The following is a 109,379-nucleotide window of genomic DNA, read 5'->3' as shown; positions in this document are numbered from 1 at the left end:
CGGCCTCAACACCGCCACCAAAGAGCAGCTGTCCGGGGAAGGCCCTCGAAGGGAGCTTCACCAGATACATAGAGTGGGTGCTGGTGTCCTGTGATTCGCCACTCACAGTGGACATCATCGACGACGACGACACCAGCCCCACTAGCTACCCAGTGCCCAGCCAACACCACCCAGACTGCGGGGATTGGCAGCATGAGCCCACCGCTGGCCGCAAGAGGGACTTTGCCGTAACGTTCAAGCCAGAGAGCGACCGAAGCAGAACATCACCATGGAGCCTAAGAAAAGTGGGTCTGACCAGGTGTGCGAGCCGGGTGCACCATCTGTCGCCGAGGGAGTGCTAGTGGAATTTGAGGGTATAGAAGTGAGGCCCGCCCGCCACTGAGAGCGAGTTTTTGGCAAACACTTGGGAGAACTGTTTTGATTTTGGAGAGGTTAAACCTCTGCCCATTTTGCCATCTAAATCTGACAGTCACATCTCTAATACTCTGGTCGAGCCCAACCTCCCTCTCCCACCACCTCTCCAAAATGTGTTTGAGGCTTTATTTTTTGTTGGATGGGACATTGAGTCAATGTTGCTCTCCAAGCCCCTCTCCAGTCCCCAGCTACGCCTGCCACCCAGTCATTGCTGCTTCCCATCATCATCAATATATTGTAGGCTTAACCCATTAAATCACATTTCAAGAGCTTGTATTTAGCTGTGGGTTTCGAAAGACTGATGGACAACTACAGCATTCTTACTAAGCCCTGATTATTTATATATTTGAATGAAGAGTAAATAAAGTCCAAATGGAAATGAATCTCTATTTTGCATCTGAGAACAGAGCATTTGCATGACATGTAATGTATAAAAATGTGTGTAGGAATCATTCATTCTGTCTGTTGTTGCAGGTAACTGCTGGGATCTGATCAGGAGTTTTGTCTTATATTATACTTACAAACTCATACTTTTGTTTAACTGTCATTATTCTGGTTCTTTCTACAGTTTCAGGTTCCATACAATGGACACGCTGTTTCATTTGCTATTTTTCTCAGGTGAGTACTCATTTTTTAGAATGTTTTTGTGTGTGTGTGTGTGTACAGCTATTTTTGGGAGGATCAGTTTGAGTTTTAGACAATCTGAGTGAGGACAAAGAGAGTAAAGTGAGTACATTTTTGCCGGTCCTCACTTTCTGAGACCCCTTTAAAGACCTGTGTGTGTGTGTGTGTGTGTAATAACTTTGGAAAAATAAAAACAGAATCCCAGATTTATGCCTTCACACAATCCATTCTCAGAGGTCTACAGTTGCTAGTGTAGTGTCTGCACAGGATCAGGATCATCAAAACAATTTTGAATTCGAAAAGTTTTTAACCTTTCGAACTTCTCCTGTATATCTCAGTGAGGCTCCGGCTTGGGTGTGAGACAACTCAGATATCCATAAAACTCTCCCTCCTTGACTTCATGTGGCGGGGGTTCGAGGGCAATAAGGACTTTTACTTTAAATACAGTGGGAAACTAACAAGATATCAATCTCACTCCGACTACGCCACTTTGGGAGTTCACCCAAAGAATTAGAATAGACCACCTATAGTTGCATGAACAAGTTCGTGTCACTAATTAGAATCAGAGACATGGGTAACATTACAAAATTTCTCTTTATTGACATCTTAATTAAAAACAATTTTAAAATAAATAATTAAACATTTGTCCCAGCCAAACGGGCCACTTAGGGTTTTTAGAACAAGTCGAGGGCTAGGGACTAGAGCTTACCAGTAAAAAAAAAAAAAGCGGATAATCAGACCACACCACTTGTAGGTGAATCACTGCACTTCACTGTGTACACACACACACACACACACACACACACACGCGTGCGCACGCACACGCACGGTGAGGTGGTCACTGCACACTTGTGAGGAATATACCACCACCTAAAAACCAGTCCTCTGCCCCTGGTGCTCAGGCCCTGCCGAGACAAAAATGATATACATCAAGTACACAGTCACGTTGGAAACTGGGATGTTCAACTCAACCAGTCAAATAACAAAAATAAATAAATTGAATTTTTGCAACCAATAAATCAACTAATAAATAGTTGCTTGAAACAAATCACAATTTCAACAAAATACAAATAAGTATAAAAAAAGGAAAAGAAACAATAGACATTATAAACAAATTATATAAATCACAAAAACAAAATCTAATGCAAATGGAGAGAAAGCAAATCGAATAATAAGAAAATCACAAAAATATAATCAAAATTGAAAACAAAGACAAATCAAATTCCAGAAACAATACGGAAATCTAATGCAACTGAAGAATTAAACAGAAATAAACTAAAGAAATATCACAAAGATATAATTAGAATTGAAAACAAAATAATTCAAACTTCAGAAGCAAAAATAATATTGGTACAACTGAAAAGAGCAGACAAAACGATATAGAGCAACCAAGGAAGAAAAATTAACAAAAAAATGAAATTGGAAACAGGACAGCACTGCAGGCATAAATGAACGCAGAGCACCCCGACTGGAATGCAGTTACGGGCCGTCACAACACTGATTGTCGAGGAGATTAATGTTTTATTAAGAGCCAACAAACAGAAGCTTTTCCGGCGAAGGCCAGTACAGAAAACAGCGATCCAGCAACTGCGTCAGGTTCTCACAGCTTCTCCAACGTCTATACCCAGTTTATGTAAACAGTATTAAACGACATTGCAGCAAAACTCATAGAGTCAAGGCAGAAACGCTCTCCAAACAAGTCGCCGTCTCGTCTCGAGGACTCGCATCCAGTTCCGGGAAGTGAAGGAAGCGTGTTAACGACGCAGCAGTTCACCAGGGCTGCGTTCAGCCCCGACAAAACGTTGCAAAACGTCTCAGTTATGTATATAACCTTAGTTCCCTGAATAGGGAACGAGACGCTGCGCAATCGCTATAGGAACACCTCTGCGTGATGTCGTCATGAAGCACGTATGAACTCTGTCCAATAGGGAGACGGTACGTCATAGGCGGGTGACGTCACTGACCAGGAACTATAAAGCCTGTCTGAAAACACTCTCATTCAGCTTCTGAAATACTGAGGCAAGTCGCTTACGGGCATGCCGGGAGTATGGCAAGGCGACGCAGCGTCTCGTTCCCTTTCAAGGGAACTCACGCTGCGTAATCGCTATGGGAACAACAATCCCAACGTCGCCATATGAGCAAGTGACCGTTCGCGTGTAGCTGAAGTGCACAACTCACAGTAGCACCTGCGCCCCTGGAGTGGAGCCAAGGTCTAACTCATAAGCAAGTGAGATGGCCTCGACCACCCACTTGCTCATTCTCTGCTTGGATGCGGGGAGACCCTTCCTTGGTGCCCCAAAACATACAAATAGCTGATCAGCTTTTCTCCACATGGCAGCTCTGTGGATATATGCATCCAGTGCTCTAACCGGGCACAGCAGATTTAACTTTTCCTGGTCCGAGGACGTAAATGGAGGAGGACAGAAGGCCTGCAGCACAATAGGTCTCACAGTATTAGTGAGGACCTTGAATGTATCCCGGTCTGGGATGAAGGAAAGCCTTAACATTGCCAGGCGCAAATTCGAGGCACGATGGAGATACCGACAGGGCTTGAATGTCTCCAATTCTTTCGAGAGACGTGATAGCGAGCAGAAACACTGTTTTTAGTGTGAGAAATTTTTCTGGCACCTCTTCAATGGACTCGAAGGGGGCCATAGAAAGTCCCTGTAGTACAGTGGCCAGATCCCAAGCCGGTACTCTCGTGCGGACTGCAGGTCTAAGCCTCAAAGTACCACGGAAGAAACGAGTAATAAGTGGGTGTCTCCCCAAAGATACCCCACTCAAAGGAGCGTGGTAAGCAGCTAAGGCCGCCACGTACATCTGTAGTGTGGAGGGGAATAGCCCTGTAGAAAATCTTTTCTGCAGGAACTCCAGCACCGCGCCAATGGGGCAGTTAACTGGGTCCCACTGGTGATTTTCACACCATGAAGTGAATAATCTCCACTTCAAGGAGTAAAGTTTCCTCGTGGAGGGAGCTCTGGATTGGAGAATGGTCTCAACAACCTCGGTTGAGAGACCGGAGCTTATGAGCTGTGTCTCCTCAGAGGCCACGCCCACAGCTTCCATAACTCCAGGTGGGGGTGAAGGATCGACCTGCTCGCCTGAGAGAGAAGGTCCCTCCTGATCAGAATCTCCATCGGAGACCCGTCCAGAAGAGATACCAGGTCCGAGAACCACACTCGGGCCGGCCAGAACGGGGCTACTAATAACAGACAGGCCCCGTCCCGGCGTACTCTCTCCAGAACTCCTGGGAACAGCGCAATCGGGGGAAATGCGTACAGCGGTAGCCTCGGCCACGGCTGTACCATAGCATCCAGCCCAAGAAGTGCAGTTTCCCCTGGGACCACAGGAGGATCTGATGCGCCAGTTTGTATAACGGGCGCGATCTCAGACCCTCCTGGTGATTTATATATGAGACCACCGATGTGTTTTCTGATCGAACTAGCACATGATGGTCCCTGAGGTCTGGAAGGAAGTGTTTCAGTGCTAGAAACACCACCAGCATCTCCAGGCAGTTTATGTGCCAAGAGAGATGATGGTCCTGCCACTAACCTCGAGTCGAGCGACCACTCATGATCGCCCCCCAGCCCCTGAGGGATGCATCTGTCGTTAGCGTGACGCGACGACCAAGAGCTCCCAACACAGGTCCCTGGGACAGAAACCAAGGTTGCTTCCATATAACTAGAGCACGAAGGCATTGCTGCGTGACTCTGATTATATGAAAAAGATTCCCCCTCGGTGAGAACCCCTTGGTTTTGAGCCACTACTGCAGTGGTCTCATGTTCAGCAGGCCAAAAGGTATCACGTCGAATGCTGTTGCCATAAGACCTAACAGTCTCTGGAACTGTTTGACAGTGAGTGACTGACCTAGCTTTATGTCTGAGACGGTCGAGAGAATCGACGTTATGAGAGCCGGAAATAAACGGGCGCGCATAGTCACCGAATCCCACACCACGCCTAGATAAGTGGTCCTCTGAGCTGGAGAAAGCACACTTTTCTTTGCGTTTAGTCTCAACCCCAACCTTTTCATGTGAGCGAGAACAACATCTCGATGTTGAACCGCCAACTGCTCTGATTGAGCCAGAATCAACCAATCGTCTATGTAGTTTAATATGCGGATGCCCTGCATACGCAAGGGCGTCAGAGCCGCATCTACACATTTGGTGAAGGTGCGGGGTGACAGTGCTAGGCCGAAGGGAAGAACCCGATATTGGAATGCTTCGCCCCCGAAAGCAAACCTTAGGAAATTCCTGTGTTGCGGGAGGATTGATACATGGAAGTATGCGTCTTTTAGATCTATCGTGATAAACCAGTCCTCGGATCTGATTTGTGACACGATATGTTTTATTGTCAGCATTTTGAACTTGAGCTTTGCTACTGTTCGATTTAACTGACATAGATCTAAAATCGGACACAATCCCCAGTCTTTCTTTGGCACAATGAAATAGCGGCTGTAAAACCCTGACTCCCTGCTGGGAGGAGGGACCCTTTCTATAGCCTCCTTTCGCAAAAGAGTCTCTACTTCTTGTGCCATCACCAGAGCCTGCTCGGGACCCACCACTGTGGGCAGGATCCCGTTGAACCGGGGTGGGCGTGATCTGAACTGAATCGCATACCCCTTTTCTACTGTGTGCAGGACCCACTGAGATATATTTGACAGACCTTTCCACTCTGTCAAAAAAATCTACTAAGGGAACCAGCCTCTCGAGGCTAGCCTCTGGTGGAATATGGGCAACCAGCACAGTGCCCTGAAGCGGAGCCCCGGCAGGGAACAACTGGCTTGGCTGTACCAGAGAGAGCGCGCCACCCTCGGGTGACACGCGGGGAACTACTGCGCCCCGGCATTGCGGCGGGGTTGGCAGAGCGCCCCCCTGAGGGCACTGAAGACAAACAGGCAACGTAGAGAGAGGAACATCCTCAGGATCCTGACTTTTCTGGCATCAGGATTTTTTCGACGAAGCCCTCTTAGCAGCAATGACGGCCCTCAGATCCGTCTTGCCTTTGAAGGCTTCGCCTGAGAGCGTTGCCCCGCATCCCAGCTCCTCGGAGGGGGAGTACGGGTAGCAACGCTCTGCTTCTGGTGTTGTCTGTGTTGCGAGGAGCTCGTACTCGGCTTTGGCTGCTCCCGCCCAGCAGCCGAAGGGACTTGGGTACGGCGGGGAAGAAACTGCTGCAGAGCAGCAGCTTGTCTCTTCGCCTCTTGAAACCTCTCGGTGACAGATGTTATAGCGTCACCGAAGAGGCCAGATGGATTCAGTGGGGCATCTAGGAGAAACGTCTTATCTTTCTCTTTGATATCTGTGAGATTTAGCCACAGATGCCACTCGGTGGCCACCAGGGCTGCCATAGATCGGCCGACTGACTTGGCCATCTCCTTGGTGGCACGGAGGGCTAAATCGGCTGACTGACGCAACTCCTGAATAAGATCTGCACCCACTTCATCATTTTTCCCCCAAGTCCTTCAGCAGGTCGGCTTGGTATGCTTGCAGAATTGACATCGTGTGCAAGCACGCCGCAGCCTGACCTGCTGCCGAGTACACTTTGCCCACTAGCGCTGATGTTGTTTTCAGTGGCTTAGTGGGCAGCGTCGGGGCTTTAAGGGACGATGCCGCCTGCGGAGAGAGATGGCTCGCAAGCGTCTCCTCCGCTCTTAGCAACGCCACATACCCGTGTCTTCTCAGACCAACCACATTGCTGTAGGTGGAAGTCTGAGGTGAGTAAATATGGGATGAAACCGGTCTCTTCCAGGACCTCGACACCTCGGTGTGGAGGTCGTGAAAAAACGGTAGTGCCCGACGTGGAGGTTGAGCAGACCTGGATGGTAGAAAGCGTTCATCCAATTTGCTTTTGGCCTGTTGCTCTTGCTTCTCGGCTGGCCAATCGATGTTCAACTTGGCCCGGCGGGAGCGCAGCAATCTCAAAGGTAGCTGCTCGCAGTGCACGCAGGCAGCCCCCTCGAGAGCTGCCTGGGCATGCTGCACTCCCAAACAAGCAACACACATTTCATGTGTATCCCCGCCCGTAATGAAACGAAGGCAGGGATGAACACACTTCCTGAATTGCTGCTCGCTTGCCATAATATAAATGAATGAATGATGGTAGACAGACAACAACAAATACGACAGACAAGATCACACGTAGCGCTTGCAGAAGACACAGAAGCTGAATGAGAGTGTTTTCGGGCAGGCTTTATAGTTCCTGGTCAGTGCCGTCACCCGCCTATGACGTACCGTCTCCCTATTGGACAGATTTCATACATGCTTCACGACGACATCACGCAGAGGCGTTCCCATAGCGATTACGCAGCACGAGTTCCCTTGAAAGGGAACATTTTTTTAAACGGAAACGGTGGTACATTGAACACCCTTTTCTGATGACGCAAGTGTTGCAACTATGGCAGCTGAGAAGGCCATTCTTTGTGTTCTTTTTGAAGAATTTTCGGAGCCTGATTAAATCGGTATAAATACGTGTTTAATACTACAAAATACGCTCGATGTTACAGTCACTGCCCTTGCCGTCCAGTATAAAAGAGAACATCCCAATCGAGGGAAGGGATTTGTGGAAACTGTGCTTCCTAATTATTGTGATCCAACATTTGCCTCGTATTTCAGGATGAAAAGACAAACATTTCAGATGAAGGACAATCCACTTCTTACCTCTGAGACTGTGTTATCTATATGACCTTATTATTTTTGTGAGTATTAGGCTTATCATTATTGATGATCACTATTGTTGTGCTATGATATTGTAATATTTACCATTATATAATCAGAGGAGAATAGAAAAGTTTATGAAAGTGTCACTCCAAAATACAATAGCAAAATATATAAATATGTGTAGTACTTTTATGTTACATTCATACCCATTGTGCGAGCTGTCTCTAAACCGCGTGGTTTATATACATGTTGTTGCTGATTGGGCTGACATTTTTGACACACCCACCAAACAAGAGAAAACGTATCTCAAACCCGTTGCACACCGTTGCACACCATTTCCAGGAAACATGTCGTTCAACCCGGAAACCGTAGCAAAACGTTGCGCACCAGTTTGAGTTTGAACGTGATAAAACACGATAAAACGTATTTTGTGGCAAAAACCATGACAATAATTTGTCATTTTCATCCTATTGTTTACTATATTTATGTGCTTGGTTGGTGTTGTTGTGGGTTTTGTTTCTTTTGCGGTTGTAGACTGTAAGGACCTAGTGAAATAACCGAAACCATTTGGTGAAGTGATATGGAACTGCAGTGTGGTCAAGAGAACTACTTTAGCTGTGCGTTTCCCTGAAAACAATTGCACGCCTTAGAACGTTGGTCAACCAATCAGATTCGATCATTCAACAGCCCCGTAGTATAAAACAACTTAACGAATTTCTGGACCTTTATAAGAAAACAGCCAAGCAACCAAATCGACATAAAACAATAATAGAATTGTAGAGGTTTAAACGTTGTAATTAGCAATTCATTTAATTTTACCTTTGAAGCAGATTTGTAAGGGGACAGCATTAATTAAGGTTTCTTAAGTGTCAAGATCAAGTTATCTGCATCTCCTGCGCTGCATCAAGCCACTCCCATAATATCTGTCGCGGTTCAAATTAATACACAGCACAAACTAACTGTACATCATGTGTAAGACTCCAATAAAATTATTAAGTAATTATTCCCTTACAAATAAATCTCTTAGTCAAACTGGCTGTGTCTATGGTAGACTACACAACATTATAATTAATATTATTTGCAAATTTATTTTTAAACCATTATTATATAATATTGTCCCTGCTTCACATTAGGGTACGCTTGTAAGAAAGTAGCAGTGGCTGGGACAGACTTTAAGCATCACCTCCGCCTAAAAAGATGCAATCTAATCCTGTTTACATGAAATAAGCCTGCTCACGAGCAGGTTTAAGCTTACGGACCTGTTGCTATGACAGCAAGTCCAGGATGAGCGTCGAAGAACTGAACATTCCAAGATCATGCCAAATCTTCATCAATCAAATCCAGGTAACTAAGTTAGCGACGTAAGAAGAACGGACCCCAGGTGTGACTAATCAGAAACCATGGTAAAAACAAATGAGAACTCAGGTAGAAACAGAACATGACAGTTACACTAAACAGAAGATAATGAAACTAAACAGAACATGACTAGTAAAAGTACAAAAAAATCTATTATTCATATTTAACTGTTAATTTAAAAGTAGTTTTTTTTTTTTTAAATTAAGTGATAAAATTATGAGCAAAGGAGATTTTCCCAAAATAACCTACAATGCACATTTGTAAAACAATTTGTTTAATCACATTTTTAGAGGAACTTAATGCTGGGTAATGATGCAATGGATATATGTCAGTGGTTTGAAGCCCAAAAATATGTCTACATAAATTACACACCCTGCCCTGTAGTTAATTTTGTTTAATGTCATAGTATTTGTTGAAAAGATGTGCCTGTGTTGGAAGACATTTTTGCAAAGATTTGCAAAGATTTGAAAAGGTACAACAGCATCAAAGTGAAGCTGTTTCACCATAAATGGTGTGAGCCCAGTTGCAGAGGTGTGCACATAGCTCCGCCCACATTCTACCATCATTAAATACTATTTGGATGACTGCTTAGGGTAGAAACATTCAATCAGCATGACTTAGGAAAATAAATCAAAATATTATATTAAAGGGGGAGTATAATGCTATTTCATGCATTCTGACTTATTTACACTGTTAAAGAGTTTGATTCTCATGCTAAACATGGCCAAAGTTTTAAAACACGAGTTGGACATATGACGTTTCTGTGCCAAAAATACTCTTCCAAATCCTCACGAACTTCGGGCAGCGCTGCACAGGTCTTCACGAAATCAACAATGTCACCAAAGAAGTGTGTTTTTGGTTGTGAGGGAAAGATAACCTTGCTTCCCAAAGAACCCAGCATTAAGTGGAGCTGAGAGTTTTGTGCTCACGCATCACATTGATGCCCTCTCGATATTTGTTATTAAAATAACCATAGAAACTGAGAGTTGCAATCACTTTTTTATTGGTTAAAATGAATGGAGAATATCTCGTGTTTTTCCATGGCTGCTCGAGCCACCAGGATCGGCACTTATGGTTTCATAAACAAGGCTCAGTTCTACGCTGGATTTACAGATCGTTTGAAACTGAAAGATGGAGCGGTCACAGCGATAATGATCCCGTTCATGAGTCGGAACCGCAGGTGGTGGGTAAAACTGCATCAAATGTCTGTTTTGTTGGCAGTAGGCGCCTAAGCGCATATAATGTAAAAAATACGAACGTAGTGAAATTATAAATTCATTATTCATCATTCACTATATACTAGTGATTCAAAAGTTATCCATGGATAATGCGATGGAGTATTGAATATATTTGTTGAGCTGACCATTGATAGCTTGCAGCCGATCTCTACACAAAAGCTGCGCGTGACAGCTCGTCACTCTATCTCCGCTCACAGGACACGCCTCCAGGCGCTCGGCTGTTTTCGGAAAGACTCGGTACAGCGTATGTATCTTTTATAAATATGATAAAACTAAAGACTTTTCGGCGATATGAAGGATGTTATACTACTCTATAGGTACTTAAGATTAACATGAGATTGGCAGAAACTGTGTGTGATACCTCCCCTTTAATGTATCCATATAACCACAAATCTTAAAGCAGTACTTCACCACCAGCAAAACCGGCTTTCAATAAAACTTGGCTGCCTATGCAGTAGAAAAAGATGCAATATTTATTTATAAAATCTGTGCTATCTGACTAGAGAAAACAGAGGAAAAAAGTTGTCTTTCCTTTTTCCAAATTGGCAGGAAAGGTTCAACACCTATAATGCACTGAGCATGTTGCCATCCAAGGCCACTCCCAGTCTGCTATAGATACGCTTGACCAGAGTTAAATACTGCTTTAGTAGGAAATACGACCGAGCAAATTAATCATATAGCATTCATTTGAACAAGCCGTAACTATCAGCTGTGTAGTGGATATGAATATCCACACTAGGCTATACTGAAAACACTATTTATTAGCAAGGTAGCATAAATCGGATTTATTAGATTAGATTAGATTTACTAAACAGGGCAAATTAGCGTTTGTTAATTCCACAAATGCGCCGATGGGAGTGGCAAGTTTTGCGCGTGATCTACTGCTGAAGCGCAAATTAAAATTAATCCTATAAATGCAATAAGTTCAGCCGCAAAAACAACTCAGTCCACGCCTTTTCAATGCTAGTTTTGCACTGCGTGTCTTTAGTAAATCCCGACAGTAGTTTTTTTAACGCTAAAAGAGGGTTTGCGCTGGTGCAAGCTGTTAGTAAATCTGGCCCTAAATTTGTAAGCACATAACACAAGACACTTCTTTTAAAAAACATATATGAGACTTTGATTATTCTGACACATAAACTAAAATCTAACACAAACACACACACATTCAGACGAGTTGCAGAAAGAAAGGAAGTGAGGAAAAAATGAGTTTTAAGAGAGTGAAATGATAATCTCAAGTTTCTAGCAATATATGCACTTCATAAGACCTGATCTGAATGAACCATCAATCATTAATTTAACCCTTCTATCACTTCTTAGGCGGGGTTATTCAATTTTATATCAATGCACCAGTTCAGCTAGAATCTGGAGGTATACTTGCGTTCGTCGTTTGTGTCTTTAAATTGGAATTCTCTTTTTGTCAGCGTCTTGGGCTTGAGAAGGGTGTTTCCCAGGTTCTTTGATTTGCATGTCCGGATTGATGTTGTGGGAAGCCAATCACGTTCTGGTGTGATGGCGGACGAATGGATGCAATGCAGAGTCTCCCTCGTGGCTGAAGCTTGAAAGACTGTAGAGTTGTTGATTAAACTCTTTGGCAAAACTTAACTTAGAGCACGAGACTCTCAATAGTAAAGAAAAGAAACTAAGTAAAAGAAAAAAGTAAGTGAGATGAGAGTTGGATGGCTTGAATGAAGCTGTTTGTTCTTAAACCATTTTCATCTGATCTTGATCTGCCTTTGTCTTGATATCTGTCTGATTCTTTGTTGGTGTCCTGAATTTTTAAACTGAGGTGTTTGTCCAACCTCTTTGAGGAGTTCTGACCAATTTGGTATCGTCTTTGTTTCAGAGGTGGCTTTTCTTCTCCTTTCACCATAAATGACATGTTATCTGTAGACTCTTGACTTTCCCGCTCTTGGCAGAGAGTACAGAGAGTATTGATTTTACACAGATTTCATTCATGCCATCCTTTGAATTATGAACAGAGATTTACACTCATACCAAACAAGGCGCACTTTCAATCAACCATTCAAAAGTTATAACAATTACAGGAATTGTGAGTGTTCTAAGCATAACTGGTCACATGTGTAATGTGTAGACATGATATAGAATTATGCAGTTGAACAATGTTTGAATCCATTTAGAATTGTTTTGGAATGATTTGATGCAGTTTATATGAAAAAAAAAAAGAACAGTCTGTTGGTTTTTCCTGTGGATTTCAACTCTGTGTCACTCAGAGGTCACTCAGAAGAAGAAGGTCTGTTTTGTATCTATGTTTTGGGGATCAAACAACCTCTGATGTTATATTCGTGGGGCTCAAGTCTTTTCGAACATTAGTCTTGGGTTTACTGCCCCAAGTTGAGAACGTTCTTCTTTAGCTAGGAGGCATGCATGGCTATAAAGTACTTAGCTGGGGGTTCTTAGACTGAATGACGTCCCAAATGGAAGATCTTGATTTAGGATCCTGAGTGTTGATTCACAATTCTATGGAATATTCTTTTTGAATGGATCATTTGCAAGATTCATTTGTCTGGTTCGCCCTCAAATCTTACAGTTTTTATATGAATAATAAACTTTTGTATACTTCTGTGATAATTGTAATATTTGTAACACAAAACAATGATACTGTGTGTTTGAAAAGATTGTCTATGAAACTGTTTATATCTAAACATGACAACTGCTCTCTCTAGATTAGCGGCAGCGTGAATGCAGATTGAAATGTCGCAATTTTATTTTTGTCAAAGGTTTAATATACGGGTGAATCGTTGTCATATAAGAATTCAGTGATATTGTGGGTGATGAAATCAAGAACGCGATCTTTTAAAGATTAATCATGCAGTTTTGTGCATCTCTCTCTCTCTCTCTCTCTCTCTCTGCATTAATATCTGACATATATGAGTAGCGCGAGGGCTTTTCAGTGCATTCACTGCTATAATATTCATGAGGTGAGACGTCCCTATTAAAGGATATGCTCCCCGCACTTCGCCCACCCATCACACCAGAACTGTTTTCGTAACCGAAACTTAGAACTTTTGCATGGTCCCGGTACTTTTAAAAAAACACTGCCGGTTCTGGATAAGAACCAGTTTTGGTTCCCAACACTACCTGTGACATCATCAAGCTATGCCTTTGTTATTGTTTTGAATAAGCGACCTCTAATGGCGAAACTTACATGCTGTGCCTTTAAAGCTTTGAAAGTTTTAATTGATCATATACAGTGGTTGTAGCAAAGGACCTTTGGTTTCAAAACAGTGGCTGTCACATTTGTTAATAGATGCAATTTCTGGAGCATATGGAGAACATGGTATACTTTCACTTTTGGGTATTCAGGCCCACTTTACTAGCACGTTTGCCCTCTCTGTATACTTTTATTAGGTATTAAAACCTAGATTTTATAGGTTTGGCTGCCTCTTAAAGGGTTAGTTCACCCAAAAATGAAAATTCTGTCATTTATTACTCACTCTCATGTCGTTCCAGACCTGTAAGACCTTCGTTAATCTTCGGAACGCAAATTGAGATATTTTTGTTTAAATCCGATGGCTCCGTGAGGCCTACATAGGGAGCAATGACATTTCCTCTCTCAAGATCCATAAAGGTACTAAAAACATATTTAAATCAGTTCATGTGAGTACAGTGGTTCAATATTAATATTATAAAGTGACGAGAATATTTTTGGTGCGCCAAAAAAAACAAAATAACGAATTATTTAGTGATGGACGATTTCAAAACACTGCTTCAGGAAGCTTCGGAGCATAATGAATCAGCGTGTCGAATCTGCAGTTCAGAGCGCCAAAGTCACGTGATTTCAGCAGTTTGGCAGTTTGACACGCGATCCGAATCATGATTCGACACGCTGATTCATTACGCTCCGAATCTTCCTGAAGCAGTGTTTTGAAATCGGCCATCACTAAATAAGTCGTCATTTTGGGGTTTTTTGGCGCACCAAAAATATTCTCGTCGCTTTATAATATTAATATTGAACCACTGTACTCACATGAACTGATTTAAATATGTTTTTAGTACCTTTATGGATCTTGAGAGAGGAAATGTCATTGCTCCCTATGTAGGCCTCACGGAGCCATCGGATTTAAACAAAAATATCTTAATTTGTGTTCCGAAGATCAACGAAGGTCTTACGGGTGTAAAACGGCATGAGGGTGAGTAATTAATGACAGAATTTTCATTTTTGGGTGAAGTAACCCTTTAACAAGTTTTTATTTGACCTGTTGGTTGTTCACTGATGTATTGTTCCCATTGTGTTATTATTTAGTTTCCTACAAAAGAGAATGACTAGTTTACTAATGTAACCCTGTTTCCCTGGATGGGAACGAGACCCTGCATGGCTTGCCATACTCTCTGTTGCTCCATATGTTTGTGCACCTTGCAGAAATTCTGACATGATGGCAGCAAGTGTGTACTTATAAGGATGTTGTGACACAGATCTTTATGGGTGCTGCTTTGGCACCATAGGGCTTCAGACCATGTTACCACAGATATATTACCATTATGCTATTGTGCAGCATTTTATTCTGAGTCAGGTAGAGATGTCCAATCCTACTCCTGGAGGGCCACTGTCTTGCAGAGTTCAGCTCTAACTCCAATTAAACAAACCTGATCTGGTATACTCCCTGGTTTAATGTTCACATGTGTATTTCACTGTAACATTCAATACTTTCCTCTCAACAGGATTCTGTTCATTTATTGGGGGCATCTCACATGAATATGTTCTAATCCAGGAACAGAAGACTTGGTACCAGGCACAAGCTTACTGCAGAGAGAATCACATTGACCTGGCCACTGTTCAAAATGATGACGACTGGGCAAATCTACAAGGCACAGTTTATAAAATGGCTAAGATGGCTTGGATTGGACTGTATAATGACATTTATAGCTGGCGGTGGTCTTATCAGGATGAGAAAATAACATTACAGAATTGGTTCACTGGAGAACCAAACAACTACGATGGACATGAGGCATGTGGTATGATAGACGATAAAACATGGAATGATTATGACTGCAGTGGACAATTTCCATTTTTTTGCTTCAGTGGTAAGAAATGATAGAAGCAAATATCAATAATAAGAATGTTGTTCACAATGTTGAAAATGCAGTTTCATACCATAAAAATCATTCTTAAACTTTGAATCTCTGAGTACCAACCAGTAGGGGTAGAAAGAGTACTGAAAAAAATACTCAAGTGAAAGTACCATTACTTTCTAAAAAATGTATTGTGAAAATGAACAAATTTTCAGTACACTCATCACCATTTAAATAATAATGTATGTTTTCCTCATCTAATTCACTGAAATAGGCTAAGATAGTGAGCTAACACAAACTACACTGTTATTCCATTTCATTGAATACGTTACAATTTAAATGTAAATGCACATTGTTCTAAGGGGGGCATCATCCCCTACCTTTTACACAACTTCATTTACTTATCATGCTGATGATATAATTGACAAAACAAATGCACATCTCTTTTTGCTAACCCTTATGAAAAAGAAGTACTTCAAGTTTATTTTAATAAGTATAATACTTTATGAATGCAGTAAGTATACTAATATCTATGTACTAGCAGTATACTTGTAATTGTATTTCAATGCTGCTTGGGACTAAATTTGCCTACTTTTTAGTATATAAAAGTATACTTTTAAGTAAACTTTAGGTGCAACAGTAGTAAACTTTGAGTACACAACTAGTTTTCTTTAAGTGAACTTAACATTATACTTTAAGTATACTACTATGTTATTAATAATATTATAATTTTATTCATTTTTATACATGAAATATACCTTTAACTGTACTTTAACTCTTTCCCTGCCAGCGTTTTTTTTTTTTTTTTTTTTTTTTAAATAGTTACCAGTCAGTGCCAGCATTTTTGATCATTTTCACAAAACTTTCAAGAACCACAGAATTATTTGTTGAATGAAATCTGAACATAAAATACAGTATATCAAAAGAAAGAACAGGGCCTCTGCTTTATAAACAACAACATCAACAAAAACACAAAAAACTATTCTAGCTTCATGCATTCTTTTTTATCAACACTTGAATGTAGATAAGTTTCATAAATAAACATTTTGAAGAAAAAGTTTGACAGTCATTACCTCTTCATGGGTTGACACTTAATTCAGTAACTAACGCGCTCTTTAAATAACAAAAAAATAAATAAAATTTCAAACTGCAATTTTTGCTCAATTTTGGCCTCTGAACAAAATTAAGCCATACTCACCATATCATATTGTAAATCCTGGTGTATCAATTATATGACAAAACATAAAACACATGCAAACTTTTTCCTTTATATTTTGTCTAAAGGTAAAAATAAAAAATAAATTATTTTCTGACTATTATTTGATTATTTCAGGCTTTACAGGGTTGATTAGTATTTTTATAATACAACAAAAAGAACCTTAAATATAACAGTGGCCTACTTTTGAAGAATACACAAAATGTATAAAGTAAATAAATGTTTCAAACAGATTAAAGTGCAAAAGAATATAACTATAAAGTTTGAAAGTAAACAATCAGTAGCAGTGTCAGAAAGGTAAAGCAGTCGCCTGCTGTTTTTACAGGGGTAACCCTGGAACCCGCTATATTACCGAATACATTTTCATTCAGCGTCTACTTCAATGGTTCCGTCTTGCTCCTCGTTTATTTTGAGGTTGTTTACAGAGTGCGCGAGCCTCTTTTATGCAACATACAGACACTGTTGATAAACTGAACCGACTGATGGAAACGATGTCACTCAGAGCGTGCACGCTCGTGTGTGTGTGTGTGTGTGTGAGAGAGAGAGAGAGAGAGAGAGTTGCGCGCTTACAGCGGGAGGGGGGTTGTTGCGGTGGTTGACTGACTGACAGATGCATTGCCAAAGCAACGGCACAAACAGTTGTTTATCGATCGATTCAAGTTCAGCGCACATAGCCTACTTCGAAGTGGGCTTTCCTTTGGCTGAATGTACGTTGTGATGACGTCACACGACGCGTTCAGGCCCAAAATCTGTGGAAAATATGCAGCAATTTGGAAAAATTGCAAGCCCCTCCGAATTTTGCGGCGTTTGCTTGATTTTGCGGTAAATTCTGTGATCGCAGAATCCTGGAGGGACTGAATTTCTGATGAAAACTACTTAATTACAGTAACGTGAGTATTTGTAATTTATTACTTCACACCCCTGCCAACCATTAGGGGTGGGTGATATGGCAGTTTATTTTTTGGCAGACTATTTTGCAAGTGTAACGTTTTAATTGGGAGTGGCCATGTGGTACCCCAGAGCACAGCCAGGACGAAATCCAATGGCGGAGTCGACGGAGGGAGGAGCCATGATGAAGTCTTGGCTGATGACATCTGGGGGATGACCGACGGAGAAGAATCCGTTAACAGTGGAGCCCTAGGTGCAGATGGAGAGCCAATGGGACCGAGCGAGACCAAGGCGTAGCCACAGCGGCGAGCGTCTGAGGGGTGGAGAGACGGAGCGCAGCGGATGGCTCGCAAGTCCATGGCAAAGGCAGGGTGATGACTGACCAAGGTGGATCCAGAGGGACGAGGGAGCCCGGTGCCAAGGTTTGAGCTGACAGGTCGACGGGCTGAGGTGGATTGACGGGATCAGCGGCTGGAGGCAGAGACAGGGATCCACTTGCTTGGGTGAAGCTGGCGACCGTAAGACCCAAGGCTTATCCACACAGCAAAGCGTCAAGGGAGAAGACGAGGGGCTGAAGGGAACCAGCAAAAAGACAGGGCCGAAGGACTGGCTGAATCTGGATGAGGAGGTGGGAAAGGGAGGCTGGGCGGGGTCAGCGATGAAGCAGGCTGTATGCTGGGCAGGACCAGCAGCGATGAGGACACAGAAGATTCAGGGTTGGGCAGGACCAGCAGGGATGGTGACGACACAGTAAATACAGGACGGGGGTGGGTGGGGAGCACTGCGTCTATTTTCCAATCGATCAGCCATGCTTCAGTGTCCAGCTCCACCAATACATCCACTTGTATGGATGTTGCCGGCTCACACACTTGTCCAGACTCACTGTGGGGCTTTGGCTCTGGGGCGATGGTCGGTGCTGTCCTCATCTCAGGCTCTGGCTCATTCATCTTGACAGGCGGAAGCTCCCGATCTGCGGTGGGCTCTGGTGTTATATCCATGTTTTGGGGTGATGGCTGGCTGGGCTCTAGGTTTGATGACGCGGATGATGGCATGGACTGGGGTTAAAAATTTTCAGACACTGTAGGATGGTCTCCCTCCAAGTCCCTTCTGTCATATCTGGTAAATTGAGGGATCGATGTAAGTTTGCCCCAATCCAATATAGGGATTTTAAGGTCCCGTCATCAAAGGCAGTCCGTTGGGTGAGTGTGCCGAACTGAATTGAATAGTCCAATAATGGAAGCCCTTCCTGGGCTAAAGCAGTAAACATTGCTGCATATTCCATCTTCTTTTAGGTTGGGTATTCTGTAATGCAGAGGTGTACAATCTTTTTACAAAGAAGGGCCAAAAATCAAACTTGATTGAGGACCGTTGGCCGAAAGTAAAAGTTGAATTATACCAAACTTTTATATTAAATTGTTGGTTAACCTTAGTTCCACTGATTTATGATTTCATAATTTTAAAACTTTAAGCAATCTGCTTAACTAATCCAGTTATATTTTCAAACTTTATTGAACCCTGTCAGGGTTTATTTTGTTGCTGATTGCACATTATCTCTTACATAACACATAATAAACAAAAGGCAAGTTACAGCACAGTAGAGCTGACAATTGTGAATTAATTGAGAATCATGATGTTTTTTTCCAAATAGATATCACGATTCTCCCATGATTCTGAACAGATAAGGAAACAAATAACATGTAATTTACTAGAGGTTCTGACAAAATGTTAAGTGCTGCAGTTTATTTAAAAATGTTTAATTCATTTGAATGAATTAATTAAAATAAAACATTGTTTTAAATTAATGATTCAATTACTTGCTCATAATAGGCTTGTTCGAGATGCATCGGCAACTTACAAGGTAATAAGACATAAAAGAAAAAAAGAATGACAGAACATTTAGGCCAAACTTATTTTATCTTTGTTATTAAAATAGGAACAAAGATGAAAACAATAGGACAAATGCAATATAAGAAAGATAAAAATGAAAGTATAGCTGCAAGCAGTAATTAAGGGGCCAAGCACAACAAAGGCAAAATAAGGATCTAAGCATGGCTGGGAGCATTAGACCGACTGCAACAATTAATAATTTAAGACATTTTAAGACGATTTTAGTCAAAATGGCTGACAAATCATAAATCAATCACTAGTAATATGATTTAATAGTTCATCATTTTTTTTTACCAATAGGTCTTGCTGTTACCAAACTGATGTGGTGTGGTCAGTATTATATGACAATGACACTGATGCATTTTGGCATCATGCCATCAGATTTGTTGATATGGTATACAAAAAGCAGTTTTGTCTATCGACATGAAATCCATACCAGCATGGTCTGAAGACGATCTGACTCGAATTTGGTGAAAATTGGCCAAACGGTCCTGGAGGGAAAAGTAGGTTTTTAAAGAGAATCAAAATGGCAGACAGGAAGTCTGGCCGACTGTGGCAAAATTGATATCTATTTTCTCGGCATGACCCAAGGAATCGATTAAGACAAGTTTTATTACTATAGGCAAAATCAATCAAAAGCTATTGGCATTTTTTGAAATTTCATTATAACTTTTTGTCCCAAAACTTTTTGAGTGCCTTCAAGTGCCAATGACACATACAGAGTTTTGTAATGATATGGCAATGAGTTAGTAAAATAAAGTATTTTACAACTAAATTCAAAATGGCCGACATCCAAAATGCCGATATGGGAAAATTGGGTATCATTCAATTCAGCATGCTGCACAGAATCTAAAGAGTTTTGTGATTTTTGGCTAAACCTTTCAGAAGTCATAAGCAAAAATAACCATTTTTCTTATCTCCTGACCACTAGGTGGCACTGTGCCGAAACTGTGAAGGTCATAGTTGTCATAACACAAACCAAGTTTGGTCTGAATACGCTAAAGAATTGAGGAGATATATATAGCCTTACGGCCATTTTGGCTTGGTCTTTGAATTTGTTCACGTTATTCAAGAACGATTTGACATCATCATCAATTCCATAACTTTTTGTCAGCATAGTCTGAAGGTAATCTGGTTAAATTTTCATCAAAATCGGAGCAATGTCAAGTCAAGTCAAGTCACCTTTATTTATATAGCGCTTTTTACAATGTAGATTGTGTCAAAGCAGCTTTACATTGATAACCGGTACATTGTTTGGCTGCACAGCAGCTCTTAAAGAATAGTGTCAATGCAGGCAGATCAAAGCACTGTTGAATATCAAATGTCAAGTCAAGTGTCCCCAACTAAGCAAGCCAGAGGCGACAGCGGCAAGGAACCCAAACTCCATCAGGTGACATTAGGTGGCAGACAAGTGGCAAATTGGTGTTAAAATGGAGAAAAAAACCTTGGGAGAAACCAGGCTTAGTCGGGGTGCCAGTTCTCCTCTGGCCAACAGTGCTTTGTTACAATTCAGGTTGCTATCATAAGTCCAATAGGATCACAACATTAAAAGTATTTATTTCAGTTCCATCCAATTGAGGATCGTATTGAGGATCACGCCGGTATGGACGGTTGTTGAGGAACTGTGTCGTGGCTGTCGTGTCGATGAGGCCTTCACAGTGGATGATCTAGTTGACTCAATCTCTGCTGATACGTCAGGGCTGCGTTGTGGTCGTGTCAAGGTGCAGGTCCTTGGTCTCACCTGGATACGGCCCGGATCCGGTTGACTACGGTGAACCTCGGGATAAACAGAAAGACTAATATTAGCGTAGATGCCATTCTTCTTCTGATGTAACGAGTACATCAGGTGTTATAGGAAGTGTTCCCGGTTCCGGCTGACCTAATTTATGCAGCCTAATAATCCTTTAATGGATTTGAAAATATAAATTGGTAATGTGTTATGTGTATGCCAGGTTAAAGAGATGCGTTTTTAGTCTAGATTTAAACTGACAGAGTGTGTCTGCTTCCCGAACAATGCTAGGAAGATTGTTCCAGAGTTTAGGTGCCAAATAGGAGAAGGATCTACCACCTGCAGTTGATTTTGATATTCTAGGTATTATCAGCTGGCCTGAATTCTGAGATCGCAATAGACGTGAAGGACTATAATGAATTAGGAGCTCGCTCAGGTACTGGGGAGCTAAACCATTTAGTGCTTTGTAAGTAATTAGCAAGATTTTAAAATCTATACGATGTTTAACATCAATGGTCTAAGAGGAGTTAGAAAAAGTAGGTTTTTCAGAAAATTCAAAATGGCGGAGTAAGAAATTGAATAATCAAATGTAAAAATAAAACTGCATAGTCTTCCCTGTATGATAGAAATATACACTGGTTCTTATTAAAGCTACAAAAGTTATTCAGTCAAGAGCAGTGAGAGATTTTCTCTTTTTCTTTTGTTGCTTGTATCTAAGTATTTAATGTGAATCAAGTACTTATATTATGCTGCTGTCACTTTAAGACCTAACACACAAATCTATTACACTATTACATCTATTATCTATTACATCTATTATTCTTTTTCAGCAGTTTATGTTCACTTAAAACATAACTGACATAACTAGTGCCTGTGAGGCCCTTGTACACAGTCCCCTTTTCCCTCCTTAGTGATGCCCCTGGTTGGAACTCTTAGAGATTTAAGTTGTTTATGCACGAGGTATTTTAAAACAGGTGATCATTACTTCTTACCAAACAGCACTGCTAAAATCTAGCCACAGCACTGACAAATGTACTCTATAAAATTTACTGTGCAAAAAGTAATTTAACCAACTCTTACAATTACAGAGAACAGAACAAACAGGTTTGTTTTCATTAGCAATGCCAAAACCTGGAAAGAGGCTCAGAGCTACTGCAGACATCATTACACAGATCTGGCCATCGTTTGGAGTCAAAGTGAGAATGACCAATTAGTTGAGCTGAAGAAACCATATTCGTTTGCTTGGATTGGTCTGTTTAGAGATGTGTGGAAATGGTCAGATGCAACAAATGTCTCCACTTCCTCCCTTACCTGGCTGACAGCACAACCTGATGTGATGCTGCAAAGTCCTTGTGGTGTTTCAGATCCTGCTGGTATGATCCATTACCAGGTCTGCTCTGATGTCCTTCCTTTCCTCTGCATGCAACGTAAGTCTGATCCTTAGCTACTGATTGTGTTTTTACACAATTTCAGTGTTCCTAATACTCTTACTGAACTGCATAACACACACACACACACAGACACATAAATATATTTTTATATATATATATATATATATATATATATATATATATATATATACACATACACAGTATCTCACAGAAGTGAGTACACCTCTCACATTATTGTAAATATTTTATTTGCATCTTTTCATGTGACAACACTGAGGAAACGACACTTTGCTACAATAATTGTGAGTGTACAGCTTGTATAATAGTGTAAATTTGCTGTCCCCTCAAAATAACTCAACACACAGCCATTAATTTCTAAACTGCTGGCCACATAAGTGAGTACACCCCTAAGTGAAAATGTCCAAATTGGGCCCAAAGTGTCAATATTTTGTGTGGCCACCATTATTTTCCAGCACTGCCTTAATCCTCTTGTGCATGGAGTTCACCAGAGCTTCACAGGTTGCCACTGGAATCCTCTTCCACTCCTCCATGACGAAATCACGGAGCTGGTGGATGTTAGAGACCTTGCGCTCCTCCACATTTCGTTTGAGGATGCCCCACAGATGCTCAATAGGGTTTAGGTCTGGAGACATTCTTTAGCAAGGCAGTGGTCATCTTGGAGGTGTGTTTGGGGTCGTTATGTTGGAACACTGCCCTGTGGCCCAGTCTCCGACGGGAGGGGATCATGCTCTGCTTCAGTATGTCACAGTGCATGTTGGCATTCATGGTTCCCTCAAAGAACTGTAGCTCCCCAGTGCCAGCAGCACTCATGCAGCCCCAGACCATGACACTCCCACCACCATGCTTGACTGTGGCAAGACACACTTGTCTTTGTACTCCTCACCTTGTTGCCGCCACACACGCTTGACACCATCTGAACCAAATAAGTTTATCTTGTTCTCATCAGACCACAGGACATGGTTCCAGTAATCCATGTCCTTAGTCTGCTTGTCTTCAGCAAACTGTTTGTGGGCTTTCTTGTGCATCATCTTTAGAAGAGGCTTCCTTCTGGGACGACAGCCATGCTGACCAATTTGACAGTCAGCCTGTCAGACTGAGAAATAGATGTATTTCCCAAACACAACCTCTGGACATGATGCTGAGCATGTGCACTCAACTTCTTTGGTTGATCATGGCGAGGCCTGTTCTGAGTGGAACCTGTCCTGTTAAACCACTGTATGGTCTTGGCCACCATGCTGCAGCTCAGTTTCAGGGTCTTGGCAATCTTCTTATAGCCTACGCCATCTTTATGTAGAGCAACAATTCTTTTTTTCAGATCCTCAGAGAGTTCTTTGCCATGAGGTGCAATGTTGAACTTCCAGTGACCAGTATGAGAGAGTGAGAGCAATAACACCAAATTTAACACACCTGCTTCCCATTCACACCTGAGACCTTGTAACACTAACGAGTCACATGACACCGGGGAGAGAAAATGGCTAATTGGGCCCAATTTGGACATTTTCACTTAGGGGTGTACACACTTTTGTGGCCAGCGGTTTAGACATTAATGGCTGTGTGTTGAGTTATTTTGAGGGGGACAGCAAATTTACACTGCTATACAAGCTGTACACTCACTACTATACATTGTAGCAAAGTGTCATTTCTTCAGTGTTGTCACATGAAAAGATATAATAAAATATTTACAAAAATGTGAGGGGTGTACTCACTTCCGTGAGGTACTGTATATGTATTTATATTACTCATTTAGACATTTACCGCCACCTACTGACAGTTTTAATTTATTATTTAAAGTATCATTTCATTTAAAAAAAATATAAATAAATAAATATTTTGGTAACACTTTACAATAAGGTTCATTAGTTAACATTAGTTAACTTATTTCTCAGCCGAAGGGTAATTTCTCAGCCAAATTTGATGTGCGATAATTTTGGGATTAATTAGATTAACTAACTAGATCAAAGGTTCTCAACCTTTTGGACCTGAAGCCCCCCCAAACCTCCTCTATCATGTGACATGCACCCCCCACCTCCCCTCACCTCATTTCACCTCACTTAATCTTTAACCTGTTTTTGATAGATAGATAGATAGATAGATAGACTATAACTTTTATGAATTTTATAAAACTACAGACAGGTAGGGGTGGGTGATATGACTAAAATATCATGATTTTTTTCATGTTGGTTTTACTATTTGCCTTACAAGGTAACAAAATATGATAAAAAAGAATGACAGGCATTTAGGTCAAAGTGGGTGAAGATAAAAATCTTTGTTATTAAAAAATAAGAACAAAGATACACATTACATATACACAACATAATATACAAATGAAATAAACAGTGCTTTATTTTTTCAGCTACAGTAGGTATATTTAACAGTAGCATTCATGTAAGAAATTGAATAAACCAATATAAAAATAAAACACTAGACTTCACTGTATAAATTATATATTCTTCTTAAAGCTTATTAAAGCAACTGTAATAAAGTTCTTAATTAAGAAGAGCAGTGAGTGATTTTATCTTTTGTTGTTTTATTAACATTTAAGGGATAGTTCCCCCCAAAATGAAAATTCTGTCATCATTTACTCTCTCAAGTGTTCAGCACAAAACAGAATTTAATACAGGTTTGGAAAAACATGAGAGTGAGTAAATAATGACAGCATTTTCATTTTTGGGTGAACTGTCCCTTTAAGGACAAGCGGCAGGCTGCTGTCACTTTAAGACCTGCATGCATCTATATAGCAACTATACATCTGATTTTCTGTTTAATTTCACTTTAGACATAACCAACTGTGTTTATGTAAACCTTGTGTGTATTTGAAAGTATTAGGATATTCAGACGCAAAAGATAACAAGTCCAGTAATCAGGCGCTGTTTGACAGGCGTGTGCGCTTCGGATGCAGGCGCTCAGAAAAATTGCATGTCAGAACAGCACACGAATGAAATGTTTAACCGGCAAGGCTTTAAAGCACATGCAAACAATTTCGTAATTGTGAATAAGTGCAGTGTCCCGTGAGTGTAACTCTACCGTTGCGCTAACATGTGATGTGAATGTTCGTCGTGTTGTACAGTATTGGGACGGAGGCGCCAGAACTGCAACTGATAGAATGTGTGCTGTAGCATGATACTACGATATTTCTTCAAAAGCACATCTTGGAGACATTTTAATCAATCAAAAATCCTGATATCGCACACCTCTAATGTAGAGCAGGTTTTTTCCCCATTTATGTACATTCTACTCGAAAAACAATAAAATACACAGAGTACCCAAATGATGCCCTGTCTGTATTATTCTTGAAAACAATTTGCGCCCCACTTCCGATCTCTCCACGTCCCCCTTGTTGAGAACCACTGAACTAGATTAAAAATGGTAATCACTTGACTTGATATATATATATATATATGTGTGTGTGTGTGTGTGTGTATATATAGATACAGTATGTGTGTGTGTGTATATATATATATATATATATATATATATATATATATATATATATATATATATATATATACAGTGGGTACGGAAAGTATTCAGACCCCCTTAAATTTTTCACTCTTTGTTATATTGAAGCCATTTGCTAAAATCATTTAAGTTCATTTTTTTTTCCTCATTAATGTACACACAGCACCCCATATTGACAGAAAAACACAGAATTGTTGACATTTTTGCAGATTTATTAAAAAAGAAAAACTGAAATATCACATGGTCCTAAGTATTCAGACCCTTTGCTCAGTATTTAGTAGAAGCACCCTTTTGATCTAATACAGCCATGAGTCTTTTTGGGAAAGATGCAATAAGTTTTTCACACCTGGATTTGGGGATCCTCTGCCATTCCTCTTTGCAGATCCTCTCCAGTTCTGTCAGGTTGGATGTTAAACGTTGGTGGACAGCCATTTTTAGGTCTCTCCAGAGATGCTCAATTGGGTTTGAGTCAGGGCTCTGGCTGGGCCATTCAAGAACAGTCACGGAGTTGTTGTGAAGCCACTCCTTCATTATTTTAGCTGTGTGCTTAGGGTCATTGTCTTGTTGGAAGGTAAACCTTCGGCCCAGTCTGAGGTCCTGAGCACTCTGGAGAAGGTTTTCGTCCAGGATATCCCTGTACTTGGCCGCATTCATCTTTCCTTCGATTGCAACCAGTCGTCCTGTCCCTGCAGCTGAAAAACATCCCCACAGCATGATGCTGCCACCACCATGCTTCACTGTTGGGACTGTATTGGACAGGTGATGAGCAGTGCCTGGTTTTCTCCACACATACCGCTTAGAATTAAGGCCAAAAAGTTCTATCTTGGTCTCATCAGACCAGAGAATCTTATTTCTCACCATCTTGGAGTCCTCCATGCGGGCTTTCATGTGTCTTGCACTGAGGAGAGGCTTCCGTCGGGCCACTCTGCCATAAAGCCCCGACTGGTGGAGGGCTGCAGTGATGGTTGACTTTCTACAGCTTTCTCCCATCTCCCGACTGCATCTCTGGAGCTCAGCCACAGTGATCTTTGGGTTCTTCTTTACCTCTCTCACCAAGGCTCTTCTCCCCCGATAGCTCAGTTTGGCCGGACGGCCAGCTCTAGGAAGGGTTCTGGTCGTCCCAAACGTCTTCCATTTAAGGATTATGGAGGCCACTGTGCTCTTAGGAACCTTAAGTGCAGCCGAAATTTTTTTGTAACCTTGGCCAGATCTGTGCCTTGCCACAATTCTGTCTCTGAGCTCTTCAGGCAGTTCCTTTGACCTCATGATTCTTATTTGCTCTGACATGCACTGTGAGCTGTAAGGTCTTATATAGACGGGTGTGTGGCTTTCCTAATCAAGTCCAATCAGTATAATCAAACACAGCTGGACTCAAATGAAGGTGTAGAACCATCTCAAGGATGATCAGAAGAAATGGACAGCACCTGAGTTAAATATATGAGTGTCACAGCAAAGGGTCTGAATACTTAGGACCATGTGATATTTCAGTTTTTCTTTTTTTATAAATCTACAAAAATGTCAACAATTCTGTTTTTCTGTCAATATGGGGTGCTGTGTGTACATTAATGAGGAAAAAAAAATGAACTTAAATGATTTTAGCAAATGGCTGCAATATAACAAAGAGTGAAAAATTTAAGGGGGTCTGAATACATTCCATACCCACTGTATATATATATATATATATATACACAGTGTATATATATATCCTTATATTATGTTTGTTATATCCTAACAGGTACAAAGAAACAGATTGTGAGAGTGAAGGTGAAAAGTGCTCAGAATCTAAATGACCCTATACTGAAGAACGTTACCTTACAGTGGGTAAGTATTAAACAATTTGAGCTGAAACAGATAATGGAGAATATGTAGTTTCTGTAATTTCACAAATATTTTACAATTTAGTGTGCCATGAAGCATTAGTGGCACACATCCCAGGTTACTATCCAACATAAAATTAGCCAGTCATGAAAAATAACTAGTTTAAAACACATTAAATACCTATATCTTCTCCTTTAAATTATCAGCGAATGGTGTGGCCTGTCCTATGTCAGGGGTCTTCACCTCCTTTATCCAACAGTCCAAAAATCGTCTTGTTACGTATGTAACCCTCTTTCCCTGAAGGAGGGAACGGAGACGTCACGTCGGATGACTGATGAATTGGGATCTCGCTACAGAGACCAATCTACTTCGAGTGTAACTAAAACATATGTATTCAGCTGCTCTGCCTCGCACCTGAGCAGCAGGTGCAAGTGCATATCAGGTTTTCGCTGAGGAGCCAAGCCGAAGTTGGCACCCGGCACCCCACCAGTGGCACAGCAGCTGTGGCGACGGGACGTGACGTGAGGGTTACATACATAACCAAGACGTTCCCTTTCATGCGGTCACTCTCAACGTCACGTCGGATGACCGATGAATTGGGATCCCTACCAAAACGCCACAGGTGCTGCCGCCTTCCAGTGCCCTGCGTAAGACAGCTGGGCCCACCCGTAGATAGGAGAGCTAGCAGGTCTACAAATATCTGTCAGCGAGGTGCCTAGTGTCAGCACAAAGGAGGACGCAACACTCCTGGTCGAGCCTAAGCGGACAGGGCACGCCTTATGCTTGGTAAGCCAAGTCGATGGCATCCACTATCCAGAGGGCCATCCTATGCTTGGAGACAGCCTTTCTCTTCTGGTGGCATCCGTAACAGACAAAGAGCTGGTCTGAGGTCCTGAAGCTTTGTGTGCAGTCCACGTACATTCATAATGCACAGACGAGACATAGCAAAGCTTGGGCTGGGTCTGCCTCCTCCGGGGGCAGCGCTTGCACGTTCACTACCTGATCTTTGAAAGGAGTGGTAGGAACCTTGGGCACATAGCAAGGCTGGGGTCTCAGTACCAAGTGGGCGTCGCCCAGCCTGAACTCTATACACGTTTCGTCGAAGCAGATGGGGTCCCGTCCAAACCTCTGAGACTGCATCTCCGCTGTACGTGGCACCCCAGCTGGTGGCAGAGGCATCCATGAATACCACAGCATGCCTGGACACTTGTTCCAGGGGTACTCCGGCCCACAGAAAAAAAGGGTCCAACCACGGGCTAAAGGTTTGGCGACAGGCCAGTGTGATTTCTATCCGGTGAATGCCGTGCTGCCACACCCATCTCGGGACTCGGCCGTGAAGCCAGTGCTGAAGTGGTCTCATATGAAGCAAACCGAGCGGTGTTACTGCCGCTGCGGCTGCCATATGCCCCAGGGGCCTCTGAAAGAATTTCAGTGGGACCGCTATCCTGCCTTTGAATGTGTTCAAGCAGTTCAGCACCGACCAGGCACGTTCCTCTGTGAGGCATGCTGTCTGTTCGATGGAATCTAACTCCATACTGAGAAAAGAGATCCTCTGCACTGGCAAGAGTTTGCTCTTTTCCCAGTTGACCCGAAGACCCAACTAGCTGAGGTGACTGAGCACCAAGTCTCTGTGTTCACATAACTGATCTCAGGACTGTGCTAGTATGAGCCAGTCATCGAGATAGTTGAGGATGCAAACACCATGTTCTCTCAGGGACAGCCCCAAGGTCAGGACTTTGTACTGATATGCCTGACCCTCGAACACAAAGTGTAGGAACGGCCTGTGACAAGGGAGTATTGAGACATGGAAGTACATGTTCTTCAGGTCAACTATTTTTTATTAGCCTGTAAACAAATGCACAGACCAATAGAATCTAACAAAAGTGTGCAACCCAGTCTGCTGTTACACAAATGTCCTCCAAAGACACACCCTTATATAATGCCTGAGAAGAAGCAAAACTTCTAGTAGAGTGAGCTTGAATGCAAAGAAGCAAAGTTAACCCACGTACCTCATAAGCAAAAGATATAGCATCATTCACCCAATGTGATATCCTTTGTTTCGTAGCAGAAAACCGCCAAAACAAACAAACAGCTGATCTTAATTATTTGAGTCAAGTCAACTCAAGTCACCTTTATTTATACAATGCGGATTGTTTCAAAGCAGCTTTACAGTGATAAACAGAAAAATAATGATTCAATGATGCAAACAGACTTCAATTCTGCTGCAAGCAGCTCTAAAAATCATTATTCAGGTGAAATCAGTTCAGTGTTGATTCATTTCAGTTCAATAACTGTAAATTTCATCAATTATGGAATGATTTCAATTAATCTATAAAGCAGCTCTGGAGAAAGCAGTGATGTCTTTATCCAGCTCGGTTCAATTCTCACCCAATAGTGTCAATGCAGTCAAATCAATAATATTGCAGAATATTAAGTGTATTCATCTAAGCAAACCAAAAGGTGACAGTGGCAAGGGACCTAATCTCCACAGGTGACAGAATGGAGAAAAAAACCTTGGGAGAAACCAGGCTCAGTCAGGGGACCAGTCCTCCTCTGGCCAACGATCAAACATGGTTTGATGATTCCAGGCTGCATCATAAGTCATATTGTTGATTGGTATCGTTCAGAATATTTCATTCAGTTCATTCTGCTTGAGATTGGGATACATTATGCCAGCATTTGGTAGGAAGGGAGGACTTGTCTGGCTCTCATGGTCTTCACTGAGTTGATGGAGTCTTCACAGGGGGTCTGTCTCAGGGGTTGTCTAGTTCTCATGGTCTGTCCAGGGCTGTTATGGTCGTCTCTAGGTGTTGGTCCACCATCTGGTCTGGATACGGACTGGATTCGGCTGACTACGGCTGGCTACAGGATAAGGATCTGGATCCTAAATAGGAAAAGGATCTTTTGACATTCTAGGTATTATCAACTGGCAGGAATTTTGAGACTGCAGTGGATGTGAAGGACTGTAATGTGATGGGAGTTTGCTCAAGTACTGAGAGCTAAACCATTCAAGGCTTCATAAGTAATCAGCAACATTTTAAAATGTATGCAGTGTTTAATAGGGAGCCAATGCAATGAAAGAACCGGGCTAATTATCATACTTCCTGGTTTAAGGAAGAACTCTACTTGCTGCAATTTGGACCAGCTGGAGTTTGTTTATTAAGCCTACATGGCAACCACCCAGCAAAGCATTACAATAATCTAGTCTTAAGGTCATGAATGCATGAATTAACTCTTCTGCATTTGACAGTGAAAGCATATGTCATAATTTAAATATATTCTTGAGATGGAAAAATGCAGTTTTACAAATGTTAGAAATCAAATATCAAATACCACACCCAAGTTCTTAACTGACGATGTAGATTTGACAGAACATCCATAGAGAGTTAGACAGCATCCTAGGTTATTACGTGCAGAGGTTTTTGGTCCAATAATGAAAACCTTCTTTTTTTTTTTTTTTTTTTGCTCAGAATTTAGAAGTAGTAATTACTAGTCATCATATTCCACTGCTGTCGACATATGTAAATATGTCACATCCTCACAGCACAAAGTCTGTCTCCTGTGTCCCTCAGCCTCCTGTCACTCAAAGGGTGGAAGAAAAAAGGCTGCAACACCACAACTTGAGAGCAAAATTAAGAGGGAACACCCTCCAGGTGTCATGATTGTCTGAAGCAAGGTATCAGTGCTGAGACACCAAATGCTCAGATTGAACTAAAAGCACCTGGTCGTCAAGGTAATTCAAGACAAATATGCCCTGGAGTCGTAATGGAGCCAGAGCAGCATCCATGCACTTAGTGAAGGTATGAGGTGCTAAGGCCAGGCCAAATGGAAGAACCTAGAATTGGTAAGCTTTGCCCCCAGAAGCAAACCTGAGAAACTTCCTGTGTTCCAGAGTGCAGTTCAGAATAATGCAGATCTCATGACTGGGCATAAACCACCATCCAGCAACCGACCATTGTGGGGAGCATGTCAGCTGTAATTGGATTGCATATCTTTCTCTAAGGTTTGAAGAACCTAAGAAGACATATTTGATAGAAGTCACCCCACTGTCAAATGAGCTGATAAAGGCATCAGACGTTTAATGGCTGAAGCCATAGGGATGAGAGATGGTTCATGAAGTGAGCACTGAGACCCATACAAGGCAATATGATTAACTGACTGTGCAGATCGGAGAATATCTACATCTGCAGTCAGCATGTGAAATTTGAAGAGCATAGATTCATTCTGTGCCCTGCCTGCTACAAGTGGTTAAACAGCAGGGGAGACCTGTCTGACTCAACTTGAGGGGCCCAGCATACACCATGAGGGGAACACCCTGTTGTAACCATGCTGTAAGAACCAAGGCACATCTCTTATGCCCTGAGGGCACTGTTGCACAGAGCATGAGCAAAAGAAAATGTCATTTGAAATGCACAATTAGAATGTTGTCAACACAAAATGTGGTGGAAAGGAAGAATGAACAGTCTAATTTAATATGAGGGGTCTGACTTGCACACCCTGCTATAACCACAACGTTGTGGTCGTGTGAACCAAAACACAGCTTCTGTGCACTGAGGGAATCATTCCCCATTTATGTTTGTTCTGTTACAGTAATTGTCAAAGTTAATAATAATTAAAGTGTCCCATAAATAAAAAGGCACATCCTCTTCAGAAAGTGCCACGTCTTTCAAGAAAAGTCTTTTGAAGAGCATTCCTGAAACAAAATGGAATCTGCCTCAAATGTAATTGATGATTAAAGTAACAGATCAGTGTCTTGTTCTGAGTTGTTTGATATGTTTGCCATCCAAAGCCCTAGTTTGCCATAATCGCTGAAGACCAGTGCAGGTATTATTGATACAACAGGAAGATGAGGCAGTGGTTTTCAAATTGAATCCATGGATGGACATACCAGCCTTCCACTTCCAGATCTGGGGTGCATTTCCCAAAAGCATTGTTAGCCAACTATGGTCACAAGTTCCGTTGAACTCTGTTGGTTACCACAGAACTTGTGACCATAGTTGCCTTTGGTAAACGCACCCCTGATCGAGTGTAATGAGATTCCAGATAACCGATCAGAGATTCCTTCACCTTCTGCTGCTCTCCACTATTCCCATCTTAAATCAGTGACACATCTCATCCTGGAACTCGATCCAAATGCTCACATCTTCTTGGACAGGATGTTCTCAGAGTGCATAAAGTGCGTAAACTAATCAATGGCCCACATGACTTACCATTCGCACAAAAACTTAACCTGGGATGTGTTATTGTAGGCAATGTCTGCCTAGAAAATGTCTATAAGCCAATTTCGGTTAGCGCACTTTACACCAAGACTCTGGATAATGGATAGCCTTCACTCTCCTAATGTCCTGCAGGTGAAGGACAGTGGTCCCCATATACCATGTTGCAGCAGAAAAATTACAAATCAGACCATTTGTGTGACACAGTGTTTGTACGCACAAAAGATGATTATAAAGTGGCTCTGTCCATGGAAGATGACTACTTTCTGGATATATTGAAAAAGGGTTTAAGAAAATTGAAATCAACAGTTGGGTAGCTCTACTTCCATTTAAAAATCCAAGACAGCATCTTCCTTACAATAGGGTGCAAGTGATGAAATAACTCTCATCACTCTTGCGCTACTTTGAGAGGAAACCACAGATGAGAGAACACTTTGTTTCCTTTATGAAGAAGATCTTTCAGAACAGGTACACAGCGGTAGCTCCACCTCTCAAAGGAGAAGAGGAATGGTGGTATCACCCCATCTTTGGTGAATATCATCCAAAGAAACCTGGACAAATCCAGGTGTTATTTGATTATAATGCCCAATGCAATGGCGTCTCCCTTAACGATGTGCCGTTAACAGGCCCTTTTCTCTTGGGTATGCTCATTCGGTTTTGCAAAGAATCAGTCATCATAACTGCAGTCATCCAACAGATGTTTTCTTGTTAGAGAAGAAGACAGGAACTTTCTGAGATTTTTATGACCTCAACAAGGACATTGTGGTGTATCATATGAAGGTAAACAGGGTTGCCAGGTTTTCACAATAAACCTGCCCAATTGCTACTCAAAACTAGCCCAATCGTGTTTCAGGGTTGGTGCCACAGTAAAAATCCATTCCGGGGAGTAAAATCCACGTTTTTGGCAGGGTTCCCCTGGTAAAATTCACATTGCAGGGGCTAAATATCGTGTTATTTGGGGTCACTTCAACCCGCGGACATGAAAAACAACCCACGGCAACAGTGTAAAAGTAGCCCTATTCCGCGGGAAAACCGCTGAATTTACACTGAAGGTACATGTCTTTGGAAATAGCCCGTCACCAGACACGCTCTTCACATGTCAAGGAGTCTTGTCAACCATCAATAGTCTTTTTGACCCATTATTGTTCTCAGCTCAAATAACCGTCCAAGACAAATTTATTCTGCAAGACTTAAGATAGGGGTACACTGATTGGGACTCTCCACTGCCTCAAAAAATGGAAGAGGTATGGGACACATGGCACAATTCTCTGCAGGAGCTAAGACATCTTCAAATACCTAGAACCTACTCAGAATGGTCACCCTCAGAGGCTGCATGCAGAGAATTGTACATGATTTCAGAAGCTTCCACTAAAGCTGTTGCTGCCGTTGCTTACTTTAAGTAAAGCTCTCTTATGCCCAAGGAAACAATCGCACAAGCTTTGTTATGGGTAAAGTAAAACTTGCTCCACTTCCTGAACATACTATCCCCAGGCTGGAACTGAGCGCCACAGTCTTGGCAGTGGAATCGGTTGATCTCATCTCATTTGAGATTGACATTGACACTTTCTTTACTGACAGCAAGGTGGTATTGGCATATATACAAAATCAGATCAAACGCTTCTATGTTTATGTCAACAGATCTTAAGGATAAGCAGATCTAGTTAGCTGAACAGTAGTATTATGTATGCACTGAACAAAAAGCAGCAGATATGGCCACAGGGTCCATTCCCACAGTGTGCCTTGCAAACAGCCCATGGCTTTTGGGCCCCACGTTCTGAAACTGGATCAGGATGAAAGGAACCCCTTGATCGTTCCTGGCAAGCACCATGTTGGATCCTTAATGGTAAGGCATTATTACCAACAATCCCAGCATCAAGGACGCTTGCTCACTAAAGGAGCTATCCATGCAGCCGGTCTTTGGATCATTGGGGGCAAGAGGCTTGTGAATATCATCATATTTCACTGTGTCCTTTGCCAATAACTTTGTGTCCAACTCCAAATTCAGTAGATAACTTAGGGTTAGGGTTCAGACCGGATATGTACAGGCCTAGGTGTCTACTGATCCAAATAACCTGTTTCTCCTCACACCTTCCATTATCCTGACACAGAAACTGTGCACCCCTGTCACTCCTGCTATTGATTTAGGAACCAAGGATCTTTTCCAGTGTCAGTGGTGACAAGTCCAACATCTAGTTAACATATTCTGGGATAGATGGAGGAAACAGTATCTGTTTTTACTACAGACATGTAGGAAGTGGCAATCTGACCAACCCAATGTCGGTTCAAGCAGCATTGTGCGCCTTATCCCGAGGTTTACTGTAGTCAGCCGGATCCGGGCCGTATCCAGGTGAGATCGAGGACCTGTGCCTTGACACGACCACAACGCAGCCCTGAAGTGTCAGCAGAGATTGAGTCAACTAGATCATCCACTGTGAAGGCCTCATCGACACGACAGCCAGTGGCACAGTTCTTCAACAAACCGTCCATACCGGCATGATGAATAAGATCCTCAACTGGATGGAACTGGAATAAATACTTTGACTGTTGCGATCCCAATCGGACTTATGATAGCTGCCTGAATCATAATAAAGCACTGTTCGCTGTTCGCCAGAGGAGAACTGGCCCCCCGACTGAGCCTGGTTTCTCCCAAGGTTTTTTTTCTCCATTTTAACACCTGTTTGCCACCTGATGTCACCTGTTGGAGTTTGGGTTCCTTGCTGCTGTCGCCTTTGGCTTGCTTTTTTGGGAACACTTGACATTTGATATCCAACAGTGTTTTGATCTGCCTGCATTGACACCATTGTATGCGAACTGAACTGAGCTGGATGATGACATCACTGTTCGCTCCAGTGCTGATATAGATAAATTAACTAAATTAAAAACTATTGATTCTTACAACCGAATGAATCAATACTGAATTTACTTAAGATGGACAATGACACCATTTTCTTTAAGAGCTGCTGTGCAGCCAAAATTATATACCAGTTATCACTGTAAAGCTGCTTTGACACAATCTGCATTGTAAAAAGCGCTATATAAATAAAGGTGACTTGACTTGACTCAAAGATAGCCAAGCCAAAAGAAATGAATGGCCAATGGGAATTATTAAGCAGGTCTTTCCAAGCAAAGATGGAAAAGTTCGCAAGATGGAAATAAGGGTTCCAAGACAAGATGGCACCAAGCTCTCTTGCTGATGCAGCAATCATTATTGAATAGCTTAGTTAAGCATGAATCAATGCATATTAGTGCACCCTTATTGTAAAGTGTTACCAAAATAATACCTTAATACATTTAGCAAAATGTAATAACTTTTTTTGAAGGTTAAGCAGCTTCATTTAATGACAATTTGTTAAAAAAAACAAAAACAAAAAAAAACAATAATAATAAAGTTTTATTGAAGGTGCACTATGTAACTTTATTGTTCGAAATTTACAAAATGTATATAATGAGCGAGTACAACATTAATCCATCTTCGAAACTGTGTTTTTGTCTTATCCTGAATCATTATGGTATATACGTAACAAGTGTTTATGTTCTGACTATTTTAGACCAAGCGGGCTGCCAAATGCTGTGGAGTAGCCCAGTACCTGCTTGACTTGTCATATGCATAAACAAAGAGAAGTAGCTCCTGCTCAGTGTTCTTCCGCAAGACATATGCAGTTTCGTTTATTAACCGCTAGAGCGCCAAAAATTACATAGTGTACCTTTAAAGATTTCAAGCCCTGTTATGTGGAAAATGCCAGTTCCTCTTAGAACAGGCAGAGAGAGTGTGACTACCAGCAGTACTCCATAATAAAAGACCAATTCTGTTCTTTAGATAAAGCAGAAGCTGAAGGAATGGGGGCTAGAAAAGGAAACAAGAGTGGCATGGAGAGTTCAGCCAAATGGAAATGTGTTTTCACCTGCTTGAAAACAAAATACAAGTTATACAATTGTAAGTTGATTTATCAATTTATTGGGATTTGCAAGAAATTATGGACTTTCTTCTCTCTTTAATTTTAAACACATGATAAAACACTCTCCTCGAGTGTACTTAGTTTGAGGGGGCAATAGAGGTGGTCCTGGCTCACTTTGACTCCAGCTGTGTTCTCTGAAGGATTGACACTGTTTTAGTACATATTAAAAATGTTATAATTCTGTGAACTCTGCAGTACACATAAAACGTATATTGGTGTATGATAATGATATATTATAAACTCTTTCATCAATCTTAAGATATGGCTTAATCACTTTTATTTTAATTACTCAATTTAAGTTTAATTTCAGTACAGCTTTGATTTGTTTTTCTTTGATCTGTTTTTCTTTCTTTGTCATTCTGTTCCCTAATAAAAATCACTTTGATATGCTAGTAACAAAACACTTTTTAGTTTGAAAATTTACTGTACAGATATATTAATAAAAAATAAGAAAAAATGTTTAATTTTTTCTTAATTATCTGTTCTAATAAAATGGCTAGTAATGTTGTTCAAGATATCTGTATGCATAAATAAATCAAATAAAAATGCATAAATCAATAAAGCATCTTTAATACCAAGTCCCTTTGTAGATATGTATGCATACTACACACAAAGAAACACATATATAACAATGTACTTTAGGCCTCCTGACAAAAGTTAATTTAGTTCTTTTTAATGAAGAGTGTAACTTTTTTGAAGTGCCGCAGAAGACCAAATCTTTAGAATCTTTTTGACTAAAAGTTCTTCACAGTTCAAGCACAGTATCCATTTCACACATCTTGATTTTTGTCAAGTTAGATGCATTCCTGGGTCAACATATTTTGTTGATCCTGGAACAACATTCTTGTCCGAAAATTTATTCCTAACCATATCCATACCCATACACCTAAACCTAGTTATTCCTAAAATTAAAGGGAAATGATAGGTGAAATAACACTGATGTAGAAGCACTGAACCCTGGTTGTAAGCCTAAACTTGATATAAACAGTAAACTTGTCCCTTAAAATCTGATTGTTTGGAATGTTATTTCAGGATCAACAAAGATTTGGTAAAATCATGTTCTGTACTGGCAGAACCCTTGCAGTGGGTTTACATGGTACGCTCTAACCCTTTGATCACTAAATTAAGTGCAAGTTTGGGTAAATTAAGTGCAAGCATTGCAAGTTGCTGTTGTGATGTCACAATCATGTTGCATTGTGGTCTACGGAGCTGCCTGAAGTATACATATGAGTAGACTCACTTCCTCAATCAAAATCGAGGGGTTGAGGGTCTGTCCAAATAAACTTCCCTCGTCCACTTAAAATGGACGCACCTTAAAATGGCGGCGGAGATTACCCCGAGGGGAAGTGCTTAGGAATATTTGCCAGTGTATGTCTAAAAGCGGAGTTAAATGCAGCTCTGTTGTGGGTCTCCGAGCAACTGGTGTTTCATTACTGAATTAATCCGCAGTTTTAACTGCATCCAGATTTGACAAGGCAAAAGCTGACACTTCAAATCAACATTTAAAAAAACAAAAAAAAAATCACCTTTGACAAAAAGTAGTCATTAATAATATCTAAATATGTATCCAAATGAATTATGTCTGAAAACAATGTTCACATCAACTAGGAAATTAGGGATGAAACGATTACCAGTTTCATGATAAACCACAATAAAATGTCCTGACTGTTAGTATTATCATTTAAAATTTACCGTGTTTGATTATCGCAATTTTGAAAACTCGCAGTAAATCATGTCCAGCCAGCGTCAGATTTTTGTACAACTAGACATGGCGGAAGGCAGTGACAACACTCGGGCGATTTTTCAGCTATCTAAGAGGATCAAATCCGAGGTCTGGTCATATTTTGGATATTACCCTGTCTGCAGAACTTGCAAAAAAAGTCACTGCAAAAGGAGGAAACACATCAAATCTGCTGAGTCATCTTTGTGACCAACACCTGCTGTTGTATAGCGAATGCAAGGTAAGTTAACTTTTATCTCAATACCAAAACTAAGTTGGGAAAATAATTGGACACAAAAGTTGCATTTGAAGGAAACGAGAGAGCGCATCTGCAATGTTACAAGAGACATGGATGTGCGCTGTTATAATGCGTTCCTATTGACGACGGTCATTATAAGGAAGGAAATGCTGCAGAACAGAATCAAGTATTCTAGTAGTTTATTCACCCTGACCCAACCAACATATTTAAAATGTATATGTGTGTATGAGAAAGTGATTTATTATTATTATTATTGATAATCATAATAATATTCTGTCATACACATGCATAAGTGAGTGAATATTATTATTAATGTTAATAATACATTTGTTATTCCCTTGTTTACAGAGTGTGCATGCAGCAGGCAAACCCAGTGATGCTTCTGATCCCTCGACTCCCTTCTCATCTACATTTGTGTCACAGACACTTGAACAAGCATTTAAAAGGCAGACTGCTTATGCACCCACATCAAAAAATGCTTAATACCTCACTGCAGCCATTTCATATTTCATTGCAAAGGACATGATGCCATTTCAAATTGTTGAGAGGCCTAACTTTCTGAGGCTGATGAAAGTTGCTGTACCTACCGTCCATACCAGCTAAAAAGTGCCATTTTTTTCCCAAAACTGAAATACCAAACCTGTACAATCAGGTCAAAGCTGCTGTTGTAAAAAAAAAATAGCTCAAGGAACATGGTTTGCTGCAACTACTGACCTATGGACTAGTGAAAGCAGGGGTGGTCAACCCTACATGAGCTTCACTATCCATTACCTCACCCCAGACTGACAACTGGAATCAAATTGCCTTGAAACAGTTCTTCCCAGAAGAACTTATGAACACAACAACGTCCTTGGTGCTGATTGGTCAATAGCTGTTTTATTTACGATAAATCAAGGCTATGACCACTTCACTGAACAGATTGGTGTATCACTGCACAACACCCTTTTAGCAACCACCTATAGCAAAATTAAACAATCAATATACTGTTACATGTATTATTTCAGCAAAAGTAACTGTTTATTATTTATTTAATGAATCACGAGTGACCCCTGCTGGCATTATGTCTGTGTCATTCACCTTTCCCTGTCAAAGAAAATGTGTGTCCCAATTCGCATACATATGCACTATTCTACACCACTTTGTTGTGTATATATTGTGCTCACACTGAAAATTCCAACAAGAAAAAGTGCACTTTAAATACCCAGATGATGCACTTAATTGTTATTTCAGTCTGAACATATTACTTACACTATTTATACTACAAAACAGCACAGAATAGTGCATAAGTATGCGAATTGGGACACACCTTCTGTTTTTATTTGAACTCCATCAGATGAGGCATTACATCTAGGAACATTCTCTTGCCATTTACTGTTACTGTCAGGGACTATTTTTCTAGCAGAAGGATGGAGTTTGTCTCATTCCTTTCTTTGGTTGTTGATGCTGATCAATATCTGAGTTAAGTGTGAATGCAGTGGACTTTCCCTAATATGATAATAATGAGTGGTATAGTCAGTGTTGGGGGTAACGCATTTCAAATAACTTGAATTACATAATCAGATAACTTTTTCAAGTAACTAGCAAAGTAACGCATTACTTTTAAATTTACAACAAAATATCTTACTTTTTCAAATAAGTAACGCAAGTTACTTTGTTTTCCCATGCATTGAAAGACATCTCTCCTTGTCACCATGTTGAGAGAAACCGAGAATAAGGCGTTGTGTGTAAACATGACAGTTATTGTAGTTCTAGACTAAATGTGAGCATTTACTCATTTCACTCACACAAAAACAGAGTCAGTATTCCCCAAAATGAATAAAAATGAATAGTGAAATGCAATCTCAGAATATTGCAGAAACCTGCAATAATTAAATATTAAATTAAACAAATATAATTGATGTATTTAATTTCAATTTAATGAAAGTCTTTGCTGCTGACCTTTGATGATCCAGTTCAATCATACTATTACTCATACTTTCACTTTTGATGTGAAAGGGACTTTACATTTGCCAAAAATAGAACTTTTTTGTTGTTATTAAAAAAAACAAGCAAGCCCAGCCCAGGTGAGAAAAAGTATATGGTATGCCTTATTAAGTGTAAATGATGTTCAGTTTCTAAATGGGTCAATGATGTGACGCATCATTTTTTTGTCCAAAGGCCTTAATAATAATAAAAAAAAGATATGACATCCAAACTATGTAAGGTAGTACAGCTAGATCTCTTTTGAATCAAATGGTTTTAATTATATTTTGCTGCATATAAAGTATTTTAAAGATTTTGAAGTGTCAAAAGGTCATTCGGTTTAACCGTCCAAAGGCCAATACAGCCATTTCATTTGTGATTAAAATATCTTAAAATGTAATAAATGCATATATTTTTTATTCTGGCATGATTTTATAACATCTTATATCAACAGTGCAAAATGTTATTAAAATTATGTGTAGAAGTCATTGCTTTATTATAAGAAAGAATGTCTGGAAAAATGAATTTCATTGATGTCATTCAGAGTAACCAATATAAAGGGACCATTCTGGATCAAGTCATGTGGTCAATATCATGTGACAGGATGTGACATCATTCAGACACCTGCAAAAAACCACATGGTCGTGAAGCCAAAGTAACTAAGGCTGTTTCTCAATTCCAAGAACGCAGAGAATGGACTTGCATTCTCGTGGAGACCGGTCTTGCCAGGCGAACTTGAAAGAACGAACTCGGAAGGATGCGAGGACACAGAACGCCTCTGGCTTGCTTAGTTGGGGACACTTGACATTTGAATTGACATTTGATATTCAACAGTGCTTTGATCTGCCTGCATTGACACTATTCTTTAAGAGCTGCTGTGCAGCCAAATAATGTACCGGTTATCAATGTAAAGATGCTTTGACACAATCTACATTGTAAAAAGCGCTATACAAATAAAGGTGACTTGACTTGATTTGAGAATTGAGATGTGCTGCGATCTTGTTGCTCAACTGACCGACCCAGCATCTTATAAGTGGCTAATGCACAATAAATACAACATAACATCACAAACAAATGTCATAACCTATTAAAAGATTTCTTTCATATTATTATAGACATTGTTTCAAATAATTTTATATCTTTTTATTTCACCGTGTGTATTTATGAAAATGAGTAGCCTTTGTGTTACCTATGCTTTGTCAATGTTGAGATTCTTTTTTATAATCCAATAAAATACTGCAGGCTTTCTTCAGGTTATCACTTTATTAAAATTAAGCAAAACAAACGGACAAAGTTTACTTTCACGAGCTGTCACGTATTTGCGAGCTTGTAGCGGGAATCTCATAAGTGAGAATGAGAACTTTAAAGCTTACAGGCTTCCGTACGTCGACGGCCCGCAGCGTCTTCTGGGATTTTTAAAGGTTCGATTCTCTCAAGTCTGCATTCGATGCATCCTCGATATCAAGAACACATCCGGGTACTTTCATGCGTCCTCTGTTCTTGCGTTCTTGAGTAATGGAACTGAACTTCGACGGTTGATGATGACGTAGAGCAAGAACACAAGGACGCAAGATCGCTTAAGAACGCATATTGAGAAACAGCCTAACTCTTTTTTAACTATTTGAAAAATTCATGTTTTCACTTGCTCAACGCATGTCCCGAAACATCAGGTCATTCTGTACAACTGCTATAAAACATGGAAAATGTTGTAATATTTTAAAAACTTGTATTAAATATAAAATGTTTTTCCTTTTGCTTGCTAGCTAGCAAGCTAACTAGCTAGCTAGCTATATATCAGCCTGTTAGCATTGTTTGAAAATATTGTCATTCAGTATGACCAAAAGTGTCATTCAGTGAAAATGAAATTACTCTTTTTGGTGACAAATCTTGTAAAAAGTGACAATAGCAGTGTTAATTGATTATAAAAAAAAACACATAATCTCATTGTTAACACTTAATAAAACTTCAAAATCAATGATATCTCCACTATGTTTTTTACACTTGTTGTAAACTTATTCTAATGACCCAAATACAAAATGCAATAACCAGTCAATTAGAAACACCTAAGTGTTCATATTTTTTGACAATTGAAGAAACTGAATAAGTGCTTGACTTTATCCTCGACAGGGAGTATCACAAATGCTCTGTGCTGTGTATTTGTGTATTGAGAACACTTCACACTTGAGTACATGTAAATATAAGCCAGAAGCTTTTGAGAAAAAAAAGTGTTATTAATAGCTTTGGGAATCTGCGAAAAAAAAAGGGGTCAAATAATATTTAAATGAATAATTTCTATGTGTTTTCAGTATGTAAATTTCAATGATAGCGTGTGCAAAAGACTTTTATTTTGGTCTGACTATATGGCGTCATTCGGCTGTGCCGCGCCTCGCTTCCGCGTTTGTGCTAGCCGATATGATTCGGCTGAAGAAAGGTTTGTTTTTTCTGTTTAAAGAGTTTAAATGAATATAACCCATTTAGACAGTTTTATAGATAACAGTTAAATGAATTATTGTTGAATATAACACTGTAATGCTTTACCTAATAACAACAATGAACGTTATTTTGTATGAGTTTAAGCGCATCCACTCCTGAGTAACAGAAAATGTGCGTTTCATTTCTCTCGTCGTATTGCAAAGCAGTACATCATAAACACGAATTCGTCCCTTACAAGCAGTGATGGAGGTACTCGGCTTTCACCGGGTTCATTGAACCAAATGATTCAGAAAACGATTCACTGTTTTCAAAGTGTTCGAATCACCGCACGCTGACGACAACTGCTGGTCAAAACTGTGTAAATGCAACGTTAACAAAACAAAAAGCAAATGTTTTCATTAGAGTGGAATCTGTATAATAGCATAATATATATAATCATAACTAAATATGTATTATCTTAAGGAGCTGATTGAGGCAAACATAGAGATTTAGTTTGGATTTATTTTTCTTTCTATTAATTATTCTCATCTTAAACATGACATTGTCTAAACACACAGAAACACTCCTGGTGAAGCAACTGGGATCCATGTGACACACTATTAAAAAGATGGCGTTTATTAAAGAGGAGAGTGAAGACATCAAGATTGAAGAAGCATTCAGTGTGAAACAAGAAGATACTGAGGAACAAATAGGTTTGTTTCATTCTCAAAGCTGAACTCATTTGATCCTTATTGAAAGCTCTACAGAAATGAATGATATTTTTCAGGAATGTCATATGTGTTGTCCTAATTAAAGCAGTTTTATTTGACATGGAGTGGGTCCCTCATGTGAAACTGTAAATTGAACTTTTGTAGATGAATAGAAAAAAAAACAGGCATTTATAAAAAAAATAAGGATGCACCGATACCATTTTTTCCGGAATGAGTCCAATACGATACTTTCATTTTTGGTACTTGCCTATAACAAGACTTGTATTTTAATTGGGTCTTTCTATCTTTCTCTCTCTCTCTCTCTGTCCTTACTGACAAGTAATGTTAGTAATAGGTGTCTCATTTTTTGCACTCAACACACTTGCACTTCTATGCTACTGCGTGCTCAATCTTCTAGCATGCGTCAGCTCGTGCACAGGTGTAAATATTGAATTTATGTGTAAAATTCTATTAATTAGCCTACATTAACTTCATAGAAATCTTTAATCTCTGATTTGTTATCTGGACACAAACACTGTACACATGCTGAATGGTATCAGTTATTGATATCTGAGCCTTTTAATGCGTACGAGTATGAGTACACGAGCGCAGTATCAGGCCCAATACTGATATTGATAAATGAGATGTGTACATACCTGAAGAAAATGTAAGACTTCAATTGAGGCATTCCCCCGGATTCGATTAAATCTGCAAGGTTTGTGAAATTAAATGTTAATTAGATATTCAGTGATTTGTTTTAATGATATAGATGTGTATTTGCTGAATGTTGATGGTCAATGAGAAAGTAGCCTATTATAGCTATTAGTTTGCCTTTCTGTAACTAATAATATAAAAGCAAACACTATACTTTCTCACATAATGTTCACTTTCTTTGTTCAACACGCTGTCTTTGCGTTGTGGTTGGTTAGGCAAAATAAACCAAAAATGTTCAGTCCATTCACATTTGAGTCGTTTATTTTCCATGTCCAGTTTTCTTTTCTTCACACTTGCCTTGTTTTCGCTGTCAGAATAAACAGCGGGTCCACTGGCGCGGAGCAAGAGGAGCAGAGCAAGCATTTTCAATTAATTCCCATGGAAGTCAAGTGCTCCGCACGAGTGGATAAGCAACGTAAGCAATGATGCTGCGTTTGAATTTTTGTGACAGAGACGTGCTTATACATTACCTTGATAACACTATTTGACATTAGTGCGGGCCAAACATTTTTCTCTCACGGGCCGGATGTGGCCCGTGGGCCGCCTATTGAGGGTCATGAAACCCCAGAACACATTTTTTGAGCTGTGAACAGATATGCATAGGCTGCACATCATTGAAAACACTAAAGGTACTCATTAATTTTATTTATAATATGAAATTAGTTATTTTTGCATTTTTCAGAGCGATTTCTGTCTTCAGGTTTGAAAAGTCGGAGCAACTTCACAAAATCTGACGTCATCGTGTACTAGCGGCAAAATCCGGAGTGTTGATTGGCTCCAGTATGGGCTGGTTGAACATGCTGACGTCAACAGTTTCATGACGAAAAGCTCATTCAGTCCAATCACTGCGCTGTAGTATGCTTAAGATTATAATTGCGGTATTATGCATAAAGAAGTATCACTTCTCTCGCCTCTGTCGCTGTTGTCATTCAGAGACATGGGTCTTATAGTTGTGCTTGTTTCCTCAGTGCTACAACACAAAAATGCGTTTTCCTGCGACGCGACCAGAGCAGATGTTTGGGTTCATGTGGATTGTTTTGCTGTAATCTACCGGCACAAATGGAACATATGTTCGCATAAGATCGCATTACAGCGGATAACTCAAATGTCAAAAAAGTGCTGTTCACTCACCTCTGTGTTCGGACACGCGAGCCGTGTGTATGTTTCCCTCAGCACAGCAGCACATGAGTGTTGTTTGTATTTTGCCCGCGATGCGGTCACAACTGGAGTTTGAATACGAACACGTGAAAAATACAATTGTTATGATGTACACGCGGAGCACGCATATGATCGGGTTCAGCGCGGAGCTTCGCGATGAGTTTAACAACACTAGCCATGTGGATTATAGCTCATATACAGAATAAAGTATCCGTGTTTAAAGTTTTTATAGACATATTTATGTTTTTATATAGAGTGTGTTGTAGGTCTGTGTTTCATTGGTTGTTCTCTCCCCTCTTCCCCCCCTCTACACTCCCACTTTTCCAGAGCTTTACACACCCATTTTTACAGACTTTTTCCAGCTCAGAGGTGTGAACGACCAGGCTAAAACAGGGGGGTTTCATGACCCTTTAAAGCCATCCTATCTTTGATATAATTAATACACTCTGTTAACTGCAGTTGTGCAGTTTCAGCAGGACCTAGAAACTAGGCGTGTAATGGTACATGTATTCATCCCGAACCATCACGGTGCATACAGTCAGTCACAGGCAACCCCAGAAGGGGACGCGCACGGTAATGCAACGCTGTTTGCTAACTGCCACAACATGAAAAAGAGCAGAAGAAGAAGAGAAGATCTATGCACCAAGCCAAAACACAAAGAGCCTGAAGACCCGCCTGCTTGTTTTAAATCAGCAGTGTGGGAACGTTTCGGGTTCCATGTGATCTACGGCAGCAGTGGAGAGCGAGTGCAAAACTGAACATAGTTGAGAGGACACTTGTGGCAAGCAGGGCGGAGGTCCTCTGTGGGACTTGAGACTGGTGTGCTATGTAGGTGTCGATAGCACTAATTCCTTCAGTTTTGCTCTGTTCCAATGGCTCTTGGAACCACCCTACTTGCCACAACACTATTTTCTCTTTTGGCAGCTTAGTGGATATAGGATCTAGGAGAATTGTTTTCAGTCCTGGTGCTGGTGACCCTCCGCTCTGCACATTTTGGCTACGTTCAGACTGTCAGTCCAAATCTGATTTTTGTGCATATCCGATTAAAATCCGATCAGATTTAGAAAGTGTGAATGGCAAAAAATCTCATGAAATGCGTTTCGAGCTACATCCATAAGTGGTTTGAAATCCTATTCAAATTGCATTTCTGGATATCCGTTTCAGTCTGACTGCCTGATCGGATTTTGTGTGGTTTATGTGACTTTCTCACGGCAAACGTAAAACGTACACATCAGACGTTGTTATAGTAAAGTCACTGCAGAAACAAGGTTGTGTTGTTGCAAAGTGCCGGACGAGCTGAAAATGACAATATAACACAAATATATTTTGAAACCGGTGGAGACGACAGCGCAGAATAAACCCACGCATACCAGCCCACGTTTCTGCTGCTGCACACATTGCCATGTTGTAATTAATGTTATGAAGCAACGAGAATAATTTTTGTGAGCCAAAAAAACCAAAATAACGACTTTATGACAATATCTAGCGATGGCCAATTTCAAAACACTGCTTCATGAAGCTTCGAAGCTTTACGAATCTTTTGTTTCGAATCAGTGGTTCGGAGCGTGTATCAAACTGCCAAAGTCACATCCCCCAGTGGTGAACCATTGAAATTTTGAAACACTTATGACGTAACGAAGCCTTGTTTACTGAAATCACGTAACTTTGGTGCTCTGAACCACTGATTCGAAACAAAAGATTCGTAAAGCTTCATGAAGCAGTGTTTTGAAATCGTCCATCACTAGATATTGTCATAAAGTTTTTTTTTTTGTTTGTTTGTTTTTCGAAACGTACTTTTAACACACCTGAACAATTGATTGTGTTAGATGAGAGACATACACAATCCCAGATTCAGGATTGAAAGCACGATGTTGCTGTTTTTGATGCTTTAAATGTCTAAATGTTTTATGTCTGTTGCTTTGTGCCATTAAACCTGAACTTTTATTTATCTCTGTTCAACATAGCACTGAAAGAGGAGAGTCAAGAACTGAATGAAACAGAAGAGAAAGATCAGTATGAGGGATGTCATGATATCACAACTGGAGGCAAATCTTTTAATTGCTCACAGACTGAAAAGACTTCCTCACGAAAAAGAGCTACTAGAAGTTATTTCTCCTGCCAACAGTGTGGAAAAATTTTCGATCAACAAGGAAATCTTAAAGTCCACATGAGAATTCACACTGGAGAGAAGCCTTTTACCTGCAAACAGTGTGGAAAGAGTTTTGATCAACTAGGAAACTTTAATGTCCACATGAAAATTCACTCTGGAGAAAGCCCTTTCACCTGCCAACATTGTGGAAAAAGTTTCAACCGAAAAGGAAACCTTAAAATTCACATGAGAATTCACACTAGAGAGATCCCTTTCACCTGCCAACAGTGTGGAATAAGTTTCACTCTAAAAGGAAGCCTTAAAATTCACATGAGAATACACACTGGAGAGAAGCCTTTCACCTGTCAAGACTGTGGGAAAAGTTTCATTCGAAATGGAAGCCTTAAGAGCCACATAAGAGTTCACACTGGAGAGAAGCCTTACACCTGCCCTCATTGTGGAAAGAGTTTTACACATAAACCAACCCTTAATGCTCACATGAGAACTCACACGGGAGAGAAGCCATTTGTATGTGCTCAGTGTGGAAAGAGTTTCAGATATAATTTAAATTTTAATCGACACATGAGGATTCATTTAAGAGAGAACTCTTTTATATGTCATCAGTGTGGAAAGAGTTTCACTGACAGGAGATATCTTAAGAGGCATGTAATAACTCACACTGGAGAGAAGCCCTTTTTGTGCCATCACTGTGGAAAGAGTTTCAAAAACAAAGCAAATCTTCAGGTTCACATAAGAGTTCACACTGGAGAGAAGCCTTACACCTGTCCTCAGTGTGGGAAGAGTTTCACACTTAAAGGAAATCTTAACATTCACATGAGGCTTCACACTGGAGAGAAGCCTTTCACATGTCTTCAGTGTGAAAAGAGTTTCACATATAATAAAGACCTGAAACGTCATCTGCAAACTCATTCTGGAAAAAACTTGTAGTGTTCCTCAGTGTTTCAAGAGGTTTACAAAATAGAGCAGTTTAAATAATCACTTGCACATTCATTTGTGGAAGACTTGATCCATTAAATTCATTTTTCAGAATTCAATCAAATTCAGATTTTATTAAAAAAATTTGACATCACACTTACAGATACACCTGAGAAGGTATGCAGATATGAGACCCTATTTGTGTTCTAAGAGTTTTAAATGGCTTGGCGGTTTAAAATGGCACCAGAAAATATGTATCTTTTTGAAAGTCATTTTGATTGTATAGAGGCATAACTTATATATTTAATTCAGTTTAGTACATCATAATCAATCATTATTTACATTATATAAAGTAACTTCCATCTTGCTGTAAAATGTGTCTGCTTTTACAGATTAAATTGAAATGATAAATATACAAACCATCACATGTGAATCGTCTTGGATTTGAGTGTATATTTTGAGACTTTGTTGACATTTCTCAATTTGTCCATGGGTCTGTTGTACTCTTATCCAATCAGATTTGAGCTTATCAATCAATCAGTCATGTGAGCACTGAGCATACAACCAAAAGATTATAGAATAACACAAGATGCGTCACTCATATTGTTTTGAATGGGAGAAAGTGCAACGTGCAATATGGCGGAATAATGCTGCGTTCACGCCACCTCGTATTTACCGGAATCTTGAGATGACTTAATTCCCGCTAATCGCCGATTGGTAAAGTCATCGCGTCACTGCAGTGGCCATTAGAAGCTCCGGTTCCTATAGAAACAGTCAGATGCGCGCTTCCTATAGAGACGCGCACTTAGGACTGCGCATGCGCATTAGCTGGATCCAGCATGAAAAATAAATTTTTTTTGTCATGATTCGAGCTTTGAACAAAATTTATGAGACAGTTGTTGTCAGATTTCATTGGTGATTTCAAATATGAAATTTGATCGAAAGCTTGGCAAACAGCTCTGGAGAATTTGATGTTTCCCCATTCATAGAGATAGGAGCTGCACTTGCATGCCTGAGGGGCGTTTCAAAGATGGCCGCCGAGTGAAATGACTTTTCTTCAAGGGACTTTGATACAACTCAAGGAGCATGGACAATGGGCATGCTTACCTGGATTTTATGTCATCAGCTTGAGACTAAAACTAGCAAAACTGTGAGAAAAAACAATAACATTTATATTTGTTTAGAGTAGGGGTTTTTGAACTGTGGGTTGCGCAAAGTTATAATTAGCTGCAGCAAAATTTCAGCGAATGACAGACACAAACAGTTTAGTCTATGGCTGCGCGATATACCAACATTAAAGAGAAGTCGCGATATTGCTTGGTGCGATTTTCTAATCACAAAGACAAATTTAATTATATGCATATATGCACTGTGTGTTTCAAAGTAAAGCGTGCGACTTGTAATAAGTGTTTTCAGGGTCTCAGAGCGACAAAGTTAGTTGACATGTAGTTGCAGAGTTACTTCTAGTCAACAGAATGTTCAAAAGGGACCATCAAAATAAAGTGTAACCTTCATCTCTGTCATTAACTCGGTGCTGTTATCTTTCTGTGGTTGTAAAAGTGTGTTGTTTGCATTCCCTTGTGTGTGCACTTCATCCTTCAACTGTTTTTTGTTCTGTTTATTGGTTCAAAATAGCAGCGTCAAGCTTCAAACCGTATGTTTGTCTACTCTAATGCTACACACTCTAAAGTATATACTTTTTCTCCACAAAAAGAGTACATACTTTTAGAGCGTAGTATAAGTAGGCAAATTGGGGCGCAGCATTAAAAACCTAGGCAACTGAGGGAAAGGAAAAACCAAATGGAATGAAAAGAACATCAAAATAAGGGTACGTTTACACCAGGGGCGTTTCCTCCAAGGAGACAAGGGAGGCAGTGCCGCCTCAAAAAAACAGGATGAGAAAATAATCCATATTACAAAAATAAAACAATGCAAATATTACAAAATTTGACATCACAAAGTGTAAAAGTTACTAATTTTTCTAAAGAAACACTGTCCAACAGCGAAACCTGCAGGTGAAGTTACAGCGGGGAATTCGCGTTTCTTGTGCCTCCCTTGATCACATAGAGTTAAAGCAGAACCCCTAAAGATTGCAGTGGGGGGGGGTAGTTGAGAATGAATGGGGGAAAGTCACGTGAGAGGAGGCAGTGCTTTCATAGCACTATGATTGGATATGATCGGTTATGATTGGATATGATTGGTTTGTGCGATAAATCCCACCTCTTGTTTTCGTGCGCATTCTCGTCGAATCAGGCTGAATGAAGACGACAACGATGGCGTCAATGGGAAGACTAATTGAAAAGTAAGTAACAACTCACCCCCTTAGATATCACCACATTATGTCACGTCAAAATCAAACTTGAAATGGCCTGAAAACATGATGACTGCGCGGGTTTTTAGTGAGCAATTCGCTTGTGGAAATTAAAGGTACACATGACACCGGGGAAAGAAAATGGCTCAATGGGCCCAATTTGGACATTTTCACTTAGGGGTGTACTCAATTTTGTGGCCAGCAGTTTAGACATTAATGGCTGTGTGTTCAGTTATTTTGAGGGGACAGCAAATTTACACTGTTATACAAGCTGTACACTCACTACTTTACATTGTAGCAAAGTGTCATTTCTTCAGTGTTGTCACATGAAAAGATATAATAAAATATTTACAAAAATGTGAGGGGTGTACTCACTTCTGTGAGATACTGTATTGTTACTGCCTTTAGTTAGCCTATTATTTTGGAATAAATGTAAAAATGCGTAAAACTTAACGAAATTTATATTTGGTTTTAATAAACAGAACATTACATAGTGTAAAAATACAAATTAAAATTGTATTTGGTCTCTCTTTAAGTTTATTTAACCAGGACAATTGTAACAGGGACATAAATTTACATTTGATATATAAAAAAATTGACAACGATATGGTTAAAAATTTTTCCTTTGAGTTTTCCGCGTACAGACGACACCATTGTCATACGAATCCGTGAAAATGACTAAAAACGCTGTATTCTGCTGCCAGGCCATTAGATGGCGATGAAACAATAGACTGATCATGTAATGCGCATGTGCATGATGTCATCGTTTTCACAGATTCGCGTTTTTGTTGTTTACATGGAGACCGTTTTCAAAAACTTGCAGTTTGAAACCCGTTTTCAAAAGTTTGCGTTTTCAGGTCACCAAAACGCTGTTGTCATGTAAATGAAAGGCCAAAACGCATAAAAAGTTTTCCGTTTTAGTTTTTTAGAAAACTTAACTTAAACAGCTCCTGAGAACAAAAATACCCGATCCAGACATGACAACCGAGGGTTAATTTATTGGCAGTAATGACCATAAAGTCAGAATCATAGTTTCTGTACTTTGCTTTCTGACTAGGCAGTTTCACTTATTTATTTACAAAAACACTTCTTCACATGACAGGTTTTAATAACAGAATAAGCATATTTGATGAACTTGCACTGCCAAAAATGTAAACATGAGATATTATGGCTTTAGGTGAGGGTTTAACATTGTAATAGGACCGAACACACGATATAAATGCAAAGAACTATCTGTATAGCATAAACAAATATCTTCTAAAAGATTATCAGGACCAAGTTATGCATTTATAATATACATCCCATTATACGAGACTAATTAATTCTACCACAACCAAAGTTTCATATTAAAACAGATTATACTGCTACCCCCACTGTTTGAGGCATCTATATGTGCAGATTATAATACTGGTATTGTGGTTATGATAGATTGTTTATTATTGAGAGTATTCACATTAATCATCATTAAGCATAAATAGGAAAAAGTCACTGACTGCCTAACATTAAGCCCACATAGTGGAAAATATATAGCGTAACAGTGCACACTGACGATAACCATAGTTTATAAAAGTATCAGGTAATAATAACAATAATTTTCATAATAATAAATACAATAGAAAACAAATGTCTTAGAAATATTCACTCTCATACAACAGTTAATTCCTAAAGCCATAAACAACTGCAGTATTAGCAGCAAAACCCTTGTGGTCCCGGGATACGTGAACCCTAAAATACACTAAAAATGTATACATTTGGGGGTAATATTTTTAATAAGACACTAAAATAACATTACCTTTAGATAAAAATAAAATCTCCAAAATTGTAGCTATATTATATACTTTTCTCAAATGTATTTGCTTTTGTTGTTATTTCTTTATATATTTATTCAATTAGTTAATTTTTCTATGATTCTCTTCCCTAATAATAAGGATTTTTAAATTCAATTTTAATCTACTCAATTCCGGTTCCATAAGGATCGGTGACAGATTTAGTAAGTCTGTAGACAGAGTGGAAAAATCATGAATTCCATATTTGTTTGTTATTTAAAAGAACCTGCTCATATGAGTCATTTGTTTGCTGGTTTTGCTGTTGGTTTGCATTACAGCGATGACAACGCAATATAAATTTTGAGGCATCCAGTCTCTCATAACATTCAATTCCGACTTTAAACTCGCAGCTGTAGATTCAGCAGCAGCAACGCAGGAAACAGTCAAAATATTTTAAAATCGTGTTCTGCATCAGCAGAAGAATATGCTCAAACTGTTAACAAATAGGTACAAAAATGAAAAATGAATATGTATTCTGATAAAACATGATCATACTATCATACACAGAATATTAATACCTCATTTATACTGCAGCATAAAGACAATTCAGTATATTTAAAATGCCCACGGTGTTTTGCAACCTATAATCAGGAAAAAATGAAGCAAAACTGATTTAAAAGTCTTTATGCTGTGTATACTGTTAAAAAAAAGCATTATTTAGTGGAACTGGACCTTGTACAATGACACTGATACACTTTAACACTAGTGGCAAAACCATTTGAGAGCCTTGAAAAGCTGACAGAGGCTATTGAAAAGTTATGACAAGTAATACATTTGCCGACAACACCGGCTTCCAGACAACATCAGATGTGTGCAACCCTTGCCTTGACACGCACATGACAAAATCCATCTTCTCAAACACTATCTGGCGCCTTCTCTCTTGATTCAGACGCCTCATGGCAATAGCAGATCTCTTGGTATGAAAACTGAAGCTCCTCTAGGTGCTAAAATTCATTGTCCAGGCTCGGCAGGAAGGCGGCTTTCATGGAGACTCAAGGCATGATGCACAAATTCATATTGTTCCTCAGTCTGGATCATACCACCCCTGCGGAAAAAGACACCGCATGATTACAAGCAGCAACACTGTCATAATTCATCAACAGTAGATCATAAGCAATCACTTGATATTCATTTCAAACTGTTCTGAAACAGCAAGACAGAAGAATGTGCAACAGCTCCACCTTCACAAAAATCACAAAAAAAAAAAAAAAAAAAATAGCGATTCCTGTTTTCCGTCCCCAAATTTAAGAACTATTAAAATGATAATTAAGACGTTTGTTATACACCCTCTGGTCCTTTTAGGTCAAAAATTACCGAAAAAGTTATCATTTTGAAATTTTAATCGGAATGGGATGACACTTGGCGACTTTTGTCGCATTAGCTATGTGAACACACAAAAAAATCATGGACATGATTCGGATATGTTAAAGGGTCGGGAAAAAAAAAGTCACACTTGGCTCCTTCACGGTCAAAAATGACCGACATAGAAATGAATGGGACATACGAAAAAATACAAAACTTGGAGAATCTTTTGATGGTACAAACTACAAATCAGCCAATGTGCTGAAAAAAGTGCACAGCAATGAAGGGGTGACACTCTAGGGGTGTACTCACACTAGGCGCTCTGAACCGTGCCTGAGCGCATTTGACCCCCAAAGCCCGGTTCGTTTGACAAGTGTGATCGCTCCGTTCCGTGCCTGGCCCGCTTGGAAGAGGTGGGACAGAGCGCGGCTACAAAAAGTTGCATCGTATATGACGTAAGTGTGCTCCGGCACGGAAAGTTAAGTGCAATATGAGTGCAGGCCAGAGGGGGAGTAGGGACGGGGGACAATCGCGCTCGGGGTCGGTTCAAGGCAACCGTGCCTAGTGTGAGTACACCCTAAAATGTCAAGAGTGCAAAATAGACACATCCACCCCCACCCCATTCATATATACTAGCGCGACTATAACACAGAGCAAGTTTATGCAAATGTGTGAAATAAAATCAATAATTCAGCCACAAAGCAGTAAAAAATGAACAGCAAGGAAGAGGTTGCACTTTAAAACATTGAGAGAACAGAACAGACACACCCACTCAAATACACACTCACTTACCCACATACTATTATACACACAAATGAACCGGTGTGGATGTAACAATATGGTAAAATTGAGCCAAAAAATTCAAATAAGAGATTGAAATCAGATCAGATCTAGATTTATTAAGCTGTAACAAAACATACCTGTTCATTTTTGTTACATTTTTATTGAATTTTGATGTTAATATGTGTAACAAAATGTGTTCAGGTTTGACTGTTGTAAAATTAATGTAAAAACTGACACCTCAAATCAACATTTAAAAAAAAAAATAATAATTTAAAAAAAAATCTAAAGCTTGACAAAAGGTAGTCTTTGAGAATGTCAAATCCAAATCCACAACTTAATAAAAATAAGCATTTATGTCTAAAAAAAAAAACACTTATAAGCCACTTTATATAGAACTATATAGGAATCTAGTGGGCATTACAAAAGTTTTTCTTTTTTTACTCCCACCAGATGGCACTAATCTACCTTCAAAAAAAATGGATTTTAAATGCCTTGTCTTTGTTTTAACATGGAATACTGCTTTCATTGAAAAGTAATTTAAAAATATATTAGAAAAAAATTATTTTCAATGGGGTAAAATAGCTAATAAAAATTATATAAATATTGCAAAGTATCATAAAATACCCTCAAAATTTTAAATAATAATCAAAAAATGTTACTGAACAAAAATATATTACATTTACATTTCAAGGCTTCGGTCACTTTTGACTGTGAAGGAGCCAAGTGTGAACCCTAAACAAAGACGACCAGAGGGTTAAGACTTTTTATGACCTTATAGTTCAGTCATAAAGTTCTAGAGGGCACGAGTTGATTGGACCTTACATGCAATCTGTAAGCAATCACATCATTACTGCATGGCACAAGCTGATTAGCCTCTGCTGATCCTGCAGCCAATGAGATTGCTTGCTCAACATTTTAATAGTCTGGTTCAGTGTTTGCTGTAGCCTGTAGGCTAGTCCTGCAATGCAAGTTCCTCTGAAACCCTCCACCTCCCCCAGCTCCACCTGCCTAGATCTGATACAGGATTTATGTATGTTTATTTATGTAGCTGCAGTATATCTTAAGCAACGTTTCCATCGAAATTACCCAGAAAAATTTGTCCCAGGAACTTTTTTCCCCCTAGACCTATTGCTAGCTGCGTTTCCATAGCGGTCTTAAGTACTGTGAAGATAGTCCAGTGACGTAGGACTGCGCGCGACTTTACAGTTCCCGCTGGATTTCGTCCTCCGCATAAGCTTAATAAAGCCTGAACCTCTTCGTCAGTCCATCAGTCATATTTTTTAAACTCTATTGTTGATTCGAATAGTAAACAACTCTTACTGGACGCACCACAACAGACTTTGTTAAAAAAACGATGGTTGAAATAAAATGCTGCGTGAACTCAACCAATCAGCATGTTCAGCACTCAAGTCCCACCCCCGAAAGTTCCTGAACTTTGAAAAAGTACTACCTAGCGAGCAGGTACTTTCTGAGGGGGAATTTTTACCCGGAACTTCATTTAGACCCTGGTTCCTGCAGTCAAAACACACCGAGTACCATCCCAAAGTTCCTAGTTCATGGGGAAAGTTCCTGCAGTGGAAGCACTTTACATGCTCACAGCAGTGTGTCTGTGTATCTATTAACAGTAGTAAGTCCATACTTGCTCTGCAGCAGCACTGCACTTAGCAGAACTAATATGCCAAGACCAAATACATTAAAGGGATAGTTCACCCAAAAATGAAAATTTGATGTTTATCTGCTTACCCCCGGGTCTCCAAGATGTAGGTGACTTTGTTTCTTCAGTAGAACACAAATGATGATTTTTAAGATGCTGAACGGAGTTGGACATAGTGGTCTTTTAGAGGTAAAAAATGATATAAATACTGTTCGGTTTCTCGCACAAACCGATCGTTTCGTGTCTTAGGACATCAATGTGTCGTCACGAGCCGCAGGGTTTAATTTGGATTTGTCTGTCGTGTTTATTTGACTCTTATAGATGGAGTTCCCATTTACACGCATTATTTGACTGACAGACCGCGACGGTAGGAGTTAAAAATCATCATTTGTGTTCAACTGAAGAAACAAAGTCACCTACATCTTGGATACCCTGGGGGTAAGCAGATAAACATCAAATTTTAATTTTTGGGTGAACTATCCCTTTAACATTGCCATATTCGATAACCTGCTAAAACTATTCAGAAAGTTGTCATGATATTTCAATTGCAAAACAGTGAAACAGTTTACCTGTCTGTCCTAAGTTGGCACACAATTCCCAGCACATCCACAACTCCTTCCAGCTCCAACTGACGACAACCAATTGTTGTAGCAATGAAACACCCCGTCCGACCAATTCCAGCACTACAAAAGTTCAAAGTTAAGTTAAATGGTTTTCAAGTTCTTTTTGTTTGTATTGTGACTGGATTATGAGTAGTTTTTCACTATAATACATGAACGATACTTTATATAAAGTGCATCAGCAGTGCATCAACTGGTAGACACTTTTGAATGTTTTGCTGATAAGCTTCTGTACCTGCAGTGTACAATAACCGGCCCAGAGGATGTAAAGCCCCTTCTGTCCTGCTCAACATCATTAACTAACTGCAGCAGGGGTCCAACGCTCTCTGGGGTCTTATGGTCTGGCCATGAGGTATACCAGTAGTGCTGCACTTTACGACTCTGGCCTCCATGCTGAGGGAACAAGAATATATGATCCATTAGATTATCTGACAAAAGTATTTCTTTTGGATTATTAATTTTTCTTATAACGCAAATACCTTTAGTATAAGGGAGCGGATTATATAGTGGTCACATTCCTTCACATTATTAACGAAGACCTCCACCTTCCCATAGATCCCCCTCTTCTCAGGCCAGTACAGAACACATTTCTGGAACAGTAAAACAAACTCTTTGCATGTGCACAGTCTATTTTAGTCATACTAAGAGCATTATAGATATTTTTATTTAAAATTACTTCATTTTTCTCTTTCAATTTTGTAATCATGACAATGACAGGGCAGTCCTCTTGCCAGACCATTTGCCAGAAGTCATTCACCGTGTTGATCATTGGACCCTGAGTGGCAATGAAGGCCCTCTCATCTCCAAGATAGCCCTGGATAAAAAAAAGTGCTGAACTTAAACAGGTATAATGACATAATGGAGGTGAACTGTAAGTATGAAGCACCATCAGAGCCAAGTTAGAGCAGCAAGACGCTTCGATACTTGGATAAGTTTGAGATCAAACTACACTTTCTTGTCATAATGTTTAACTTTACAATTTCTGCTGGTAGTAGATTTAAAGGGTTAGTTCACCCAAAAATGAAAATTCTGTCATTCATTACTCACCCTCATGTCGTTCCACACCCGTAAGACCTTTGTTCATCTTCGGAACACAAATTAAGATATTTTTGATGAAATCCGAGAGGTATATGACTCGTCCATAGACAGCAATATAATCAAAACTTTCAAGGTCCAGAAAGGTACTAAAGACATTGTTAAAACGGTCGACGTGACTGCAGTGGTTCAACCTTCATTTTATGAAGCGACGAGAATACTTTTTGTGTGCAAAAACAAAACAAAAATAACGACTTTATTCAACAATATCTTCTCTTCTGTGTCATTCTCATACGTTGTTTACGTCCAGTGCTTCCAGGTTCTACGTCAGAACGCCGACTCGTTATTGGCCGGCTCCTGCGTCAGCATCACACGCATGCGTCGTGCTGCTCACGTGATCAGCTTTGGCCAATACTGAGCCGGCATTCAGACGTAAACACGGAAACCTCACTGTGCTTACTGCGTCAACTGCGTAAAGCTAATGAAAGGGAAGAGAAGAGATTGTTGAATAAAGTCGTTATTTTGTTTTTGCGCACAAAAAGTATTCTTGTCGCCTCGTAAAATTAAGTTTGAACCACTGTAGTCACGTCAACTGTCTTAACGATGTCTTTAGTACCTTTCTGGACCTTGAAAGTGTTGATTATATTGCCGTCTATGGACGAGTCATATACCTCTCAGATTAATCAAAAATATCTTAATTTGTGTTCCAAAGATGAACGAAGGTCTTACGGGTGTGGAACGACATGAGGGTGAGTAATTAATGATAGAATTTTCATTTTTGGGTGAACTAACCCTTTAAGTAAAGTTACCTTATGAAGGACATTAAGAGGCTCTTTATCATAGGCTATTGAAGAAATTGTGAGAACTTACTCGTATGTAGTTGGCATTAATGTAACTGCTGAGCGGGTCGTTTGAGTTCTTAGTCTTCAGAATAACCCTGGAATGTGGATCTGAAATGAAATGTAAATTTTGTGAAAATTTCTGTAGCATTCTAATTGATTCACCAGTATACTACAGTGGCCCATTAGTGCACAACAGAATGGCATTTATAAAGCAAACATATGTTATAATCAAAGGGGTAAATGGGCTTTTTAATAAAACTTGGCTGCCTATGCAGTAGAAATGCGAAAACAATTTTGAAATCAGTGCTACCTGACTAGAGAATAAAGGATGTTGTCTTCCCTTTTGCATAATAGATAAGGAAACATCCATAATGCACAGTGTTGGACAGTAATAGTAAAAGTATTTTTACTTCGCTATTGTACTTGAGTACATTTTTCAAGTATCTGTACTTTATCAGAATATTTTTATTTTATGAAACTTTAACTTCACCAAATTCCAAAGCATACTATTTTTACTCCATTTGCATTTCAAAACAACATATCGTTCCTCGTTATTTCGAAATGATGAAATCGCCACCCCCTTTGAGACACAATAGCAATGTCCGATTCATGAACGACCCTATTCTTTCCAATGAACCTGATGAATTGGTTCAAAAATTATACTGAACGATTAATTTGTGAATCAAACTGATCCGATTGCAGCTGTTCTCGAGTCAACAACTCACTGATTCAATGATCAGATCAAAATGAGCCAAGAACAGGGATATCGTCAGAGTTTGCCCACATGTGCGTGACTGACAGTGTGAAAAGATACTAATGCAAAATTTGATCATATTTAGGTCATGACTGGGTTCAAAAGATGAAGATTGAGAATAGGACACAACCCCTGTCTTTTGCAGGTATTGACAAATACCTGCAACAGGTACTATTTAAGATACATACACCCCTACACCACCCCTTTTAACTGGATCGAAATGTCATTCTGATCGAACTTGGTTGTATCATTCAGTGAGTTTACGAGAAGGCTTTTCAGTCCGATTGAGTCACCAATCCAATTATTAACTGATTTTATTGCATGTAAATGTAGCCACAATACTATTTCAGTAGTCAATACCAATACCAATTCTCAACTCAAAGTGAAATAACACAATAAAATGTTAAGATACTAACTTGGCAAAATGGTCTTGTATCTATTTTTTGATCCATGATTTGGGATATCCAGTTCTTTCTGATCCACAAAGTTCATGGGAATTTCCTGTGGATAAAAAACTGAGCTGAGTACAATGGAAATGGTCAACACCATTACATAAGCACATTACATTTATATAGGCCTTACTGTAGATTTCAGCATATTACATTCAGATATCACATTAAACATCCATTAAATACTACATCTGCCACAGATATGATCAGTTTTGATTTAATTTTCATTGTATTAAATTCCTATTTTGCCTGCCTTAGTTAACTAGTTAGTTTTCCTTTGTTCTCTGTTTTCCGCCACTAGCTTGTCACCTTAGTTACTCATTAATTAGATCCCACCTATGTGTATTCAGTTCGTTATCTTGTCTGTTTAAGCCCCTCATCTCGTGTTGTTTGCGTATAGGACACACTGTTACATTATACTTTCTTGGATTATTGCTTTTGCTTTGTTTTATTCAAGTAAATAACCTTATTTGTATCTTCCTTGTCATCATTTTTTGTGGAGCAACCCGTAACAACATCAAGGAAATACACTTTAACTGAACCCCAACTGTGTGTAATTCCCATGACTCATAAAAGTCAAATTGAACCACATTAATGCTAAAAGTATTAGTGTCACTTACGACAAATTCTGTGTGCAGCCTCTGGGTGTTCAATGCGATGTCACGAAGCTGTTGCCGTGAGAGGACCCGACTGGCTGACTGCAGGTATTCCTGAGTGGCACGCTCTCGTGGGGTCACGACCCCACAACTCAAAGGCTCCACTGAACCCAAAGAACTCATATCCAGCACCAGAGAGACATTAGATCCTCGTCTGCGAGAGACAGAGACATAACAGTAATATTTGAGGAAAAAAAAAAAAGAAAAAAAAAACAATCAGGAAAGTGTGTTAAACCAAATCTATTTTCACCTACTGGGAAAAGAAATTATACTCTAATGATTTGAGACACAAGCATTGCAGTTTCAGTTTAACACAGTTAATTTTACAGATTAACCCTTTTACAAAGGTTTTTATTTTGTCATCAAAAACAAAGACAAGATTTAAAATGTTCATCATTATGACAATTAAACTGTTTTATTTAAAACGTACTGTTGGCAAAATATGACAAGAAAAATAACACCTCAGACATTACCAATGCAACATACAGTTCTTTGTACGTTTGGTTGTTTTATATTTGTTTTGTTTTTTTTTTGAAGAAAAATCAAGAAAGAATGATAGTTTCATAGAGTCATAATAATGTTGGGTACTACTGAGCTGCGAGAGCTGAACAGCGGTAAAATGAAGCACTTTGCTAGCAGGTTAATTAACTCACTCTTATACATATGAAATTAATCAGACATATGCACAACTTAAACATGTAACACCTTACATCTTCATGAATTAGTCTGAACTAAGTTAGGTACGAGTAAACATGTTAAAGTCATGTTGTGTATTCCATAACAAAGCACTAAAACACTCACAACATTGTTGTTCAACAGTGTTAATATTATAATTTTAATATTTTAGGAGACTGGGTTTTCACAAGCACAGTTTTAATTTCATATTGTTAAATGTTGATACATGGTTAAATATAGCTGAAAATGGTTGAAAACCTACAGATATACAATTATTTCTTACGGGTATACGGGTATTTCTTACGGGATACAATTATTTGAATGTTACCTATTGTAATTGTAATGTCCTTAATTCTTTTGATCAATAGGTGGCGCTGTGACCAAATTGATGTTGTGTGGTCAGTGTGGGGAGACAATAACACACACAAACTTTGATGTCAGTATATGCCATAGAGTACCTCAGGGATGACGTGTTTTTGTAGGCAAAACCCGGAAGCGAGTTTGCATTTTAGGACTTCCGGTTCCATTGCCCTAAAGTCTATGGGTTTTTTTTTTAAATGGGTTTTTGCTAAATCGCCTGAAATAAGGTCTGTGGTTAACAAAGCCTCTAAATATTTTCACGTTTTGATCTATGACATAAAACACACCAGGTATAACCCACTTGTGATTTTTTTAAACCTTTATTGTGTCGTAAAAATGGCGGTTGCTAACAAATTGCTAAAAGGGACTACTTCCTTTGGCGGGGACTTTAGATGTCATCATGACAAACAGGACATTTGGACAGCATTTGTCATGAAAAAGTGGATAAGTATTCATACACAGCGCAGATCATAATCAGCAAGCTGAAAAACTTAATTTTATGAGGCGACGAGAATACTTTTTGTGCGCAAAAACAAAAGCTTATTTTTTGCGAATTTCCAAAAGTCTATGGGAAAAATGCATAGGCTTTCGATCGAGGGAACCCGTGCGCCGCTAACTTCTGGGCTGGCCTACAAAAACACGTCATCCCTGAGGTACTCTATTGCAGAGATACAGCCTCAGATTCAGTTTGGCATCGTACCATCAAATTAGTTGATGTGTTAAATTATAACGATTTAGTATAGCAACATGAAATCCATAACTTTTTGCTGGCATGGTCTTAAGTTGATATAAGTCACATTTGGCAAAAATTGGACCAACACTCTAAGAGACGTTTGAGAAAATAGGTTTTCAAAGTAAATCAAAAAGTTTGGCCATCTATGGGAATCTAGCAAGACCAGTCTCATGACGACAGGTAAAACTAGAAAACAGGTAAGCATTTTTTGAAATTTAATTATAATTTTGACCACAATCTTTTAAGGTACCTAAAGGGCAGGGTGCCAATGACACATACCAGGTTTCATAATGGTACATTTTTGTATCTGTTAAATACATTATTTTATGTTAAAATTTAAAACGGCTGATGCCCAAAATGGCCGCCATGAAAACTGGGTATTGATCAATGTCTATGCCACACTGAATCTAACGGTTCCAGGTTGATTTTTTGTACAACTATTTATATGTTACGAGCAAAAAAAAAAATTATTTCATATTACTTGACTAATAGGTGTACATTACAGGTTAAGTTTTGTACACCCAAGCGCGGTGGAGATAAAGCCTAACATCCATTTTGGCATGCTCTTTATCAAATTTGTTCAAGAACAGTTTGACTAATCAATACTAATACTTTTGAGTATAACAGCTCACCATCCCTCCACTGACTACCGTCATATGGCTGTCTTTCACTTTCAGTGACCAAAGAACTACTGTTGTGTAAAACTCCCATGAGGAATGTTGATCTAGAGGACCACATATGGAAGTCAGAATAAAAAAAGATCAGATTCCTTGTGGTTTGTGCTGTTCACACTGTTATAAAAAAAAAAAAAAAAAAAAAAAATCAAATATGAGTCACATATGAGCAAAAAAAAAATCAAATTTGGGCCTGCAGTGTGAACGTATACAGTAGTCTTAGAAAAAGCCCAGATGTCAGGATCATGGGGCCCTGGGGCACATCACATGAATAATACCCATTGCTGCAGTATTATTTTCTTTGTGTGCCATTTGTAATTAGACATTGTTGCCATTGAAATTTTATATTTGGTAAAACACTAATAGAACTCTACAAAAGCAAAATGTCCACTGACCTACAAAATATTTGTTAACATTTAGTTTTTTCCTCAATTTCCTTCTTGTAAATTTGTCAATTATATCACTAATCACTAGTTGCTTGACAAGCTCAGAAAGACGGAATTCCAATTTGCACATTTGCATCTGGTTACGTCATACACAAATCAATGGCATTTGCCAAAAACAAAATCAAACTTGCCGCAATGTGCTGCAGTTACAAGAGCAGATTCTTCTAAAATTCTCCTTTTTTGTCTTTATAGAAAGATAGCAGCATGTGGGTTTGAAACAACATGAGGGTGAGTGAACAATCACATTACTCCTCTAAATCAAAGAGTCTTTCGTGCACAAAATAAGTCTTACCGCTCCTGCAGGCCTCCAACAGGCTTCATCCTAAAGGGTGAATGTGTGGAGGACACACTGGGTTTGAGTTCAGCCACAGAGTGGCTGGATGGGCACTGCGGCTCTGACGTCGTCACGCTGGAAGTTTGATGGATGCTAATGTTACAGGACGGGGTGCTTGTGCTGCTGGTAGAATGGGTGGCACTGGGTTTGGACGTCTGGTTGGCCTGGACCATGCTGTTCTTGAGGGTCAGAGGAGGCTGAGCACCATGAACAGGGATAGGTGCCAGCTGCACGTCGCGGGTAGGTGGGGATGGCTCTTTAAGCTGCTGATCCAAGAATTCCTTCTCCTTTATTCGGTAAAGCACCTAAAGGAAAAGGAAGTTGTTAAACAACAAATTCAGGTCACCCCAACACTAAAGAAAGTAAATGATTTTTTCATTGCCATTAAAGGATTAGTTCACTTCAGAATTAAAATTTCCTGATAATTTAATCATTTACTGTCCTCCAAGATGTTATGTCTTTCTTTCTTAAAGGAACACTCCACTTTTTTTGAAAACAGGCTCATTTTCCAACTCCCCTAGGGTTAAACAGTTGAGTTTTACGATTCGAATCCATTCAGCCGATCTCCAGGGTCTGGCGGTACCACTTTAAGCATAGCTTAGCATAGTTCATTGAATCTGATTAGACCGATAGCATCTCGCTCAAAAATGGCCAAAGAGTTTCGATATTTTTCCTATTTAAAACTTGACTCTTCTGTAGTTACATCGTGTACTAAGACCGACGGAAAATGAAAAGTTGCGATTTTCTAGGCTGATATGGCTAGAAACTATACTCTCATTCCGACGTAATAATCAAGGAACTTTGCTGCCGTACCATGGGTGCAGCAGGCGCAATGATATTACGCAGCGCCTCTCACAAATGTCTCCATGGTTGCAAGGCACCCTCCCTGTGCAAGCAGGGGGTCACAGGCGCTGCTTAATATCATTGCGCCTGCTGCAGCCAAGGTACGGCAGCAAAGTTCCTTGATTATTACGCTGGAATGAGAGTATAGTCCCTAGCCATATCGGCCTAGAAAATCGCAACTTTTCATTTTCCGTCGGTCTTAGTACACAATGTAACTACAGAAGAAGAGTCAAGTTTTAAATAGGAAAAATATCGAAACTCTTTTTGAGTGTCATTTTTGAGCGAGATGCTAACGGTCTAATCAGATTCAATGAACTATGCTAAGCTATGCTAAAAGTGGTACCGCCAGACCCGGAGATCGGCTGAATGGATTCGAAAACGGTAAAGCTCAACTGTTTAACTCTAGGGGAGTTGGAAAATGAGCCTAATTTCAAAAGTGGAGTGTTCCTTTAAGGTTTTTGAGGAAAACATTCCAGGATTTTTCTCCATATAGTGGACTTCACTGGGGTACAACGGGTTGAAGTTTCAAAATGTAGTTTCAGTGCAGCTTCGAAGGGCTCTAAACGATCCCAGCCGAGGAATAAGGGTCTTGTCTAGCGAAACAATCGGTCATTTTCTAAAAAAAATAAAAATGTATATACTTTTTAGCCACAAATGCTTGTATTGCACTAGCTCTGCGATGCTCCACGCATTGTGTAATCATGTTGGAAAGGTCACGCGTGATGTAGGCGGAAGTACCGATCCAGTGTCTACAAACCAAACATGCAAAGACTAAGTCAAACGGCCTTTACAAAAAAGAGAAAAAAACAACGATGTCGGACGATTTTGAAGTTGGAGGAGAAAATGAGATGGAGTTTTTCACCCTACCGTGGTACTTCTGCCTACATCATACATCATACCTTTCCAATATGATTACGTAATGCGTGGCGCAACGCAGAGCAGTGCAAGATGAGCATTTGTGGCTAAAAAGTTTATAAATGTTACTTTTTTTTTTAGAAAATGACCAATCATTTTGCTAGATAAGACCCTTATTCCTGTCTGAGATCGTGTAGAGCCCTTTGAAGCTGCATTGAAACTGCAATTTGGACCTTCAATCCCGTTGTACCCCAGTGAAGTCCACTATATGGAGAAGAATCCTGGAATGTTTTCCTCAAAAGCCTTAATTTCTTTTCAACTGAAGAAAGAAAGACATAAACATCTTGGATGACATGGGGGTGAGTAAATTATCAGGAAAATTGAATTCTGAAGTGAACTAATCCTTTAATGATGATTACTGTAATAATGTTTCTCAGCAAAAAAGCAGTACAACATATACTAATGTATATAATCATTCACGTCCAGTGCTATCTCAAAATTCTGGCCCAGTTGATAATAGCAAGAATTTCAAAATCAACTGTGGGCGGTTGATCTGTTTTCCTATTTAGCGGCCAAACTCTGAAACAGTCTTCCTAGCGTTGTTCGGTAGGCAGACACACTCTGTGTTTTTAATCTAGATTTAAACTGATAATCTCTTTAACCTGGCATACACATAACACATTATCACATTTCTATAATTCACATCCATTAAAGGATTGTTAGGCTGCTTAAATTAGGTCAACCGGAACCGGGAACACTTCTCATAACATCCGATGTACATGTTACATCGTAATAGGAATGGCCTATGCTAATATTAGTCTGTCTCATTTTTATCCCAAGGTTACCACAGTCAGCCATATCCAGCCCGTATCCAGATCAGATGGAGAACCTGCACCTAGAGACGACCACAACAGCCCTGAATGTCAGTGGAGACCATGAAAACTAGGTGAGCTCTAGAGACAGATCCCATGTGAAGACCTCATCAACTAGACAGCCATCGGTACAGATCCTCAGCAAAGACAACGAGAACCAGACAAGGCCTCTGCACAGACCTATGGCCAGCTTCAACTCCTCCTCCCTCCATATGCCAGCGTGATGTACCCTGATCTTCAAGCAGAATGACTGGATGAAATATTCTGAACAATATCAATCCACAATCTGATTTGTGATACAGCCTGGAATCATAATCACACCATGTTCTTTCGTCTGGCCAGAGGAGGACTGGTCCCCTGGTTTCTCCCAAGGTTTTTTCTCCACTTCTTTTTTTCTCCAACTTACACTCCCAGCAGGATATAGTGCAATATTTTTTCATAAAAATTCACTAAATACATTCACTTATTGTCAGCGTTTGCGGTAGTTAAATCCACTGAGAAATAAGCGTGGCGAACAAACTAACTTTTAATAAACACAAGGAACACAGAAGCACTACACTGACAACATAACGTTATCTCAAGACAAAGAACAGAGGAAAAACTAAGGGCTTAAATACACAAGGGGTGATCATTAATGGAACAGGGAACAGGTGTGTAATTCAATTAACATCCATAGAAACTAACAACGACTGGCATCACAGGCAAACAGGAAACAAAACCAAGCTAACACAATGAAACTAAACATATCCGTGACACATATACATTAAGTTGAAAGATTTTTTTTAATAAAAATTCACTCAATATATTCATATATATAAATTAAGTTATATGTAAGTATATAATAGAAGTTATATATTCATAAATAAGTAAATACATTTTAATATAATTAAGATTTATCTTTATCTTCGACCAGCTTCTGTTTATTCAGTAAGTAAAGCTTCCTTAAATCTACAGTTGAGTGTTTAAGATCTCACAGTACATTTCATCACAGAACTACACCATACTTCCTCATTTCTCACCACTAGCCTGAACCACGCTATTGTTGTTACTCTTACAATCATATTCAAGAATTCAGCTGTCCACGTTACAGCCATGTAAATCATTCATTATTTGAACAAAACTTGGTTACTTTGTTGAGGAAAAACAAGTCAATAACTACAATAATACAACAATGATTCTTCTAACTCTGTTTAATGTTTACGAAAATGTGCAACAAAGGAGAACACTTACAACCGGGAATTTTCTGATTTAAGTTTAAATTTACTACATTTGGATTTAATAACTCTATTATCATAATTAATGAATGAATGAATTGGTAACACTTTATAAGGTTCATTAGTTAACATTAGTTATCTATATTAGTTAAAATGAACTAATAATGAACTGCACTTCTACAGCATTTATTAATCTTTGTTAATGTTAAATTTAACATTTACTAATACATTATTAAAATGAAGAGTTACATTAGTTAATGCCCTGTGAAGTAACATGAACAAACTGAAGTAACATTAACAAAGATTAATAAATACTGTAACAAATGTATTGCTCATGTTTAGTTCAAGTTAGTTAATACATTAATGTTAACAAATGAACCTTATTGTAAAGTGTAACCAATGAATTGATTGATTCGATTTGTAAAAACAATTTGTAAGTACAGTAATTTTTTTCTTCTACATCATAATTTAAATTGTCTCTTAAACTGAATACTTCCAGTCATTTTGAAATCTTGTTGAGAAAATAAATGGGCCATTATAATCTTCAATAAACTCTGCATCGCATTAAAACACATGCAGTCCATGTTTAAAGCAAATGCTTTGAAGGTTGTAATTTAAGTCATCTTCTTTCTCATGGTTTTAAAAGCATGTATCTAGTTGGAAAACCCCTTTACATCTATTTTAGCAATGCCCCTATATCAGTAATTACTCAAATTAAATTTAGTATGTTTTTTCTAGCCATAAAATATATGCGCTCACATTTGTATACAGGAATTCCCAGGTTTTCCACCAGAGGTCTCCTCAACCTAATGAGCTGTGTGGTATGGTTTCAGTGCTAACTTCAAACAAGTGAACTTTACCTTTGTACAAACAACACCTTTATTTCCGTTATTATTTTCTTCCGGACACTAACGTGGTTTGAATTCTCGAATGAAACTTGCAAATGCATCCGGCAGCCCTACAGTGGCAAAAAGCAGATTTGCTTAAGAGCATATCATGTTTGACCAACCTAATCAAGTATGAATTATTAATTAACATTTATAAGGTGTTAATCAATATAATCAAAAAACACTGTGCCACATGCCTTCTGTGACGTAAAAACTTGCATATAAACACGTCAATAATTTCACTTTTAATCACAATCTCCTATTTCACGAGAGAAAAAAAATGAGTCAAATTTATAATCAGTACTATTTAGGTTCAATTTATTTTATTTCCAGTTAATAATTGTAGTTCTTTAACTTAAACTTATTTCAGTTTATTGCCAAGGTAACATTTCAAATTTTCGTTTAGTTTAAGTTTTTCAACTAATATTTATATTTTATTTTGTTTCAGCTTTATTTAGTTAACAGAAATGTTTTTAATAGTTTTACTTTTAATTAATGATAATAACCCTGGTTACAATTTACCAAATTTTATATAATTACTTTTTCATACTGCTTTCTAAAGACTATTTGTAAATCATGAAATTAAGCACAATTTTATTATCTGATCATAGCCATAGTTTTGTTTATTTTCAGTTTTATACATCTAACAGAAGGCTAATGGTGGGTAGTATGAAAAAAGCTAATATTTTACCCTATTTATGATATTTTGATCTTTCACAATATAAAAATACATATATAAAGTTGGAAGGGGTGCCACTCGCAAAAGGATCATCATATTTGGTGGTCCCCAGCATCAAAGAGTTTGGAAACTCCTCCTGTCCTAGTATTTACAGAATCACAATGCTAATAATGCTTCAGCAGTCCCTGTCAGAGCTTAACGTGGTAATTATTCCTTAAGCTCTTCAGTCCACCAGTGCGAGAGAGAGTGGGTGCTCTGAGGACATGCTGTGATGTCATCACAAGACTTAAGACAGACTTAAAATGTTAAGAGCAAACATCAGCCAATCAGAGGGCGGAGTCAGGTGTGACCAAGATGGCAGTGCTGATCCTTTTAAAGTGCTGAACCACCAGAGGAAACCATGCGACTTCCTCTGCCACAATACATCCGTTTTGCAATGACTCTATCTGTATCATATCCTGTGTCTCTGCTTCTGTTCAGGTCTTTTTCACTATTACTCACAATATATCAACACCCAAGGAGTGCCTTTACAGACTTGAATTATATCAGTTTTAATGTTAATAACCGTTGGTGTTTACTTCATGAGGGTGTTTGCTGAGACAAGCATGAAACAGGAAGTATTTTAACTGTCCCGAGTGAATAAATTCAATTTAAAATTTAAATTCAATATTTAATTCACAACTCAATATTCAAACCCACAGGACAAGAAATCACAAATGAGGTCTCTTTAATATCTTATTAATTTCTCCAAGACAGCACTGAAATTGAATGGAGAGCAAATGGAGACTTTTACCTAGGTTTCCTGCTTCGCAGATGTTTCTCCTGAGAAGACCCCAGCAATCTTACATGTATCTACTTCTAGTCTCAGGAGAGACCAAACTTTTTAAGATATCAGAAGATCAAACTTAAACATTTCTCATCAGAGTTGTCATTTCAAGTTGTCTGTATTACAACTACCTATTTATTTGAATATCTTTCTATTTCTATGAAGGAATTTCAGGAGAAACTTCTGAGACAAAGTTGAAAAAAAATCAATAAAACATATCTGAGAACATGGTTTAATAAAGAGCATTTCATTAATCATCCCACAGCATCGTATCCTATTCAAATCAACCGTATGGTAGAAGACTGAGAGATACGTACCATTAAACAGGTGAAGATGATGATGAATATTGTGAGGCAGATAACCAGCACATAGAAGCCGTCTTTACCCCAGATGCTGTTCTTCTCATGGTGGTCTTTGAAAACATTCTTCTGTTTAAAAAAAGACACAAAAGAACATCAACAGTGCCCAGACCCAACGTCAAACCTACATGCTACATCGGGCATGAGTTTTGAGAGCCCTAACATGCATTTATACTGTGGTTGAGTAAAAGTGTTATAAGGATCAACAAGTGTCAGCGATCTTAAGGAAGACATTGACGTTGAGTTAGACAGAGGCTGACTCCACCCCTAAACCTGCCCACACACACACACACACACTGGATGAATGTCCTGAAACACACACGCACCTGTACTTGGGTAGTTAACAGCAAGGTCCTATAAGGTAACATGCTATATTCAACTTAAAAATATTTTAACCTTTATCTTTCTTGTTGTTTATTAATCATTAATAATGATCTCCTATTAATGGAGAGATTACATGAAATAAATACTTAAAAATGCACTTGTCACACTGCAAAAAGTATAAAAACAGTACAATAATTATATAAATATTATATTATATTTTATTATTAAGACAATTAAGCCATAAAATACATCATCAACATCAAATATATTATACTTTATGATGCATTAAAAATGCTTTTCCAGAGGTGAAGTGAACTTGTGTGTATCAAAGTCTAAATAACGTGTAGGTAAATAAAAAATTAAACTGGAAACTATAAATGCAACCTTGCACTTGCAGGTACTTGGATGCTACAAACAATACCTTTATATAACAGTAGTGTCAAAGATGACCTTGTTCCTGTGAAGGTCCTCTTTGAAGGTAATTATATATATACACTGTGTATATATATATATATATATATATATATATGTATATCATTTTTTTATTTAATTTCAGGTTTAATACAATGTAAAACACTTCAAAAATCTAATTAAGTTATGGAGGTCAATATCATAAAAAAAAAAAAAAAAAAAATTGGGACTCCTGAGTTACGAAGAGGAACGACGTTTTAAGGGTAAAGTCAGGAAATAGTGCCTTAAAGCTTTAATGGACTAAAGTAAAAAAAAAATATTGCTATTCACATTATATATTTCAAATAATACAAAACATAGCATATACTTTTCTTTAAAATATTGCATTTATTTTTAATTACCGTTTGTATCTCCCATGATTCATTGCCCATTTAGTGTATTAAAAAATACTTACGGCCCTATCATACACCTGGCGCAATGCGGCACCAGGCGCGACGCAAGTGTTTTTTGCTAGTTTCAGCCCGACGCAGTTTTCATTTTCGCATCATGCGCCACATTGTTTAAATAATAAATGAATTGGTACCCATTTGTGCACCCATAGACGTGCTGGTCTGAAAATGAGGTGTGTTCAGGCGCATTGTTGGCGTGTTGCTATTTTGAGGCAACTGTAATAAACTGCGCCACTGACCAACTGAAACCTGGTCTAAAGTCAATGGCGCAGTATTTGTTTTGTTATTTAAAGAGCTTGTTAGTAATACACGCCTATGCGGGTGCGTACACTCTGCTTATTACACAAAGGGACACGCAGCAGGACACAAACATGCGAAATATTAAAAATAAAAGGATTACAATGTAAAAGATTATTATTGTGTGCATAAAAATAAAAATGCTTTGGTGAAATCTGGCTTATCCCGTAGATGGTCTGCTCACGCGCTTTAACCTCGCACATGAGCAGATCCGTTTCCTCGCTAGAGAAGTGTTCAGTTTTTCCGCTTGCAAATTCCGCCATGTAAATAGCGAATCCGCCATGACGCGAGTGTACACCTATTACTCATTAAGAGAATAGGGACAACCCTTTCAGACCTTGCTCTGGGCGCACTGACCATTTTTCCCGTCGTTAAACTAGCAAAAGTGGATTCGGACAGCATTTTTATAACATTAGAATTTTGTCAGAAGGTGTAATAACATCTTTTTTTTTTTTTTTTTTTAAAGTATGATGGTTTTACCATGTATTTTGATGTTACCATGGTATTACCATGATTTTTTTTACATGCACCAAGTAACAATAGAGCACCTTCGGATAGGTTTGTCAAAAAAAGTCAATATGTAGGAGGCAAGACTGTTACTGTTACGCTGTGGTGCTGAGTGAAGTGCACGACAAAGGAGTACAGGGAAAAAACAGTCTTTAATATAATCCACAATGAAAAACTCAGGAGATAGCAGGAATAATTACTCAAACACATCAACAATAACAGACAAATTAGCTAGGGAAATTCATGGCTTACAGTATATACACAGGGAAACATTAATCAAAGGAGAAACAGAACAGTTGTTAACTAATTAAGAACAATGGAAACTAACTTGCAAATCAGGCAGGCAAAATGAGAACAAAACACAGAGAAAACAAAACCAAAACAGGCTACACGTGACATTACACCCCTCTCCTGGAAGGTGAGTCCTTGTGCCGTAACAGTCCAGCTAAGGAAGGAGGGTGGGGCACAGTGTGTTCATAATGTAATAAATTTATCATACAATAACCTATTAACCTATTAAGTTTTAATACATTTTGAGAAAATTATTACATTATGAACATTTTATTAAATTATAATGTAATGCTTCTTACATTATGTGCAGTTATTACATTACGAGTTGCTACAGCAGCAATGATGGTGGGAGGAACCAGGGAGGATCTGGAAGAAAAAGTAGCACGTCGGGAACCTGACAGCCAGGATGAAAGCCCACAGTGGAGTCAATGGAGGGAGGAGTAGAATTTTAGTTCTCGACACCAGGGAGATGACCAACAGAGACAAGGCTGTTGGAGGTGGAGCCCTATGCACAGATGGAGAGCAGATGGAACCGGGTGACACCGATGGTCCTAGAGGCCAAGGTGGAGCCGCGGTAAAGAGCATCCAAGGTGGAGCCAGGGTGCCTGAGAACTGAGGCGGAGGGAAGGCAGAGCCAGATGGAGCCGAAGGGGTGGAGAGACGGAGTGCTGCAGATGGCTCGTAAGTCTGTGAGGACTGAGTCGGCAGGCAGGGTGACATCTGACCAAGGGAGAGCCAGAGGGATAAGGGAGCCCGGTGAAGCCGCAAGGCCGATGGTATCTGGTGAAGCTGATGGAGGGAGAAGCCAAGGAGGAGCCAAGTTGGAGTGATGGATCAGCGGCTGGAGGTGGAGCCGGGGGATCCACTTGCCTGGGCAAAGCTGAAGACCCGAGGCAAATCCACACAATATAGAGCATTAGAGGAGAAGACAAGGGGCTGAAGGGAACCAGCAGAGGCGGGGCTAATGGACTGGCTGACTTTGGAAGAGGAGGCGGAAGAGGGAGGCTGGGCGGGAACTCTGGAGACAGGAGACTCTAAACTGGACAGAACCAGCGGAAACACAGGAGACTTTGGCCCAATCCCATTTCTACCCCTTACCCCTTCCCTTACCCCTTCCCTTACCCCTACCCCTTCGTTTTGCATGTTCATGTGAAGGGGTAGGGGTCTCGATTCTCTTTTGGCTGGAGTGGTAGGGGTAAGGGCCAGATAGCCGTTCAAACGAATATTTTTCAGGACCACACTTCGAACGAAGGGGTATGAGAAATTTCCCTGAATACACCGACTAACGTTACCGTGCTGCTAGAATGCGTGTAGTGATCAGGGTAGTGATATTTCCACTCAGGATCGATTACTCATGTTACCTGGCTGCCAGTTTCTCCGTAGCTTGCTAAACGCGCTATTTGAATGATGTGAACACAAATGAATAATACAGTTAAAAGAAATATCTGTTCATCTCGTATCGTCTGTAAACTCTCACGTTACCAAGGCAACAACTGACTCGTTTGTATTACATTGCAAAGAGCTCTGTTATCGCAGCACCACAGTAGAAAACGAAACCATATTCATACCGGTCAGCTCGGATCGGCACGGAATGGAATGGTTAAACAAACAGCTAGGCCCGATGGAAAAGCGGCTCCACCAGTCTTGTACGTTCTGTATCATTCTGTATCGTCTTGGGAAACTCGAAGGCTCATACGTTTTCGAACTGGAACCGAGCGCCGTTTTCTGAAGTCCAAAATACAGCGCAAAACAACGTTGGAAGTGAGTAATCTGTTAAACGTGCTCGCGCCTGATTTCTGTTGTTCATACTGGTTAAATGTTACAGGACACTAATAAAAGAAACTAGGTATGATGACGTGTGTAATGGTGTAGTAGTGGTGTCCCATTTCTTAAGGGAATATTTTCACCCCTACACCTTGCCACTCTGTTTCAAGGGGCAAGGGGAAGGGCAAAGGGGTATAAAATAGAATTGGGATTGGGCCTTTGTGCCAGATGGGAAGGTAATCCTCCTCTTCTAAGTCATAAAAATTGGAGAGGTCAGCTTTAGCTCACCCTCAGTGGTGCGAGTGTGGGCAGGGTCTTCTTCCATTCTCTCATACTTCACTAGCTGTCCCACAATGACAGACAATGTTGCCGGCTCACACACCTGATCAGACTCACTGTGAGGGCTCAGGTTCCGGGGCGATGATTGGCTCAGTCCTCTTGTGTGGCTCTGGCTTGTGCATCGCGGCAAGCTTAATCTTTTCATCTGCAGTGGGCTCTGGTGTCGTGCTGTGGGGTGATGACTGGCTGGGCTCTGGGTTCGAAGTGGAACTGATAATGATCTCTGCTGATTTTTCGGGTGTGGACCTCGAGGGACTGCTGCTCCTGGTCCATACAGAGCAGTTGGACTGCCAGTAAATCCATATTTTATATAAAAAACAGTCTTTAATATAATCCACAACGGAAAACTCCATGGAACCATGGAAACTAACTAAATAAGTCAGTAAATCAGGCAGTCAAAATGGGAACAGAACCCAAAAAACAGGCTACATGTGACAGTCACTGCCTTGGCTACACTTTTTAGTCACCTAATGTTATCCTAAAATCTACAGAAAACATGTATGGTACATGAAACATGAAATGCTGATAGGTCCTTAACATGCAATCTCATAGCAATCATTTACTGCATAATCATTTGCATCACATCATTTTCTATATGGCACAAGCTGATTGGCCTCTGCTGATTCTGCAGCCAATGATATTGCTTGCTCACCATTTAAAAAGTCTGGTTAACGCTATCAGATTTCCTCTGAAACCCTCCACCACCCCCAGCTTAACCTGTCTAGATCTGCTACAGGATTTATGTATGCCTATTCATTAAAGCTGCAGTTTATCTTACATGCTCACAGCAGCGTGTCTGTATCTCATAGCAGTAGCAAGACCACACTTGCTCTGCAGCAGCAGCATTTGTAGATTTAGTCCACCAAGACAAAATACATGAATTTAACATTGTCATATCCATTAACATGCTAAAACTACAGCAAGAGTTGTAATGACTGAACTGTACATTTTGTACTTTTACAGCTAATTGTAACTTCATGCTAGAACTGTTAGCCGCAAACCTCAGTGGACGCCTCAGTGGTTCCAACCGGCCCAGAGCTGTGGTGAAGGGTGTTGATGTTGAGCAACTGGATCATTTCCTCATGGGCCATGGGTTCTGATACTCCAACAGATGACACATATAGTTCTATGTCATCATTTTCCTCCTAAAAACATGAAGAATGGTGAATGAAGAATATCCTTTATAAGACATTAATACACTTTTTATAAGACTTTATAATACACAATAAATTGATCCTATATCCATTATACTGTTAATAACATGGTGATTTTAGATAATGGTCATATTTTCCAATATAATCTGCCTAGAACTGCAGCTAAACTAACAAGACTTCACAATAAGTGTGTTACCAGACTGCATATCTACACAGGTCTACAGGAAATATGGGCCAGGAGTGATTGGGGATGGTTCCCTCTGGTGGTGGGAACAGAAGCTACAGCCTCAGATTTTTCTAATAGAGGAACAATGACATCAAAGATCAGAAGAAAACTCTGAAGACACAATCTTTCATTGACTGTCTCCTCAAACCACAATGGGAACTGAGAGAGACAGAAGAACAGGGACATCCCTGTGTGATGCAATGATGGATTAAACATTTACGACACTTTAAGGCCTCATATCATAAGGAATCACATTTTCCTTGATCTTTTGAGAAAAGATCATTGTACAATGAAAACAATGAAATACTGTAACTTTCAGAAGTCAGAACTTCCTACTCAGTTAAAAATTGCATTTATTGAAACTAAGCCATGACAAAGATTTGTTCTGAACTTCTGCAGCTTTCTGATGTCAGACAGATGAACATCAACACATGACCACATTTACACATCAATAGGTAGCAAGGAGGCAGTAGAATAGATACTTTTATATGCATAACAGCAGAACAACTATCAAAATAAAATTTGCAGTCAGTGTAAACAAGAACAACAGAAAAGCAGATTGGTTATTTATTTGTAAGTGTGAGAGAGAGGGTGTAAAATGGTAATGAAAACTTAAATAAATAATATGTTAATAAATGATGAAAACCCTAACATTATAAGTTGACACAAGAGGGGAAATGATTAAAATATATGATGACTAATGATAAAAAGGGAAGTATGTTATAATATTATATATATATAAAATATATTATATATAATGATAAAAATAAACCTGCCGTTCTACATGTAAACTACACATTCAAAATATGCCTACTGATTATGTGAATATAACATAAAAAGCTTGTAAAATGCTGTTTGCAACTCATATTTACTTTTGTGATATGACATATTTACAAGTAAAACAGGAGAACCACTGCAGTGTGTGGCATGACTCTATTAATTAAAATTGATTTACTGAAATTTCATTTAAATTCATTTAAAATGTTTCTATCACCAGTGGTTAAAAAATAACAGGGATTTTTCTTCAGAATAAATGTGCACTGATCGTGTACAATAAAACCAGGAAATTTAAACTACAGTGTGGTGAACTTAGCAACGAGGAGAGAGCAGGATCCAAATGCAGATTCTTTAATGTTGTAATTTTAACAAAACAAGGAGCAAACCAAATAAAACGGCCATCTAATGACAAGAACTGGTTAAAAACATAGAAAACTAGTGAAGGGGAGTCGACCCCAAAAGAGTCGATTCCTCGACTCTGAATAGCGGGGGTCGACTCCAACACAGGAATCAACTGTCGTTGTTGACTCTATTGATCTGTCTGAAATGACTTGTTCACTCATTCTCTAATCCCTATATAGTGCATGGCAGTTCAGTGCACTATATCAACAAAGGAGTGAACGAAATGGACACTATTCGGACACTACAGAGGCCTAGAGCTGTCACAGAAATAACTGTATGTCTCTGTGATCAGTAGTACATGCTTCTCCATCTGAAAGCCAGAGGGCGCTCTCGCGCAGAAACTCCAAATATGCCCTGCCACAGAAGTAGATAACGCGTCATTCCAGGAAATCCCTATGGGCATCATACTATTTCTGTAGCTGAATAAACAGAAGATTTAAACGCTTTGATTAAACATGACTAATAAACACACACGACTGCCTTATTCTGTGTAAGAAGCCACATCATCTTACAGAAGGAGGCTTAACTGTTGTTATGAAGTGAGTTTGGAGTAAAAAAATGTTTTTAAATGTTGTCTTTTGTTGGACAAGATGTTAATAAATGCTTCTCATGTCTGGAAAGATGTTTGACGCGTGTTGCTTTTTCAAATGTACATTATAAGCGACTTAAACTCGCAGTGCTTTCATATGGATTAGCATTTGGAGCCACAGTTCATTGACAAGCTGTGCAGCCTTAGCGATTTCATAATCGCACTAAGAATTGCATTTAAGCGTGATTTCAATGTTATTTTTCATATCGTGCAATACATCGTGCAGCCCTAATGCACAGCAGTGTTTCATTTCTGAATCCACATTTTGAGTGAAACCAATGATTCAGTGGACCATTCATAAAGGACTCGTTGGACTCGCTAAACAGATCAATCGGTGTATGACATCAAAGTACAGCCAGAGCGATTTTTTTAAGTAAACAGAGCCGTCTGCTCTCTAATCGCTCTCACAGTACTTTGATGTCATACACTTATCGGTCTGTGTAGCGCCACTTCAAGTCCAACAAGCCTGAAGAGAACCAGTTACTTCACTCCTGAATGAAACAGCCGTTTGAATTTTATTTAAATAAATAAATAATTTCATATTTCGGTAACACTTCAGTATAGGGAACACATATAAACTATTAACTACCTCAATAAACTCTTAATTTACTGCTTATTAGAGCTGCACGATTCTGGATAAAATGAGAATCACGATTTTTTTGGTTTCAAATAGAGATCACGATTCTCCCACGATTCTAAATATACAACCAAACAAAATAACATCTAATTTAATAGAGGTTCTGACAAAATATAAATTGCTGGATTCTAATTGCTGGAAAATGTTTGAATTAATTATTTAAAAAATTATTTTGAATGAATTCATTGACTCATTAATAAATACTTGTTTCATTACTGGATGAATCAGTGTTTTTGAACGAATCTTTTGAATGAATGATTCAATGACAAATAAATTTTTCAACAGTCACTTGTCGCCACCTAGTGGAATAAGATGTAATTGATACAACCGTTATTTGACGTGTCAAGTTCGTTTCAAATGGTAGTTTGCTCTATTTTGATCGCTATCATAGACATCAGTCTTTATACAATACCTAAAAGGGTTAGTTCACCCAAAAGTGAAAATAATGTCATTTATTACTCACCCTCATGCCGTTCCACACCCGTAAAACCTTCGTTAATCTTCGGAACGCAAATCATGATTCGGATCGCGTGTCAAACCGCCAAACTGCTGAAATCATGTGATTTTGGCGCTCCGAACCGCTGATTCGACACACTGATTCATAACGCTCTGAAGCTTCATGAAGCAGTGTTTTGAAATCAGCCATCATTGTTTTTTTGGTGCACCAAAAATATTCTCGTCGCTTTATAATATTAATATTGAACCACTGTACTCACATGAACTGATTTAAATATGTTTTTAGTACATTAATGGATCTTGAGAGAGGAAATGTCATTGCTGGCTATGCAGGCCTCACTGAGCCATCAGATTTCAACAAAAATTTTTTAATTTGTGTTCCGAAGATGAACGAAGGTCTTACGGGTGTAGAGCGACATGAGGGGGAGTAATTAATGACATTATTTTCATTTTTGGGTGAACTAACCCTTTAAAACTGATATCTCAGTACTTCTGTGACAATTTGAATGTTTGTAACACAGAAATAACTAATGTGTGATTCAAAACGGCTCTCTCTGGCTCTGGCAGCACAAACACATATTTGAATGTTCCGGTATGATTTAGTCAAAGGTTTAAAAGACGCGGGAGAATCGTTGTCATTAATAAAGTAGGATCGCGTGGGTGCTTGAATCGAGATCGTGATCTTTTTATGATTAATCGTGCAGCTCTACTGCTTATTAATAGTTAGTAAGGTAGTTGTTAAGTTTAGGTATTGGGTAGTATTAAGAATGTAGAATAAGATCATGCAGAATAAGGCATTAATATGTGCTTAATAAATATTAATAAATAGCCAATATTCTAGTAATATGCATGCTAATAAGCAACTAGTTAAAAGACCCTAAAATAAAGTGTTACCCATATTTCCATATTAATTTAAAAAAATAAAATAAAGGTATAGTTCACCCAAAAATGAAAATTCAGTCATCATTTACTCAACCTCATGGTCCAAAAGTTCATGTGTAATAAATTCTATGTTGAATCAAATAAAATTTCTTTGTGAAGCTACTTTTTGTAATGTCTATTTGATGCTCTCAAAATGATTCTTTTGAGAGTAATTTCTTAGCCAAAATTGATCAAAATTGATTAATCGCCACATCATGTAATTAATTTGATTAAAAATTTTAATCGCTTGACAGCCCTAGTACAAAGGCTAAGACACAGGTACAAACCATGAGGGACTAATGTGGACAAACTAAAAGTCCACATAACAAGCAGAAAAAACAGGGCATACATGACATAAGCAGGGTTGATGTTGATTTCATGTTGACTTTAATTACCACCCACACTGAAGTAGTTCTCAAACCTGCATTAATTTTGACAGGCAAATTGCAATGACCTTTTGTGTACTAAGCACATCCCAGATTAAGCTTCACCGGCATTAAAGCAAATAAATATATAAATGCGTGCCTCTCACAGGCAGTGCTCTGCGCTGAAGTGGTGATATATGCGAGCTGTGATTGATTTTTTTGGACACCTCGTGGGAGTGGGGAAGCTTCCAGAGGTCTCGCATCAGGTGCATTAGTGTAATTGGCTCTGAGGGTGAAAGAGTTCATCTCACTCCACCATAAAACACATCCTACTCAATGTAATACTCACAAACACACATCATTCAATCTGGTATGTATAGACAGTTGCCAAATGTTCAGCGCCAAACTCAACGTCAAACCTATTCATCTTTATGAGAGGTGTTGCTAAGGCAAGTATATATAGAGAATATATATATATATATATATATATGTATTACTTACTCATATTACTCATATCCCTAAACTATCATATAGATCCTATAGTGAACAACTATAGATCATAGATCCTATAGTGAACAATTTACCCTTGCATATGTTTGATTTTTAATTCTTTCTTTTTTTTTAACTCATAATATTTAATCAAAATGTCATAACTGGATCTTGCAGTGTTTTCTCTGGTGGTGTATGCAGGACTCCAATCATTTAGTCCACTTTAACCTGTCCCTGCAAGCTCATGTTCATCTGCCTCCACTTTAGAGCGCAATGCCGACATCTCAAAATCCAATCAGTAGCCGATGCATAAAACCAAGTTCGCACCCTACATTTTTTTCTTTTTCAATAATCCAGTACAATACAATAATGCATTACAATACAGAAGAAAAATCTGTCGCTACTTGTGTTTCATTCCAGCTTTAAGTGATCCGACTTATGGTTTTCACCTGGTGGAGAATAAAATAAAATAAAATATCCCACAGACCTACATTGAAAGACTGGACTGTAGCCATTTCTAGAGAACAGAAAATCACAGAGGATTAAGTGTGGACTCCTTTCATGCCAGACAGTAATAAACTACCTGGTCACCAGCGTTGGGGAAAGTTACTTTTAGAAGTAATCCATTACCATATTGCGTTACTCCCTAAAAAAGTAACTAATTGCATTACTTAGTTACTTTTATGGAAAGTAATGGGTTAAGCTGTTACATTTTCTAATCTGGGCTGGGCTCGCTTGTTTGTTTTTTAATTAAAAAAAAAGTTCTACTTTTGGCCATTGCATTACTTTTTGCGGTTTGTTTTTTTTTTTTAACATGGGCTGGGCTTGCTTGTTTTTTTTATATAACAAAAAAAGTTCTGTTTTTGCCAAATTAAAGGCTATCAAAGGGATAGTTCACCCAAAAATGAAAATTCTGTCATCATTTACTCGCCCTCAAGTAGTTCCAAACCTGTATGAATTTCTTTATTCTGCTAATCACAAAGGAAGATATTTGGAAGAATGTCAGTAACCAAACAGATCTCGCCCCCCATTTACCACCATAGTATTTATTTGTCCTACTATGGTAGGACAAATACTTTGAAATTCATACAAGTTTGGAACTACTTGAGGGTGAGTAAATGATGACAGAATTTTCATTTTTGGGTGAACTATCCCTTTAAAGGCCCTTTCACACCAAAAGTGAAATGAATAAGCCTCAGGCTGAAGTAAATGCAAATTTGTGCTGCTATTCTGGATTGCAGAAGAATAGGACACAGGAGAAGGAAGTTCAACACACTTAGGCTATGTTCACACTTGGCATGTTTTTTGAAGCTGCCAGCTTCTGTTTTACATTATAATCCTATGGAGTAAACCGTGTTTTCAAAAAAGTCCTGAGCGCTTTTTTTAACACCACCGCCGGTGTCTTTTTCTGCAGCTCATAACGTCTTTTCAGGTTGAAATAAGTTCAACTTTTCTGAGAAAAAAAAAAAAAAAGACCTACGTCAAGCGCTTTTTGACAGCTGACCAATGACTAGCGAGTAGCGAGACCTGTTGTTTCCATAACAACAAGAATTACAAGAAAAAATGGAGAAGGTGCCGGTAAATGGACTTATCGTACTAATTTTGGAGCACAAGGAGTTGTATGATATGAGCACAAAACTCTATCATAATATACAAACCGTGCATCATCCAATCGGAGCTCCTAGACTAAATTGTTGTAAGCACCATACTGTTTCCTTCCCCGAATAATGTCGTGCACCCAAAAACGTTGTTGTGAACCAACATTCTCCTCTCCGTTAAAGGTTTAGCTCACCCAAAAATGAAAATTCTGTCATTAATTACTCACCCTCATGTCGTTCCACACCCGTAAGACCTTCGTTCATCTTCAGAACACAAATTAAGATATTTTGGATGAAAGGTATATGACCCGTCCATAGACAGCAATTTAACTGACACTTTCAAGGTCCAGAAAGGTACTAAAGACATCGTTAAAACATTCGACGTGACTGCAGTGGTTCAACCTTACTTTTATGAAGCCATGAGAATACTTTTTGTGCGCAAATACAAAACAAAATTAACGACTTTATTCAACAATCTGTTCTCTTCCCTGTCATTATCCTTACGCAGTTGACGCAGAAAGCACAGTGAAAGCTTCCGTGTTTATGTCCAAATGCCGGCTCAGTATACGTCCAGCCCGTAAGCGCTGGACGTAAACAACGTAAGGATAATGACAGGGAAGAGGAGAGATTGTTAAAGTCGAAATGAGGGTGAGTAATTAATGACAGAATTTTCATTTTTGGGTGAACTAATCCTTTAACTTCAAAAGCCAAAGCAAGAGCCAACTTTCTCTTTCTTGACATTTCTGCCCACACAGCACTAGGCTACTGTTGCAGCTGTTGCTTTAGCAACAAAAGACACCATAGGCTGCTATTTGTAATCAAAACGCTTTTTTTTTTTTTACTAAAAAAGCAGCCTTGTCAGCTTTTACTGGTCAAAAAAGACGCCAGTATGAACACGCCCTTACTTCAACAATAAAAACAAAAAATGAAACACAAAGGTAATGTTCATCTAAAGTCATTTCTCCTTATTAGTATGGTTGAATTAGATCATCAAAAATCAGCAGCGAAGACACTAGTTTCGCGGCATCTAGAGGTGAGGTTGCGAATTGCAATATAGAGAAGCTACGGTGGCCAACACAGGACAAAGATGTCGTCGTCTGAGACAGCAGAGAGTAGCCAGTCAAGCAAACGCGCTCTGTAGAGCAGTTTGTCCATTTAGGGCTACTGTAGAAACATGCCGCTGCAAAATGGCGACTTGACATGTAAGGGGACCCGCTGTATATGTAGATATAAATGGCTCATTCTAAGGTAATAAAAACTTAAATCTAGATCTACAATACCCATCATGTTTACACACGTTTACACAGCACATACAATACCTCTGCATTTACTCACAATTTCTCTCAACATGGGGACAGGAGAGGTGTCAGACAATAGATGGGAAAACAAAGTAACTTGATATTAAGGGGACACCTCTCTTGTCCCCTTATTTGACAAAAGATATTTTGTTGTAAATTTAAAAGTAATGCATTACTTTACTAATTTGAATACGTGCAAAACATAAAAAATATTGATACCAAAAGTTTTCATGAAAACCTCAAATTTAACCATAAGAGGGGGGGAATAAACTGACTCTCATCCAAATAGAGAAAGCTGATTAAGAGACATCACCAAACACACTATAAAGGCATGTGTGTCTGTGTCTGTGTGTGTGTGTGTGTGTGTGTGTGTGTGTGTGTGTGTGTACGTCTTTAAACATTTGTGGCAAAAAATTTCATTCATCTCATCTCACCCTTTTCAAATTAATTCTACACCCCATGCTTCTTATGTACTAAAATCTCAAAGTAACAAAAATATCTCAACGTGTGTAGGCGCTCACCATTGTGACCATGTGGTGGGCAGTTACGGGCTTGTTCTCCACATGGTCGATGTTTTGAAGGAAGTTCTCTGACTGCCTCTTGGGAGGTCTTTGGAAATGGGATTCTAGAAAGACTGAAGGCATCAGTTTGGCCACCCGACCACGGGACTGGGTCTGAAGCAATTCCCCATGAAATCCCAAGCCCTTTCCCTGATTGAGGACACCCATGTGCTGGTATACGGGGCCAGTCATTCCATTAGCTATGCGTCGATGCGGTATCTGATAAACGTCATCGTCCTCAGAGATGCCCCCTGAAACAAGAGTTTCACATCACAGCTGTTACTATATAATGACTGGAACGCTGTATTAACCAATTTCAGTCAAGGGCCACAACTGTACATTTTATAATATATATTTTTTGCATATTAAACAAAACTTTTACTGGCTTGTTTTGTAAATATGTACATGAAAACACAAGCCAATAACTCAACTTCAATAACTCAACATTGCAATGAAATCTGACTTAGCCAAGTGTAAGAATGTAAAACGTCTGGTAGTCATGCATAAAAGACACAAATATTAATGTCCAATACAAACATGAAACTTAGACCACTTCAATCAAGAAAATGAGAAACCTGAGGACCCAATTGAAATAAATGGCATTCATTCTTAAAAAATAAAGGTTCTTTATTGGCAATATCCCTTATTTTTAAGTGTTGGTGGACTGAAAGATGACAATAAATGTGGTTTTGACATTTTATTTGGTCTAGCTTTGATAAGAGCTATATTCCTTTCAGATAATTCACTACAAAATGTAAAGTTTGTAATCATTAGCCTATGTCCTTCCAAACCAGCTTGACCTTCTTATTTTTTTTATGAATATCCTGGCCATTCTTTTCAGTATAATAACAATGAAAGGGAACAGGTCTGTCAAGCTACAAAATGACAAAAAAAGCACTAGAGAGGAAGATTTGAAGAAAATAACAACTTAAATTGAGTTCAGATTCAGAAAACACTTGAAATATCTATCTATTTATCTATCTATCTATCTATATTGTTGATAGTTACAGCCGATGTAACTGAACAGTATGATAAAAGACAGAAAACTCAACACTCAAGTCAGCCTAAATAAATAATTATTGCAAATTATCAAGTATTATTTTGTTTTAAGTGTTAAAAAAGTTAAGTACGATATACTTAAGCTTGTTATGAGAAGCATAACCATAAGTGTACCATATGCAACATCAATTGTAATACTGTACGAGCATATGCACAGGCGCAAGACAACCTAATAACGGACAAAGGCTGTAAAAAATGAATAGTGAAGAATATGTGCGTTTTCTGCTACTGTAAGAGATTCAGAAATGATTCTTAATGGGTGCAATATTACCATTTATTTTAACATTGACTAGAAATGTTGACAAAATAAACATTTCTCTGTCTAATAAAGGTTCGCATATTTCGCATACTTTGTTCCATGGCATTAAAATTGGTTTTATTTACACCTAGCCTTCAAATGCACATATTACTAAACACACACTGTCTGCATTTGCCAAATAAACACCGAATTCACTCTTATAATAGCAAATGAGGAAATTATTATAGCAAGAACTAACACAAACATCGATATCAATATTGTTTTTAGCCTCACCTGTGACGTGAAATCCCATCAATAAAGAAATAACGACTAATGCCGCGTTCACGAACATGATTCTTCTCGTTTTTATTAAAAATACATTATGGCTTTATGAATGTCAGTCGAGGCTGCAGTGTCTCTATGGTTAAGACACTGAAACGATGGCTGTTTAATGCAATAATTCCGCATCTGCTGTGGATCACACACCCCGATGTGTCTCTCTAGCGCTGAGAGGATCCATTTAGCGAGTCGATTCGTTTGATTGCTTCATTTCATAGAACCGATTCATATCTGATAGGCTGTGTTACGTCTGGTCCAAATACCAAACCATAAAATAGTCGTTTAAATAGTAATCTTTTAAACCTGTTGTGTATTTTAGTCAAATACATACAGCAGTAGTATCACGAGAAAAGCATACATTTCTATAGCTCGAGGAACGATTGAGGAGTTATGATTTTTCTGTGATGAATTAATCATTCATCATAATGTTTGCAGCTGTGTTCACCACTCATTTCTGTTTTTTATGTTTATTGCTACGTTGTTTAGGATTCAAGGACCCACTTACCTCACAAACTAAGTTCTTGTAGTCCAATGATTCACAAACGCTGTGCGATTCGGTTCTAAAGAATCTTAAGAACCCGTTTAAAGGAATGATTATCGTGAATCACTAGTTCTCAGAAGAGAAAATGAGTAGGAGAAAAACATAAGCTTAAAAAATTAATAAGCTTTATTTGCCAACATACATTTTCTACTAATAAATAAATACATCTGCAGATTCTGCACATCCCAAAACACTGAAATATTATATCTAAATTACTAAATTAATAGCACATTAGTAGTAGTAGTAGTAGTAGTAGTAGTAGGCTATTATATACGTTTTTACAGTAGATAATCAAATTTAATTAAAATTTATTTCAGTCAACAGTCCTCCAGTCTGTTTGGTCTTATACTTAGTATACTTAGTATAGTATACTTAACTTAGTCTACTAGAACTGATTGGATTTGATCGTTGCAACCACCAAGAAGATCAGGCAACTTTTTTTAGGCAAGGTTTTGTCAAGCCAACTTAGATGCTGTTTGCTCAGTCAAGTCAAAAAGACTTCTATCAGATGTTTAACCCCAAGGCACAGAAAAGAGAGAGAGAACAAACTTAAAAGCGAGGTAGAGATTAAAGCAATCTTGCATGAAATGTGGCCTTTGATTGTCAGCAGCATCACTTGGTTCTTTGTGCAAAAGCTTCTTTTATAGACCAGATTTGATCAAGAAAGTGCCGTCAGACAAAGTCACATGGCCCTCTCCATTCAGAACTCACTCTAGCATTCATAAAATGTGTTAAAATAACAACAAACCAGGACATTGACTGGAATATTCTAGTGGAATTGCGTAGTGACTCCTTAAAGGGTTAGTTCACCCAAAAATGAAAATTCTGTCATTAATTACTCACCCTCATGTCGTTCCACACCTATAAGACCTTCATTTATCTTAGGAACACAAATTAAGATATTTTTGATCAAATCCGATGGCTCAGTGAGGCCTGCATTGCCAGCAAGATAACACTTTCAAATGCCCAGAAAGGTACTAAAAACATATTTAAAACAGTTCATGTGACTACAGTGGTTCAACCTTAATGTTATGAAGTGACGAGAATACTTTTTGTGTGCCAAAAAACAAAACAAAATAACAACTTTATTCAACAATATCTAGTGATGGGCGATTTCAAAACACTGCTTCATGAAGCTTCAAAGCTTTACGAATCTTTTGTTTCGAATCAGTGGTTCGGAGCGTGTATCAAACTGCCAAAGTCACGTGAACCATTGAAATTTCGAAACGTTTCGAAACACTTATGATGTTACGAAGCCTCATTTACTGAAATCACATGACTTTGGCAGTTTGATACACGCTCTGAATCACTGATTCAAAACAAAAGATTCATAAAGCTTCGAAGCTTCATGAAGCAGTGTTTTGAAATTGCTCATCGCTAGATATTGTTGAATAAAGTTGTTATTTTGTTTTTTTTGGCGCACAAAAAGTATTCTCGTCACTTCATAACATTAAGGTTGAACCACTGTAGTCACATGAACTGTTTTAAATATGTCTTTAGTAGCTTTCTGGGCATCTGAAAGTGTAAATTATCTTGCTGTCAATGGAGGCCTCACTGAGCCATCGGATTTCATCAAAAATATCTTAATTTGTCTTCCGAAGATGAACGAAGGTCTTACGGGTGTGGAACGACATGAGGGTGAGTAATTAATAACAAAATTTTCATTTTGGGGGGAACTAACCGTTAAATGAATTGGTGTTTTCTAGTATTTTCAGTGTTCCTTCTACAACGATGATGCTCATCCTCAAGCACAGCACCATCATCTTCAAAACCTCATAAACACCCTTACAAATCTTTTACTCATGAGCTCTTAAGAGGAAATCATGTAGGATGTTATTTTATTCTGTTCTTAAACAATTCAGATCTGCCAAGTCAGTCTGCTGTGTCGTCTTGTGGCAAACATGTAGCTCTCTGCTGTTGCCATGGCAATCTGATGTCTGACATTCACCATGCAGCAAAAAGCATCCCTGCCAAAATGCATCGACTAAAATAGATCTGTATTTTATGTGATTAGTTGGAGGGTAACTGCACTCCTGCAGCTGAATCCATCTGGGATCTGTCATTTCTAAGACCATAGGAAGCAGAACTAATAGAAAGACCATAAGCAGCTTATCTGTAAAGATATTATTTAATCATTTTTTAAATTAATTTTAATTTTAATTAGATGTAGTAAAAAAAAAGTAGGCTAATGACAAACAAACGTATGTAAAAAAAAAAGTTGTATTTTAGAAGGTTAGCCTATTTAAACTAATCTGTTTAAATTGTTTCCTCAGTAACACATTCCTATTCCTAAAGGTCTTTCATTTTGATTCATATTTTGATCAATCACATGCTAAACAATAAAACACAATCAATGATAGTTTACTTTTGACAGTAGATTGATTTATAAAAATACAAGCCATTTATACCGCATATGAGCATTTCTCCTTTTTATTATTTTACATTAGCCTAGCTTTTGTATTTTTACATGTAATATGTCACTGGTGAATTATATGATATCTGCTGCTTTTAAAAGTCATATGACATTCTAGCAACTACTGTCAATTCTGACTATAGAAAAATAATCAGTTGATAGAATGGAAAGAAAACTAAAACGAAATGGGAGGGCATTAATGGCCCGGATGTTGTCTCTGATTGGTCAGGTAAGATGTTTTTAAGTAATAACGAGCATAATTTTATATCTCTTCTCTTTCCCTCGGCTTCACAGACAAGGCTTAAGATAGTCCCAGAATAAAATGCATGTTTGAGCTCTTTTAACTGAAAGCAACTTGCACTGACATATCTTAAAATATGTCAGTGCCATTGTTTTGTCTCAAGATGCACACCGGAAATGTTTTTAAAGGCACGTTAAATTAAACGTCCTAATTAAATTAAGACCTAATCCTGGTTTAATCTAAGCCCTGTCTGTGATTACCAGGCCTTAATGTTTTAATTTAAGTTCATAATTGGTATTATTCAGGTGTAAACTGCTGTCCAGCCCTCGGCTGTTGCATGATTCCTGTTACTTTTTTCTGCGCTGATCAGGATTGACCAATCGCAGGCGTTTTGGATTACTGTGACTTTTGACAAAAACATTTAGTTGATAGTTGACGCGGATTTTTGATAATTTTAAAATTTTTGATAAGTTTTAAATAACATATTTAAAATGATTAGCACACAAATATCCGCAGTAAAAAATAAAATATCCTTAGGTATAAATCAATGCGTGAATCGCTCTCTGGGCCACCGCGCGCCCCCTGCAGGAAAAGCGCGCGCGTGTGTCTCATAGGAAATAGAGCAGAGGCCCTGTGGATCACCTGACCACCACTCCGTCACTTCAGAGAGCGGAACGCCATTAGGCTGATGGCAGAGCTTCATCAGGAGTGAATCAGTGTTTAATAGTGGAATTAGTGCGAAGACTTCATGCGAAGCGTAGATTGGTGGCTCTTTGTTTGTGTTGCTGTCATCTGAGGATCTCTATGGCTGCTGTGATCGGCTAGGGGTTCGAATCAGGCTTTGTTTTCACGTTAGGGAGAGAGTTTGGGCATGGCGGCGGCTGGAGGGAAGACGTACTCGTTCAAGGTGGTGCTGCTGGGGGAGGGTTGCGTCGGTAAAACATCGCTGGTGCTGCGATACTGCGAGAACAAATTCAACGACAAACACATCACCACCCTTCAGGTGAGCGAGCGAGTCAGCTGAACTACAGTGATCTGATTCGATCTTCTCATTATTATATGTATGAGCTATTCTTCACGCGTTTATTTTGGTTTCGTATGTAAAATATAGAATTTATTGCGTGTTTAATTGTTGTAATAAACGATTTATTAGCTTGTTAGCTTGTTTTGTTCTCAGTAAATGTCTTATTTTTTGTTTTCCCTATAGCAATAGATTATTGGGCCTATATAGTGACAGGTTATATAGCACGATAATAGTATTATATATGCAGTAATTAGAATAAAAATTACTGTATATAATTATATACAGTGTTGTATACTGTGTAAAATAAATAAATACATATTTAACATGAGCTGTCAAGCAGTGGCCTGCAGTGTGCCATGTTATAAGCCATTCATTTTTAATAAACACTATTTGACTAGTTCTTGTATTTTTGCAGTTTTTCATGTTACTACTATTTTTAAAAAGTTAGTGGAAACATTCATATACATTTAATCTGACCTCAAATCAAGATTACTAGTTGTTCATCAACTACCTGTATTAGGGTAAACTTTCTGTTCTTCCTGCTTTTTGGTTTTCAATATTTCATAAAAACCAAAACATTTTCAGTTCATTTTAGTGGTTTATGTGTACACATATTTGGTTATGATGGAAATGAGAAGTGACAGAATGAAGATCTGAATTTTTTTTTTTTTAAGTAATGTTGTGAAATATTATTGCAGTTTAAAACAACTGTTTTATATTTTGAATGTATTTTAAAATGTAACTTATTCCTGTGATGGCACAGCTGAATTTTTGGCAACATTACTCCAGTCTTCAGTGTCACATGATCCTTCAGAAATCATTCTGATACGATGATTTGGTGCTCGAGAAACTTTTCTTATTATTATCAATGTTAAAAACAGTTGTGCTGCTTAATTTTATTTTGTGGAAACCGTGATTTCCCCCCAGGAATTTGTGATGAATAGAAAGTCAAAGAAGAGCATTTATCTAAAATATATTTTTTGTAACAATTTAAAAAAAATAAATAAATACTGTCACTTTTGACCAATTTAATGCATCCTTGCTGAATAAAAGAATATATAGTATATATTTTGTCAAACATACAATAAATCTTGCTGACCCCAAAATTTTTATACATTTTTTAGTCAAAACACACCAGTCAAGAGTGTGAATTATTATTATTATTATTATTATACTTCACAATTAATATTTTTCACATTTTAGAATATAAATAACTTCACCAAAGCTATGAAATAACACAAATGAAAGAATGTAAATTATGTATTATTGATATATTTTAATTTTCAATATTGTCACTCTTTGCCCCAGTAACAATTAACACGTGTGTGTTATCTGTTATCAAGGGTGTGTATATCTTATGTCTTATGTAACTATAAATCTATGTATATCTACAGGGTTAGTTCACTGAAAAATTAACATTTTCCTCATTTAACCACCCTCATGTTGTTCCAAACCTGTATGACTTTGTTTTTTTTCTGTGGAAAAAAGTTTTTTTTTTTTTTTCTTTCAATGGTAACTAAAACTGTTTGGTTACCAAAATCTTTTAAAACTCAGCATTTAATATAATAAAAGTCCATCAAAGATTTGATCAGTGTGGCTGAGTTGAATGAGGATGGACGCGTAATAGTTCATCCATGTTACTGTGTAACAGACTATAAAACATACAGGAAAGGCTGCTGTGGCCTTTATGTAACCCTGTGTGTGAAACCTGTTACATGTTGTCAATAATCTATTATCATGATTGTATGGCTTATGAATCATTCCTCTCTGGCCTGGGGTTTCCAAGCTTTTTTTGTGTCAGCCGAACCCCTTAAGGGGCTATTCACGCGTAATTGGACGCTTGAACATTTTGAGTTTACTCGCTTCATTCGGGCGTGAAATTCACTTCACAACAGATGCAAATTCACGTCATGGGACGGGAAAGTAGTTGTAAAATACGGCGAATAAGCTCAATTTGCCGGCTTTAGTTAGCTTGTAGTCTCAATATGTATATGTATAGCTCAAATTGAGTAAAGAGCGTTTTTTACAACTTACCAGATTGTCCGACCTCCTCACTCACTTTCTTCCAAGCAAGATCCTTTTTATTCCTGTTTCTATAAAAGTATGAAGATGTATCGTACAGCTCCGGGTATCCACATACAGCGACAATGATTTGATTGATGTTTCGGATTTCTGCCTCCTCTCGCTACGTCATAATCACGTCACTACTAAAGCAAGCTGCTGATTGGTTAACGTGGCGCGAATATTCGCCAAAGTTCAGATTTTTCAACTCGCGCGATTCATGCGAATCACACGTTACGCACGCCGCAGGATGTCTATCGCGTCTTTGCATTGACTTAACATGTAAATCGCGCTTAACGCTTCATTCGCGTCTGGTGTGAACGCACCATTAGACTTGAAGTACCCCCTGAGAATTTAAGTTAATATTTCAGTAATTTAACAAAACATTTGCATATTCACAGTTCTCTGATGTCAGTTAATGGTAAACCCATTTGGGAAACAATGCTGTGCTTTAAAAAGCTTAAGAAATGAATTGTATCGATCGTATTGTAGCATATGGCAAAATTTCCAAAACAAAGGGGTATATACCCATTATATTTGTAACTTCATACTGCACATGCTATTAATGCTAAAGATAATTCAATAATGCCTAAGATAATTCATTTATTAATGCTCTGCAAATGCAGAACGTACCAACACAGTATGTGATTTTGTACCCAATTATCAAGAACTGAATCAGAGTAAGTTTGTGAACTGGATTAACTGCCTTATTGATAAGATCTGACTTTAAAGATTGATTCATTTATAATACTTCTGCTAAAGTTCTCTTTGGAGTGTTCATGAGAGATCTATCAGTCTTTATTATTGAATAATGACTTGGATTTGAGCCTGATTATCATTCAAAGCTATCATATTACTTCAAAAGACGTGAAATATAGTACACTATCATAACATTTTGTTTGTCTGGGATATATTATTGTGTTTTTCTTTTTATTGTAATATGCACAATCAGTGAACCTTGCAAAATGAACAAAAACATTCTGCCTGATAATCTGAGACAGATAAGCTTTTAGGGTGTGTTCACACTTTCATTCGGTTCTTCTGGTTCTTTTGGCCCGGACCAAAAAAGAGAAAATTATACATTTAGTTCTGGTTCGCTTACCATTAAAAAAAAAACAAGGGAAACCGGGAATGCTTCAGCATTCTGTCCTTTTTAGGGTTGCATCTTGCGGTGTCATGTCCTGTTTTTGGTTCGTTTAGATGTCTTTGGCCCGTGTTGTTCATATTTCAGTCAAACCGCATTTGGAAGTGGACTAAGACCCACCTTTTCACTAGTTTGGTGCGCACCAGGGTTCAGATGGCTGCGTTCACACTTATTCAGATGAACCAAACTAACAGAGCAATTGCACCAGAGTTTGTTTTAATCAAACCAAACCTGCCAAGTGTGAACACAACCTTAATCAAATGTTTCTGGAACATAATATGTGTCTGAACTACTATGTTTTAAAGTCTTCCAATTACTGTAGCAGTAAGTGGCACGTCAAGTTAAATTTCAGAAGTTTGAAATATAAATAGACTTGAATCTTCTGAATTAATACAAATTTATACATGTATTCCTTTGTTTGCAGGCATCGTTCCTTACAAAGAAGCTCAACATCACAGGAAAGAGAGTGAATCTGGCTATATGGGTGAGTCACACACATTCCTCACTATGATTGTGGCATTTGTGTGGCAGTTGATCTTGAAAAGATTAAGCAAAGTCTCTGTTTTGGAAAGAAGGTACTGATCCATAGTCTGTGAGAATGAAGCTCATACTCAATAGTTGGTGAGATGCAGTCTTAAAGCAGCATGAAATCTGTTGTCATTTGCAACCCATTTTACTTATCCAGTGAGGAAAAATGTAGGACTAGACTTGACTTTTTTCCAGAAATTATTTTGATTGTGTTCTTAAAAGTGGGTGTTACCAGAATGGAGCCCAGTGATTAGAGGGGATGTCATCTCTAAAGGAAAGATGTTTCACAAGTGTAGCTTGTTTGTTGAAAACATTGTGTTCTGATTAAAAAGACGCCTTTCTTCGCAATAACACGCAGATAGATCATAACACCGGGAAAAATGTTAAAATAAATGGGGTCAGATTGACTTTGAATTGTTTCTTGACTTTGTGAGCCAAACACAATAACGCTCAACTTGTTCAGAGTCAGATTTGAGCTTTACTTCCAAGTTTCTGACAAGAAGTTGCACGTAGAACTCAAGATGCTTGCACAAGCATTGCAAAAATTAGTTTCAATGCGTAATTCAGTCATGAAACTCTTCAGAGTAACCGATTCTTCTAAGTCTGCAACCAAAGTTGCGGTTTCTGTTCAAATTTAAAGTGCTTATGTTTGTCACAGGATACGGCTGGTCAGGAGCGTTTTCATGCCCTTGGACCCATCTACTACAGAGATTCCAACGGCGCAATATTGGTGTACGATGTCACAGATGAGGACTCGTTTCAGAAGGTGAGTGTATACATTAAAAGATCAGAATCTAATAATGACTCCAACGATAAATGTATAAAATCAATAGTCAGTTTTTTTTACCAGGTGATTTTATTTTATTAGGTTCTAGTTTGTAGGTTAATGTGGTTTTTAATGATTTGTTCTTGTTGTGAACTAACAAATTTTGTTTTCTTGATAGGTGAAGAATTGGGTAAAAGAATTAAGGAAAATGTTGGGAAATGAGATCTGTTTATGTATAGTAGGTGAGTAACATTGAAGTGATTTTGGTGGGAAATCTGCCAAATGGGTTTAAACATGTTACAGGGTTCCCCTAAACATGGTGGATTTTAAAATGGTAATTGCCTGGGAAATAGAAATGGACAAAATCTTAATGGGTTAGTTCACCCAAAAATGAAAATAATGTAATTAATTACTCACCCTCATGCCGTTCCAGACCCGTAAGACCTTCATTCATCTTCGGAACGCAAATTGAGATATTTTTGTTGAAATCCGATGGCTCCGTGAGGCCTACATAGGGAGCAATGACATTTCCTCTCTCAAGATCCATAAAGGTACTAAAAACATATTTAAATCAGTTCATGTGAGTACAGTGGTTCAATATTAATATTATAAAGCGACGATTTTTGGTGCGCCAAAAAAACAAAATAACGACTTATTTAGTGATGGCCGATTTCAAAACACTGCTTCATTAAGCTTCGGAGCGTAATGAATCAGCGTATCGAATCATGATTCGGATCGCATGTCAAACCGCCAAACTGCTGAAATCATGTGACTTTGGCGCTCCGAACCGCTGATTCATTATGCTCCGAAGCTTCCTGAAGCAGTGTTTTGAAATCGGCCATCACTAAATAATTCGTTATTTTGTTTTTTTTGGCGCACCAAAAATATTCTCATCGCTTTATGATATTAATATTGAACCACTGTACTCACATGAACTGATTTAAATATATTTTTAGTACCTTTATGGATCTTGAGAGAGGAAATGTCATTGTTCCCTATGTAGGCCTCACGGAGCCATCGGATTTCAACAAAAATATCTCAATTTGCGTTCCGAAGATTAATGAAGGTCTTACGGGTGTGGAACAGCATGAGGGTGAGTAATTAATTACATTATTTTCATTTTTGGGGTGAACTAACCCTTTAAGATCATGGGAATATTTCATTTTTCCAGTTGTGCTAAGCTCAAAAATATATCATCAGCTATTTTTATCGCTCTCTGTGAGTACAAACTCAAAAATGATTTACTCAATCTTAACTGAAAAAGTCATGGGAATTCTTTGGTCTTATAGAGTGGGAACGATGATGGTAAATGTGTTATTATTGATAGCAGAAAGCAATAACCTTATTAGACTGAATATTTATTAAAGATGCAATGGATGGGTATTTCTGAAACTCTCCATAATCACGACTTTATACAATCATGAAATTCTACAATTTTGAAGTAATATTTGCTGTGAACATTTACTGTAATGCATTGATTTTTACTTGAACTATATCTTTCTTTTTTTAGGCAATAAAATTGACCTGGAAAAAGAGCGACACGTTTCAGTGGAGGAAGCAGAGGGGTATGCACATCTTTCAAGTCTGTAATGTGTTTTTACTGCAGTTAATGTGTGTTTTATTGAATCAGGATGTTTTTAGCATGCCTTGTGGATATTAGATCATGTGAAGGAAAACTCAGATGCGAGGGACAGAAGTCAGTCTGTCTATCAACTTTGAAAATGTCCTTTTACAGTTAGAAATGTTCTATAGCTTTATATTTCTAAAATTTGGCTCTGAATATCAGCTATCAGCAGTGTTGGTTAATAAGTTATCGGATTTGGTTTGTAAAGGCTGAAAGTGGCCTGAAACACAGTCGTCATATAAAGCAAATGCCTAAAGATATATTTATATATTTTGGTTTTGTATATGTTATAAAGTAAACACAGTTTTATATATTCATAATCTATATTAATATCTCTTAGAGTAAACATGGTATATTGCACTATTTGTGATGTTCACATGCACTAAAAGAGTGGTCACATGATTAAGACGATCACATGAGAAGGTCATTCCACTGAAGATATACTGTATCTGAAAGGAATGGAGCTGTGTTACAAAATATATTTTATTCAGCTGAACAAAGTTTACCTTAGAAATGTGGGAATATATTTTCTTAACCTGCTCTTATCTTGAACCTTCATTCCAAATATAATATTTTCAATCAGTGTTTTATCTTGTTTTCCAGTAAAAAGATCTAAACTTCCTTAAAACAAAATACATTTACTTGATATCTGTCAGTATTAGGGACATTTTATTCAAGAAATCAAAAAAAAAAAAAAAAAAATTGCTTACAGCTAGGGCTTCACGATAATGGTAATAATCACGTTTTTTTTTTTTTTTTTTTGGAAAAATGGACTTCATTAAACCAACTATGTTCTCTATTAGGGATGCTAACGATTAATCGACGATCAATTAAGTAAGGGATAATGTACACCCAGCCGGTTGTTATCTCAGAATAAACCCCGACAGGGTAATCAGGTGATCTTGCATCCGCCTGAAGGGGTTTATTCTGAGATAACAACCTGCTGGATGTACATTATCCCGCTTATTACACTGCTACTTGCCACATAAGTAAATAATTAGACACAAAATATTGATCTGAGTCTAAATATTTTATTAGCTCTTTAAACGCAAAGCTTCCGCGGAGAAAGCAGTTGCTAGCACAGCAAGTTTTAGACAAGTTTTTGGCATTTCACCACATAAATAATTATGTGGATAAGAGATACTGATCTGAGATGAAGCTGTTTTAAAATCGTATCTGTTTGTTATCTTATAGTATAACAGCGTACAAAACAATAGTGCAAAATGGCAGCAGCTGCGTTTGTAGGAAACGAGAGAGAAATACTGGACATACTTAAATAACTGTACACAAAATATTGATTTAACTGAGTTTTAATATTTTATTAGCTCACTAAACGCAAAACTTTGAAGAAAAACCGTCCCTAGCAAGCGTATAGAGCTGCTGACTTCAGTAACCCGGATGAGCCTGTGTTATCTGTTTTTAGCGGTTGTTATCGGGGAATAACATTCCGCTGGATGGCACAATTGACCAATCAGAATCAAGTATCAGCACTGTCGATTAAGCAAGGTCATGCGCATGCGTGCTGCTCAACCGCGAAACGCGTAAAGCAGACACAAGGGAAAATGAAGCGAGCGCACCAGAGTTATGTTTGGGACCATTTTACGTTAAAAGGCTAGTATAAGTTTGCATGATATAATTTGTAATATTATATTTATTTTGTATATATCTGATTAATCTCATATAGGATGCATTTGTTTAAAGGATTAGTTCACTTTCAAATGAAAATTACCCCAAGCTTTACTTGCCTTTAAGCCATCCTAGGTGTATATGACTTTCTTCTTTCTGATGAACACAATCTGAGTTATATTAATAAATATCCTGACGCATCCGAGCTTTATGAAAATGCTTCCATCCATATCCATCCATCATAAACATACTCCACACGGCACCGGAGGGTTAATAAAAGCCTTCTGAAGCGAAGCGATACGTTTGTGTAAAAAAAAAAAAAAAAAAAATCCATATTTAACAAGTTATGAAGTAAAATATCTAGCTTCCGCCAGACCGCCATCCATATTCAAGTTACGAAGAAAGTGTAAACTGGCGTCGCGTCAGTTACACTTTTTTCGTAAGTTGAATAGGGAAGGCATAGGACGTAGCATAAGCTTTTTGAACTGCAAGAGTTTTAGAGTTGAGAAATTCTGAGAAATTATTTAAATTTTTTATTTATTTTTTTGTCCTTTTCCAGATATGCAGAGTCAGTGGGTGCAAAACACTATCACACATCAGCCAAATTAAACAAAGGCATTGAGGAGCTGTTTCTGGACCTGTGTAAACGTACGTTACTTTTAGATTCTGTGTATGCTGTCAGTCTGTCTGTTTCCCATAACAGGGCCTGAATTTTATTTCAGAAATGGGGAGGGGGATATTTGAGGTGGAGGTGAATTAGAATTTTCACACCTAAATGTTTGATCACTCAATGTATGTGTTTTTACAATTGATGCAATTATATGCTGAATAATATTTATATTGTTAGTAAGATGCTTGCAGAAATTTAAAGGGAAGTTTGATTTCAAACTTTGAATTTATGTATTTTAAAGATGCTTCTATGCGCTTTACCAAAGTCTTGAGTTTGTTTTTGGGGTCTACTAGGATAAGTTTTCATGCTTGAATGTAAAAAAAAAAAAAAAAGAAAACATTATTTTCCACATAATTGACATTGTTGCAGCACTCCGCTTCCCAGTATATCAGTAACGTTTAAGTATCGATCTCTATGAAAAACAGATCTCTTCTGAAAAGCACAATGTGCTCTGATTAGTCGGCTGGATCAGTGTGTTGTAATTCCACACTTCAATGGATGGGACACCATACTTGGCCACATGTCACTTTCACTTTTCACTTTTCACTTTCACTTAACCAAAAATGAAAGTAGAAAAATAAAGTGCAGTCAGATTAAATTTTGTGATGTTCACCGAACAGTCCTCAGCAGCATGACTAAAATTCTGTATCATGGTATTTTTTTTAAGATTCTGGTGGTTTTGCGGTATATGACGGTGTTTTTTTTTTTTTTTTTTCATGACTGGAACTTTTTATACATTTATAGTGGCTTATTTTAACATTGTAATGTCAAATAGAAATTTACTTTAATAAATTAGAGATAATCAAATCAGTTTATAAAACTAACAGTTTAGTTAACCTTTTAAAATGTAATCAAATAAAGCAATAAGCTCCAAGAAGCCGTGGTTTACAGTGGAGCGGAGTGCCTAAAACCCCCTTAGCTGTTATAAATTCACTGTAAACCATGTCTTCACGGGGCTTATTGCTTTTATAAAACGGTTACCACACAATAGAAATATATTAAAGCCAAAAATATGTATCAATGCAACTTTCATGAAGTAAAATTATTAAAAGCCTTCCTTCCGCTGGGAAAAAAATAGTCCCTAACCGTGACCAGCAACAGAAGTTACATTTATTATGCCATTAGATGGTGGCAAAGATTGTCTTTATGAGCGAGTCACTCAGTCGCAAAGACTTTTAAATTGAAACTTGTTGTGAAGACGGAACAAGACGCAACTGACAAATGGTTTGACTAGCGCTGTCAGTCACGGGAAAACCCCTTAACTGTTAAAAGGACAGGATAATACATCGGACATTTAAACAGATTTTTTATGAACGTAGGACTGACCTGAAGGAAAATGCTAAATCTGAATCCGGGTAATACACTCGGCCACTCGATATCTCTCTCACAGTACTCTTCTACATAATACAGTAAGCTTCAGTGAACAAAATCAATAGAGAACAAACATAGGTTTACGTTGCTAAGAGTGGTTGCTAAAACAGACGCAGCAACATACACACTCAGTGGCGCAGCGATACTTATGTAATGCGGTCAGCTGTATGTTTTCGGGAATTTTACAACGGCTTTGAACGCGGCTCAACCAATCAGAATCAAGGGCCGGAACTATCCATTTAATAATGAAAATGTAATAATTCCTTATTTTTGGAAAGTTAACGGTTTAAATTAAAACATGTATAAACTTCCTTTCTGATCATTGTCGTGGCTTCTAAATGTGGCTAGGTTCTTACCTAGAAAGTGAACAATGTTGTTTGGTTCACTGTGTTAATATTTTACACATTTAAGGTGTATGTTGTGCAACCAGGTGATTGTCAGTCAAATAAAAGATATCATCTTCTGTCTGTGCATGTCCGTGCTGCCTGTGTAATTTTGATGCATCGATAGAGCGCTCAACTCTTCATTAGACGACACAATATTTAGTGCTCTTCGTTTTTTGATTAGACTATATAGATAAAGGAACTATTGTGAAGCTTGGTGTTCTTTTACACACAAGCAGCTCATGATCCGGTGTTTTCAGTGTCTCGAAGTGGCTTGGTTTAAATTAAATGCTGCTACACGAACTCCATCTCTGCTCTGAGTTCCCAAACTTTTAATGAGAAGCACTTATAAACCGACCGTTGTCCACAATAATAATTATCATTATTGTTATTATTTTTTATCATATATCAATTTTTGGCCAAATATTCAGACAACAGTGGCATTGTAAATGTAAAAATTTAAAAAAGTTTTTGTCTTTATTGTTAATGTCTTCTAAAGCAAAACGACTATAAATGACTATTTTTGACTATAAACAATCACTTTCCTTCAACGCAGTAAGTTGTGGTCCTCTGTGCTTTCGTGTTTCTTCTCGCACTAACTTTGCTACGTTCTTATGTCACGCTTCAAAACATGAAGACACTGAGTCATCCACTTGCATTATATTTATTTATCCATTTTATAGATTATCTCTTATCTGTCTTTAATTTGTGACGTTTTCACCGGCATCTGTAGGCATGATGGAGACGGCTCAGGTGGAGGAGAGGTCTAGGGGGAACGGTGCCAGTCAGACAAGCACAGCCCGGAGAGGCGTACAGATCGTTGACGACGAGCCGCAGACTGCCATGCCTGCCGGAGGCTGTTGTACATCCGGCTAAACACACTTACACCCTTTTACCATACCTGGGACTGATAACGGCCTCTTTCGCCCTCCTCTGTGTAAGAACTGCCACTTCCCACAGCTACACTTATCTGCGACTGCTCTACAGCTCTGTCGAGGCTTTGCTTTAACAGTTTATTCCTTATTGAAACGGTTGATTTATAACTCCACCCTTTTGCCGGCAGACTTTAGGGGAGAAAAGATGCCAGACTGACCTTCACTTAGGCAAATTATTACAAATAGGTACCAAACGATAACGCCCAATCTTATGAAACACACATGCACTGATACATTTCCCTAACAATCTGATGTTAGCTTTTTTTTTTTTTTGGCAAGGTGTTGTGCATGTAGAATCTTTAAAATCCTTGTTTTATTTTACGTCTAAGAAAAAAAAAGAAATTCTTTATTATTTAATAACTTATTTACAATTTCATCAAACATCTACATGTCCAAAGACCTTTGTACTTCTTGTGTCATTCTTATACAGTCTCATCCTCCTGTCATTCATATCTTCTGTATCTTTCTTAAAAATGCAACATTAAAGTCCTTCTAGAACATTTAAACTCCTTGTAGATTTTGTCTTTTCTCTTCAGCTTGCCGATTTACCAAATTTAAAAAAGGAAAAAAAAAATGTTGTTTGCTTGCTAAATTCTTTATAGAGAAAAATATCCAATACTATGTACTTGACATTTTCAAGCTATCAAATGCAGTCATAAAAGTGTATAAATATTCGATATTAATGTTGTATGAATGTAAAATGAATAATAATGGCTGTGGTAATTTTTTTTTTTTTTTTTTTTTTTTAATTTTATTTGTGTTTTAACTGTTACTTTTACTATGTTAATTGTTTTTTTGTTTTTTTTGTTTTTTTCAAGACCTGAACATTTGGGCAGTTTTTGGAAGTACTAATAGTTTCCACAACCACATCACCTGTAAAACTGAGGTGCAGCTGTGAGCCTTCTGTGCCTTTAAATAAAAGTGTCTAGATTGACCCACCTATTGTCTCCTAGCATATATTATTAGTAAAAACATGTTTATTTAATTTCGAGGAGATCTGCTAATTATTTATATGCCGCAGTTTAGTTTTACAGTTGCATGAAACTTTGGTTAAAGGGTTAGTTCACCCAAAAAATGACTTTTCTGTCATTAAGTACTCACCCTCATGTCGTTCCAAACCCGTTCTTCGAAACACAAATTAGGATATTTTTGATAAAATCCAAGAGGTTTTTTTTTTATCCCCTATAGAAAGCAACATAATTACCATAATTCAAGGTCCAGAAAGGTAGTAAAGACATCGTTAGTAAAGTCGTTATTTGTTTTCTGTTTTTGCGTACAAAAAGTATTCTTGTCGCTTCGTAACATTAAGATTGAACCACTGTAGTCACGTTGACTATTTTAACAATGTCTTTAATACCTTTCTGGACCTCAAAAGGTGCAATGACGTTGCTGCCTATGTGTGGTTCAGATACCTTTGGATTTCATCAAAAATATCTTAATTTGTGTCCCGAAAAAAGTCTTGAGACAACATGAGGGTGAGTATTTAATGACAGAAATTTCATTTTTGGGTGAACTAACCCTTTAAGTGTTGTAACTGTGGTTCTGTGACTGGTGGACAGCCACTAGAGGGCATAACTGAGTGGAATATCTTCATGTCCTTCTGCTTGTCGAGAACCCTATATAGAAGCTGCCACCTTGTGACTTTAATGATGTGTCTGGCAATAAATGCCTGCCTACAAATCAACAATCAACTTTCTTGAAAGTCTTCTCATTGACCTGAGTGACTGGAGACTCTGGCGGTCTTCAGCCAGTCAGAGAGCCACAGTTAGCAATATTCTGTTTCCTTGGCTTCAGACCGCCAGCGGGCATGACTGAGTTGAAGATAACAAACCTTTCACAAGGGTCTGCGATGTGCATCACCCATATATTTATCATTAAAGGGCCATGCTGAACCTGCACAAAATTAGTATCCCACCAAAAATTCAAGACATACATAAACAATTTACTGAACAAAAGCTTACATGTGGTTATTGAACTTTCATTAGAAAAATCTGAGTACAAAGCACTTGAATGGTATCGGTTGATGACTTTTCTTCACAAGTGTGTTTGGTTGCCCAGCACTGTTGTGGTGGAGGTGTTTGGTGTGGAAGCCACATTAAGCTTATAGAACTATGAAAACGTAAATGTGAGTGAAGATCAGGGGTGGGCAACTCTTGCCCGTTTTCCTACAGAGTTTAGCTGCAACCCTAAACAAAAACACTTGGAAAAATCTAACAAGTCTTTAGGATTACTATAAAATTACAGGCAGCTGTGTTTGATTAGAGTTGGAGCTTAACCTTGCAGGGTTAAATCTCTTGGGCTGGAGTTGCCATTTCACTGTATCGAGCAAAGAGCTCATAATAAACTTGCTTTATCCAATGAGCAAGTCTGTTCTTTGAGAAGGGAGAACGCTTGTATCGTTCAGCTAAAAAAAAAAAAAAAAAGGTCATATTTCTTACAGGATAGTACATATGCGTTAACATATTGACTCAATAATTTAGTAAAAAAAAAAAAGCCTTTGAGTCCTCAGGACTCCACTGGAAACCACAACCTACTTGGCCAGCAAGAACAGCGGCTGGTTCGATATCTGAATGCGACTTAGAACTAACCAAATGATTGGAAATGGAGGAATCATGTACAGGAGACCACACACCAGTTGTGAGCCATCACATCCTGCCCTGGTGAACCTGTTTCCTTGCTCAGCTAGAACCATTTCAGACATTTTACTGACTGACTGTTCACAAATAGATTCACTTCTGCTGTGTCATGTTCCAAATCAACTGAACGGACTCCGGATGGAGTTGCCAGCCACTCTCCTGACAGATGAATGTTCCGCAACAACATGTTCACTACACTGCCCAGGTATGTGCATTGTTCTTAGAGAAAGTAGGTGGACATCTGCCCAAAGGCATAGTTTGTGCACAGCCTGGAGGAGCTTTAAGGATCCTTGTGCCACCCTGGTGGTTGATGTTGAAAATGACTACTCTTGACTCTTGACAACACCTCTTTCAGTTCCAGGGAATTGAAATGCTGGGACCAGAGCTTTCTGGTAACAACTGACGGAAGTGGTCCCATGGGAATGTCTTGTATGAGAAATTCCAAATAATGTGGCAAGGATTTAATGACTGCCACACTTTCGTCGTTACCCTCACATTTCTAGCAACTGTAAAACATTTTTCCATATTAAAAATATATCTAAATTATGACATATGCTCTTAATGATAAATGCAGAAAAGTTAGTTCATGCGTTCATGACCTCAAGGCTAGATTATTGTAATGCTCTACTGGGTGGTTGCCCTGCATGCCTTAATAAACAAACTCCTGCTGGTCCAAAACGCAGCAGCTAGAGTTCTTACTAGAACCAGGAAGTATGACCATATTAGTCTGGTTCTGTCAACATTGGATTGGCTCCAATTAAAAACATCACAAACATTTTAAAATCTTTAACACTTTTTATAACACGCAATGTACTTGTTACATCGTAAGAAGAATGGCATCTATGCTAATATTAGTCTGTCTCATCTCTATCCCGAGGTTACCATAGTCAGTCGGATCCAGTCCATATCCAGATCAGATGGTGGACCTGCACCTAGACACGACCACAACGCAGGCCTGAATGTCAGCAGAGACCGCGTCTACTAGACAATTCCCTGTGAAGGCCTCGTCGACACGACACATCCTCAGCAGAGACCACAGGAACCAGACAGGTCCTTCGCACAGACCCTGTTCCCATCTTTGGCTCCATACCGGCGTGACGAATCCTAAATCATAATGACATGGTGTTCGTTCGTTGGCCAGAGGAGAACTGGCCCCCTGACTGAGCCTGGTTTCTCCCAAGGTTTTTTTCTCCATTCTTTCACCTGATGGAGTTTGGGTTCCTTGCCACTGTCGCCTCTGGCTTGCTTAGTTGGGGACACTTAATACTCAACAATATTATTGATCTGACTGTACTGACGCTGTTGTATGAGAACTGAACTGAGCTGGACGATGACATATTTTGCAGGACTGCTTTATAGATGAAATGAACTAAACTAACTATATTTTATTAGACATTTCATATATATTTGCAGAATATGTGAACGGCCTCTGTGATTTACGCTGTACGTCTCCCTTTAGCTGAACTTGCCATGAACTTGCACCTGCATAATGATAAGCTCTCCTTCAACATATGATAAATGTTCCAAAACAAACCATGCCACTATTCGGGAGTAGCTAGAAGATTTGATAAAAACTGGATGAGCTAATTAAAAAGAGTTGGAAAGTACCCAACTGTATGTTTTTGGGCAAACTGTCTGAAGATGAAAAGAAGAGGCAGACACCTGTATGAGGACACTGGTCAAAAACAGTATAAAAATGAGAGTTACTAGTGTAATTGTTAGATGTTCTGCAGGCATCTTGGCTTTGTTGTCTCCATCAATAAAGTATAAGCTTTGACATCTGGAACTCCGTAACTCAAGTGATTTGCAGAAATGAGAAGCTCTTTTCCAAGACAACTAACACACACTTCTGACTTTGACCGACGTGTCTTCCCATCAGCCACCATTGAAAGGTGGCTTACCTATCATGATCACTGACATTGCTGCGGACAGCATAGTAATCTAACTGTAACAACATGAGGTACATGGCCGCCTGGGTTCACCTTGTAAAATTGAGCTTTGAGGTTTGTAATTGAAGCTGTCATTTAGCTGAATCCTCATAAACTGAATGCTTTGAACTAGGATAAGCTGACACTTGGTGTGGTTAATCATAAAACCCAGCTTTGCGATATGACTCAAAATATGTTGCAGATTGTCTGTTAATTATCTTGTGTTCTCTGCCAATCATCCAAGTATAAAAGTGCATAAATTCCCTCATATTGCCGGGAAGCAAGAGCAGCCTGAACGACCTTTGCTATCAGCCTTGTAGCCAAAAACAGCTTGAAGAGTTCTTCTTTTGAAATGGAAACAAAGAAATTGTCAGTGATTGGAATGTGGTAATGCACATCTTTTAAATCTACCTGAAAAAATAGAAACCAGTCTTGTGGCTTGATTGTACGCTGGACATCTGCAATCTGCAGCAATTAAAAGAGCAGGTACTTCAATGTTCTGTTCAGATCTCTCAAATCTAAATCAAACCAAATCTGGAGCGGAACTTCAGGAACTCCTCTATTGCATCTTTTCTAAATAGGGTTTGATTCTCCATTGAAATCATTTTGGGCTTGTTTTAACTGTAGAATGTATCCCAGTGTTTGAGGGCGGCTGGTGACAAAATTGTAGACTTTAGATGTGCGAAAGTGCATTTAAAATTAACTGATTTGTTATAATTGAATGGCAATGAACAATTTGCAACCTGCTCAAGCATGTACAGGTGAGAGGGCTTTATGTGATCTTTTGGTTGGCAGGTCACACATTCAAGACTGGCAGTGCAAGGGAAATATACCCCACCTGGACAAATAACTAGATGCCTTAATTGAAACAAAATGATTTCTCTAACTGACTTTCGAAGCAACTAGCCTGCTCTCCAAATTCTCTCTGAACAAATACCTGACCAGGAATCAGAATAAGTATCCCTGTAAGACTTAGTTAAGGCTGATCGCACTGGCTTTGACCCGCTATTGGAGAGTTATGTTAACCAGATCAGTAGTTGCAGCGTCTGATTAGTCTCCAATAATGATGAATTGTATACATTATATACATATTAAGCTATCCATGCATCTAGATTCCTTATTCGGACATCTTGTCTTAACGCTTCATTAGAGGCCACAAATAAAGATACCATTGCTGGCTCAACTAGCTCAACTACTGTTTAGAAGAAATCACACAGTCTGGCTTTAACTGCTAAAGCTATTCTGAGATGCCTCAGGTCTTTCTATTAATCAGAACAAGAGTGAGATTATTATTACTTTAGATATTACTGATATATAGTAGGGGTTAGTGGGGTACAACCTAACACTGGGCTATAACACACATGAGCTGTGCTCAAAATCGAATACTTCCCTACTACTATATAGTATGCGAAAAACAGTAAGGCAACAGAGTAGAATGTACGAAATACGAATATATAGAATTCGAAAAAAGGCAAAAAGTACCTAGATAGCCTACTCCTTCTTCTGAAGTGTGTATTCAATGGATACTTTACTATCCCATGAGGCTACGGAAGGGGATTTATGAATGGCAGTGAAGCAACGCAACTGACCCTGGTAGGTAACGTGACAGTTACAACATGGTGGATGTAGTATGTCCGAATTTCATACTATATAGAACATACTTTTTAACAGTTATGTAGTAAGTTCAAATTCAAATGTAGTACCTACTCAGACAGTGTGCGATTGTGGATGCACAGGTGGTTCAAATGTTAATGTTAACAAAGATTAATACACACTGTAACTGCTCATTGTTAATGTTAGTTAATACATTAACGAATGTTAACCAAAGAGACCTTATTGTAACGTGTTACAAATACTTCTTTAATGCTATATAACTAGCAGAAGACATTAGCCAGGTTTAAATCAGATGCACAGATGGGGCATGTTGTACAATGACGTTAGCAATGTAATTCACATTAACAACTTTTATGAATTTTATTGAGAAACCATGAGAAACAGGTGAATAAAGACTGAAAACGCGTTCTGATGACGGAAGTGATGTCTTGCGCTTATACTTCAATGAGTGCAGGACATTACTTCCGTTGTCAGAGCGCGTTCAGACCTCACCAATGGGATGCGCAAGGCAGTTGGACATAGTGGTGTTTTAGAGGTGAAAAATGATATAAATACTGTTCGGTTTCTCACACAAACCGATCATTTTGTGTCTTAGGACATCAATGTGTCGTCACGAGCCGCAGGGTTTAATTTGGATTTGTCTGTGCATGTTTTTTTGACTCTTATAGATGGAGTTCCCATTGACAAGCATTATACGACTGACAGACCGCAACGGTTGGAGTTAAAAATCATCATTTGTGTTCTACTGAAGAAACAAAGTCACCTACATCTTGGATGCCCTGGGGGTAAGCAGATAAACATCAAATTTTCATTTTTGGGTGAACTATCCCTTTAACATGTCCACCCTGTCGGCATAAAATATGCCGGAAGTGATTAGAATACAATGTTTTCACAATATGTAAGTTTAAATATACCAAATTCTCTTCAACAACCAGACTAGCTATTTAGCTAGTCACAGTTTGTTGTAAGCTAATATGCTAATTGAAGCTCAAAATGTCCACCCTGTCATTGACCCAAAATGTCCACCCTGTCGTTAATCCAAAATGTCCACCCTGTCGGCCACTTAAGACTCGATAGGGTGGACATAGAATTCATTTGTAGTTAATATTGCAATTTATAGAAATGTAATATTGTAATTTATAGAACCATCTGCTGTAGGTAATATTTTGTAATTTATAAATGATTTATTGTTGGTGTTTTTGTTATTGTTTGTGAATGTATATCTAAATTTCTTTTCAGAAGTGTGTTTCTCTCTGATCATGATATGGTGTTTACATGAGGTTTTTAGTTAAAGCTGCAGTCCGTAAGTTTTGCCTCGTTGTCGCCATCTCTGTTTGAACCCTGAAATTGCTGTTATTTGTGGAATTATCATCTTTACGTGGGTTGTGCATCTGTACGGCTCCTCAGCGAGGAAGAATGTTTTGAGGTGTAGCCTATATGTGGGTTGTCTATCAATGCACCAGTTGTGAACGATGATTGTCGTTTTGAACTTGTTGGATTACAAACCGGCATCAAAATGACAAGTTTAATTACAT

The 109,379-nt window shown here is 38.5% G+C and overlaps 4 protein-coding genes across 5 annotated transcripts; 3 read left to right on the top strand and 1 right to left on the bottom strand.

Annotated features, from left to right (window-relative positions):
• Positions 1–872: 872 nt before the first annotated feature.
• On the top strand, positions 873–37,241 carry si:cabz01083838.1 (macrophage mannose receptor 1). Its single transcript, XM_051891045.1, has 5 exons — positions 873–1,032; positions 14,969–15,331; positions 22,128–22,466; positions 27,646–27,731; positions 36,762–37,241. The coding sequence occupies exons 1-5, from the start codon at positions 999–1,001 to the stop codon at positions 36,852–36,854; spliced, it is 915 nt and encodes a 304-aa protein (XP_051747005.1). The 5' UTR covers positions 873–998; the 3' UTR covers positions 36,855–37,241.
• A 5,936-nt stretch (positions 37,242–43,177) lies between these two features.
• Positions 43,178–49,293, top strand: LOC127511196 (gastrula zinc finger protein XlCGF8.2DB-like). Of its 2 annotated transcripts, XM_051891917.1 has the most exons (4): positions 43,261–43,272; positions 43,832–43,966; positions 44,992–45,092; positions 47,800–49,293. In XM_051891917.1, the coding sequence occupies exons 3-4, from the start codon at positions 45,056–45,058 to the stop codon at positions 48,870–48,872; spliced, it is 1,110 nt and encodes a 369-aa protein (XP_051747877.1). In that variant the 5' UTR covers positions 43,261–43,272; positions 43,832–43,966; positions 44,992–45,055; the 3' UTR covers positions 48,873–49,293. The 2 variants fall into 2 exon arrangements, with proteins under 2 accessions (XP_051747876.1, XP_051747877.1); XM_051891916.1 differs by lacking the exon at positions 44,992–45,092 and having other exon boundaries at positions 43,178–43,272.
• A 2,856-nt stretch (positions 49,294–52,149) lies between these two features.
• ptprr (protein tyrosine phosphatase receptor type R) lies at positions 52,150–86,505 on the bottom strand. The gene is made up of 13 exons (XM_051891612.1): positions 86,295–86,505; positions 84,665–84,954; positions 76,233–76,376; positions 70,808–70,918; positions 64,273–64,619; positions 61,057–61,246; positions 60,404–60,488; positions 59,262–59,341; positions 58,033–58,170; positions 57,836–57,946; positions 57,592–57,749; positions 57,306–57,419; positions 52,150–54,042 (listed from the first exon to the last, which is right to left on the bottom strand). The coding sequence occupies exons 1-13, from the start codon at positions 86,350–86,352 to the stop codon at positions 53,949–53,951; spliced, it is 1,920 nt and encodes a 639-aa protein (XP_051747572.1). The 5' UTR covers positions 86,353–86,505; the 3' UTR covers positions 52,150–53,948.
• A 3,673-nt stretch (positions 86,506–90,178) lies between these two features.
• Positions 90,179–102,172, top strand: rab21 (RAB21, member RAS oncogene family). Its single transcript, XM_051892069.1, has 7 exons — positions 90,179–90,537; positions 94,188–94,247; positions 94,950–95,057; positions 95,236–95,299; positions 96,568–96,622; positions 98,867–98,955; positions 101,465–102,172. The coding sequence occupies exons 1-7, from the start codon at positions 90,406–90,408 to the stop codon at positions 101,605–101,607; spliced, it is 651 nt and encodes a 216-aa protein (XP_051748029.1). The 5' UTR covers positions 90,179–90,405; the 3' UTR covers positions 101,608–102,172.
• The last annotated feature ends 7,207 nt before the right edge of the window (positions 102,173–109,379 follow it).

Source organism: Ctenopharyngodon idella, chromosome 4 (assembly GCF_019924925.1).
Source record: "Ctenopharyngodon idella isolate HZGC_01 chromosome 4, HZGC01, whole genome shotgun sequence".
NCBI classification, from domain to species: domain Eukaryota; kingdom Metazoa; phylum Chordata; class Actinopteri; order Cypriniformes; family Xenocyprididae; genus Ctenopharyngodon; species Ctenopharyngodon idella.
The sequence above is the reverse complement of the archived record's forward strand: the minus strand, read 5'-3'. Positions and strand labels throughout refer to the sequence as shown.

Excerpts from the sequence above, each read along its gene's own strand:
- si:cabz01083838.1 (XM_051891045.1), top strand. The coding sequence starts at position 999 with ATGGACACGCTGTTTCATTTGCTATTTTTCTCAG. Across the intron at positions 15,332-22,127 it reads TCCATTTTTTTGCTTCAGTG|AGAACAGAACAAACAGGTTT; the intron begins GTAAGAAATGAT and ends TTACAATTACAG. Across the intron at positions 27,732-36,761 it reads AGAACGTTACCTTACAGTGG|ATAAAGCAGAAGCTGAAGGA; the intron begins GTAAGTATTAAA and ends TCTGTTCTTTAG.
- LOC127511196 (XM_051891916.1), top strand. The coding sequence starts at position 43,882 with ATGGCGTTTATTAAAGAGGAGAGTGAAGACATCAAGATTGAAGAAGCA. Across the intron at positions 43,967-47,799 it reads AGATACTGAGGAACAAATAG|CACTGAAAGAGGAGAGTCAA; the intron begins GTTTGTTTCATT and ends TGTTCAACATAG.
- ptprr (XM_051891612.1), bottom strand. The coding sequence starts at position 86,352 with ATGTTCGTGAACGCGGCATTAGTCGTTATTTCTTTATTGATGGGATTT. Across the intron at positions 84,955-86,294 it reads GATGGGATTTCACGTCACAG|GGGGCATCTCTGAGGACGAT; the intron begins GTGAGGCTAAAA and ends CTCTTGTTTCAG. Across the intron at positions 58,171-59,261 it reads TTAATGCCAACTACATACGA|GGCTATCTTGGAGATGAGAG; the intron begins GTAAGTTCTCAC and ends TTTTTTATCCAG.
- rab21 (XM_051892069.1), top strand. The coding sequence starts at position 90,406 with ATGGCGGCGGCTGGAGGGAAGACGTACTCGTTCAAGGTGGTGCTGCTG. Across the intron at positions 95,058-95,235 it reads ATGAGGACTCGTTTCAGAAG|GTGAAGAATTGGGTAAAAGA; the intron begins GTGAGTGTATAC and ends TTTTCTTGATAG. Across the intron at positions 96,623-98,866 it reads TCAGTGGAGGAAGCAGAGGG|ATATGCAGAGTCAGTGGGTG; the intron begins GTATGCACATCT and ends GTCCTTTTCCAG.